Below are 144,179 nucleotides of genomic sequence, written 5' to 3' on the forward strand. Positions count from 1 at the left end.
TTATATGTACATTATTATCAATAATGTTATTTTTACCATTGCAACTAAACAATAAATACAATAATAGCCCATTTCCATCTTACTATGTTTCTCATGATTTAACTTTTTATTATGATATAATTCAAAACTCATACACAAAAATAGTACATAGATTCCCATGAAGTGACTGTCAAACTTTCTTCAGGGTAATTGTACCACTCTAGATACCCACCAGCAATGAGTAAGAAATTCAGTTTGTTGGCATTCTCACCAGGATTTGGAGTTGCCAGTATTTTTTTTTTTTTAAGATTTGTTTGTTTATTTGAGAGAGAGAGAAAGAGCGTGGGGGGAGGGGCAGAGGGAGAGGGAGACAAGCAGACTCCCCGCTGAGCAGGGACCGACCCCAGGACCTGGAGAGCATGATCTGAGCTGAAGGCAGAGCTCAAAGCTTAACCCATTGAGCTACCCAAGCACCGCTGGAGTTGCCAGCATTTTTAACTTTAGCTATTCTTATAGGTGTAGAGGGATATTTCATTGTGGTTTTGATGTGCATTTTCTTAATACACATTAATGAATGAGGTTGAATATCCTTTCCTGTGCTTATTTGCCTTAAGCATCTTCTCCTTGGGAAATATTTATTTATGTCTTTTGTCCATCTTCTAACTTTTTTTATTGTTGACTTTTGCTAATTCTTTATACACTTTAGATATAACTCCTTTGTCAGATATAGGGTTTGAAAATATTGTCCCCTAGTGTGTAACTTGTGTTTTTTATTCTCTTAACAGGGTCCTTTCACAGAGCAAAATTTATTATTTTGATGACATTCAATTTATCAAAAACACTTTTGATGGATCATGTTTCTGATATCATGTCCAAGTCCTAAGTCCTGAAGATATTCTCCTTTGCTTTTTTCCTAATTGCTTTATAGTCCCACATTTTGCATTTAAATCTATACTCTATTTTAATTTTTGAAAAACTGTGAGGTTTAGGTTGAAATGCATTTTTCAGGATGTCCATTGCTGTAGCACCATCTGTTGAAAATTGTTCCATTGAATTATTTCTGTACCTTTGTCAAAAGTTAGTTGGGTGTGTTTGTGTATAACATATGATTTTTTTTTAACATATGATTTTTATCTTGCTTTATATTGAACACATTGCATGATGAATCCCAACAACAATCTTTCGATGAAGCTAATATAGAAACATCAGTAAGAGATAATTTTATAAAAACGAAAAGGAAAGCTCAATAAAATTAAATGACTTAGGTAGGAAAACACAGAAAATTATTCAAAGTGAGGAATGGAATCTTATATAATAATCATCTACTAGGTTACAGCCTAATTTTAAATGAAAAGCTGTATAAAAAATCAACAGAGAGCAAGGTCTTTGAAATGACTTCCGTGGCTTAAATTCCACTTAGGCCTTTTATCAGCTACAGGACCTTGGGGCCCCAGCTACTAAAACTTTTAATGTGTGCATTTTGCCTTTCCAAAACATAAATAATAATCCACCTATTTCCTTGTGTTGCTGTTAGACTAAGTTAATAGATGTAAAACATTTACTTAGGACGCCGCTTCATATATTAAGAATGCTGTAAATGCCAGCTATCATTAATCAAATCTGATAAAATATGTCTGATAATTCCAGAGACAGCTTGAATCAAACCTATCTTTTAGCGTAAAATATATTCATCCTAAATCTTAAGCAAGTTCCCAAGTCCATTTCCACACTGGAAAATGAGATTATTATGAGGGAGATGTGAGTTCAAGCTTTAGGAGAATGTACTACAGTGCTCAGTTACAAAGTATATAGTCCTTTAGCAAACACTACCTTTCTAAATGTAAAATACTATTTGTCATATTTTACCATTAACAGTAAGATCAAATGTTTCTGAAACCCTCATGTATATGTAAGATAATATGTTAGCTACGTGGGTTAAAAAGCAATAAAGGTTGTCCTTATGCTAGATTGCATCTTCTAGTCCACAGGCAAACTAAAATAGAAAAGGGAGGGAAGCAATTGCTCCCTGTGGCTTATGAGACTAACCAGGTTCAATATCCATAATGCCCAAATGTAGTTTGAGTGCTGGAGAATTCCAACACCAAAAACTCCATTGACCCAGTTTTTATTTTATTATTTTAAAAGATTTTATTTATTTATTAGAGAAAGAGAGTAAGAGCATGAGCCAGGGGGAAGGGCAGAGGGAGAAGCAGACTCCCCGCTGAGCGGGGATCCCTGATGTGATGCAGGGCCGGATCCTGGGACCCTGGGATCATGACCTGAGCCTCAAGGCAGATGCTTAACCAATTGAGTCACCCAGGCGCCCCGTCTATTGACCCGGGTTTTAAAGACAGGGCTAACATGTAGCAAACTCATGAAAACTAAGTTTCTCTGATATCCTGAGAGAAATAAACACAGATTAAGGAAATCTGCTACAGAAGAACAGTAGTTTGATCAACTTAATTAGCATGCATAAGAATAGATTACCATAGCACGGAGAACATTAGGGGAAGGAAGGGAAAACTGAAAGGGGGGAAATCAGATGAACCATGAGAGACTGTGGACTCTGGGAAACAATCTGAGGGTTTCAGAGGGGAGGGGGTGAGGGGATGGGGTTAGCCCAGTGATGGGTATTAAGGAAGGCATATGTTGTAATGAGCACTGGGTGTTATACGCAAATAATGAATCATTGAACACTGCATCAAAAACTAACGATGTACTGTATGGTGACTAACATAACATAACAAACAAAAAAAAAGAATTGATTACCAACAAAGAAAATTCCATACGGGGCATTAAAGCACTGCGGTTACTTATCTCTTATCAAGATAATGATCTAATTCATAATTTATTGATAATTATTGATATTTATTGGTAAATATTGGTAGTATTATTTTTTACTTTATTTTTTTAAAGGTTTTATTTATTTGACAGAGAGAGACACAGCGAGAGAGGGAACACAAGCGGGGGGAGTGGGAGAGGGAGAAGCAGACTCCCAGGGAGCAGGGAGCCTGATGCGTGACTCCATCCCAGGACCCTTGGGATCATGACCTGAGCCGAAGGCAGACGCTCAACGACTGAGCCACCCAGGCGCCCATGTATTATTTTTTTAAATAGATCATTATTTTGAGACCAAAGTGGAGTAGGCTACTTGTCTACTGAGCTCCTGGAGTCTCCTATTAACATCCTAGGAGTGAGTTAAAGTGAGGGTAGCCAGTGAGCTGCTAGCCCCACGCCACTGCTACCTCCTGTCGACTCACCAGTTTGGCATATAGACAGTGACGCCTCTTTGATTCAGCCCATTTCACTGACAGCAAATACCTCACTTGTCAGGTAGAAGCAGAGAAGCCAGATGACTCCGAGAGGCCAACCGATCCTGTTACAAGCAGAGCCAAAGGCTGCACAATGAAGTAGTTGCTGGGAAACAAAAAACAAAACAAAACAAACAAACTATAGCAAGTTTAAGATTAAAAAAAAAGTTGTTCATATTCATGCTTGAAACTCAAAGTCTTTCTTAAGCGCAGGAAACAAACTGAGGGTTGCTGGAGGGGATGTGGGGCGGGGGGATGGGGTAACTGGGTGAGGGGCATTGAGGAGGGCACGTGATGTGATGAGCACTGGGTGTTATATGCGACTGATGAATCACTGACTTCTGCCTCTGAAACCAGTAACACATTATATGTTAATTAATTTAATTTTAGTTTTTTAATTAATTAATTTAATTAAATAATTCATTTAAATTAAAAAAAAGAAACTCAAAGTCTCTTCTTGACTTCATCACTTTTTCCATCCCACTCTTAACAATTTTTGAAAAATAGTAACATCGTACTCTTTTTCCTGTGTATTACTTTGTTGTCTCTTTAACATTTTGAAGACAGTAAATCTTAAAATTGGAAAACATATACGGATTTCTTTTCAGGATTATGTCCACGTCGTTTCAAAAGAAAGAATCTTATTAACAGCATAGCCATGATCTGAATGGTTAGCTGAAGGTGAACCATCTCCGGCATGGGAGCGGGAAGGAGAACTTGCTCACTGGTACAGTGCAAACTCAGAACCCCTCTGGAATTTTCTGGGAGTGATCCCAAACATGCATGCATGTTTCTTTTAACCAGTGACAACCTGTCTCTCTTTTTCCTCCCATGTAAATAGGGTTCACAAACCCGAGGAAGTGTAATCATAACCAGTTTGGAGGGCGAGCGGACGTAGGGATTGAGTCCAAGATTGCTATTACTCTGTGGAAATGAAGGGGTATTGTTCATTTTTGGCATTTTGAAAATAACTCATAAAACAAGAGTAACTGTATGAAGCTTTATAGGAATCAAAGTATTCTCACGTATATTATTTAACTTTCACAACATAGATGTAAATAGCAAAGATATAATTGAATCAGTAAAATTAAATATGTAGTGGGAATTTGGGTTCCACTTTGCTTTCTAGGAAGCTCTGAATAATCTTTGAAACAGAATTGTCATTCTCTCAGATAACACAAGAAATGATTGTATGCATGCAGAGAAATTTTTAAAAAAGTGGAAAATTATATCAGAGCAGAGTTAACCAAACCGATATTTACATGCAAATAGCAACCTGACTGGCAAATCTTATGACTCATAGCCAGCACTAAAATGTTAGGCAAACGATATATAAATCTATACTCTTGATCTGTTAAATTAAATTTACTTCCTGAAGGAAATTTTAATTCCTTTAAATTAAAATTACTTCCCTGAAGGAAAAGGAAAGGTTACATTGCCTGAAGAATGTAGCGCTTATTAACTCTTTCCTCTAGGTAAAGAGCAATACCACATATCTCTGTGATAAAGTGAAAAGTGGAGTCCAGTCAAGTTAGGGAGAAACAGAGTATGAGAAGTCTTAAGAAAAGAAAAACAACAAGGAGCATCGGCCAATGTCAAGTAGGTTCAGGAGAGATGGGTGGGAAGATGAGTGAAATAGGCGGGCCAAGGTGATGACAAGTACACCGACCTTGGTGAGCACTGAGTCACGTAGGGAATTGCTGAATCACTATACTGTACACCTAAGACTAACACTACATGTTAATAATAGTGGAATTTATTTTTTTAAGATTTTATTTATTTATTTATTTATTTATTTGTCAGAGAGAGAGGGAACACAAGCAGAGGGAGAGGCAGAGGGAGAAGCAGGCTCCCCGCCGAGCAGGGAGCCCGATGTGGGGCTCGATCCCAGGACCCTGGGATCATCACCTGAGCTGAAGGCAGACGCTTAACGGACTGGGCCACCCAGGCGTCCCAATTATAGTGGAATTTAAAATCATTAATTAAATAGTTAATTTAAAATGAAGGTTCAGGAGAATGTAGTACTTAAACTCTGTATTGAGAAATGGGTAAAATTTGGATGGTCAAACGGAGGAACAAGCAAGATGTTTCAAGTAAAAGGGAAAGCATGTCTGGGACCCTGCTAGGAAACCCGTTTGCATGGTGTGGAATGACCACATTAAGGACAAACAGACAGAAAGTTAGTTGAGGCTAGACAAGCCAGATGGAACCATGGGGTCCTGGGCAAAGGTTAAGGACTTACAATTTTATTTATCCTTTTGAAAATGGAGAAGTTATTGACGGATTTTAATAGGAAAATGACACAATTAAAGGTACCGTTGGGTAAAATTAACCCGATACTGGCATGCAGTCTGAATTCGGGAAGGGCGAAGCTAGAGGCAAGAGGACTAGTTAGGAGGTTATAGCAACAAGTCTCCCCTAGAGGTCAAAGTCTGACCTTCAGCAGAGGGAGTGGGAGTAAGAAAGCAGGATGCTGATCGCTGATCATGACTAACACTGAGCACTAACCACGTGTCCAGAGCTTCATTTGATCTTCTTAAACCACCCTGTGAGGTGGACATTAAACAAACTGCCCAAATACCAAGTATTTGATGAGTATATTACACTGAATATGCCCTCTGTACAATTACCCTCTACCAGAGAAGCCTGAAGAAAGATCAAGGAAGAAAGAAATAGGTTTTCTTTTTATCACCAGGGTATTTAGCCTGGCCTATGAGCAAATTCCAGACAGAACTCAAAATTCCTGGAAAACTCTGCTGTCTGCCCTCCCTCTGTTGAGGCTGGTCTTTTTTCTGAATTACTCAAAGAAATGCTTCCTAGAAATTAAAAAAAATCATAGTAAAAGTTTTATTGTAAATATATTGAAAAGAAGAAATCCACTGAAATTTCTAGATGGCCTTATATTTCCTTACTCAGACCTTGGCTCTCATCATTCACATTCAGTGTACATAGGCGTCTATCACATGCCTCTTTTACTAATAAGAAAGTGAAGCCTTGGGAATGCAAGCAGCTTATCCAAGGTCAAGCTGGTATGTCACAGCAATCTGAACAAAATTACCATCTTGTCAATTAAGCCCTAGATACTTTCCAGTATACACCACCACCTCATGCTATTTAGAGATGCATTTATTTTTACTTAGTGAAAAAGAAAAAAGAGTGTGGCTGGTAATAATGAACTATCTCTACTAGTTTACACTTATTTTGCTATAAGCACTTCTAAATACTAAAATGTCTTCTGAGATTTCCTCATTAAACATTTGATTTATCATTATCTGAAAGAATAGCTTGCTACTCTGTGCTCCATATATCAACAGGAGTGTTTTTCTGACTTTCCTTATCATAAAGAGGCGCAGGCCTCTGTTAAAATCAATGTTGCTCATCTCATTAGCCATAAAGACGTTGCACCACACTGGATTCTTCAAGATGTAAGGGTGAAAACACTGTAAGTGTTTTCTTTCCCCATTTAAGCTTAAACCACACATCTTATATATCTCCCTTTAAACACTCAATTGTGTAGGCAATTTGAGCTCTAATTGTGCTAAAGAACAGAGTTCAATAGTAATGGATTATTCTCACCACAGTGAGAGGAAAGAATGGAAATAGAAAAGAGCTAGCAACTCATGTTACCCACACAGTGTTCATGGAACTATGAATTTCTAGCCACAGAAAATTAGTATATTTATCATACAGCAGAAACTGGTAAAATTAATACATGGAATTAATTGAAGGGCTAAATTAAGTTTCTATAAAATTAGAGTGAGCAAATCAGTTACAGAGAAATGTGCCTATAATAAAAGGAAAGGAAATTCTGCTCCAGTAATCACATTTATTTGTGGTTTGTGAGATACCTAAATCATGAGATAAAACAATTTCCTTAAAAGTTTACTTACAAAATAAATTCTCTGATAAAAAATAATGTATATTTTAAATAATTCTTGCAGATTTAAAAATTTAAAAGCTTGATCATTATGATGGCTTTGGAATAAAGTCTGCTCAAGAGCACCTGGGTGGCTCAGTCAGTTAAGTGGCTGCCTTTGGCTCAGGTCATGATCCTGGAGTCTGGGGATTGAGCCCCGCATCGGGCTCCCTGCTCAGCAAAGAGCTGCTTCTCCCTCTGCCCCTCACCCTGCTCTCATGTGCTCTCTCGCTCTCTCTCTCAAATAAATAAAATCTTAAAAATAAAAATAAATAAATAAAGTCTGCTCTATTTAAGAATACCACCCTAGTGCCTGGTCCATGGAAATACACTGAAATAAACTGCCTTTTATTTGACTGACTCATTGTAAAAGAAGAAATTAATGATATTGAGGGACTCTTGGAGGTTTGATGATTTTTTTTTAATATATCTTGGGAGTTGCATGTACAATGTAAAGTAGACTTTTATTTTTAAACAAAGAACAAATACACTCCCAGTAACACTCTCACATCTTATTCGATCTAATTGCCAAATTGATTGACAGTTTATATTAGGATAGAATAGGAGAGATTCCTGAGGAACGTGAGCACAAAACCATTTTCCCATCTATACCTTTATTTGTGAATGTTGCATTGGTGTCACAGAATGGAAAAACCTGGACTTTTCCTTCATACCACATTCAAAACTTCATTGATCTGATACGAGACACAACAAAAATTAAGCTAGAACCTGGGACAGAACTGGTGCTGACAGGAAATCAGTTGTATAATTTTACCCGCACATCAGGATCCATTGTATAGGCTGCGATCTTAAAATGTTTAAGAGCAGCTGCTCAAATATTTGCTCTATAGAGACTCCTCCCTGTCCGAAACCCAATATGAGCATCAATCAGCCAGGATATGTTGTGTTTCTCCATCACAGCATCTTCCTAGAGTGGCATGGAGCCTTCACATGACACTGAGGGTGTAGAACATTTTACTGCGATGTCCGCACATGACGACGCACAGGTAGAAGTTGCTTCTGTCATTAAGCCTGACGTTACTCCAGCTGGCTTGGTCCAGATTTGCTCTGAATGTGAGCTTCTCCCACACCTCCAGTTCCAGTTACAGAGCCTACCGAAGAAGGAATCAGGAACCTGGAGCATAATTTAGTTGGGGGATCTCAGAGAAGAAGGAAGGAAATGGCCAAAATGAAGGACATAATGTTACTGGTTACAGGAAGAAACTTTTTCTCTGAATAAAATTTTTAGAAATGACACTTGACTTTGTAGTCAAAGGTGCAAAGAACACAACTACTTTAAAAATACCTGTGTGATGGGGCGCCTGGGTGGCTCAGTTGTTAAGCGTCTGCCTTCAGCTCAGGTCATGATCCCAGGATCCTGGGATCAAGCCCCACATCAGGCTCCCTGCTCAGCAGGGAGCCAGCTTCTCCCTCTCCCACTCCACCTGCTCGTGTTCCCTCTCTCCTGTCTCTCTCTCTCTGTCAAATAAATAAATAAAATCTTTTAAAAAAATAAATAAATAATAAAAATACTTGTGTGAGAAGAATGGTTCAAAAATAGTTTTATAAGACACCTCCATTTAAAGAAAGAAACTTACGTCATCATGATCTCTGGTAGGTGAGAGTAATTGAGTATAGAGGCACAGGGTTATATTTGATTTAGGAAAAGTCAAGACTGAGTACAGATAAACAAAGAAGATCTGGGATATTAGTAGTTTAAATGGAAGGATTGAACTGAAGAATTTTATTACAGGTTAAAAATAACAACCCACAAATAGAGTGAACTTTGAAACAATGTGAACTCTTCCCTGTGTCTTTACAAATTGGAGTAAGTCATGCACTTACGGGAGTTCATCTGACCCTTGGTAGTTTACATAAAACTTGAACCCCATATTTCCATTTGCTACAGATGTCCAAAGCCATGCCATGATTGTTGGCTACTTTCTGAACAGCTTACTACATCATGACTTCCTCTGCTTCTTGGGTTCTTGTTCCACACATGCTGATGAAGTGCTGCTTCATCTCGACCTGGGTGTAGAACGGCTCCTTGATTGTGTTGAACCAAAGCTTGTAAGCATGCATGATTTTAGGGATGACTGGAGAGGTGGGGGACAAGAACATATCAGTGATGATACTGTCCTTTCCTGTAGGTCCATTTTTACCACTTACCACAAGTTTCTCTCCTGGTTTTTTTCCTCCACTTTTCTGTTTTGCTGGCTTATCTCTTCTCTTGTCCCCACCTCTTTTCCTCCACCCTTTTCCTCCACCCCAATCCCACCTCCCATCCCTCTCAGTAGCAAAACAACACATTCCTCCCCTTATTTCATGCACAGCAGCTTCCCCCTTCTTCTGAAGTGACTAGCTGATGCCCTCCCAGCATTTATGAACGTGTTTTCTGAACAGAAATAGTTCACAGAGAAGAATTCTGGACTAAATGTTAGGACGATATTCTCTGTGTTGGGCTCCCTGCTCTGTGGGGAGTCTGCTTCTCCCTCTGCCCCTCCTCCCACTTGTTCTCTCAATCTCTCTCTCTCTCAAATAAATAAATAAAATCTTTAGGAAAAAAAAAGAAAATCATTAGGATGGAACCAACGACTTCTCAAAACTTTACCTCATTGAATCCTCAGCAAATGTAGGGGAGGAGAAACTTTTCCTCTACCCTCTTAGGCTCAATGGCGAGGGACCTTTGAGTTACATTAACAAAAGATAGATTAACAAGAAAAAAAAGCATATGATTTTTATGCTTTAATATGATGTTAATATTTTTTACATGCATGGGGGTTTCACAGAAAATAAGTGAGAAACCCAAAGAAGCACTTAGACTTCTTATATATCATTTTAACAAGGGCCAATAAATTGTGGAAAAGTGGTCAGATAAAGGAAAGGGGGTCTGGGCTTCTAGGGCAGATAAACCACGTGGAATTGACTCGAAAATATACACGGGGACCTAGTGGAACATAAAGGATAGTTTAGTAAGGTTTGTGTCTATAGTCTGATATTGGTGCAGCTCTCTGTCTCTGGCTAGCCAAGGTTTGCTCTCATCGTCATGGCACAGGAGAGGGGAAAATTTATGCCCTGCTTTCGAGGAAGGGCAGAGGGCTGCTCTTCATTCCTTGTTTCTCAATTGCCTTCAGCTCAAAATAACCTATATGCCACATTGGCATATTGTGGGGTAGCAAAGATATCCTGATCTCCTTCACAAACAAGTGAGGCGTCTTTCTCCCCACTTTACAGATGAGGGCTCTAAGGCAATGCCAGGAAACCTCCCCAGCATGACTCTGGAGTAAGTGGGGAGGCCTATAGAAATATTCAGTTCTGATGGTTCCTACTCATATGTTTCACGATGCTTTTTTATGGCAACCAACAATCAACACAATTCTCTGAATATCTATAATACAACCATTTTGAGACTTGACTATACACTATTTTATAGTATTTCTTGTGAGCCTTTCCTCCCTGACAAGACAATAAGTTCTTCCAAGACCAGAACTAATTAGTGAACTTCTCTTCTCCTATCCCCAAGATCAAGAACCAGTCACCATATTTAATAAGCACTTTTAAATTTCCTTATGCTAATTTTACCCTTCCGTGAATAATAGGATAAAACCATCTTATACAGATTTAGAATAAAGGTGTCTTTATTGGTATCTTTAAACTGCCAGGAACAGGATTAAAACAAGATGAATAAACATTTGAGCAAATTATTTGGAAGCATCATCACTCAGGATTAACCTTTAGCAAAATGCTATGAAATGCAGTTTTACATACATAAGCCAGAAAATTCCATTTTCCCCTTACTCATTTTTTGGACATTCTGAGGAGTTCCATTCCCCAAGGCTACCTACTGTGATCTTTCTATCAGGAGCGTAGAGGCATCTTATGGCCCCTCCCTTTACCTATCCTTCTGAGGTGTTAGTCAAATAAAGCCATTCAGTTGAACAGGATTAGAAAGAAAGAAAGAAAAGAAGGAAAGAAAGAAAGAAAAAGAAAGAAAGAAGAAAGAAAGAAAGAAAGAAAGAAAGAAAGAAAGAAAGAAAGAAAGAAAGAAAGAAAGAAAGAAAGAAAAAGAAAGAAGGAAGGAAGGAGAGAGAGGGAGAGAAAGAAAGAAAGAAAATGGGTTTAAGATAACAGCTATAAATATTTAACCACTCATGGTGTATCTGATGCTGTTTCTTTTATTCATCTTCTCTCACTCTCTTTAGCTGGGAAAAGGGAAGGGAAAAAGAGGGAGTATTTTATAAGAGAATGTTAGAAATAGTATATCACCAGTTAACTAGAACATTCTTTGGCTTTTATTATGTCTTTTATGCCCCCCTTCCCCCAAGTAGGCTTAAAACCTTCTATTTCAGAATTTATACTTCCTAGTGCACTTAATAAGTTTAGACATCTTCCTCTGCCAGACTCTAATCTTTAGCACAATTAATAGTTTTTTCAAAAATACTTGTGAAATAATGAATGAATAATTATCAAATTGAAGGAAGTTCCTCAGTTTCCCTCTGTAATTTATCCTAATAGTCAGTCAAAGTAGTTGGTCCCATGAGGGTGAGTGTGGTTATTAAGTCCCTTCAGAGAATGCAGAGGTTGCAGGGTACTTTATCATTCCACAGGGCACCTGGCCAACACCTTGGCCATTCAGATGCACTGTGACATTCCCTGCAAACAAGATCCCAAGTGGCTTTCTTATCTACCTAGTTTTCTGAGCTACATCTCAAGGGTTGCAGAGAGGTGATGAAAACAGAAAGGCTGTTGGTTAGAACTTTCATACACAGCTTCTTACAGCACACAAGCAGAGCTCACCCTCCAAACATCACTGCCTCCCCGGGAGGCTCAGCCAGCACTCCCCTCGGTGTTCAGGGAACCCCTCTGAAAGGACAACTGGGAAGGAGCAAATCAGAAAAAGATTCTGATGTTGAATTTGTATGTCATTGAGTTTGCCTCTTTCCAATGCTGGAAAAGCCAACATGCTATAAGGCGAAATTCTCCTTCCTTGGACTTCTCTGGTAGAAGACAAACTGCTACACTTTTTCCTTCTACACAGACAATTTTACAATCAGCCTAGTCTCTACCTCTATTTTTTTAAAGTATGGAAAGGCTGATCAATCTCCTGTCCCTGAATAATCATAAGAGATACACCAACATGATAGGCAAAATTTGGAACAAACATTTGGATATGCTCAGTGAAGGCAAATCTGTAGTAACTGGTTAACGACTTCTGGCTCTTGGGAGCAGCCAAGGAGTTCAAGTGAAGAGATGTGTTGTAGGATGGGGTTCTTGTGCTTTTGACACAGGAATGAAGATGATCCTTCTCTTGCAGGAAAAAAAACGTCTATGATGTGGCCTTGAGTGCCCCATTACAGTAGATTGAGACATATGGGCAGCATATCGCACATCAAGCAACTGGTCTCCAAATGTAGCTTCCTCATAGACGCTCTGACTCAAAAACCTTTAGTTTTATGTATTTCTTTAAGAATAGATCCACTGTTATTATCTGAAATGGAATACCAGAAACCCATCAATTTTATGTCTTTTGCTTACCTGGAGTTCAAAGTGTTGTAGCAGCTCTGTTTCTTTTCTGTAAGAAACTGCTCCAGGTTGACCCTGAGTTTTCCCCATATGAAGTAAATTGAACAGTTAGGGCTTTACAAGATTTAGCACATGAACTGAATATCTACATTAAGCGCTGTGTCAAGTTGTTGTTGGAAAATGAACTGCTACAATAGTTCAGGGAGAACACTGAATTTTGTCAAAAATCTGTCACTTTCAATGACAATGAAAATTACATTTAAGAAGTCACGTGACTTCTGGCTTTGCAAGATGCGGTTTCCTCCGTCTCATATAAAATGAATCTGTGGAAGTAATCAAGGAATGCCAAATGCCCACTGATGAAATAAGAAGGTTACTTAAGAATTATTAGTTGGTTTTGTTTTGTTAGGTATTCATCAAAAAAGGTTCCAGCTTGTTTTATTGGTAATTAAAATACTCTATTGACTTAACTTTTTAATCTCATTTCTCAGAAACAAGGCGCATGATTCTCTCTGTGAAAGCACAATTACCAGTTGAAACTGCATTAGGTTTTTAAGCTATTGAATTGAATTTGGTGCTCTGATGCAGTAATTTACTGAACAGTTTAACATCAAGCTCTGGGAACATGAAGACACTCTTAGTGAGTCCATAGAAATAGAGGAGCTACTGCAACTCATCTGCAAATAGCTAATAGCTCCTGTTTTTTGTAATATATTTTCACACCTGGAGTAACGTTGTCTTTTTTTTTTAATGTCCATTTTCATGAAATAAATATGAGAACAGAGGGTTGTATTTTAGTGAAAGAGGCCATCAAACCAAGTCCAACCCCTGAGGTGGTAGCACAGAGGTCTCATTTGCTCAATTCCTTCTATTCACACACACGGTGTTCTTTTACCTGAGAAGGGCAGCCAGATTTTATGAACAAACAGGGGAGGGAATTGGACTCACTGAGCCTAAAGCAATAGGATTTTGGACAGTGGAGAGAAATCACCTGGGAAATATTATAGCCTTGTTGTCAGAATCTTGGGGTCACATAGGAAGTTGTATAAAGCGGCCCACCGGGACCCCTGGATAAAGTGGGAATAGAAATAACATATGGTAAGAGCGTAAGGGGAATCAGTCTACCTCTCAAATAATTACTGTCATTTTATGCACGCAGGTGGACAAAAGAGCCACAGGCAACCAGTTAGTCTGATACACGATGAAGACCCTTACACAGTCGTAATATTTGCCAACCTTCTCAATTACTGCTACGGCACTGAGTATTAATGTTTCATTTCAAAAATATTTGTCCAACTGTCTTAAATCCTCTGTGGAAAGAGGAAGCAAGCAAAGAAGAAGAAGAGAAAAACAGAAAACAGCAAGCTAGGCCACTAGGGATACGAAGATGTACAGAACTTAGTCTGCATACATGAGGAATTCAGTCTTTGGAGGAAATTATTATAGATAGGGAGACAAACAGATCACTTAAAATGTAGCCTGGCAAATGCTATTACAGACATGAGAACAGAATGCTCATGCAGGACAGGGCAAGTACGTTTCTTGAAGGAAGTCGGGGTTCTCACAGTATTTGACATGGATATTGAAGTAATAACAAAATTTGCCAAGAAAAACAAGAAAATGTAAGTTGGGGGGCAGTGGGGGGCTCCTGGGTGGCTCAATCAGTTAAGTGGCTGCCTTTGGCTCGCGTCATGATCCCGGGGTCCCAGGATTGAGCCTCGCATGGGGGCTCCCTGCTCGGTGGGGAGTCTGCTTCTCCCTCCCTCCAGCCCTCCCCATGCTCTTGCTCTCTCTCTCTCTCTCTCTCTCGCTCTCTCGCTCTCAAATAAATAAGATCAGAAAGAAAGAAAGAAAGAAAGAAAGAAAGAAAGAAAGAAAGAAAGAAAGAAAGAAAGAAAGAAAGAAAGAAAGAAAATGCAAGTGTGGGATTCCAGTCACGAAGAACAGTCCTGAAGTCTGGCATTTGCAGGATGAGCAAGAAGGTCAATGAGAGAAGAGCACGGAGGGTGTGAGAAATATAAATTCAGGGCAGGCTCCAAAGCCTGGTAGTAACCAGAACAAAAAGGTTCTTCTCCTCTCCGTCTGAGGCAGCAGTTCAGAATCAGAATCACCTGGAGGAGGGCTGGCTAAATTACAGATCACTGGACTAAAGGGTTGTGCCTTCCATAGGGTCAGGGTGGGGCCAAACATTTTGCCTCACTAACAAGTTCCCTGGAGTGTTATTCTGAGGCTCCAGGGACCACCCTGTGAGGTAGAGGAAGAGAATCTAATTTCATCCTGAGGGCAGTTGAGAGGCAGTAATGAGAGATGATGGAGAACTTTATGGGAAAGACATGGAAATCATTGGCTTTGGTTTATAGTGTGAGATATCACTAGTGTGTGGAAGTCTGGTAACAGGAAAATAAACTAAGGATTATTAAATATTCTAATTGAGAGATAAGCGAGAGCTTTCTACCAGGTAGAAACTGGAAAGAAGAAAAATGGCTAAGAAACATGTCTTAGGTAGAAGGAATGGGATTTGGCATCCTCTTGGATTTGAGAGTTGAGAAAAAGAAAGAAATGAGGAATGACAAAGTAAGACTTTGCTCAGGAGAATAGGCACTTAATAGGGACATCAGCTGAAGGATCCAGTATAAAACACTGGAGCAGGTCTCAAGAAGAAGGAGCAGTAGTGTGACTTCTATTTCTAGAAATATTGCTTTATGGATACTTTTAAAAAACATCCCTGTACAGTGCTGGATTAAAATACAAATCCTCTTTAGTGCAGTGAAAACATGTTGATATTATAAATAATGGTTATATGTCACTATGCTTTTGTCCGACCCATAGAATATACAACACCAAGAATGAATCCTAAGGTAATCTATGGACTTTGGGTGGTTATGATGAGTCAATGTAGGTTCATCCTTAGTAAAAAAAAGTACCATTCCAGTGAGTGATCTTGATATTGGGGGAGGCTGTGCATGGGGGGGGGCAGGGAATATATGGGAAATCTCTGTACTTCCCTCTCAGTTTTGTTGTAAACCTAACACTGCTTTTAAAAAGTCTTTAAAAAATCAAAAATTTGTGACATATGGGAGTGACATACAGTGTCAAATGCTACTCGGAGGTTAAATAGGATACAGAACAAAAAAAACCCCAAAACTTTAGATTTAACCGGAGGCCATTGTCTTCCAGAAAAAAATAGTTTTCCCAAATGAAGAGAAGGTAAGCCAAACTATAGTCAGTTGGGGAGTGTATAGGAGTTAAGAAAATGGGCACATCAAATGCGACTGCACTCTTAAGAACTATGACATCAAAGAATTCGGAGGACAGAGGAACTTGATGGAATGATTAGATCAAGGGAAATTGTTGGTGGTCGTTTGAAGGTAGGAAAGGGATTTTAGCATATCTGGAGGCAAATGCCAGTGGAAAGAAACATCCAAAATTCTTGAAATTAGATATAACTGATCCAGTAGAGCCCATAAGTAGGCAGGAAGTATTAAGAGATGTCTGCCAAAGACTTCCTTTCTCTACTTTCTTCCATAATAGTAATAGCTAAATAGTTGTCATTACCGACACTTTTTGAGTGAGTGTTGGATGTGAAGCTAGATTTGAAGTTAAGTTGCACCTGATCTCTTTATTTTTTCTTAATAAATCAACTTCATTTCAGTTTCTCGGCCCTATCCCATTGGGCTGCTGTGAAACTTAGTCCTTCTGAGAGTCTGTCCCTGCCCAGTCCCGAGTTGTGCTCTGGTTCTGGGGTCACATGAAATGACATGAGGGCTTCTGGTCATCTGCAACCATCCTTGCAATTACTAGAGTTATCTCTTGACCTTATCAGTGTGGCTCCTTCAGCTTTGGCAGACCTTAACTACTGTACTGTGAACCTGCTTAAGCTCACCCCTCTACCCCCTGCCAGAAGCCGTGCAGTGCCCATCCGCCTGGGGAGACTTGCCAGCTTTCAGGCACTGGCATGAAGAAGGAGGCAGACCCCTCTTTTCTCAGGGTCCATAAGCCCCCTCCCTCAGCTTTGGGGACCCTCTGTTTACTCTGGAGGATTTCCTTTATGGTTTTTTCAAGGCAGTCTCTCTCTCTCTCTCTGTCTTCAGATGACACCCCACCATTTTCCTGCTTCCTGCAAAACGTAAATTCTCTGAAAGTTTGAGGCTTTGAAGAACTAAAAGACAGAATGATTTGCAAACCGGTTTCACTTTCTGTCCTGCCCCTAAACTGCTTGAGACGTTGGGATGAGGGGTGGAAGACAGAAAGAAAACAGGAAGTATGGGGCCAGGGTTGGGGGTGGGGGGTTACTCATACACACACATACACATCATATGTCAGCATGTATACCACACATTTTACTTTTCTTGGCTCATTTAATGCTCATACAACCACACAAGAAAGACAAGATTATCTCCTGAGAAAACCGAGGCTTAGGGAGATTATTTGTCCAGCTTTTAAAAAAGTAGTGCATGGTAGAACTAAGAATTCAGCTAAATAAATTCTCATCCCCAAGTCCCTCCAATTAATCACTCCACTAAACCTCTGCCTTTATTTTCTAAAGATAAAACAATGTGGACCTTCACGCATATCTACTGAAACAGCGAGGGCCGCAGAAAGTCTGCCTTTTATTTATGGTTATGTAGATTTTAAAGACATGGGTTAACCTCATTTCCCAGAGAAATATATAAAAATGAACCTTACTATGAATATAATATCAAGTATTTGTTTGAAAATTACTGTCTTGAGGCTTTTTGAGGACAAGTTTAATACTTCTATGTCCTCCCCACCCCCCTAAATGCCTAAGACATTTCCTATAAAGAGTAAATAGTACTTAGTAATTTATATCCCACCTATAAATATACCTGGGCCGTTACTCAGGAAGACTCACTCGGTGCTCAGGGGGCCACATGTTGACATGGAAAAGGCAGACAAAATGTCCTGGGAAAGCAGGGTCCTTCATTACTTGTTGCCAGGAAGTGATGTGCTTATCTTGAGACACTGGTACTTTTTTATTTTAGGGGCACTCCCAAGTGTGTTACTGATTCATTGTGTAGTAGGGTCTGTAATCTGGTACCTACCTCCAAAAAAGGCAGGGATAGAGTTGGAAAGCATAGAAAAATCATGATGACTCCTTAGGAAAGAAATATGAATACAGTTATCTTTTGTTTTTAAATTTTAATCCCCCTTTACTCAGTAATTCTACTTTTGAAAACTGAATCTGATGGTCTTTGATGTGTCAGCTTGGCTAAGCTATGGCTCCCAGTTACTCAGAACCACTTATCTAGGTGTTGCTGTGAAGGTATTTTTTTGGATATGATTGAAGGCCCTAATCAACTGCCTGTAAGTAAAGAGATTATAAGATCATTTGAGTGGGCCTTATTCAGTTAAAAGGACCCGAAAGCAGAAGAGGCTTCCCAGAAGGCGAAATTTTGCTTGCAGGTGGCAGTTTCAGCCCATTCCAGAGAGTTCCAGCCTGCCCTTCCTGACAGCCTGCCCTCCGGATTCCTCACTTGCCTCGTCACCCTCCACAATCAGGTGAGCCAGTTTCTTAGAGTAAGTCTCTTAACATATATCTCCTACTGGTTCTGTTTCTCTGGTGGAACCCTGACTGATACTCTTAAGTAAAAGAAATAATCTGAAATTAAGTAAGATGCTCACTGGAGCATTTTTATAATGGCAAATTTAAGTGTGCAGTTTTATGAGATTAAAGTAATTATGGTACAGTCACTGGACGGTTTTTAAGTTATATACATGAAATTTTGGTAATACAGAAAAAACATAAACGTTTGAAATGCAGGATATGAACTATATGGAGGATGGTCACAGTTATGTAAAAATGCATCCAAAAAAAAAAAAGCCTAGAAGAGGACTTGTACTAGAAGAAGCTGTCTTTGGGAGGTGGAACTATTTGTTATATTTTAAACTGCGGGAAAAAAAGGTAAATAGTAATCTTTAAAAAAAGGCCAGAGGTGCCTGGGTGGCTCAGTCATTAAGCGTCTGCCTTCGGCTCAGGTCAGGATCCCAGGGTCCTGGGACCGAGCCCCGCATTGGGCTCCCTGCTCGGCAGGAAGCCTGCTTCTCCCTCTCCTGCTCCCCCTGCTTGTGTTCCCTCTCTCGCTGTGTCTCTCTCTGTCAAATAAATAAATAATCTTTAAAAAAAATTTTTTTTTTTTACTTGAAAAGCTGGTTTCCATTTATGTCAATGCTGCTCATCCCTTCAGAATTAAGGACATTTCCAAGTAAACCTAATTTTAAAACTACTGCTTTTAAAGTCATTGGTGAGTTTTCAAAGAAGTCTTGTGCCTTGATCAATTAGAACAGTCAGAAAAAAGTAAGTACACAAAAAACACAGATAAGATAGTATGATTCTCCTTAGTGAAGAGCTGCCTGAAATTAGATTTTGAGCTGGACATGTTTCTATCAAAATTAGCCATAATTTTAGCCGTTGTTATAATAGGCCTAGATTCGAACACTTACATTGGTTTCTATGCACTAATATTACCAGTGCTGTTCACAACCCCGTATGTGTGGGTTCCCACATCTCTCTGCATATGTACCTGAGTATGTCTCCCTCTCTTAAGCTGTCTTTGAAAATCAACAGTTTAAAAAAAGAAATCCACAGTTTTTGTCAGAAAAAATTGTGGGGAAAAGGGACAAAGAGACATAGGTGGGATCAGAGTAATAGACCCATGAGATTATTTAAGTAGCTAAATCGATCTGATGTGTGTGTGTGTAGGAAGAAAGTATAAAATGAATTTTCCATGTTCTAAGATTTGTCCAACAAGGATTTAAAAACTCAGTAACACACCTTAGTCCTAGCTGCCACATTCAATTGTTTACCATCTAACCTTCTTAAGCATGTTTTACACATATATTTAAACAGACAGGAAATCTAAAGCAGATACCTCTAGAGCAGAACCCATTGTTTTATGTTATTTTATGTGTGTTTCATGCTGTGTAAATACCCATCCTATATATCATGAATACATTTATAATGCAAGTATGTGTTTATAAGAAGAATATTGATATTTCAATAGGTCAAATATAAAATTATATATGTATTTTTAAATTTTAAAATTGTATATACCATATATATGTATATATGTATATAAAAGGCATGAGAATGTGGATTCCGAATACAGGGTAAGTGGGTATCCTTTTTTTCTGCTTGCCTTGTGTCTCTGGATCATGGAGTGACTCCAGATTTTCAGATGTGAAAAGAGTCAAACTTCGGAAGATTTTGAGATCCTACAGCAGGGCTTAGGCTAGTGCTGTCCTCAAATGCATCTGCACCTCCCTCCCCCAGCACTGCTGGGGGTACCAGCTTCTTTGAAAAAATATCCTGGGGAGATGTGCTCTTTAGTCAGCAACCCTGAACTCTATGAGATCATCGTCATAATTTCATACAGAAATTTTGAAAGAAGTCAATAAACTTTGGCAATGTGCTGTGGGCATATGAGCTTGTTAGAGAACACATGTAGTGATCGTGAAGAGTTGATGACAATTCAGGATCCTCTTTTTTGAGGCATCTGTTTTCATTTATATTCAGTTGTTCATCTGCTATTCATTCAGGAAGGCTTATTAGTAGCTTAGACATATTTAAGCAGTTGACTAGTTGAATCTACATAGAAAGCTAATAATATAGATAACAGTCAGAGAAGATTAAGGCAGATTTCATTTTATACACACACACACACACACACACAAACACACACACATATATATATAAAATACACACAGAGACATTACAATAGCAATTCTTTTAACTGTAGCCTTATCGCTTTTATTTGCACTAGAGCACATTATGAATGATGCTGTGGTTCTGAGGCAAGTGGACCATTGAGTTCTGATTCACAACCTAGAGCTCCTGTGTTCAAAAGGTGTCCAGGACTGTGCTGGGAAATGAACGTGGGTCTTTATCCCACAGCATCAGACAGACTCACTCATATGTAAGGCATTATTTTTATGTTAAGGCAAGTAAGGTTATTTTATTAAATAGAATTCAAAATTTGTTTTGAAACCAAACACTTGGAGCACAGGCTATGTACCTTTCCACTTCTATGACTACACTTTGACTCTTCTAGCCACGTTTCATTTACTCGTTCATTCTTAAACAGAACACCAAAAGCACAAGACATGAAAGAAAATCATTGGTAAATTGGACTTCATTAAAATGAAAAACATTTGCTCTTTAAAAATGCTATTAAGAAATGCAAAGGCAAGCCAAAAACTGGGAGAAAATATTCACAAAACATATGCCAGATGAAAGACTTGTATCCAGAATATATAAAGAATTCTTACAATTTAATAATAAGACAAGTAACTCAAAAAAAAAAATGTCAAACTGTCTGCCAAGATGGTTATATAATACCTGCCAGCAGTGTATGAGAGTGATCTTTGGCATGTAATGACAACTCTGTCTCAGAAATAATGGTAGAACACAAAAATAGTCACAATCTCTTTCCAAGAAATGGAGTCCATCTCCCCCCACCACACACCCCACCACCATATTTGAAACCTGGTAGGACTCATGACTTGCTTTGACCAACAGAATACACTAGAAATTAGGTGGTGCTAGTTCCAAGCCTGGGCCTCAGGAGATCATACAGCTTCTACTCAGGAGCTTTTGGAACCATGAGACTACCCAGGAACAAGCCCCAGCTTATAGGCTGGAGAATGAGAAACATTGTAGAGGCTCTGGTGTCTAAGCTAAGGCCTTCACAGCCCAGTCAGGCTCTGACTTACAAGGACCAGCTAGCAAAGGCCCCCTACCCCCCGCCCAGATTGCTGTCCACAGAACCATGAGTTAGATTCAGGGTTGAAGTTTTAAGCCATTAACTTGGGAGGTAGTTTGTTAATCACAATGGTTAACTGATATGGACATCTCATAACACAAGTATCTACCAAATTGGATTGTTGAGATTTCAATGAGATCTGTAGTCTGTCAGAGTAAGTACTCAAGTAGGTTAGCAATGATTAGTGCTATTGTAATTTTTTATAAACATTGTTTTGTGGGGGAGGAGGCTTTTTCAAAAGGCTGGCACTTCACGGGGCTACTGTATTATCTGATAACCTATGAAAGTTTCCATTTTGAAAAGTACATTATGAGCAATATAGGCTGAAAATGACTCTTCCTGATAAGAGAGGTGGAGACGCTTCTCTTCTAGATGATGGCTGTTAAATGTAAACACATTGTTGGTGCAGAGAGGAAGAAACTTTATGGTTCTTCTCCCTACTGATCTAACAGCTCATATTCTATCCAATTAAGCTTCTTGTCTCATGTGGCATCAAGTTGAATCAAACAGATGTACTTGAGGGAGCAGGGGAAGGAGAATGTGAAATTGATATGGTTAAAAACACAGTTTCCGAGAGGACTACATGGAGCAAGCTTGAGCAGAATATTTGATTGTTGTTTCACCATTAGTTGGAAATTTTAGCTGCATTCCATTAAATGTTATTGCAAACGATGCTCATCAGAATATAATATTCAGGATTTTATTCCAATACATCTTTTCATGCCCCTAAGCCCCAAACTATAAAAGGTATTTCTTAAATATATTCTTAAAACTGTAAATGCTGATCAAGCATTAATCCTTTTTAGTCTTCTTTTTTTTGCATAATTTTCAAATTTTTACAAAGTCTTTCTCAGCAGCGAGTGCATTAACTGTTACACTAACAAGTGTTGATGTAGTTCCTGTCTTTTCCCAAAAGGACTATAAAACTGCAAGGCTTTTAGGATTTAAGGCATAGATATAAATATTCAACCCAGGTGTTTCTAAATCACCTTCCACAATCTCAAACGATGCTATACTTGAATGGCTCTGGCAGAATGTCTTAGAGGGTCTTCTGTTTGTATCTAGTTATGTTACATCCAGAAGAAATGCATACAATAAAGCAAAGCCTGCTGACATATTTATTTTTAGGATAGTTCTGTCATATGAACTTTATAAGCATATTTGAAAATCCAGCTGTGGAAAGGTATGCATACTAGATAAATGGCTATTGGGCATTTGCCAGACCACAAAGTTAAACTGTACATCGCAAAGAAAAATTCTAAGCCAATGTTAGAGCAATTCATCCTTTTAAGTTAAATCTTCAATTAACCACCTGATTTCTGTCAATATCAATATAGCAATCTGTTTTATGCCTATTAAAAATAAGAAAATAGATTACAATGTTTTTCTGAAACACTCCTAAATGTGATGTCTTTTCTGGCTTTTAAACATCTTATCTAAGAGTTTCTATAAATAAAAAAGTCCTCTGTGCCCAATGTAATCAATTTTCCACTTTCAGTAAATTTCAAAGAACTCTACCCTCCACAAGAAGTGTTGGCTCAACATTCTGGTGCATTGTTTCTATTATCAAATGCATTATTTAGAGAGGAATGTCTCCATGTGTTCTAGACTTCAATTCCAAGAAAGCAATAGGTTCAATCCTAAGCATTATTTCCCTCCAATTAGAAACAAAATGGCATTTATTCCTCCAAAAATAGATTTGCTGGAGCCAGAATTTATGGATATGTTCAACCTGAATAATTTTCTCTTTATGGCACCTCTGATTCTAGCCCTGTGTATTGAACAAACATCTGAACCTGAACAGTAAGTAGTTGTGATTAATGCATACATTACTTGCAATCTTTGGCCATTCAAATGTGAAGTCATTTTGAGACCCAGACCACTTGGGGAAATATTTTCTGTCTTAAATATGGTCATAAAAATAAAAGTGAATTTTGTTTGATTGAAAGGATGTGAAAAAAGTCTATGTTAACAATTTGAGGCATCAATAAATGCGATGAAAGCAGCCCAGGCCTTTAGGTTATGGCCAGCCTATGGAATTGGTTTATAAGATGTGGTTGATGCAATTAACGCCATGAATCTAAAGTGTTGCCAATGTTGCATGTTCAAAGAGAAAGCAAATGCTGTCCCCATTATCTTCCTTTCTTTGCATTGCCACAGCTTTTTCCTGTTCCGCTGAAATGAATGGCATGGTTCAATTTGGAATGTATAATCACATCTTAGTGAGCTTAGATACAAAGGACTTCATTTATTTTCTTATCCCTCCAGCTTATGTGGAACACTCTGACCTTAGTGTGGCTACGAATCCTACAACAAACTGATTTTCCTGCCCAGCGCCTTCTGCTGCTTTCATTGTTAAGCTATGTGTTAATTCCCTCCGTGCTTAGCCAATGTTTTTGCCCTTTCTACTACTCTGGATATATACATATAACACTTACGGGTAGAGCTAATAGGCAGTGAGAGGAAAGTAAGGATGGGCTACTTTGGTACCTCTGTAACTTTGAATTTTTCTCTAGTTGTCTTGTACCAACTTTGTATATTTTTCCCCTAAAGTTGTTACAAATATTTAAGTTAATGAAGCAGGTCTTCTATTTTAAGAAATCATGTATTTTTTTCTACCCTCTATAGCTCCCATTTACCACGACAATAAAGGAATGTTAAAGCTATAAACCCACATGAAGAGAATGCGTGAAGGGTTATCAGCAGAGGTTTATATCTGGCAAATGGAAATCAGATGAACAGTGTTACCTGTCCAGGAGGAAGAAAAAAGTCATAAGATGGGGCGTACCTGTTTGGAGAGCTGGAGCTGTGAAGGGAGCAAGCTTTTCAGGCAGAATTCTGGAGAGCCTCTAAACTTAGTAAAGGAGCTCCACAAAAACACCAGAGAGGGAGACAAACCGTAAGAGACTCTTAATCTCAGGAAACAAACTGAGGGTTGCGGGAGTGGTGGGGGGTGGGAGGGATGGGGTGGCTGGGTGATGGACATTGGGGAGGGTATGTGCTATGGTGAGCGCTGTGAATTGTGTAAGACTGATGAATCACAGACCTGTAGCCCTGAAACAAATAATACATTTTATGTTAATTAAAAATAAAAACGTGAGAGTATGGCAAGGAAAAAAAGACACGGGATCCAAGAAATAAAGATTTAACACAGGAGGAAGGCCAAGGAAAGTTCCATAATGAATGGTGAGTTTCCACTTAAACTGAAACCCCTATAGACGAGTATAACTTATAGACATAAAGTCAGAAATAGATACCAATTACCTTAGTCACTGTTATCCTGAAAATACTTCCTAAGGAAATAATAATATCATCAAAGAGCTCCATGTAGAAGTGTTTATCATGGCACTTAACTGTTTTTAGGAACTTTATAAATCAGCAAAATATGCTAAGAGAAAATTTTTTAAAAGATTATGGTGTCATACCTGGCATGTTGAAGGTTAAATGTTCAACTTTTGGAAAAGAATATTTTGTAGCTACTAAAATCCAGATTGTGCACTTGAAAACATATTTAATGTGGGAAAAGCCCTTGAGGTTCATGAAAATAAGTTACATCTAAAATAACATTTATTTTTAATAACCCATATAATCACATAAATATACATAGATAAAAAGTTAAAAAAATAGATACACCAAAACATTAACAAAGGTTATTTCTTTGTTATGAATTTAGTACAAATTTGCTCTTTGTACTTTTAAAAATTGTCAAGTGAAAATGGTCTTTTTAACATGTTGAAAAATGAACATGTGGTATATATATTCAGAATAAGAGAAGATTGTATATTCTTATATAGTCATTTTATAGGAAGTATGAAAGTTGAAGCTAAAACAAGTACTCTTATCTAAAAAATTCAAGTTTACATATTCTTTTTGACCTAAGGGTAGAGGATGTTATTTGTAACTCCTCCAAACTCATCTCTAAAAATTTAACAGGACAGTTCAGTAGTCTATTTTTACCATAAATCTATCTTAAGCAAGGATGTTGATAACCTGAAGGTTAACATATATTCATTAACTTTTTTTTTTTACAAAATCAGAACAACGTAATCCAAACAGTCTTATCCTTTTTTTAAACCTAAAAACAAAACAAAAAAATCAAAAAAGAATCTCATGAAATACCTTTTGAACTTTTTCCCTTCAGTTTCTCACAGCATAACGTTTTTAGTTCCCATGAGTAAAGTACATGCTCAAAGATGTAAAGTGTGAGAACATTATCCTGGAAGCAAAATATTATTGTTAAACCACCAAATATATTTTAACATTGACCATTTCATAACTTTGAAGATATACCGAAACAATTAAACAGATCTCCTTCAACTTCTGCTTTTACAACTTATACAAGCAACTAAAACTGTACCATGAGGTGAAAGGCTAACAACTTTTTTGAAAATTCTTGAGATTAACCCTTGTTAAAATGTGTAATTTTTGTGTGTTTGAGCAAGGAGCTTTCCTGGGTATTTTCCTGTTCGTCCTGATTCACCTTCCTAATGAAATCGGAAAGTATATAATTGCCAGTACTCTTTACATTCCAGTCTTAAATGATAGTTGTTTGTCATAAATTTTTCTATGTAACTTGAGATTTAAAAAGCCACTTTCATTTATGAAATGTTAAATGATACTCTGGACCAAGGAAGTCAAGAGCAATTGATACCATCTATCTAGAATTCAACTGGCTTGAGTTGTGTAATAATACAGTATCATAGCTTTTGCATGTTTCAAAGTGTTATAGTTAAAACTCATAGTTAAAGAACTAAGGTCTGGGGCACCTGGGTGGCTCAGTCAGTTAAGAATCTGCCTTCAGCTCAGGTCATGATCTCAGGGTCCTGGGATCAAGCACCGGGTTGGGCTCCCTGCTCAGCAGGGAGTCTGTTTCTCCCTCTCCCACTGCCCTGCTCGTGCTTTCTCTCTCTCAAATAAATAAATAAAATCTTAAAAAAAAGATGATTTTTCCTAAAAATTACACACAATTTTCTGGATACATCATGATACCCATACAGTCTCTAATAATAACGGTGGTATTTTGGTTCACGCAAATTAGAAGTCCATAGGTAGATCTGGCTTTGGAAGAAGCTTCTTCCAGCAATTCAAATACTGTTTTGTACCATTGTGCCCTTTAAGATACTGGCTTCTTTGGGTTCACATGGCAGCTTTTCACTCAGGCACAAATAACCATTAGCTCCAGACTTGAATCCTCATACTGCATTGTACAGAGTAAGAGAGTCTCTCCTGGTAGCTAACGTGGAAAAGGAAAGAGGTTTCTCTTTCTCAAAAAGACCAAACTCCTTAAAACAACAAAATAAAACAAACCAAACTCCTTGTCCACAGTTGGGTTACCTGCTCATCTGTCATAAACAGTATCTGAGAATAAGTAGAATGAGTTATAATGTAAGTAGACCCACACCTGAATTCATGTCGCTTAAAACTATGCACCTCAGAAAGGGAAGGCATTGTTGCCCATTAGGAAATTTGGGTGAAGTCCCCAAAGGAAGAGAAGTATGAGAGTGCACAGCAAATAAGTGTCTACTATATCTATCACAATTACATAGATTATTTTATGTTAATAATTGTTCTACTTCCTCACTTTTCAGGGAAAACAACCAAAACAAAAAAACGAATTCTATGGTCTTTAACTCCATGACCAAAGTGAACAATGTAACATGTTTTTGACTTGAAAATAAGTCCCAGATGGATAAATCCACAAAGGCTGCATTTTCCTGTGATTGGAAGAGCAGAGAAGACAGGGATAGTACCATGACGTATCAGAAACCGTCTTAGGTAGTACTAAGAAAACCCATTGTATTTGCGTCCCTTAGGAGAACTTTATAAAACTACTGCCAGAAAGTTATGATTTATGCAGAAACTAAATCATTCTTTGGGGTAGACATTGCACTAAATTTAGATCAATTGTATATAAACAAGACCAACAAATCAGTATGTTTAATTATCTGGAATTGTACGTGGGAGATTATTTATCCTATTGGACCCATTTGAAGGCATGGCTTTTTAAAAGTGACTTTCTTTCTTTTTTTTAAGATTTTATTTATTTATCTGAGAGTGAAAGCGAGAGAGATCATAGAGGGAGAGGGAGAAATAGATTTCCGGCTGAGTGGAGAGCTGGATGCGGGGCTCGATCCTAGGACCGTGGGATCATGACCTGAGCCGAAGGCAGACGCTTAACCGACTGAGCCACCCAGGCGCCCCCCTAAAAGTGATTTTCCACAGGACTAATATCAACATTCTTTGATGACTATCATCCATTTGAGACAAAAACATCCTTTCTTTTCCTTAGCCCACTAGTCAACCATTCTTTGATTCTATTTCCTCGGTATTTCTCTTTTCTATTTTCCTTTTGTCTCCAATACTGTTTCTTTGCTGTAAGCCTGTGTCTCTCCTGGACAGCGTAACAACTCCCTAACCAGTCCTGTACCTCTACCTTTGTCATCTTCTAATTCCCCTTCTAAAACTCACCCTCCACCCCAGCAATCTTTGTAAAATGAAATTCTGGTCCCCATGGCTTCCCGTTGTTTCACAAGGTAATGCTCCTTACGATGATATACAAAATTTTACCTCTCCAGTCTCATTTCTCACCAGTGATTACTACCATTTTTTTTTAACAATTTCATGCAGTGCTACTATGAATACCATGAATAAGTATCAGCTGAGAGTCATGGGGGATATGTGCTCAAAGCCCCTGGGCTTCCTCTTGGAAATTTTTGTTTTCTACCAAATCCCTGCAGTAACTTCTGGAACCTCCCAGAGTTTCATGGTGCCCAGTTTGAGAACTAGGGCCCCGAGGCAAATCTCTCTGTCTGGGGGAAGAAACCAAGGCTCAGTGTTTGAACTACTTGCCCCAGGAACCCTCGACCAATGTCATCAGGAAGGAAAAGGTGGGAAAATATGCCGGAGTGTGATGGGTGCTCAGAAGGTGGCCTTGATCTCAGGCTTTGTCTGCCTCCAACAAGGCCACTGCAATTGTTCGGTCCCACAGGTATGAAAATTGAGGGCTTCGGCCAATGTGACATCACACCTGACCTTGTACCCTTGGCATCCAGACTGCCAGCTCCCCTTCTCAACCTCATTGGCTTCACTGTGAATATGAATAACATCAAAGAAGGAATTTGAGCACTGGCACCACTTTCTAAATGACTCTATTGGGGGAAACCAGGGCCGGCAGAGCAGAAAGTGTGGATGAGGACAGTGTAGAAAACACGGATGTGGAATGATCTGGTCCTTCTCCATGACTGGCAGTTTGAAATCTTTTGCCAGTTGAGGCTGAAAGGGTTTCCAGGTGGCATGTGGAAAAGGAGACCATCTCCAGTTCTTATAAAGCAGCTGAACAGCTCTCTGGAGTTGGTCAGGCTGGACAGCCAGGCCATAACCGCTAGGACATGCCTCTTGTTGACCCTGTGTTTTGTCCATGTGAACATCTAAATCATCTGAGAGATACAAAGGTGTTGGTTTTAGAGCTGTTAAACTCTTTTAACATTGGCATTTTCTCAGACAGGTCCAGACAGTTGTCCCTCAGTACACACACCTGGACTTTGGATGGATTGGTGGGCTGGGGGTGGGGCAGTCACGAGCTGCATCCTCTTCATGCACGCAGTGGGGATGCACACTGGCCTTAGCTCCAGCACCCGGTTCTCACAGTCTTCAGGACTGGAATTCCCACTTGGCTACAACTTAGCTGTTTTCCCTTCCTTGGTGAGATTTCTGGGCCTCTGCACATCTATGGTTTCCTTTACTCATCAAATCAATGAGGTAATAAATTCCCTTTTGTAGTGAAACCAGTATAAGTTAAGCTATTTGTGCAATAGATGCAGGATGCTGAAAATACGGTCAAGTAGCTTCCAGTCTGACATATTTGCAGGGCTACCCTCTGTGTGAACTGCCAGTGCTTCAGGAAGCCCTCATCTTTCCAGGCAGTAATTCAAGTACTTAGTATTAATGTCAAATTTATTTTCTGTTTTCTATGGCTTGTGCATTTTTGGTTTCAAGAACTATTTCCCTACCCCAATGTCATAAAGACAATCTTTTATATCAGTGTTTCTCCAACTTTAATAGGCATATTCTTAAAATGCAGCTATAGCTCAAAGGTGATGTTGATATTGGTGTTTACAGACCTTACTTTTTTATTTTCATATTTATGTCTGATTTCCTGAAAATGATTGAATGGTGTAAAAAGAGGCTTTGACTGCATTTCCCCCTATATTGATAGCCATGTATTCCTACAACTATTTACTGAATAATCTATCCTTTCCCCACTAATCAGTAATGCAATATGTGTCCTAGATCTTATTCTACATACAGTCTATTTGGGGGCTCTCTGCTCGAATAGCCTGACTGCCCTGAACTACTACAATTGTTTTAAGAATTCTGATTACTGTTATAATTACTACAGCTTTATAAAAGCCACACCCCATTTTTCCTCAAAATTGTCTTAGTTTTCTTTGGGGACTTTTTCTTTCTTAATCTCTATGATCTTAAATTCTGGAGGAAAATACTAAAGGTTTAGGTTGGAATTAATTGTGAAGAAACTATAAGCTGGGTGAGAATGGACAATCTTTATTGAGTATTCCTAGCATGAAGATGGTAGGTCTCTCAATTAAGTTAGGTTTTCTTTGTTTTTATTTTACATAAATTTTATAATTTCCTACATGAGGTTCACACATCTTTTTATTATATTTGTATCTACATTCATTTTCTATTCCTTTCATATATATGTACACATATATAAATATATACATATATATATGAAAATCTCCATTCATGGCTCCTCTATAGAAATAAAAGTGATTTTCGTATAGAGATATAATACACCCAAATCCACCAAATTTTATTAATTATAAAAATTTATCTAATTGATTTTGGTTTTTCTACACAGCCCTTCTCATTGCTAAAAATCAGTGATAAAGAGAAATCTTAAAAAAGCAGAGTAAGAAGATTTCTGTAAAGGAACAAAGACAAAAATGACAGACTTCTCATCAGAAATAATGCAAACCAAACAACAGTAAAGAGGCATTTTTAAATTCCTAAAAGGAAGAATAACAAACCTGTTCACCTAAAATTGTTATACCCAGCAAAAACATCTTTTTTTCACACCTTTTGAAAATGAAAGTGAAAGGCTTTTTCAGAATTCATCACTAGCAAACTAGTGAGAAGTTAAAAAAGCCCCTTCAGGCAGAAGGAAAATGATGCCAGGAGAAAATGTGGCTCTACATAAAGCAATAAATACCAGAAATGGTAAATACACGGATATACATGACTTTAAAACAAAATTATTTAAACCTCTTTATTTTGTTTATTTATTTGAGACAGAGAGAGCACACAAGCAGGGGAAGCTGCAGAGGGAGTTAGAAGCAGGCTCCCCGCTGAGTAAGGAGCCCAACCCTGGGGCTTGATCCCAGGACCCTGAGATCATGACCTGAGCCAAAGGCAAACGCTTAACCGACTAAGCCACCCAGATGCCCCTAAACCTCTTTAAAAAAGAAGGAATGACTAAAGCACAATTAATGACAATGTTTTGTGGAGTTTATACCACACATGTAGAGGTAAAATATATAACAAAAAGCTTGAGAGGGAATGGAAGTATGTTATAATGTTCTTGTACTACTTGAATTAGTGTAATATTATTTGGAGATAGCCTATTAACAAGTCAAAGATTTATACTGCAAACCTTAGGGCAACTACCAAAACCAAAAAGAGAAGTATACTTATAATAAGCCAATGAAAGAGAGAAAATAGAAACACAAAATTCATTTAGTTCCAAATAATGCAGGAAAAGCAGCCAGAACAACAACAAAAGAGGAACTAAGACAAAATGGGAAACAGAAAATAAGAAGGTGGTAGATTTTAAACCCAACCATATCCATAATCAAATTAAAAGTAAATGACCCAGACACTCCAGAGATTTTCAGATTAGATGAAAGAGCAAGACCAAATTATATATTACCTTCAGGAAGTCCACTTTAAATACACCCACAGATACTTTAAAAGATGGGAAATAATTACTATAATACTTTCTAAAAGAAGGCTGGAGTGGCTATATTAATGTCAAAGTAGATTTCAGAAGAGGATATTACTAGATAAGCAGGGCCATTTCATAATGATTGTCAGTTTGTCATGAGGAAATAGTCAAAATGTTTATATATCTAATAACAGATTCCCAATACATGAGAGAACTAAATTTTTTTGTAGCCTCCAACTACAAAATTATAGTTGGAGATTTCAACCCACCCTTCTCTTAATAATTAATACACAGATCAATTGGATGTTAAAATTTAGAACTTCCGCTCTTTAAAATACAGTTAAGGAAATGAATGAGAAGCAAGATTGGGAGAAATCTTTACAAAACATGTACCTGACAAAGGACTCTTACAGCTCACAGAAGACAACCCTAATTAAAACAGGGAACATGGGACACCTTGGTGGTACAGTGGATTAAGTGTCTGGCTCTTGGTTTTGGCTCACGTGGGGATCTCAGGGTCCTGAGATCTAGCCTCATGTGGGACTCCATTCTCAACACAGTCCGCTTAAGATTCTCTCTCCGCCCCCTCTGCTCCTCCCACTTGTGCTGTCTCTCTCTCTCAAATAAGTAAGTCTTTAAAAAAATATAGGGAACAGCTTTGAACGAAACTTCACCAAAGAAGATATACAGATAACAAGTAAGTATATAGTGCTCAACATCTTAGAGGAATGTGAACTAGAATTACCATGAGACACCATTATGCACAGCTTTAATCGGGTCCTATTCACTGCACTGTTGAGGGAAAGATTACCACCCTAAAGTAGTGGAGATCGCCCAACATATGACACCGAATACAGGACAGATGGGATTAACAGTTTAAGTTACATGTGCTCACAGCCTGTGGGGGAAGGACACTGCATGCCCCATGCAGGGCCACCCGGGAGTAACACTTGGAAACAGTAAGCAATTAGGGGCTGTGGGAGGTAAGCTTCATAGCATTATGAGGTGCCCCCTGGTTGCTACATAAGGATGTGATTGGCTTCTCTGAATAACTGTCTGGCATGAAACTGGAACCTGCTACTCAGGAACAAGCAGGAACTGTGCCTGGTCCCCCTGGTAAGGAGGGTGGTTTGGCTGGAGAATCCTATCTGTGGCAGCAGAGTGGGGAGGACCATTTATGGTTAGGCCATGTGAGGCCATGTGAGGCCCTCCCTATCTTACCAGATGTCAAGACAGCACATAATTTCAGCCTTACATTCAGTCTTTCATCGCACGCACCCACTAAATGTTGATTAAACCAAGTGTTGGTGAGGATGCAGAGAAATGGAATTCATAAGTTGCTGGTGGAGAAAGTAAAATGGAACAGCCATTTTGGAAAACAGTTTAGCAGTTTCTCAGAAAGTTAAACATAACTTTGTCATGTGACTCAGCTATCGTTCTTAGCTATTTATCCAAGAGAAATGAAAATGTGTATTCAAACAAAGACTTGTATTCAAATGTTCCAACAGCTTTATTCATAATATCCTCAAACTGGAAATAACCATCAACTAATGGTACAATACAGAAATTGTGGTATTTCCACATAATAAAATAACTACTCAGCAATATTAAAGGAATGAACTACTAATACACACAATATGGATGACTCTCAAAAGCCAAATACTATGGGGTTACATTTACATGAAGTTCTAGAAATGGCAAAATTAAAATGACAAAATATAAATTTAGGGGTTGCTAGGGACCAAGAATGGAGGGAGAGGAGTAATTTCAAAGATGCATGTTCTGCTGTATGTTGATTAGGGTGATGGTTACAAGAATGTATACATTTGTCAGAGCCTAGGTTGGTGAATGTGATTGTATTTAAATTATTCCATAATAAGACTGATGAAAATACATGAGGGGAACAAACCCTCAAGGCCTTAGGATTCTACTATCAGCAAATTACCTCAGGGCGGGTGCTGTTTTAGGCAAGTTGGAGACTTGTCCTGTAGGAATTTCTTCTCACTTCCTGCGGTATTTATTGTGTTTTCTATTGAATATTTGATGGCTTGTTGCAGGAGTTTTTAAAAATTTTTTAAATATCTTGTCTACCATATTGCTACAAGCAGAAATCTCATTTTCTCTCAAAATTCACTGGCTTTTAGTGCTTTAAATGAGACCTATGTATTTTGTGCAAAATTTCCTCACCTTTTTTAATGGGAGAAACTTCTACTTGGGCTAAAAAAATATCAATGCTTAAAATATGGAGAATGATTTTAGAAGTTACCAACTTGGCAATTAATGCTACATACTATATCTCACATTTAATTAAATACATTACCAGATACAGAAATATAATAGCTAAATAAACAGGTGATTTTAAATGGAAATTAGTTTAAATCTGTTGAATTTAGAAATCAGTAAAAGTTGTCTATACAATTTTAGTCATATAGTACCATGGGGGCTAGAGGGGTCTAAATGTTCATTTATCAAACCACAAAATGAACTGAGAATGTCCTACATAGCAGGCGCATACTAAGTGTGGAGGGTACATCAGTAAACAAAACTCAGCATGTTTCTCACACAGAGCCTACAGTATAGCAGGGAGGACAGACCTTATGCAACAATTGTGAATAATGGCTTTAATAACGTACAAATTGAAATGAAGAAAAATCACAGGATGCTTTAATAGTATGTAATGGGAAGCCTAAAGCATGCTAGGGACTTAGGGAATGTTACCTGGAGGAAGTTAGGTTTAATCTGAAACCATGGGGTAAGTAGAAGTTCCCTAGAAGTGGCAGAGAGGATAGGAAACAAAGACTTGGGTTGGGGGCGCCTGGGTGGCTCCGTCAGTTAAGCGTCTGACTTCAGCTCAGGTCATGATCTCAGGGTCCTGGGACCTGAACCCCGGGGCAGGCTCCATTCTCAGCAGGGAGTCTGCCTGTCCCTCTGCCTCTCCCCCTCAACATCCCCCTCCTCCTGCTTGTGATCTCCTTCTCTCTCTCTAATAAAATCTTAAAGAGAACAAAAAAAAAAAAAAAAAAGAAACAAAGACTGGGGAATAAGGAGCATTTCAGGTAGAAGGAACAGTATAAGGTCATGGAAAGTCCAGCACATTCAAAAACTGAAAAAAAGCACAATATATAAAGGGTGAAAAACTAATCCTGACCCAAAAGGTGAGGGAAAATGATTCAAAAAATGTTGCAAAACTGAGAAAAAGATAAATGGAATACTGAAATGCTTTTAAATTTTTAACAATTTGATTTTGTTTTTTCTTAACCTTCATTCAAGTCCTCAACTGTGGTGGCATTTTTAGTTTTCTAGTTTGAATGTCAACAGACTAACAATAATCAGAATTTGAAAACACAAGTGATTTCTAAACTAGTAAGAATCACTAAGAAGATGACATACTGATTGGGTAAGTTGATGAATGCTTCATGGTTCCTGCCTTCCTTTCCTCTCTACTCAAACCCAGTCCATCTATCGATACTGCTTCCTAAGTATATTTTTTTAAATATAAGATGCATTTTTTTCCTCTCTCATTTTAACACTTCTCAAATTGGATTGTACATGACGAATGGTTTTTTTGAAAAGTTAGTAAAACCATTTATCACTGAATTTTAATTTAAATGTAAAATATGGACTCCCAAAATCATTTTCCATATATTCAAGAAGGTGACTCTGGGACATAATACTGAAAAGTTAATATGTATGCAGAGGAGAATTGCTCCTTACACTTTGGACAATACAATTAAAGTAAAAAACTGGGAAATTTCTCAGCATACACACAGATATTTCAAAGACAGAACATATTGGTATGACCTATGCATGTTTAGTGAAGAATCATTTCTGATGAGACACAAAACATTAATTTGTACAAACTTTACACCTAATTTTGGAAAAAGAATGTTTTAACTCTTACACATAATTCAACTGAGTAAAGAAAAAAAGAATTAAATGTATTCAAAACCCTAAACTATACATTTGAAAGGGGAAAGACCCCAAGATATTGAACATGGGTTATAAAAAGTTTCATTTATATGAAAGCAATTCAAAAGAATCAGAATTTGAAAGCTTAGATTCAAATGTTGGTTATGATAATAAAGCAAGAGGTATGTAAGTGGAAACTAGTGCTCCTCAAATTTAAGGTCCCTACAAATTACTTTGGGTTCTTGGTGCAGCGCAAATCTGATGCATAGATGGTGTGAATGGCTGAAGATTTTGTATGTTTAAGATTCCAGTTCAGGACCAATTAGGCAAAATAGTAGACCAATTATTAATGTAGTATCACCCCCCATGCAGATACTAAATTGCAGATAGTCCTTAAACAAGATCAATTTAAATCCAGTTTAAGAGTCTTAAATGAGAACTACATTTTCTCAATCCCATTATTTCCCTCCAGCTCCAATGTCCTCATAAACCGAGGCATCCTTACTATCTCTTTGGTAGATTACTGTAATGGCCGTCTAAACGGTTTCTCTGCCTCTAGCCTTGCCACCTCTTACTCATTCTCCAGAATAGAGCACTACAATAAATGCTTCACAACCTCAAATCTGGTTAGATATTCTGCTGCTTACCTTTTCCACTAAACACAAACTGCCCCTGGAGCCTGTGTGACTTCTCACCACCCTCCTCCCACCTACACACAATGCATGCTAGTCCTAGTGAATTTCCTTCAAATGACCTTCCTCTCAAGACCTGGTTTATGCCAGCCCTTTTGCTTAAACCTTCCCTGGCTATCCCTCATTCATCCGTTAGGACTTACATTAACAGCACAGATTAACAGCACTTCTTAAGAAGTCTTCTCTCTCCCCCAGATTAGTCAGACTCATCATACTTCCTTTTAGGTACTTACTAGATGTTATTACTTATTTGTCTTTTCCTGCTCAGCTTTTAGCTCAGTGAACCATGTTTATCTTGTTCTCTGCCTATGGCCAGTGCCTAGGCACACCAACTGAGACCCAGTAAACACTTCTATCAACTTTGAGTCTAAATCCTTCATTAACATACCAACAAAGTATGATGACCCTTTTCTAGAACACAGGTTGATTATTTTTAAGATGCCATTTTATTTTTTTTTATTATGTTCAGTTAGCCACTGAGTACGTCATTAGTTTTTGATGTAGTGTTCAATGATTCATTAGTTGCATGTAACACCCAGTGCTCATGACACATGCTGATTAGATCTTTCTTCCCTCAATACATTCCTTCCATTGAAAGGATATAGCATGACTGACCAGACTGCAACTTTGAACTTGATAAAATCTTACTTATCTGGAAACCTTGATTATAATTTCATTATGATTTGGTATTCATTCATTCAACAAATAATGACTAAGTACCACTTAGTTTGTAATGAATAAACAAGCAAACAAATAATCAAATGCTAGGCACTAGGGGGAAATAAACCTTGGAAGAAAGACTGAAAACCAAAAGACAGAGCCAATGGAGATTAAAGTCATAAATAATAACTATGAAATTGGTGTAAAAATCAAAAGTATAAACGTGGCATTAAAGCAACAAAGAGGAGCATATAATTTGGCTTCTGTAGTTGAGAATGGCCTTTTTAAGGAAGGTACAGTGTCTTAGAAGATAAGCCAAATGGAGGGAAAATCATTCTCAGCAAAAGAAATAGTGTGCAAGAGCAGGACTGAAGAGAATACTTTGTATACAGACAGTAGAATTGTAGATGAGGACTCTGGAAATGTAGGTGAGACTTAAAAGAAAAAGATCTTCACTGTCCTGGGCTTTGCTCAGTAGGAATAAGAGAAACTTTTAATATTAAGCAGCAGCATAGCATAATCAAAGGAACACTTCAAAAAACACACTTTTCTACCAGTGTGGCTACATTAAAGGAGGAAGACTATAGCAGAGAGATCAGTAAACAGTGCAAATAAAGAATAGAAGTGGGATCACCCAGCCACCCCATCCCTCCCACCCCCCACCACTCCAGCAACCCAGGGTATGTGCTATGGCGAGCACTGTGAATTGTGCAAGACTGTTGAATCACAGATCTGTAACTCTGAAACAAATAATACATTATATGTTAAAAAAAAAAAAAAAGAAGATAGCAGGTGGGGAAGAGTGAAGGGGAGTAAATCGGAGGGGGAGATGAACCATGAGAGACGATGGACTCTGAGAAACAAACTGAGGGTTCTAGAGGGGAGGGGGTGGGGGGATGGGTTAGCCTGGTGATGGGTATTAAAGAGGGCACATTCTGCATGGAGCACTGGGTGTTATACGCAAACAATGAATCATGGAACACTACATCAAAAACTAATGATGTAATGTATGGTGATTAACATGACAATAAAATTAAAAAAAAGAATAGAAGTGGCAATGCAGTGGCAATGGGAAAAGAGATTAACGGGTAAAATAGTATAAAGGGTAGGACTTGCAGAGGGAGATTAGGAGTAGTAATCTCTGGCTGAGTGAGACTCTGTATTGCGTTCTTGATAGCAACTGGCACTTTGTAAAACAAACACAAAACCAACCACCTGAATTAGGTTTTAGAGAAGCTAATACATATTTCTTCACCCAAGCGGGGGATAAGAGAAATGGAAAGTGAGTAAGTAGTATTGTGCCTAAAAATGATCGATCAATCCTGGCACCATTTTAATGTGAATGAGTAGTTTTACATTTATAACAATCATTAACCAGTCCATATTTTATTTTTAAACTTTTTCATAAATATCCAAACAGGGATACATTCTTAGAGAATCTCAGAAGTCAGTTTTAGAGGCAGCAAAATAACTAAAGAAGTAGAAACCAGTCCATATTTTATTTTTAAACTTTTTCATAAATATCCAAACAGGGATACATTCTTAGAGAATCTCAGAAGTCAGTTTCAGAGGCAGCAAAATAACTAAAGAAGTAGAAACACGGTCTAGTGAGGACCCAGAAAGAAGGAACCTAGTCGGGGTAAATTTTACTGATATACCACAAAAGCGAAAAGTGGTAGTAGATGAGAGACGTATGGTTCCATCCATAGGGACGATCAAAAGACATTTAAAAAAACGGGTATATAATAATTCTAGTGCATATCCATTAGTGTCTTTCAGGATTTCAATACCAAAGAAATTGAAGAGCCATACCTAATGATTTCATAAATTGATTGCTATCCAAGTAGTACATATCAACTTCAGTTAACTGAATGATTGGATCTACAAATTAGGACTTATTCCACGATACTCAGCTTTCCCATCTAAGTCCCACTGTTCAACCTTCTTGGGTAATTAATACTGATTTTCTGCTTTTTCTTACCACCTATCCATAATATAAAATTCAAATAATTTATACATTTGGGATACTTAAGTCCTCTGTTCTATATATTTTTAAGAGATTTTATTTATTCATTTGCGAGAGAGACAGAGAGAACAAGCAGGGGGAGAGGCAGAGGGAGAGGGAGAAGCAGACTCCCCGCTGAGCAAGGAGGCTGACGTGGGACTCGATCCCAGGACTCTGGGATCACGACCTGAGCCGAAGGCAGATGCCCAACCATCTGAGCCACCCAGGCGCCCCTGTTCTATGTTTTAAAATGTTGAGTTGAACAATTTGCATTTAAAACCCTTTTTTAAAAAAATAAAATTACAATATTCTGAATGATTTAGTTGGCTTCAGAGAGAAAAATAAGGCATACATAATATACAGCATCCATTCCTACAACTATAAACTATAATACAAATTATGAAATTGATATAAATTTTCATGACCACCACCCCCCCAAAAAATGTTCTCAGTGTTGCTACTGTTGTCAGTACTGGTTTTCCAGCTTCCTTCTCTCTGTGAATAGTGTAAGAAACCTGCCATTTCCACTAGAAACATTAAAACTCAAGTGACACAACAATTAAAGTTCTAATTTTGTAGTTTAAAGTTTCACACTACTCCACCTCTTCATCCCTCTACAACTTTCAGTTTGAAAGAAAGAGGAGAGATGAACCTGGGGATTGTTAAAAAGTAAAAATTAAATGTGTAACGTTGTTACTTGAGCTCCAAGTGTTGTAGTTTGTAAAATTGACAAGGTCCTTTAATTTTTAATGCTTCCCCAAGTGCCTGTCAATTATATAAAGCTGTGCGTAATGAATGGTATAAAATGCTGTTCCCAAGTCTTTAAGTTTTATTTTTTAGTGAATATATTTATTCCATGTATTTTACGTTAAAAATGCTAGAATAAAAAAAATAGGGAGCTACTTTTTCCAACTTATTAACCCTTATCTTTATCTAGGATTTTCACATTGTTGATGTTACTTTTCTTTAATCTGTTCTAATATTTTACCTCCTACATTCTTTAGAGTGTTCCTATATGATCTTTACACAGCCCTATTCACAAAGGGTAGTACAGACAGGGCAGCACAAGCTGCAGATGCCTTTGTTGGTAGTATAATAACTAACTTTCATCCAGGTTATGGGAGAATTAAGGGGATGGAGTTAGTGAAAATTCCAATTAATTAAGGGTTTAATAACAAATAAATTATTCAGCTCCAAATAATCTCTCCAGGATTCTCCTCTCTCACTTTCTCAAGACCCTCAAGTTAATCAAAAGGGGTTTTAAGGTTACAAGCTACTTACCAAATTATCTGAGAGAAAACTTTTCTACTATTTCTAAAAGAGTTAAATAATTTGGCTCTTTCTTCAATAAAATCAAAATAGCTTTGTTTTCTGCAAAGATTATGTTGTCAGGGTAGTATATTCTTTGTAAGTGTAAATGTATGATATTATGAGTTGATTTACTCTTGTTTTAAGTTGTTACATAAACATTTTAAAAATTCCAAATTCCCACTTTTTACTATATTTTCAATAGCTACTTATATTTTGCATGCTATATGTAAATTAGGATTGAAGAAGTTTCAAATCACCTAATTGTATGTATAGTTGACCCTTGAACAACACAGGTGTTGGGGAGCCTACTGTCTATGCAGTCAAATCTGCATATAACTTTGGACTCCCCAAAAACTTAACTACTAATAGCCTACTGTTGACCAGAATCCTTAACATAAAGTTGATGTAACACATTTTTTAATTATATGTACCACATACTGTATTTTTTTTTTTAAGATTTTATTTATTTGAAAGAGAGAAAGAGCATGAGCAGGGGGTAGGAGGCAGAGGGAGAAGCAGCAGACCCCCCACTGAGCAGGGAGCCCCATGTGGGCCTCCATGTGGGCCTCGATCCCAGGACCCCAGGATTATGACCTGAGTTGAAGCAGATGCTTAACTGACTGAGCCACCCAGGTGCCCCATACATAGTATTCTTACAATAAAGTAAGCTAGAGAAAAGAAAATGTTATTAATAAAATCATAAGGAAGAGGGAACCTGGGTGGCTCAGTCATTTAAGTGTCTGCCTTCGGCTCAGGTCATGGTCCCAGGGCCCTGAGATCAAGTCTTACACTGGCTCCCTGCTCAGCGGGGAGTTTGCTTCTCCCTCTCTCAGTGCTCTCTCAAATCTTAAAAAAAAAAAAAAGAAAAAGAAAAAGAAAGAATCATAAGGAAGAGAAAATACATTTGCAGTACTGTGCTGTAAAAAAACCCTTGTACAAGTGGACCTGCACAGTTCTGGGCCATTCACACCTGTGTTGTACAAGGGTCAACTGTATACGTATGCTATATAAAACAGAGAGGGAGGGAAGAAAGACACAAAGAGAAAAAGGAGACTTACTTTTTCTTCTGTGTTGCACAAGAAAACTTGAAAAATGTTTTTTTTTAATTGAGTTTTTCAAAAGAGAATATAGTAAGTTTTATGGGAAATCAGTAGTTTTAATAAAAGGTAAAATACTGGTATATGAACCACAAGGTGGTGCTATAATGCCATGTTGGTAGTTAACAGATTTTTCTTTTATAACTGTTAATATCTTGATTTTTATATTTTTTATAATGGAAAAAAAACCTAAGTGGGTTCATTAATTCTAGAAATATTTACTGAAATTCTACTAAATTTAAGCTTGTATGCTAACTTCAAAAATTCATAAATTTTAAAGTCTAATGACTAAACATGGTACAATACTAAAAATGCCTTATTTCTACACAGAATTTAATGTTAATAAAATTAACTTTTAATGTTAGTTTCATGTGACAATATCAAATTACACATAGAATATAAACAGATAATAAATAAAATACAATCAGATGATCTAAATAATAATAAAAAAGAAAAAAATTCTTTCTTCCTTCCAAATAATGGAATCAATTTTCTTAAAGAGTACCCAGGGTTGTTATTATATTTTTCATGTATAAAATTAAAAAAAAGATCATTTGTCTAGTAACGTATCTAGTAATTGAAAGTGAATTTCATTTTTCCTTTGATTTAACTTCATCTAAGACCTTTTCTCTCTCTAGAAAAATACATAACTTCCCATCACTTAAAAGAAAACAAAAACCATACTGTGTATCTTGTAATATTGGATGGCCACCATCTGTGTCTGTGCTGCTGGTCTTAAAATGTGTTATGGAATAGAGCACTAAAATACTCAACACATTTTAATGGTGAACTTTCTGACCTTTTGCTAAATACAAAAAGAAAATCATACCCTCACTCTTTCAGTGTTAACTGAAAATGTATTACTCCTTTCTGATTAAACATAAAATTGTATTTTTATTTAATTTTCAATGAGCATTTTTACCTTTTCATTACAACATATTAGTCAGTACAGATGGCAAGATGGTGTGCATGAGAGCCTCCTGGGTACAATACACAAGTCCCAGTTGGAATGTTTCCAACAGGATGTAAACCACGGTCCACAAGTCTGTACTTTAAAAAACATATTACTTAGCACACTGCCAACAAATGTCAACACAAAAATACAGTGCTGTAATGACTTCACTCTGTAAAAGAAATGTACTGGCACATAAGTTTTCCTTAAAAAAGTAAAACAGAGTAAAGAAGTATAATCAGCATAAAAATAAGTATTTATTCAATATTGAAAAAACTCATATACCAAATGGAATTCAAATTCTTCATAAAAAATATTGCAGTATATTAAAATTTATAGAGAATTCTTAAAATATACAACATGTACAGTAGCCAAAAGCCTAGAGAAGTTCACGCAGAAAATTCTATAATTGGTGATTTGGACATTTCAGTAACTCTGCGGTTTCTTCAAACCTGCAATACAATAAATAAATAATATTAAGTAAAAAAAAAGTTCATAATGAGGCACAGGATTTAAGTGGCTGAAATTATGCTTTTGAACCTAAAATAAATTTCAGTATTTTTCTTAACTATAGGTATAAATGACAATTTAAGTAGATACTATGGCCAGAGGGGAGAAATAGCAACCAAAGTCAATTATGAGTCTTTAATTCTTAGAGTGTAAGTTATTTTAATAATCATAATTATGAAATTTCAAAACAATATAGTTCATTATAGTAGGCTGCATAGTACTTATGCAAGTTCATTTCATATTTCCTTTTCATTGCTCTTTAATCATTTGTCATTTCACATTTGTACAAGATACAAATATCATTTTTAGTAGTGCTTTACCAATAACTGTCTGAAAGACTGGCAATATTTTAATAATACTTAAAATGTCTCCAAACCATCCACCGACATATATTATTTTGCTAAATCAGTAATCAAATGAGATAATACTCTTGATTAACTTTCAACCAAAAATATCTCTGCACTGTTTAATCCCACAATTAATTCCATTAACCATGCTTTACATCACTTGTTGGAAACCAAAACAGTGACTCATCTCACAAACACATAACTGTAGGTGGATTTATTATCCACTAGAGTCCTGAAGGAAATTCCACACCTGATTGAGAGACCTTTAAGGTTTGAAACACATATGCACTTTCTATATATACTGTAATCCAATACAATTCCCTATAGAGAAATGAATTTCTGTTGCCCCTTTCTGTTACTTACATTTTTTTCATCCTTTCCATTTTCTGGATTGTTGTTTCCTTTAATTTAAAAAGCAACAAATTTAGGCGATTTCTCAAAGTAAACCATCATCAAAGATGGACCATGAACATGTAAAACACACCCTAAAACACTGCATTAAGTACTATTTACTTATCATAAAGAATTTTTACGAGAGATTAAGATTTATAGTTTCGCTATTTTTCTTGCCAATGGCATCTCCAACTAAATCTAATGCTTGCTTGTTCTCCTGACCTTAGAAAGGAAATCATCTTAAACAGTTGCCAGTTTTTCTTACCTCTGAATTCTCTTTCAAACCACAGTAACTACCAGTTGAGGTTCTGGGAGTTGAATCTGATGACACTGTACTATAGCCAGAGGATAGAGGAATACTTGTTTGCCTCTCCTCTTTGCTTTTTCTATCTGTGGAGAAATTCATTTTTAGGTTATCTTCCTTTCACAGTGGAGTCATATCTAAAAACTTTATGTATAAATTGAAGAAAAACAGACATTTTACTATGAAATGGCTACGAGTATAGATCCAGATAAATTTTTATTCTTTTAAGATTATGACCTAGACATAGAGATCTAGATGTTAGAAGTAGGCCAATAAAAATGACAAAAGGTACTATTACCTTTATCACAGCAATCAATTGAATAAATAGACAAGTTCATAATTTTTAAGTATAAGCTACTGACTCAGGTATATTCCTTTCTTAAAGTGGTGGTAACCATTACCAACACTGACTATACTTTTTAAAAATCAAAAAACATTCTATTCTAAGTTAAAGTGCATGGAAAAAACAATGATTAAAATTCAGAGTTTACAGATTTCTTTTTTCCTAAAGAATTGAAAAAACTTCCAGTTCCAGTATGCTGATACCATTCATTCAACAAAATGATGGCAAATTTTTCCTAGAACTCAATCAATTATAAAACATCACTGATAAAACATGCTGCTATTAAATCAATCCCATAAGCCCTATGTTTTAGTCTGGATACATATGGCTGCAAAAATCAAGGCCAAAAAAAAAAATAGGCACCCATTTAAACTGGTACACATAGGACAGTTTTACTGTAAGCCAACAGACAGCCTCAATTAGGGAAAAAGTATTACCGCCTGAGGACTGAAACGACTAGACTCTTACTTTCATCTCTCATGGAGTTGTGTGAGATGTCCACTTCTCTTACCTCTTTACTCCATTCCTCTGCTTGCTTATCAGCATGAATTTGAACAAAATGGCCAGCCCAGCCCAGGCTCAATATCATTGACTGACTTAGTATCCTAATTCCAAATTCCCAAGGGAGAGAAAATGATCTGGCTCAACACCTTTTGGATTGGTATTCCCTGGGTTAGGTGTCTACTTTTGATCCAGTTGGGTCAAGATCACATGGTAGATTAGCTACACCCACGTCTTTGGGCAGGGGCTGTTGGCAACAGTTAATTTCAAGGAATAACTTGAACCTAGGCAGGAACTATATCCAACATTCCCTAATCTTGGGTTATTTTCTATGGATAGAGAGAAGTGTCCTTTGAAAATACTGAACCAAGCTGTTCAAAAATAGGGGCGTTTTGAGTCCTAGGACAGGAAACAAAGAGTGGGAAGACAGAATGGAAGGTGAATGGAAGGTGAAGGAATGGCTCTCTCTGCTCTGATTTCTGGGGCCTAGACTTTGAGGATCTATCTAGCCATCAAGGGTGAACCTCATGATGGGAAAAACCTGGTATTAGGCAGGCTAGGGGGCTATCTGGAGAGCCATACAGGGCATTCCAGAGATTACAGAATGGGGAATATACCGAACACCAACCATATTTGATAGCCAGATCAGTTAAGTGTATATTACTTTTCTGTGATGATTTTTCCTATTGCTTTCCTGAGCCTCTAGTCTTCCTTGTTTAAACGTAATGGTTTCTTAGCTGTGCTATGAGAGATTTGAGAAAAGACTGGTAACTAAGCTCAGGTTGGAAAGGAAAGGGGAGAGTAATGGCCCCGAAGGCCAATGTTGTTTTGGAGTTTCAGAGTCACCGCTCATAGATCTCTGTGAAGAAAGGGGATCTCTAAGATCTAGATTTCCGAGTCAACTGTCTCCACGGGACCATTCATCTTTCACTGCCAACTTTGGAGAATTATGACCTGACTGCACCAAGAGAACTAGTTGGGTCCTTTGCCATTTAACTATACAGGTATCGCCCACTTTTTGAAAGTTTTCCCATTACGCCACTCTGCTTTTACAAAAGACCCACATTAGTATCTATTTTTGCTAACTAAAAGAAATCAAGGAGGATGTTGACTTTGAGTCATTATAGAGGCCTCACACTCTAAGCGGCGAGAGTGGCCCCGCCAAGTGGCTTCCCTGGGAGCTACCCTCAGTGGCTCAGCACCAGGCCTCCACAGCTTTGAACTGTTTCTGTGAGTGACTGTGCTTTATCACAATTTAACTGTGTTCCCGTTAGCAAGATGTGTCCTTAGGTATCAGAAAAGTCTAAGAGAAGTTATTTTTTGGGTCTGGAAATGCTCATAAATTAGTGGTAATTGCTTCTTTGCTTTACACCATTTAGGCTTATGGAAGGTTTCCTAGTAATGCTCTTCTGATAGCGGGGAAACCTGTAATTTGTAAGCCACTACTTCCCAAAGAGGGAAAAATTTATGTCCAACTGATTTCTGGATATTTTGTATTAAGTATATCATACATAATTTAATATTTTCAAAAGTGAACTCATTATTTTTTCCCAAACCTTCTCCTTAATTCTCTATTTTATTAAAGTAACAACTATGTATTCAGTCACACAAGTCAAACACAAGTGGTCAGTCTTGACATTTTCCCTCTCCTTCACCAATTCTACTTCAATCAGCAATCAAGGCCTATCAATTCTAACAGCTAAATAAATTACTTCCTCTTTATCCTCACTTTCATAGCCTTGGTAGACACCCCCATTATTCTGAACTAAAGATCACTAAAAGACCATTCAAATTACTGTCCTTCCCTGTGTTACTCTCTTATAATGAATCATTATTCTGTTTTAAGATGACCTCTCTGAAACAAATCTGATCATATTAGCTTTGCTAAAAATCTGTGACCCCACATAAACTCCATGATTTTGTCTTTCCACTCTTCTGCTTCAATTTCCTTTATATGCCCACATGTACTCTTGTGATACCATAACTTTATTAACATTTTTCTTGGGAGAAAAAAGGCACAAAAAAACCCAAAGCAAAAAAAGAAAGAGCCTCAACAGTCATGCCCTATCTAGGAATTAACAATTACTGAACTGTAACTGAACACAAAAAATTTCATAGAAAATGAACATCATATGAGGTCACTTCATTACTGTGATGAAACAAAGTAAGACCACCATCACGTATGAATATGGACAAGGACACCATGTAAGCAATAAACACACAAATGACCAGCTCTCCCAACTAACATGAGTGCTTCTTCTTTTCCCCTGAAAATTTCAGCTCCTTTTTCATTCTTATCGGTCATCAAACTGTTCCTGCTTCCTGATAGCACCCAAACTAGAAGAACCATCACTTCTTTAATAAACTGTCTTCAAAATCACCCAACATAAACCCAATCCTTACAATAAAAGCCTCTTCTCACTGTTTTTTTTACCAAGACACAGAGAGATGCCTTACAGGCATCCATGGAAACACTATTTCTGATAAAAAGAAAAGAAATCATGAACTTCACAAAAACCATTCCCAACTTAATATAATCCTAAAGTCAGGTTGGTGAATTACTGCTCTCAACTTCCAAGTGAGATCAAACTCTGCTTCCATGTAGCATGTACATGTAAGGTGCAAAGTGTAAGAATTTATATATAAACTTGACTCTTTTAATTGATCACAGTTAGACTATAAACTTTGAGACCAGACATTTACCTTGTTCATAATCTATAAACCCATTTCAGATGGTAGCCTGTCTGCTCATCAGCCTAAGTCCTAGCACAGTGGCTTAAACTTGTATATGTGTTAGCTAAATGGGTTAAAGGTATGTTCTGTAATAATGTTAATAAAATTATAACCATGAAAATGCAAAAGCAAAGTTGGAAAAGGCAAATTTTGTTTTGTTTTTTAAGATTTTATTTATTGTCAGAGAGAGAGAACACAAGCAGGGAGAGCAGCAGTAATAGAGAGAAGCAAGCTCCCTGCTGAGCAAGGAGCACCACGCAAGATTTGATCCCTGGATCCTAGGATCAGGACCTAAGCTAAAGGTAGATGCTTAACAGACTGAGACACCCAGGCATCCCAGGAAAAGGCAAGGTTTTGCAAATAGCAGGCATTCAATATTCTTTCACTATATAAAAAATTGAGCTCCATTATATACAGATACTGGATAGAAATATAGGCCTAATTTCTGTCTGCTAGACAGAACACAAGGTAAGATCTTGATCTCAAGGATCTCAGAGTTAAGCTTTGGAATTTGTTGAATAAATGAATGAATGATAAACGCAAAGAGGAAACATTTTACCAAATCTGAAATGTGTAGTCTAATAAATTCAGTGCCCGAACCACTATGTCATGTAAGATATGTAAGCTGGCTTTTTTAGCAATCCTAGGCTTCAGTACTCTGTAAGTTTAATACTGTCTTTGTTTAGGGGTTCTACAGTTTCTAAAAAATAAGGCTTCGGAATATTAAAATTATCAAATACCTATATAAGTCATTCTCCTGAAAACTCCTTATCATACCACCAATACCACCGCCATAATATTAGAACTTACCAGGATTCAGAATATCCATGTCATTACTAGATTCATAGTCTTCATTTGTTTCACTAAAGTCTATATATTCATTATTCTGGAATAATACAGATTAGTATTAGAATAAAATGAAAAGAAAAATGTACTTGTTTTATATTCTTATTGTTAAGCATAAATATAAAGATGACATGATGAATGTTTAAACATTTTTAATTGAACCAGAAATCGAAATCCTAAGTAAATAAAAAAACAAATTTCTTAGATTTGACAAGGCCATGGCAAATTTGGTTAACCGTTTCTATGAAATTTATAATTTGATCAAAGTAAATGAGTGAAAACAGGGAGTCATGATTTTAATTTTTCCTGTCCATCTTTTCTTTTCCCTATAAAAATAAGCCATTTGTGCTATTAAAGAATATAATTTCAAGCTTCTCATAAAAATCAAACATTATCTTACCTTATTTTAAATGTTCAGAGCTGTTCAAGTATTAACAGCTCTAAAAGCTGAACCTAGAGAGTTTTGCCAGGTTATCTTAGTTGATAAAGAGAAAAACAATAACCACAACAGCAACAAAATAGGCTGGATCTAAATAGGACCTCATTTCAAATAAACATTTTCCCACTACCTTAACATTACCTTAATTAGCTTTTCTAAAAGAATATACACTTAACAATGAATGAAAACTTGATTGTATCTGAGATATCCTATAAATGTTAAGGAAAGATAATACCTTTTTAGACAAAAGCATTTCTGTTTCAAGAAGAGTGACACGACTTAGAAGATTAGTCCACATTTTTTCATTTACCATCACTCTTCCTTTCATTTTTTCTTCCAAAGAGTCTAATCTACTCTCTACCAAAGTCAGTTTCTGAAGCTTTTCTTGGCATTGAGCAAGCATAGTCTGTAGTGCAGTAATCTCAGGATTAATTTTAATATCCTAAAATGAATAGAGAAGTTAAAAATTATATTACACAAACTGAAATTCCTTTAAAACTCAATGTATCCCCATTTTCACTGCACTGTGTTATTTCAATAGTTAACAACAGGCAGTACAGTGTGAGAGTTGAGTGTGATCTGTAGAAAGAGAATGCTTGGACCCTAAAACTACCTCATCTGAGGTGTATGACCTTGGTGTCTCAATTTCCTTATATATTAAAAAAACAAACAAACAAAAAAACCCCAAAAAACCCCAGTACCTACTTTATGCGGTTCTTATGAGGATTAATTTGCAGAAAGCTCTTAGAACAACACCTGGTGGTATGAGAAAACTGTCACTAACTTTTTTGTAATAGCTCCTAGCACAAAGCTAAGAGGGAGTGACCAAGAAATGACAGTGCATTGAGACTGTTCAGTTTGCTAAAAAAAGAAAATAACCTTCATGACCATGTGATAGTTTTTATAAGGGACAACTGTATACTGTGATGTACAGAAGTTACAAGAAACAGAAGAAAGACAGAAAAAGTTTAGCAGGAGCAGTACAGACTAGACGCTCTAATAGGGTCCGTGGCAATAAAGTAATAGAAAAAGTATTCTAAGAGTGAGAAAGGGATGGCAAGGGCCCAAAAAGGAAAATGAAATGGCAGGAGTGTAGTTTTTCCATTCATTAATGAAGGGAATGGAGAGTAGAGAACCCTCACTGTACAAAGAAGTATATCTCCCATCTCTCACCAGACTGTAAATTCCCTGAAGCAAAGTACTATCTCTTATTCATCTTTTTCTTACCCATAACACCTGGCCCAGTACCCTAAACATAAGCAGCAAATAATATCCATTGAATCCTATACAGTACACTTATTTATTCTTAAATAATGGTAACAAAGGTATTGTATTAAGATAAATAATTCAAAAGGCGAGAGGCATTCCAAAGTTTAGGTGCTGAAGTAATCATGTACATCAAAGAAATACTGGCATCTGTTAAAGAAGTCCAAAATTCTTACTTGTTGTTCAGACTTGATTTCAGGGAACTTTACTTCAGGAATCTTTATTTCAGTCGTCTTTAAGTCACACACATCAAATGTTTCACTAACATCTGTTACAGTACTTATCGTATCTTCAGGAATGTTAACACCATCTTCGTTATACAGGTGACGGATCACCACAGCTTTTTTCTGCAGAGAAAAATAGGTCAGAGCTGCTTAATGGTTTCCTCATACAACTATTTTAAACATAGACATAGTAACTTTGCAGAAGAAATATCCATCTTCCCTTTAAGATTTACCAAAGTTTAAATAACATATTAAGGTATATGTCAAACACTATCGATTAACTATTATTACTATTACTAATATTTTCTGTGATGAAATTGTTGTCCTGATTTTTAAAGCATTCTTATGTACTAGAAAAATTGAAATACCTATGCAATGATATCTGGGATTTGATTCCTATTGTTTCAGATTTGGGGGGAAAGATGCTAGACAAGTGGTTACAATACAGATGAAACAAGATTAAGGAGAGGTTGATACACTGCTGATAGTGGGAACAGGTACTTTTTTTTAAAAAAAAGATTTATTTATTTATTTGACAGAGAGCGAGAGAGAGAGCACAAGCAGGGGGAACAGCAGACAGAGAGAGAAGCAGACTCCCCGTTGAGCAGGAAGCCCGATGTGGGGCTCGATCCCAGATCCCTGGGATCATGACCCGAGCCCAAGGCAGATGCTTAACCAACTGAGCCACCCAGGTGCCCGCGGAATGAGTACTTTTATAAATGTACGGAACATTTCATAATAGGTTGCCACATAATTGACATATAATCAAGAACTGGCTCTGTGAGGAGGACCCATTACAATTTTTTTTCTAATAAAAAAGCCAGAAAATATTAGACCTTCAGCTAATAATTCAAACTTAATAATAACAAAGGGAAAGTCCTAAGAGTAAGGCATGAGGTCAAACTATGCATTCACACAAGACTCTTCTCTGCCTACTTCCTTCACTATAGACAGACTGCATATGCACTATAAATATGTCATATAAGATAGAATTCACAAATCACAATCTATAGAAGGTACTGGGAAAAGAGACCATTGGCTTTAGTAGTGACTCAATCTCTGCCTATAAAGTACTGATTCCAACTTTTCTAAGTTGGAATACTTTATTTATTTTTTAATATTTTATTTATTTACTTGACAGAGAGAGAGAGAGACAGTGAGAGAGGGAACATAAGCAGGGGGAGTGGGAGAGAGAGAAGCAGGCTTCCCACTGAGCAGGGAGCCCAATGCGGGGCTGGATCCCAGGACCCTGGGGTCATGACCTGAGCTGCAGGCAGACGCTTAACCGACTGAGCCACCCAGGTGCCCCATAAGTTGGAATACTTTTAAAAGTCACTCAAATTTCTGAAAAGATCTGGTGTCATTGATTCAATTTTGATTAATAACAAAGAATACTTTGTTTTAAGAAAACTAAAAACAAGTTTAGGGCGCCTGGGTGGCTCAGTTGTTAAGCGCCTGCCTTCGGCTCAGGTCATGGTCCCAGGGTCCTGGGCTCGAGCCCTGCGTCGGGCTTCCTGCTCCGCGGGAGGCCTGCTGCGCTCCTTCTATCCCCCCCCACCCACTCTCTCTCATTCTCTTTCTCTCTCTCAGATAAATAAAAAATCTTAAAAAAATAAAAAGTTTAATGCCTTGAAATTTTGCACCTTATTAGGACAATTTAGATTATCACTCAGCACCAAAACTGAAATAGAAGATTGAAAAATATATTTAGCATATAACTAATATTTAGTTATACTAGTTATAATAATTATTATAACTAATATATTATATAATACTGTGTATTATAATATACAGTATACAACTAATATATTAGTTATAATCATAGCTCATATTTAGGAAGTGCTTACAATGCCTATGCTAAGCACAAGAAGGTTACAAAAAAGCAGTATAGGAAAATTCCTGTTTATATAAATTCGAGTTGGGGAAGGATACTGTATATAAACCACATAGAAATTAGAAAGAAAATTGTGTCAAGCTAATGAGTTAGGTAAGTTAGAGATTCAGGTGTACAAGAAGTATGGGCATTTATTCAGAAACCATGTATCTTTTAATTCCTTTTCTTACTGCTCTTATTACCTACAGCAAAAGTTATATTAAAAAAAAGTAATTAACATTTTCCCTTCAGTAAAATGTTAAGTTTATAAAGGCATAAAAGTATCTCTTTTATAGATTCTATTAATATAACTCATGCAGTTTGGACTGGGGAGAAATAATTCTCTAGATTTTACTTCAGCCAGAAACTATTCATATCTTTTATCTAATGACACCTTATTTATCTGATATTCTATCCTCTGATCTCAGAAATGGTTTGCCCAAAGTGGAACACAGCTGAAAATATAATACTAATTGTTATAGTGTAATATTTTGGCCTCAATGTCTCTTGGAGATAGAAACGCTATCTCTAAATGCACTGGACTCATTCAGCCACTAGTATGCCAAGGAGACAGGGTAGGTAAGATATTTATTAACAAAGAGAAAATATTCAAAAACCCACCCCAAAGCCAGATTATAGGTTTAGGGACTATCAATCACTGGATAATATACCCTATCACTATTAGCTAATGGTATGCTCTTCAGACATTCCCATGTCTTAGAAAGACTAGATACATAATTAAGAGTACATGTCAAGACCACATAATACAGCGTTTCCAAATCACTGCATTCTACCTGGGAAGTGAGGCAGAAGTACGGGTTAGAAACACAAAGAGAAAAATTGTTCAATTTTACATTTCTACCTTCTTATAATGTGAGGACTGTCCGCCAGGTAATATGGTATACATTGCTAAAAATCCTTATGTTGTATCTGACTAAAATGTTTTACTAGCTACTAGTCAGAAAAGTGAACTTGTACATTAATTAGGTAGATAATTCTTAGCACTGACACATTTTCTTTGTATTTTCCTACCTTTCCTGAAGTCATAAACCTGCCAGTGATGTCAATGCCAACAGGCTCTGTAGATGTTTTCTCAGTGCTTGAAGAAGGTTCTGACTTAACAGAACTGATTTTCTTTCTTTGTTGTGATGGAATCTTAAAAAAAAAGTATTAAGACTAATTTTACGTGAAAGCTGACATATTTAAATTATATTACTTAAATTTTCATATACAAAATACAACTACCAAATGATAAGAAATCTAATGAGACATGTCTTTTGAAAACTAAGAAGTGAGGCAAATGTGTTATGTTTGAACTGTTAGCTTAGGACTAGTAGCTCAAAGTCACAAATGTGTGAAAACAAGTGACCAGTATTTAAAAGAAACATAAGGTATATGGTTACCCAAATCTGTGAACAATGCAGTAATTGTATTTCTGTATTAGTCTGCTATCTAGGGTATTGACTTTATATGTTAAAATGCTGGGCCACTTGGAGTAAGTTAAAATCAATTAATAAAATTACCTTCTCAAGACTACTCAATTCCTTGTGCTTTTTCATCACACAATTCAAAATATCACAAATAATTTGGATTTTCCATTCTGCAAATCCACACTGGAGAAACTGCTTTTTTGTCAAGATTGGTTTATAATTAAATTGATCACGCAGAAGCTGTAAAGAGGGAATAGATCAAAATCCAAAATGATAAATGGCCAGCTGCTCAGGAATGTAATAACATCTCTGAGAAGAGAAGGAGGATCATGCCAGTAGATTAAGGGTACTAAAGAGATTCGTAGGAGTGGTGTGAGTCATGACCAGGTAGGAGAGGTATTCATGTAGAAAACAGCTAGGTAGGAAGTAGCAGAGAATAGATGGCTGTCTAAGATGAAAAAACATAGCCAATGATCAAAAAGTTCAAACATCCTCATTGGTACTAGAAAAATTCCTTAACTTACTAGATAATAAAGAATACCATACCAGATGTCAGAAAACCATAATTTATTTAATTCTTACACGACATGATTTATTAGATAAGTCAGTAGGCCTCTGAGTTTCAATGTCTCATTTGTAAATGAGAGAAAGAGACTAACTAGACCAGCAATTTTCAAAGCCTATATTATAAAATCCTAGGATTTCTTAGAAGTGCTTCTCAGGTTTCCATGGAAGCTTGCTGGGGTTAGAGGCAAAGACAGGGAAGACTAAACAGACTCTATACACGTAAAAGCTCCCGTTTCATCAAATGTAATTCACTACTTAAAAAAAATTGATTTGATAAATGGGTTTTACTATTTTAACAGTGAGAAAACCAGTGCTTGAGTAAAAATTAATGATAATCTGGAGGTATTCTTTAATCTTATGAGATGTTCAGTATACATACAGTACAAATGCAGATACTGGAGTAGATATAAGACATGGTCCCAGACCTCAAGGAACATAAAATCTCAAAGTTTTAGTTCCCTCTAATTAAATTAATCACAATTCTATAAACCACAAACTACTCAAAGTCACATTTCTAACTTCTGCCAACATGCCAAATTATACTAAAATTTGATATAAAAAGAGCAAATGATAACCAATGACATTTTTACCAACTGCCACTTATTAGATTATAAAACATAAAGGGAGCTTAAATTATCTTGATTATAACAGGGACTGCATCTAAGTGAGAAATGCACATGAAAATACTGTCAACTATATGTGTTGCACATATATAAAGGGTTATTATAAAACATTACTCTTAAAAATCATTCAATGACTTCTGAAATTATTTCAGAAATTCAAAAATACCTTATAGACGGTATCTATAAAGCGCAAGTCATTCTTCGCTATGAGCTCTATATTGGATTCCATCAGAAGTTCGGCTACATAAGGTGAATATGAGGTAAGGGAATAGCTAATGATGGGCAAAGATGCTGCTGTATCTCCCTTTACCAAACTGTTCGCGAGAAAAAGAAAGATATTTAATGAGCATAATTACACAAAGTTAGATAAGAAAGGCAATATAAAATATGGTGTCAATAATTTTATAAATTAACACTCCAGCCAAATAATTAGGAGATAAAACCCTTTGGAGTCCATCCCCTACTCTAACTCAGTATAGCCAAATTACTATGAAATAACAGTTTATTTTCTAAAACAGTTTGCTCTTTAGTAACAGTACAGTCTATTCACCACAGTATTTGAATTTCCAAAGCTTAGCCTTACTTGATCAGTCCATTTTCTCTAAACAAATGTACCACCTTATAGTGCTCAAGTACATTTTATGGTTTTGCAAACCCTTTTTACATTACCTCATTTGCTCTTTACAATAAACCTGCAAAGGTAAAATATCATGAATTCTACGTTACAGAGGGGAAAATAGGGCTGGAAAAGGCATCTACAGTAACTGGGCTGATCAGTTTGCATCTTCCACTTGTATCAAGTTCAGTAGAAATCTGTGCCTTAGTAGAGTATGCTAATTCCTCCCGTCTAGAAAGGTATCCCATTCTTTTCTGCCTGTTATTCACTCTTATAAATTATTTGGCAAATCTCAAGCCTTCCAGGAAGCCACCCTCAATTTTCTGATCCACACTGATGTCTTACAGAATGAGTCTCAGGGCATTCAGTGTCTGATGCCTCATGCTCTGTCCTGTACTGTTTTCTACTTGTCTATACATATGGACCTTATTTTCTCAATGTGAAGTACCTTCACTGATTCTCCCACAACAAAGCAAGGAGGTATTTGTTCAATTAGCCAGTTATATATGTTCAACTGACATAAAAATGCACTTACAGAAAACATTTGTTTTCCACAAAATTCAAGACATACATAAATTTCCCCATCCTCACACCAATTTTTTTTTTAAAAGGCAGAGAACAAGTATATAATGCTAGAATTACATTTTATTTTTAAGGACAAATATAAATTGTTTCTTTTATATTTATGGGTACAGTAATACTCTACCCAGTGAGAAAACTGCTCTGGAAATCTTGTCCATTAGTTTAAAACAGGAAATGAAAACAATACTTTTGAACAGCAAAATCTGTCCATTTTATGCACATTCTGACTAGAAGACAGCCGGGGGCTACATTTAATACCTCTTGTTTTAATTCAAAAATCTTGATTATCTAGTTTCTAGGGACTTTGATTAGAAATAGTAATAAAATAGATATTATAAACTGGCACACGGACACAAAAGGGAGATGCTGAAAAAAGGTTAAAAATGGATAAGAAATATAAAACTCAAAATATGTGTGGGGGGAGTGTGTATGTGGGTGAGGGGGGTAACCTGAATAAGCAGCAGCAAGTAGTGTTACTTATTTCAATAGACCCTGCAGAGTGCTATGTTTTGAAATAGTCTGAAAATTATTGTTCTCAATGATACTCTTCAGTCAGTTAGAAAATCAAATGTTTAGATTCCATACTCAAAAGACAGGAGAATAATTGGTATATTTTCCAAGTATTCCTATCCAGAATGTATCTTAAAATGATGCTTCAAGTAGTAAGAAGAAAATGCGGCTATTCAAACTGGTTAAGTCCCAGCAAGACAAGACAGTAGAGATGTCCCTGTTGTAAGCAAGCAGGATCTGATTGGTACATGCTGTGGAGCACCTTCTGATTCTCACACAGAAGGCTTGGAATCGGTCATTAGAGTTCAGGTTTCTCCCATGATCCTCATCATCCTTTCATTTTGCCATCCCTTGGGGGTTATAGATCTCCCTACATTCCATCCACACGTATATGTAAAGCACATCCCTAGAATATCCACTCTTACATGTCACGCACATTATTCCAGGATTCTCTTTTTTTACTGTTCAACCAAGTTTTACTCTACTACTTGAACATATAGCTAATCTGGACTTGTCCCTGGACACTTACTCATTGAATAAATGTCTAGTTAGCTACTAACATGTGTCAGGCACAATTCTAGATGTGAGGATATTGCAATGAACAAAACAAAGTACCAGTCTTCAGCTTATATTCTAGTGGGGAATACTTTCAATCAATAATCCCAGGTAAGAAGAAAAAAAAATATTAAGGGATAGAAGATGAGAAGAGTACCATATTTAGATTAGCATGAATACAGAAGAAATACATGTTGCTACATACTACAAAGCAAGTCAGTCCTATTTGGAAAGTGAAAACTACAGTGAAAGGTTCAAGTGGGGTCTATCAAATGAGTTAGCTTAATAACAATCTTTGCACATGGTGTAAGTTGTCATAAGAAGCCCATTAACTAGAATCTTCCACATCAAATAGCAAATTATATAATTAAAGAGATCCATTATACTTTAATGAGTTTAAAAGTTGTATAGAAACCATATCTCGTACAGATGTATATTGTGGTTCTACTTCTAAAAGGTGTTTTAAACCTCGAATTAGAATTTTTCATTGATTCATACTTAGAAAAAAACTCCTGTAATTCCCTGCTTTCTAAAATATTTTAATCATTTCAAGGAAAATTTTAAAACAACCCAGGTAAAATTTGTCTCTATTTAGATACACCCCCAATGTTAAATCTTACCTCAAATAATTATCAAAAAGAAAACAAATAAGTTTGATACAGAGCTTACCCAACACAATCCACCTCTTGAGGATAATTTAGTGAGCGAAGCACTTGTTCTAGGTTCCGTAAGCTTCTTTTTAAGTCACCTGTTGCCATTATTTAACATTACATTCAGCTCCAGCTTTTGAAATAATCTAATTTTTCACCTAAAAATAAATCCATAAAACACTGGTTAAGTCTATTTCTGAATCTTTATTTTGTTCACATCTCTTACAGGCACTAAACATATTTATCTTATCTTAGCTATTTCTGTGCTAACTTCTCTTCCCTACTGGTCCAGTGCGATCATCTATCTACAGTATATTCCCAAATATAAGATAAGCTTTTTCCCCCAAATACTTTCCTTACAAAAAAAAATGTTTGCCTTATGTTCATATTCTTACAATGTGTCTCATGATATTCTCCCAAATTGTTTATTCTGAACAAAGTTCCATTTGGGAAGAGAAATCAACCTGAAATAACCTCTAACAATGACTATTTTAGATGCTTATAATGGTTACATAATAAACTCAGTAAAAAAATGGAGACAAAAGAATTTATTACAGATTTAGTCATTATTCCCAGGGCTTTGACCTCATAGTTGCCAAAAAGATGCTTTGCTTAAAAAATAAAAATAGATGAGTTAAAAAAAATTTAGGATTTGGCTTGTAAAATATGGTGGATTAAGTGCATGTTATCTTTATTTCTTTTGTTTTAAACATCACTAAAATGAAAGTAAATGATTAAAAACCATATATACTCACCAGGGCAAAATGAATTAGAGGGGATTCCACATGACAGGAGAAGTATCAACAAAAGTGTGGAAGACGGAAAGCAGATGAATAAGTGAAAACCAACCTAGCAGAGCAGAGACAGGCTAATCTTATCTGCCCATTTAAGAGGAAACAAACAGCAGCAAGGTAAGTTCAGAAATGAGGGGCCCTTAATGCTTATGAAAGGCTAAGGGGTAAGATCAAGGGGGTTGAAGTAAGGATGATTATTCGAGAGTCCATGTAAGGAGCTACTAAACCTAGATTTTTACTTTCCCTCCCCCTCACCCCCTCCCACATATTTTGTTCAGCTAGGCAACTACCTCTCTGCATCCCCAGGTTTACCAATGGGTTTTTAGATAATATCAGAGCACAATCAATAAATTTTTAAATAAGTTGTACGTCATTAAAATTTAAAACTTCTTCGGGCACCTGGGTGGCTCAGTTGGTTGGGCAACTGCCTTCGGCTCAGGTCATGATCCTGGAGTCCCGGGATTGAGTCCCGCATTGGGTTCCCTGCTCAGGGGGGAGTCTGCTTCTCCCTCTGACCCTCTTCCCTCTCGTGCTCTCTATCTCTCATTCTCTCTCTCTCAAATAAATAAAATCTTTAAAAAATAAAAAAATAAAAAAATAAAATTTAAAACTTCCAAAAAGACACTGTTAAAAGAATGAAAAGATAGTTCACAGACTGGGAGAGAATATTTACAAAACACATTGAATAAAAGACTTGTTCCCAAAATAGACAAAGAACTCTTGTAAGAAAAAAAAAAAAACCTAGCCAATTAAGAAATAGGCAAAATATCTGAACATTCGGGCGCCTGGGTGGCTCAGATGGTTAAGCGTCTGCCTTCGGCTCAGGTCATGATCCCAGGGTCCTGGGATCGAGTCCCGCATCGGGCTCCCTGCTCCTTGGGAGCCTGCTTCTCCCTCTGCCTCTCTCTCGCTCTCTCTCATGAATAAATAAATAAAATCTTTAAAAAAAAAAATCTGAACATTCATCTCACCAAAGAAGACATACAGATGACAACAATCATATAAGATGCTCAGTATTACTTATCATTAGGTGATTGCAAATTTAAAAAAAGAGAGATACCACTACAGACCTATTATAATGACTAGAATCCAAAAAACTGATGATATCAAATATATATGGGATATGGAACAACAGAAACTCTCACTTATTGCTGGAAGAAATGTAAATGGTATAATCATTTTGGAGGACAGTTTAGCAGATACAGAGCTAAACAGTCTTACCATACAATCAGCAAACATGCTAACAAGGTATGTACATATACTATCTTGCACGTGAATGTTTATAGCAGCTCTATTCATATCGTCAAAAAGTGAGAGCAACCAAAATGTCCTTCAATAGGTGAATGGATGAAAAAAATCGTGGTACATCCATACAACAGGATATTTAGTCAGCAACAAGGAAATGAGCAGCAACAAAAAGACATGGATGGACCTTACTGCCTCTTCCTAAGTGAAAGAAACTAGTCTGAAAAGGCTACATACTGTATGATTTTAATTATACGACATTCTGGAAAAGACAAAACTGTAGTGACAGTGAAAACAACAGAGATCAGTGGTTAAGCAAGGACTCAGAGGAAAGGAGAAGAGAGGGTTGAATAAGTAAATGTAGGGAAATCTTTTAGGGCAGTGAAAGTATTCTGTATGATACTGCAGTGGTAGATACATGACAGTATGCATTTGTCAAAACCCATAAAACTGGACAGCACAAAGAGAACCTAAGGTATGCAGCCTTTATAAAAACCACTTAGAAGCTGGGAAACCCCAGGACAGAACCAGACTGTGACAACAGAACCTAACTGTATTACCAGTGTGTGAACCACCTCACAGAAGCGCATGGGTGGACACGGTGCTAACTAACTCTGGAAATGAGTGCAAGGCTCAAGACAAAACCACTTGCATATAAATACTGTACCCTAGTTTATAAAGTTGTTTCCCAGGTACTTATGAATTAATTGATACTTCTATGCATACACACTGGAATTGAACAATTAAGTAAACATACGGCAGAACAGAAGTCGAAGCTTCTTACTGCCAGAGTGGGAATTTATAGATCAGTAAGGAGAGGAGACTAGAATGAGCCAAACCTGCCTAATCTATCAGAGTTAGAAAATTCCAGGATGAAGTCATGTTCAGCTAAATATAGATAAAGATAGTTATATACTGAAGGATTTCTAGATATGTGTATATAGACAGCTAGTATACATGTATTTCCTTTCTCTGCCAGCTGAAAGTGATTAAAAGCAACAACACCCCAGCAGTAAAGAGCACACCTCACATTCAGATCTTAGTGTGTATAATGTTCTCCAATAAAAGAAACCAGGACTCCCTGTAGAAACGGTTAAATTCTAAGACTGGAACAGAAAATATACAAGATGAGCCTGAAGTATTGCATAGTTCCAGAAAGTGAGAAAGTATACACAAACCAATCCCAAAGTGATGGGGGTATGTCAATAGGACATAGGAGACAAATGAAACAGTTCCCAATGGTCAAAGGTGAAACTACCTGAACAACAAAATTAATTTAATACTATTGGATTATAATCCAAAGTATAAGCAAAACAGAAAATGAATTACTATAGTTCAGTGTACTAACAAACAAAGGAGAAAATGTTATCATTTCAGCACATTTCATAAAATTCAACATTCATTCATAATATAATTCTTAGGACATTAGAAATAGAAGGGAACTGTGTACATTTGATGAAGGATATCTACAAAAACAAAAACAAAAACAAAAACCTACTGCAAACATCATACTTCAAAATAATAGAAGCTTTCTTCCTGAGACTGGAAATGAATCTTGTTCCCTCATCATTTCTCTTCAACATTGTACTACAGGTCATAGACAGTACAAAAATGCAAGAAGAAGAAATAAAAGGAATAAACACTAAAAAGGAAAAAAGAAAATTGTCCTAATTCACAGATGACGTAATTGTATATAAGAGTCCAAAAGAAATAAGTGAATTTAGCAAGGTTGCTGATGGGTAGAAGGCCAGTACATAAAAACCAGTTGTATTTCTCTGTATCCCTCAAGTAATTATATAATTTTTAAAACAAACTTTCTATGTATAAACCAAGTAGCCCCAAAAGTATCATAAACATGTGAATAAATCTAGAAAAGATGTACAAGACCTCAAAACAAAAAACCCTAAAACTTTCTTGAGATGTATTAAAGAAGCCCCAAATAGAGAAAGTATACAACTTGTTTAAGGATTGGAAGACTCAAAAAACTGATCCACAGATTCAATGAATTCCCCCCATCTCCCCCCCAAAAAAAAAAATCTCTCAAGGTTTTTTTTTTTTTTTTGATGGAAATTGACAGGCTGATTCAAAAATGCATCCAGAAATGCAAAAGATAAAGGATAACTAACACAATCTTGATAAAAATCAAAATTGCAAGATTTAACCACTGGATAACAAGACTCATTATAGGGCGCCTGGGTGGCTCAGTCGTTACGCGTCTGCTTCAGCTCAGGTCATGATCCCAGGGTCCTGGGATCAAGTCCCACATCGGGCTCCCTGCTCGGCAGGAAGCCTGCTTCTCCCTCTCCCACTCCCCCTGCTTGTGTTCCTGCTCTTGCTATCTCTCTGTCAAATAAATAAATAAAATCTTCAAAAAAAAAAAAAGACTCATTATAAAGTTACATTTGGAATTAGTGAAAATATGTACAAATAGAACAATGGAACAGAAGAGTCCAGAAAAAGACCATGCATATATTGACACTAGATTTACGACAAAGTTGATACTGAGTAGCCCTGGAGAAAGGATGGTGTTTTTTAATAAATGGTACCATGTCAACTTAATATCCAGATAGAATAAATAAATCTTCACCCCTTGATGTAAATGGTACCTCACATCTTTTACCAAATTAATTCCAGGTTTATTGAAGACCTAAGCATAAAATGTAAGACAACCTGGCTTGCTGGAGATCATAGAGGAGAATATCTTTGATCTTCAGGTAGAGAAAGATTTCTTACCTTATGACTGTTAAAATGAACCACATTAAAATTAGCAACTCTGTTCATCAAAAGACACCTTCAAGAGAGTGGAAAGATAAACCACTGAGAGAAAATGATGCTGTCGATCTATAAAACCAACAAAAAGATTCATAACTAGAATATGTAAAGAATTTCCTTCAAAGCAGTAAGAAAAGGAAAAACAGTAGAAAACAGGAAAGAGACCTGAACAAGAACTTTACAGAAGAGTAAACAAGTGAAAAGACATTCAATCTTATTTATCATTAGGAAATTCCAAAGTAAATCCAAAATGTGAAACTGTGGAACATCTGAAACTCACACAATGCTCTGGAAGGGTAAATTAGTACAATTACTTTGTAAAACTTTATGGCGATATCTACTAAAGCTGACATATAAAGGGCCTAGGAAACAGGAATACAACTCCAGAGAACATATGTACGAAACAGAGTATGGTATGTACATGGGCACCAAAAGACAGGAACAATATTTGAGATTTTAAATAAAATAGTTCATTTTTTAAATTCCAAAGAAAATACCATGGCATTATATATTTTTTTTAATTTTTTTATTGTTATGTTAATCACCATATATTACATAATTTGTTTTGGTGTACTGTTCCATGATTCATTGTTTGTTCATAACACCCAGTGCTCCATGCAGAACGTGCCCTCCTCAATACCCATCACCAGGCTAACCCATCCCTCCACCCTCCTCCCCTCCAGAAACCTGTTTGTTTTTCAGAGTCCATCATCTCTCCTGGTTCGTCTCCCCCTCTGACTTACTCCCATTATATTTTTAAATGACTCATTGTATGGTGTAGGTCTTTCATTAAATTCTCGAAGATTATTCCCCAAAGAGGTTCATATAATAAATACAGACAGGTAAATAAATGATTAAGAATCTTTGCTAGAAAGAGCTAAAAGGCTTCTAAACTTAAGTCTAGTCAATCAGTAAGGCAATGTCCAATAACACACTTAAAAGAGATCTATTTGTAACTGTCCATGGACACTTCATAGAAGGAAAATATGTAACAATACCTTGAATAATGAATCCTCTGGGAACGAAGCTTCTTTAAAACGAAGTCATTGACATTAAAAACAAAACAGAACAATTCATAAATCAGGTAGAGTTAGTATAATCTTTTCCCCCAGTCAACATTCTAGTAGTTGCCCAAGATACAAAATAACTCCTTACACACTTTCCGTATTTATGCATAACAAGAGGTAATAAGGTCAGCAATTTGCAAAATCCTAAATTTAGTAGGCTTTCTATTTTAAGCCCCTAGCCACTGAATTCTGCTTTCCCCCCTCTTTAGGAACACAGTATCTTCCTGTTCCAAGACTCCTCTCCTTTAGCAACATGGTAAAGAACAGATTATTGAGTATAATTTACATATTCATGCACGGATTTTAGTCAGTATTTTTCCATTAATAAATTACTTCTAAATATTTACATTTTTAGGCAGAGGGAATTTCAGGTACTGCCAAATGAGAGATAACTAGAAAAAGAGGAAGTGATCCTGAAATCACATTATACAAAATACTGGCCAAGAGAATAAGCCTTATTTAACATCTTTTAGGATGACTAGGGGAGAGATGGACATAGGGAAGCAGTAAGAAAGGACTTCCCAAGACCAGCCTTTACTTTCCTGGGAAAGATGAAGTGGGAACTAATCTGGTTGTAACTGCAAAAAAAAAAAAAAATATATTCTTAGGTACTACCATTGGCCAATGTAGTATTGTATTAAGTTCCAGACCCACCTATCTTAATATGATTCTTCTAGGGTACCTTTTCCTCCTAAGACATTCTATAACTTTAATATAAACTGTATCTCCCTCCACAGACTTTGTTTAATTCTTCCAAATGTATATTCCATATTTCTAGCACATGTAATTTTGTTTTATTTAACATTTTATGGTATCTTTCCTTTCCCTGAAGTCCTGGAACATATATCAATGTCTCACATTATTTCTACCTCTGATAATGGACTTTCTGACAACAAAGTATGTCCTTGGAACACATCCTCTTCAGTACCAGCAGAATAAGTATTTTGAAGAAGAGTAAGATACAAGTACAGGTTGGATCTGTAGGTGAAGGAGATAATAAAACAGGATAGAAAAAAATAAAGGGATAAATAAAAGAGAATTATACAAAAAATGACAGCTACTGTTCTACATTTTCATGAAAGACTTAGTGAAAAACACTAAGTCATTAAAAGAAGACAATCTAAAAGTTATGCATATTTTAGCACAGTACTTTAAGAAATGAAAAAATAACATATTTTAAAAAAATGATTAATGTTTTCACTTTATAACCCTTATCAAAAGAAATTAAGAGAAAGGAGCCATTACTCCGCTTGTAGCATAGTTTCAACCATTAAGATGGACTCAATACTGCTTCCTAGCATCCTCCCTGGAGTTCTCTCTGCAAGTCAGACCTGTTCAACTAAATTTACTGGGGGAGACGTAGTGAAAAAGGTATACAGTAGCAGTTTATGATTTTTAATCTAGCTCAATCTCATTGCGATTAGAGGTCTTAAAAGATGCCTCTGAATGGAATGCCATTGAACTGAGAGTGATTTTTCTTCGAATGAAGCAAGTACACTGACTTTAATTATTATGGTCCATGGCTAAGAGTTTGTGACATATCTTGCAACACTACATATTATCTAAAAACTGTGTATCAAAAATCGAGTAGATATGAGGTAAAATTAAGTTTATTAAATTTTCTCAAAAGATATTAGGGGAAATACTGCTCTAAGAGATAGGTAGAAAGGTCTGTGAAAGGGAAAACACAGAAAATTGCGGAGAAAAAGTGGGTACGGGACAAGAATAGAGCTCAGTAGGACTGCTGTGTTCACATAAAACTGCTCACAAATATAAAATATTCGTGGATAATTTTAGAAAAATAGTCCTGTGTACCTATAACTTCGGAATCAAAATGCCAAGACTGATTTTTTTCGCAGCGAGAGGAAAAAAAAGTAAGTTGTCTAGAAGGTAGAGAAATACGGAAACCCAAGGAAAGGCAAGCAAGGAAAAATCACAACTTTCACCCCTTCCTTCTAGTCAGCGTTTCGGAGGAGTAGGATCTTTCCTCAGCTCATAGGTTCCAACTGAAGGAATCAGTCTGTAACTTCCCAACCCTAACCCTAAACTGAGAGAATTCACTGCCACGATTCTTCTTATTTCGCTGTTTATCATAAGGCTGTACCAGCTGGGTATATAGGCAAGGCATATCTAGGGCTCCCCTCCCTCCATTTAATTTAAAAGGATGAAAAGGCAGACCTGGTCATTCGCTCCCGCCCGTGGTTTCGGTTAAGAGCAGCGAGGAGAGGCTTCCCCTGCTTAATCTGGGGCGCACTCTCACCAGCCTCCCCAGCAGCCGCCGAGCAAAGAAGAGGGCCCCGAAGGCCTCTGGTCCCGCACAGCAGGGACGGGGGGAGGTGGCATATGCGACCAGAGACAGCCACCGGGACCCAGCTTTCAGCAGCGAGTCACTGCGACCGGACGCTTGCACCTGGGCGCACCCCTCGAGTCGACCGTTTGTATTTAAACAGTGGGTCGAAGCCCGCCACGCGCCGCGGTAAGACCTTACAAGCTGCCGGCTCCTCGGTGCTTCACGATTCCTCGCTGCAGATTCCACACCACGTTTGTCCAGACCACTGTGGAGACTGACTCTGCGGAGAGGCTTTCCAACGGCCAGTCCGATCCCAAGTTGCAGAATAAAAGTTTGTCTAGTGTTGATATTTAGAGTGGCTCTTGGGTGCTATGTGATAAACAGGGAATCTATAACGAATCGTAAACACCGGAAATAAAAATGCTTCTTCTCTAAGGCTCAGAACCCTAACGTCACTTCCGGCAACAATAGGAAACGTCAAAAGTCGGACAGCCCGCAGCTCTGGCTGCTGCAGGTTGACGTGCGCTCAGTTCAGAGGGATCCTGTGCTGCTCCTGGTATTCTCACTGCTGATACCTCCACCGGCGTGAACAAGTAAAAGTTTGAACAGGCTTCTCCATGGCCTGGGCACCAGTTCCTGGCTGAGCCATTTTCTTTTTGACTAAAAGCCCCCGCCCAGAGGCCGATTCGTCGCGGCGGCGGTGGGGATCGCAGGTCGCTCAGGTACAAGAGATTTCAGAGCTCTTGCCTCTTTTCTCTGCATACCCTTACTTTTCTTCTCGAAAATAAAGACAACCGGTGTTTGCCAGTTGGCAGAAACTTGCCAACCAGCAAGACTTTGGGACCAATGGCAGTGCAGAGCATTTTGAGTGACAGCTGTAATGGCTTGTTAAAATGTGGAATCTGTATCAGGAGGCGGGAGTAGGTGTGTTCCTTGTGTTTCTAGGCCACGGAGTATGTAGGTTAACTTGGGACCCCAGGTGGTGTCTCAGCCTCATTATGAAATAAAGACGAGAAATGGCAAAGATTACTCTTTTCTAGCCCAAGTGTTGCTTTTCAAGTAGAGTGTTTTCCTGATGCATAGGCAGTTTTCGCTTCTTTACTTACTTTTCAGTAATATGAATGCAAACACTTTTACTTAAGGACATGATGGCTTTGCCAGGTGCTTCAGCCATCAAACTTGTGTTAGAAATTTGGCAAATTCTTAATTTGTCTCTCGTTTGTTTCTTTGTGACTGGTTTCTACTTTCTTCTATGTCGGGTATTCCAGTTAAATATTATTAGATGAAGTTACATAAATAACAATCCTCATTGAAGTTTTTTGTTTTTATTTTTAGGTTCTGTATATAGTTAGTAATTTAATAACTGAGTCTACTTGTTTTAACAAATTGAATTTTTATTTTCAAGGATCCTAGATATTTCTCTCCAAATCAGTATATGATGATCTTTATTACTGCAAAGTGAAGCTAATTTATGTTTTTCATTTCTGCTTTCCTTCTCCTTTTAATATTTGGAGTATGGTAACCATATTTATGAGATAGGAGGGTTTTTACCCCCTAAGAAAATGGCTTACAAAATTGAGCAGATCTGAGAATGAAGGAAAAATTTTATTGTTTTTCCAGTTGAGTAGGAGACTTCCCATTTTTAGCCAGTTAATTTGATAATTTGTCTGAGGTACTGTGTTAGTTATCAATTGTTGGGTAACAAATTACTCCAAAATTTAGCAGCTAAACCAACAAATGTTTATTATCTCACAGTTTCTGTAGGTCAGAAATTTGGTTACAGCTTAGCAAAGAGCCTCTGACCCAAGGTCTTTCATGAGTTTGTAGTCAAGCTACAGTTGGGGGCTGTGATCTCATCTGAAGGCTTCACTGAGGGGTAGGAGGATCTGCTTCCAAGTACACTCACACAGTGGTTGGTAGGCCTAGGTTCTCTACACATGGGCTTTTCACACAGTGTGGTAGCTGCTTTCCCATAGGGTGAGCAATAGAAAGTACCCAAGACTGTCCATAGTCTCTCATAACCTAATCTCAGAAGTAGTGTCTCACCACTACTGCCATGGTATTAGAGGTGAGTAGTAAATCCAACCAGAAGTCTTTGGGGGCTATCCTCTAGACTGCCTAACCCAGCTTGGCTGCTAACTTTTAAGAGTTACTAGATAGGAATAACTGATCAAAAATGCATCCAAGAGAAATGTAGTCAGACAAGAAGCAATGCCAACTTGTAAAGAAATAAGTTTGTACAAGCATTATCTCTCTTGGAAAAAAGTTTTTGTTTTTTGTCTTTTTCCCCCTCTACTAATTATCGGAAGAGGGGTTTACTATTTTCCTTGGAAATTATGCCTCATGAGGGATTATGTGCATGAGAGGAATGTTTGTATTTTTAGGGTCTACATGAGCAAAGCATATCACAACTGGAGATTGTGTATTCCTTACCCATTGCCATTTTATATGGTTGACACTGTACCAAAATTAACATGAGCAAAGATAGCTCTTAAGGAGGAAAGAGGTTAGAAAAGCTAGAGGTAATGCTTTTCTAGTATAGAAAGAATGCAAGTCAGTGGCAGTCTTTATGTTGGTGTGAGAGCAAATAAGGATGGGAGAGGTATATCTTAGAATAGACGTGTTTTTCATGTCTGTTTTCAGCATTATTATTAGGTGGCAGGTACCACCTTAAATCAGTATTACCTGGCTGTCCATCATCAGCATAGCTTTTGTCAGGGAATCACATAACCTTACAAACTAAAGGTACAGGCTTTCAGGGCTTGTTGTGACACTATTTTGGCTGTGATCTACAGTAAAACTGCATATGCTTCTTCCAGGTCTGAAAGATGTTGTAAAGCCTTACCTGTTAGTAAAGTATTACTCAGGTTTATCTTTTATAAGTTAAGTGCTTAACACCAGCCTAAATGTGTCAATTCTCAAATTATAGGTTTGGCTTTTAAATTGAGATTCCCTGTCAGGTTTACATATTTCATTTATAGGTTACAGCCAATTAACGAATGTGATTTTGGGCCCTTATATATTTGCAAAATTTCAAACAGTTGCTTGAGAAAATAACACAGTTGAAACACTTCCATCCACAATACCTTATGATAATAACTGCTAAATAAGCTAAAACATGCATTATAATTTATTATATATGATCAGTTTAATAGGGAGTTTTTGTGTTTACTGTGCTTTTGTGTAGATTAAAAGACATTTTCCTCTTTTCATAATATAAAACCATTGATTTACCAAGAGATTATCTTATTGATCACAGTGCATTGAAGTTAGTCATTCAAACTTATGATTTTAGTTTACTACTTATCCAAGTGCTATATACAACTATTTTTTCCAAATTTCGATTCAAATTTGGAAACTGAGGTTAATCCTTTTTCTGGCCTGTGATTAATTGCATCAGAATCATTAATACTGAAGTCTGTGAAACATACATCTAACTCATTGCTTTCTCATTGAATTATTTTACTATTTTAAAACAACTTTAATGAAATATATCTACTTCTAGGAATTTGTATTCCCTGTTTCTTTTTTTCTCATTTTGTTTTTCTGACAAATTTATTGGTATATATTCTATAATAAAACTAAAACATCCTGACTTGGATAAGTTTACATTGTATTTGGGACAAATACTTTAGTGACATAGAGATGATAAAAGATATCTGTGGTTTCAAGTTTAGGCATCAGGTTTAGTCATGAACATAGGGAAAAAGAGACAGAAAGAACAGATGCTTATACACACACATACACCCCTCTATCACCTCTTCATTTTATTTATTTTTAGGATTTTTTTTTCTCATTTAATTTTTATAGAATCAAAGAACTTTACAGTTAAAAGAGAACTTAGGGATTGATCGTTAGGTTCAAAACCCTTGTTTTACAGGTGAGGAAACTGAGACATAGAAATTTAAGTCACTTTTCCAATACAGTTAATAAAGAGAAGGAACCTGAATCAAATCTAGGTTTTGTGTCTGTCTCTTTTCATTACTAGATATTTTCTCATCTCATTTCTGACTTTCCTTATATTCAGGCCTCCCTCAATATTTTAATATCTTGTTTTATTTGTCTAAAAGCTATTCAGTGAGAATTACAGTTTTTGTTTTGCTTTGTTTTTTAATTCTTCAACTCATAGGAATGGCCATTTTCTTTAGTGAGCATGGAGTGTGGTGTGCCCCAAGGAGGTGGGTTGAGATATGCTGCTGTGGCAGTTGTTGATTACAAAGGGTTTGAGTAAATAGTGCAGTTAAGTAAGAACCAGTGTAAGTAACAATAATGCTGGTGAGAAGTATAATTGTTTTTACTTTAAAAGTTAAAGCAGGTGAGAAGTATGATAAATATATTTTATTTAAAGATTAAAACAGTGGGGGCATTTCTTGCAAAACGAGCCCCCCCAAAATAAATAAGACTAAAATTCTCAGCTTATTTGATTACATTTAAATGACACATTTTAATTTTTGCATTTGTTTAAATTCCATTTGGTAACACTCATTCTAGAATCAAATTAAAGACCTGGAAGAAAGCTTCAGAAAGTAATATTGTAAATCTTTTTGAATTAAAAAAAAAACAACAACGTACAAATGGTATGCTTTTTAGTAACACAAACTGCTCTTGCAGGACCAGATCTTTAAATTTAATGAGTGGGTTTTTTTTTATGTGTTTAATGTACCTTGTGACCTCTTAGTACTTAGCTATTTCCCTTTTCTCCTTAGAAAGACCTCCTTGTGGGCTTACCCTTCCTTCTTTCTCTACAATTGTTGCCATTCAGTTTTAGGGGTGTGATTGGTTATCATGTTTTTTTCTTTCCTCCCCTTTTTTTTCTTTTTTTAAATTTCTCCACCTAGTGTGTTCTAAACTACTTTGGTGGTCTGTTCTTTTGGAAGTAGAGAAATAAGTGCTGGACTGCCCATTTGATTCTAATTGTATTGGGGAAAATATTTTCTCACAGGATTTCTCATGTTCTTATGTCATTGAGTAATATCACATCATTTGAAGATTTTTAGAACCTAAAATAATCAATCTATTTGTTACTTTCTAATTGAAAAATATTGAAAATCTCTAAGAATATAAAAGTGAGTGAATTTTCTCATCTTTAAGTCTTAATAAAATTAGCATTTTAGACATAACACTTTTGGCACACATTATAGATCTTTATCTGAGATAAGAAATTTCTTATTTCTAAATTCCACTCTTAAGATGTTTAGGAATTACTGAAGAAAACTAACTTTTTATAATGAGTTATTTTAATTAGATAATTATTTGCCAATCCTCCCATACCAGTGATTTAACAGTGTTTGCTCAAGAGACTTATGGAATTGGTTTGCTTCAAATGAAAGTATTTAAACAAGAATGCTTTTTTGATCCCACAGACTCATTTCTATTCTTCCCATCTTCCAAGTGTATTTTCTACTTAAGTGGTATGTAAACCATTCTTTATTACCTAGAGTCATCTCCACAGCATGTGCTTTTTGCTTGGCGCCATGGAATTACTAAAAGCACTAGTGCCTTTTTCTTATAGAATAGGATTTTATTTGATGTTTAATTTGTTACCTAGAGACATTTTGATTAAAGTTGCTTCACATTTTACGGATAAGCTTTATACTAGATATACCAACAGCTATTAATAAATCCTATCTCATGTTTTTGTGGAACTACTCTACTGTTGAAAAGAGAACAAAACATTACAAATACAGCCAAAAGTACTACCTATGTTAGAAACATAGCCTGGTTAGAAAAGTGTAATGGTTCTGGGGCACCTGGGTGGCTCAGCTGTTAAGCATCTGCCTTTGGCTCAGGTCATGATCCCAGGGTCCTGGGCTTGAGCCCCGCATCGGGCTCCCTGCTTGGTGGGAAGCCTGCTTCTCCATCTCCCACTCCCCCTGCTTGTGTTCCCTCTCTCACTGTGTCTCTCTCTGTCAAATAAATAAATAAAATCTTTAAAAAAAAAAAAGAAAGGTATTATGGTTTGTATAAACTTTAATAAATTGGTGACTAGTGTAGTTGTTGGTGATTAATTTACACTGACTTTAGGTGGAAGTATCATTGTGCTATGTTATACCAGATTAATTTTGTATAAAATTATATTTCACTTTTTAAAAATGAGAAAACTGCCTCCAAAATCATGTCAGAAAAGTATTGCTGTTTCTTAGATTTGGACATTAGAAAAAAAAGTTGAGTCAGGACCTTCTGCTTTACTAATTAAAAGATGCTTTTAGATATGTTATCTCAGTTAAGACTTATAGCAATCCTGTAAAATAGACAGGAGTAATTTCCCCCTATTTTATAGGAATCAGAAGCCCACAAACCTTGCTTGAAATATCTAAGGTCACACAGCATATGGCATAATTGGAGCTGTAACTTTAAATTCACCCTCCAGAGTAGCAGTGTCAAGAAAACTTACATATTTTTCTCAAGCAGACATCATATAGTCTACATTCCCTAATCTCAGCATAATAAAACTAGAAATAAATTTTAAAAGTCAAAGAGGCCTGAATGCCTATTTTTAGAAATAGGCTCTTCCAAGTAATTATTACACCGATGCACAATAAAAATTATTAATGTTGCTGTTATTTTAATAGAAACCAGGGTATATAAGACTTTAGGAGATTTAAACAAACTCTAATTTTTAAAATATTTTTAATAAATAAAATCATTTCTATACGTTAGAAATGATTATTTGAAGTAATCCAAATTTACATTAATGTACTTTGATTTTTAATGAGATAATTATACAAATTTTCTCTTTAATGTATTTTGCATTTACATTTTTATGAGATCAAGGAGGAGGCACACAAATGCCAGTCCTTTAGCATTTATACCTTTACCCAATTATTGATACAGTCTATGTAAATAGTTAAAACATAGGATTTGTATCCTTAAGGATTTGTATTCCTTGATCATGTCTTCTTTTGACCTATGTGGTAAATTCCATGAAGTCAGAGAGGATTCCTAGGTTTTTATTTTTTTTAATTTTTAAAAAATTTTTAAAGATTTGTTTATTTTAGAGAGAGAGAGCACGAGCAAGGGGAGGGGCGGAAGGAAAGGGAGAGAGAACCTTAAGTAGACTCCCTGCTGAGCCGCAGAGCCCTACCTGGCTCTCAGGACCCTGAGATCATGACCTGAGCTGAAATTAAGAGTCAGTGCTCAACCGACTGAGCCACCCACGTACCCCTGATTCTTTTTTTAAGGCAGTTTATTCAGGTATGATTCCCATACCATAAAATTCACCCATTTTAAGTGTACAATTTTGTTCCCCCTTTTTTGAAGTTATTGTGGATGCCCATGCAGTTTCAAGAAATACAGAGAGAGATCTCTTGTTCTCTACCTAGTTTCCATGGATGGTAACATTTTGCAAAACTGCAATATACTATCACAACTCAGACATTGACATTAATACAGTTCATCTTTTTTATTCATATTCCCCCAGTTTTATTTTTACTCTCATGTGTAAATGGGTATATGAAATTCTGCACAGTTTCACATATCTGGCATCACACTCAAGATACTGAACAGCTTAGGCACCACAGGGATCCCTCATGCTACCTTTTTATGATTATACCCACTTCCCTCCTGGATAATGATGGTGAACATGTTACCACATGCTTATGTGCCATTTATTATATCCTCTTTGGTGAAATATCTGTTCATGTCTTTTGCCCCCTTTTTAATTGAAAATTTTGATTTCTTTACTTGATTTTTGAGAGTTGTTTATGTAATTTAGATACTAGTCCTTTGTCAGATATGAGGCTTTCAGATATTTCTATCAGTCTGTACATAGTTTGTGTTTTCATCTTCACATGGTCTTTCAAAGAGAAAGATTTTGATTATAGAGGTACACCTTGTCAGTTTTTACTTTTATGGATCATGCTTTTGATGTCAAGTAAGAGAACTCTTTACCCAGTCCTAGATCCTTAAAATTTCCTTCTATGAATTTTAGAAAAAATTAGAAAAGGTTTTACAATTTTATGCTTTACATTTAAGTCCATGATGCAATTTCATTTAATTTTTAAAAGATATGTGAAGTTTAGGTCGAGGATCATCTAAATCTGTTTTTTTATCATTGTTCATCATTCATCCATTTGTTCACTCAACAAACATTTACTGAGTACTTTATAGATCTAAGGCACTGTTTGGTATGGATTTATCCATGTAGCCTATTGTGTGGAATCAATTCCTTGTCTTAGTACTTACAGTCAGTTTTTACTTTGCATGTTACTATGTTAACTGAAATGAGCATATTAGAGATGTGGCCTTGCCTTGCATGGTCTCATGGTCACTATTAATAGTTAGCACAATACTGTGCAAAGCAAGGACTGCCTCTATACAGGCGTACCTAGGAGATATTGAGGGTTTGGTTCCAGACCGTCACAATAAACTGAATATCACAGTAAAGCAAATCAAATGAATTTTTTGGTTTCCCAATGCATATAAAAGTTGATTACTCTATACTCTATAAGTGTGCAACAGTATTATATCTAAAAAGTGTACATACCTTAATTAGAAAATACTTTATTACTAAAAGATGCTAACCATCACCTGAGCTTTTGGTGAGTCATGATCACTGATCACAGACCACCCTCACAAATACAATAATGAAAAAGTTTGTATTGGGAGAATTACCAAATTGTGACACAGACAAAGTGACAAATACTGTTGGGAAAATGGCATGATACACTTGCTTGATGCAAGTTTGCCTCAAACCTTCAGTTTGTTAAACTCACTATCTATGAGGTATAGTAAAGCAAAACACAATAAAACAAAGTCTGTGTGTATATACATTTTAAAAATTTGTATAATAAATTAAAAAACTTAAAAGCACAATATGATAGGTGAGTTCCAAAAGGATTGTCTTAACATGTTTGAGTAAATATTAGTATTCTATAATTAATATGCTTAAAATATGAATCTCAACAATTGTAACATTGATTTTAAAGATCTAAAAAATTAACATTCTAAAGATCTAAAAAAGTGCTATTCAAAAAGCACTTTAAAATTGAAATTACTGTTGTTGTAAAGATCTATAGTAGAAATTTCCTCTTATGGACAGATTTATTTTGTGATACTGCCAAAAGGAGCTTTGACATGTTGAATCTTCCCATGAAGTCTTGAAGTTTTCATTTCTGGAAACAGTTGTGATAAAGATGATGGTAGTACTTAAGTACTAGGACTTAAGACAAAAAGGTATCTCTGTTATCACTGACTGATGACTAAGTACTTGACCTTACTTGCCAAACTTTTTTTTATATATTATACAGTATGTAAATCTAGGCCAAGTTAGCTGCTGCTTCTTACTTTATATATTTACTAATTTTTTCTAGTAGCAAAGGTAAATGGCCTCTCCCCCCAAATTTCACAGATCTTAAATTAATGAAATTTAGAAGCAAGACTATAACTACTCAGGTAATTAAATCCAGAATAATCGGGTGTACTCTGAAATGGAAAAAGCAACATAAGATTATCATTTAAAGAGGGTTGAGAGATGAATACAAAACTACCTGTTATTATAAATTACCTGCTGTGGGCTAGGTTCTCTAAATGTTATACCCTTTAAGTCCCATGGGATAAGAATTATCCATTATTGGGACACCTGGATGGCTCAGTCGGTTAAGCATCCAACTCTTGGTTTTGGCTCAGGTCATGATCTCATGGGTCGTGAGATCCACTCCTTGTGGGGCTCTGTGCTGGGCATGGAGCCTGCTTGAGATTCTCTTTCTCCCTCTGCCCCCCCCCCAAATAAATCAATCTTTAAAGAAAGAACTATCCATTATTTTACTGATGAGGAAAATGAAGACCACAGACTATATGTGAATCAGATTCTGTGTTGGAGTTTGAGCCAGATCTTTTTTCACATCAAAGCCTATGAGAAGAGAAGCTGCAGCTGGGGACAACAATGGAGGTAATAAGCAGGGACAGAAAGAAGAGATGAGAGCCAGTGAAGAAGAAACAGATGGTAGATTGCCTTTGCCATCTGTGGGCTCTAACAGTTCTGGGCATAAGATTTGGTGGTTAGGAATAAAGTCTTTGGACTCAGACCTAAGTTTGAATCCTAAATTTTACATTTGCCAGCTAGGAGATCTCAGGCAAAGTTGCTTAACCTCTCTGGATCACAGTCTCCTAAAGTATAAAATTAGAATAATAATTTCTACCTATTACGGTTGTTGTGAGGATTAAAATGAGATCACATATAAAGCTTTAACAGAGTGCTTAGCACAGAGAAAGTATTAAATGGTGGTTTATAGTACAAAAACTATTATTAATATCTTTTATTAGATATTATATACATAATATTATGTACAAGAGGGAACACAGCCAGGAATTCCAAGCCTTAAATATGAACACAGAAAGAGTTAAAAGGGGTATTTTTTTCCAACTTTCTTTAAAAAAATTTCCTCCATCCTTTAAAAATTTTTATCAAAAATGGCAAAAATAATTCTTGCTATTTTGATATTTTTTTGATAGGCATCTCCTACTTCTCTTAAGCCATAATGCTGGGCATTTATTTCCTTAGTGATGGTTTTCAGTGCGTATTACACTAAACCCTCGAGCAGTAATTTTTAAACTGTGCGCACATCTAACAAAGAATTTTTTCAAATTCACAAGCCTGGATTCCACACCAGATTTCTGTTTACAGAAAAGTTGTAAGAATAATGAAAATAGCTAGTATATACTCTTTACCCATATTCATCAATTTGAAAATTTTTCCAACATTGCTTTATCACTCTCTCTATAGAGAGATAGATATTACTATTCTTCTGAACCATTTGAGACTAGGTTGCATTTATTATGTCTTAACACTTCAGTGTGTTTCCTAAGAACAAGAATATACTGCGATACAGCCACTGTATAGTTATCAAATTCAGGAAATTTAACATTGATACAATATTTTATCCAACCTTCATCCCATAGGTCTGGTTTTTCAATTATCCCAAAAATGTCCTTGAACCTTTCCTCAGCTTTTCTTTGACTTCACAGCATTTTTGAAGATAAATTCTGTCATTTTACAGACTCCATTTGGGTTCATTCCTCTGATTATGCCTCATGTTTAGATTCAGTTTACATATACATGTTTGGCTGGAATACTGCATAATTGATGATGTGCCCTTCTCAGAGTATCATGGCCAGAGGCACATGTAGTCCATTTGTCTCTTACTCGTAAATGTTAATTTTGATCATTTGGTTAAAAACTATCTTCATAATTTTGGTAATCAGTGAGTAGTATGTGAGAAGATACTTGGAGATGCTATAAATATTCCATTCTTTATCAGATTCCAGATCCAGCATCCACTGATAATTTTTGCCAGAATTATTTTTCCCACAACAATTATAAAATGATTCTTCTAACCCATTATTCCTTTTACATTTATTAGTTGACATTTTACTGTAAAGGAGACCTTTCTTTTCTCCTTTATGTGTTTATTGATCATAAAGGTAAACTCATGGACGCTTTTTTTTTTGATGGATTATAATCTATTACTGTCCTTATTTTTATTTTGATGCTCAAATTGTCCTAGGTTTGACCAATAGGAGCTTTTTCACAATGGCTCCTAACATCCCTTTTGACATTATCTAATTGCTTTTGTTTTGTTTTGTTTTGATTTTCTTCAGCTCAATGGACATTTGTAATCTGCATTTAAGAAGCACTGTCTTAGTATTTTCTTGGTAGCCCTTGAAGGGGTCCCAAGTGGACTGGAAAGATTAAAGTTAGGAGAAGGATGTATCTTTTTGCCATATTTATATGTTACAAAGCTTCAGTTGGTTCCTTCTCTAAGCAAACTCTCAAAAATATGTAATATGTAGAGTTTATGATTTTGTTTATTAGATTAATATTAAAATTAACTTGTTAACTTTTGCCAAAGAGTCACTGGATGAAATCAGCAAAAAATAAGCCAAGCAATCATTGTGCAAATGCTTCAGCCACACTTTAAATGATTAAACATTGGATCTTTGAGACAATAACATGTTGATTTGTAGGTATATGCACCTGTATAGAGCTGGTGGCTCTTGCTCTGGGATGGTTGGTTTGATAGCAATTACGCTGGGCCACTTATAAATGTTAGAAGAGAAGGAGAGTCGGGGAGTCTTTTCTCTAGGGTTCAATTTCTTTAGAGGAAACCCTTCTTCATTCAACCTGGATAAGGGAAAGGGGTTAGAGTATATGCCTAATCATTCTAGGCACTTGATGCTTGTGTGTTGAGGGATAGCTTATGGTCTGTTGTCCCATATTATTTTATTTAATTTTCATAAAGATTGTAAAAGGGCTAATCTTTTTCATTATTGTATAAAGATGGAAGCAGTGACCCAGTAATCCCTTGATTTTTGTTTCTCATTTTACTCTCAATTATTTTCATACTTACACTCTTGTTTTCGAACCCCAAAAGCTTTTTGAGAGTTCTGCAAGGTACATAAGCTTCTGCTTAAGTCTCTGCACTATTCCATACTGTCTTTCTCCTTCCTCTTCTTGGCTTCATTAGTAACCACTACTCCTTCCACTTTCATGTTACAGAAATCTGTTAAAATGTTTTGTCCACTCACCAGCCTATTTTCCCTCTCTTTTAGGCTTAAGTTTTCCCTTTTTAAAAATTTCTTTTCTCTCGTTTTAATAAGAAGGAAAGTTGATTAAATATATGTGTTCACTCTTAAAATTTTAACAAGAAGTTAGGAGTTGACTATAAAAGATTTTCCCACAACTGAGTTAGAATATTTCTTTTACTTAGTACTATCTAATTGATACCTCACAAATCATGTTTAATGAGATGGTACTGTACTATATATATTTATCCTGGTCCTGGATTAAGACCTATTCCTGAAATCATGTTAGCATGATAGCATGTTAGCATATCAAAATAATTTTATAGTTTAAGACTGTTAAAATCAAGCTATGTAATACTGAAAGAGCTTTTTCAGAAGGAAAAGCACCATATATGCATAATAACTCTGGATGTAACAGGCCTAAAATATTGTCAGGTAGAGGTGAGACAGATCATTTAGAGGTGATAGTGGCTGTTTGTTCCATAAATGGACCTTTAGCTAAGCGAGAAGCTTTATTCATTCTTATTGATATTTTTCCAAGACTATTTATTTTTGAAAAGTGCTGGAATCTTCCTAAAGTCATGTTAATTTCCATTTATGTTATCCCAGCTACTGTTCTATGGTAGCATAAGACTTTAGGAACACAATGTTAAATTTGAAATGTAAGATAATAAACAAAAATACAAAATTCCTTATACATGAGATTAAAGTAATAGTCTCGTTCTGTCTCGTTCACTAATGTGACATATTTACCCACACTGCCACTGATTGTTCACAGCTGTTCAGTTGAGTTACTCATCCCATAACCAGGAGTGCCAGGCTTTTGAGTCTTCTATCCATGTGAGACATTTGCATATACATGTACTTACATACATGAGTACATGTGCAAGTAGTACAGAATTGAACATAAATATTTGGCCCTTACACAAAAACAATGTAATAGCTCTGAGACATAGGGAGCATTACTTGACTACTGTATGAAAATTATCAAAATTAATTAAATTGATAGGCATGTTTGCATAATTCCAGGAAAATAGAAATTCTTGAATAATATTCATTTGCATGTTTGGCCATTGCTTTATTTGAGATTCTTCATCCAATTTAAAAAGGGAGTTCTGAGATTTATTTTATTTTGCATTACTCATTCTCCATAAATGTAAATTTAAACTTTAAAATTTACTAAATAGTATCTAAGTCTTTGTTTGTAATTATCAATCATTATCATTCTGAAAAATGAGAAAATATAGCATCCTAATTGGCTTGGGTTTTTTTTCCCCCATAACTTTTTCTCTTCTCTGGAGGGAAGAATTTCAACTTTGAAATCTTATATGGAATTTTTGTTGGAATAATTTCTCCTCTGTTATGAAATTTTAATTATTTCCATCAGCTGAGAAATAGTAAAGCACTGTTTCTAACTTTGGAGACCGAGAGAAAATATCTTTGCTTTCATTTTAAAGGTCCTTCGAATTTTATAAATCCTCTGAACATGATAAACTTTAAACAAAATAAATTCAAATTTGGAGGAAAAGGCATCGGGCATTTTAAATTGTATTAATTACAGTTGATCTTCCTTATTTGCAGATTTTGTATTTGTGAAGTCTTCTGCTCACTAAAATTTGTGTTTATCCCCCAAATCAACACTCTCGGCACTTTCACAGTCATTCTCAGACATGTACAGACCTGCAGAAAATTTGGGTCTCTGACATGCTCTTCCCACGTAAGGTCAAATAAGGCAATGTTCTGCTCTCTTGTTTTAGCTCTCATATAGTGAACAAGTGTCCTTTTTTTAATCTATTTATTGGCACAATTTTTACATGTTTGTGCTTTTTTGTTGATGGTTTCACTGTTTAAAATGGCCCCACGCTTACTGCTAAAGTGCTGTGTAGTGTCCTAGTGTAAGAACCTAAGTGTGATGGTTCTTTAGAGAGAAAATGCCTGTGTTAGATGAGCTCTGGTCAGCTTTGGTGAGTTCAGCGATAATAAATCAACAGTGTATATATATTTTTTTTAGTATAATAACTTTTTATTAGACATCTACAAGACTGTGGTATCTTGTAGCTTTTGACCAGGTTTATACAATCTCAATTTTTCAATAGTGCAACCTGTGCAAGCAAAAAAAGCGGGGGGGGGGGAGGAAAACAAAAGGAAACAAAAAAACCAATTGTCCCTTCACTTGTTTTTATAAACATCTATTATAGGCGAAACAAAACTTACCCGTATTATAGATAAGTGTCTATTCACATTTGTACAAGGTGTCTTTAAACAGAAACATGCATAAAACAAGATTATGTATTGATCAGTTGGCAAAAATATGGCCAGGAGCTTTCAGGAACCTAACCCTGCGTATCTCCTAGGAACAGTGGTTCAGTATTGGCTAATTCACTGTAGTGACTTTATAGAGCATAACTACCAGGAATTACAAGAATTGACCATATTTCTTTTATTTGTATATTAAATAGACTATGCTCTTATAAGAGCATTGTTTCCTAGAAGTATCTATATTCCTCAACCTGTTTTGAGTGAACAAATTATCAGCAGTGATTTCATCACAAAAATCCATATTTACAACAAAACTATTTATTTCAAATACAAAAAAATTCTTTTGTGTTTAATTTTTTTTCAATTTGAAACTCTGTATATTCAATGATTCCACTACGCAGCTGGTATTTTTTGGGCTGAATTCCTGGCACAAATGACAGAGTACTATATCTTTTATAATGTTATGTTTTAATTTTGAAAATCTTTATACTAAGATTTTATTAAAACTTTAATAAGAAATCTGAAGATTGTATACTTTGAAGTCAGATTTTGATTGATTCAGTTCAAACACCTATTTTAAAGAATTTTGAAATCATGTAAGACCCCAGCATGAAACACTGTCATAATTTATATCCTTTAGAGCCGGATGTTGACACATTACTAATAATAACACAAGAATCTGTTTCATGCCATTGTTATTGGCACTATCATAATACATGCTGAGGTTTTAAATTTTTTGTGGAACATAATACAGGCTTTTTTATTTTTCAGGTTTGGGTTTGGTTGGTTGGTTTGGCCATCAATATAAAAGAATTGCGTTTATGAGCAAAAGAATAACCATGGCTGAAATATCAAGTAACTAAAGGAGATGAAGAATTGTGTGTATCAATATGAACAAATGAGTTTATTCAGCAGGCATAACATCTGCACAACTGAAGTATCATTAAATTTACCAAGTTCTTCTCATTTTCATTTTATGAAAATATGATCTTGTCACAATAAATACCTAATATTTTTGTAGCTGTGGAATGAACTTTATATGCATTATCTCATTCCCAATACAACAGCCTTTTGAACTATAGATATTATTATTATGTAATATGCAAATTATCACATTACATATGAAGAAACTAAAGCTTAGAATAGTCGAATTCCCCAAGATCCTGTAAGTTATAACCAGTGGAGTCAGAATTTAAACTCAAGTCTGTTCGATTTCAGAGTCCACAACATTGTGCTCCCTCCATGACTTACTCTGCAGCTTCTGCAATGGATATCATGTTTTGAGAGTTTTATCACTTTTCTGACAGTTCCACCCACATTCCACATCACTGTTACCCTAAGGAGGATGGGGATGGAACTCTATAAACACCCTTTCCTTTCCCAAAGCATAAATGTATGATATTAATCTTCCTCAAGGGGTTTATCATACTCTGTTTTTGCCCAGTATGAAGAACTGCTTTAAAGGGAAAGGTACATTCCAAAAGGGCAATTTGTGGTATTATTCATCAGTAGGAGAATAGAAAATGCAGTTTCCTTTGAATTATGTGTACATGAACCTCAAACTTCCACCCTCCCCATCAAGTTTTTTTCCCCCCCTCCAAGAGCCAGCTGCTAGCTTTACCTCTTTCTACCTGCCGGATACTTTCTAAATCACATTATCCAGTGCTCAATTTAAGTGATTCCCCATTAAAGTCCAGAGCCTAGGGAAATCACCCTGATTCTGTGTTCCCTGGCAACATCCCTGAGAATAACAACAGCTGCTTAACAGCTGCTTAACCAGAAAGATGCTGCAGGGGAAATACACAGAAATTGATATTAAATGCTTTAAATCTTGAGACTTCAAACATTATAGTTACCATGTTGTATTATTTACCTTCAGTGGTACAAAAACAAAAGAGAAAAATAAATCTGATCATCAAAAAGGGGACAAGGTATGCTAAATGACCTTAGCAAGCAATGTGCTTCTAGATATTTTTTTGCAATGATAAACAGGGAAGTAGCCATGATGGAAATAAAATACCTTTCTTTATGATTTTGAATCTTAAAATGTTAAATTTGTGTCAATTAAATTTTACTTACATTGTAATATGATATGGCTTTGTTTAAACATTTAGCAAACTTAAAATTCCTTATAAATTTTTGTTGATAATCTTTACTTTTTCTGTTAATCATTATTACTTTCTCTGTACTTTGCCTTTTCCAGAATGTCAAATAATTGGAATCATACATTATGTAGCCTTTTCAGATCATTTTCTTTCTCTTAGTAATACGCATTTTAAGTTTCCTCCATGTCTTTTCATGGCTTCATAGCTCAGTTCTTTTAGTTCTAAATATTTCACTGTATGTATGTACTACAGTTTATCCATTGACCTATTGAAGAATATCTTGGTTGCTTACAAGTTTTGGTAATTAGAATAAAGATGTTACAAACATTTGTGTATAGATTTTTATGTGGACTAAGTTTTCAACTTATTTGGGTAAATACCAGGATCACAAATGCCAGATCATATGGTAAAAGAAACTGCCAAACTGTTTTCCAAAGTGACTGTACCGTTTTGCATTCCCACACCTTTGCCCGCACTTGGTGTTGTCAGTGTTTTGGATTTCAAGCATTCTAATATATGTGTAGTATTTATTATCTCATTGTTTTGATTTGAGATTATAGAATAACATATGATGTGGAGTGTCTTTTCATATGCTTATTTACTACCTATAAATCTTTTTTGGTTAGACATCTGTTGATCTTTTGCAAATTTTTAAGTGGGTTGTTTTCTTACTGTTGAATTTAAAGAGTTCTTTGTATATTTTAGATTCCAGTCCTTTGTCCAGATAAGTGTTTTGCACATATTTTCTCTGGCTCTGTGTCTTGTCTTTTCAATCTTTTAATATCCTATATTAAAAATACAAATTTATTATAGCCTAATCACTAAGAACTGCTACCATTATTGTGGTGTGTATGTTAGGGATAAAAGATTATTTTTTGTGGTTTCTTTGTAAAAATTAATTTCCCCACATTTAAAAACTATTAATATGTTCCTTCTCTTTGAACTCCCCATCCCTTTATACCTTAAGCTCTTGGGATTCCAAGCAGTTCACTGTAAAGAAGAGTGAAAAATTATCCTGGACTGTTTTTCTGTTCTGATCAACAAGTAACCCATTACAGTGGTCATTATCCAAATAATAGCCAATAACTCAGTAAATATACATGTGGAACATACCTTTTTGAATACTGAAAAAATATATCTTTGACATTCTTTGAAATTCCTAATAATTTTTTAAAATTTCTAGTCACCTCTGGAGTTTTTTTTTTCCTTTCTTTTTTTGTTAGTTCTCATTATAAACAGTTAATTAAAACTATTTTATAGATAGCCCATGCTATGAAATTTATTTTAATGATTTTATATGAAAATCAATCCTCCACCTTTTTAAATTGCATGCACACACATATTAGTAGTCAACTCAGATTTATAAAACAAGAATATTTTGATTGGAAAAGAGATCATGGAAGTATCTATATTAGTTAAAAGCTCTTCCTGATTTCATGTTTCTCTATGAATTTATTTGCCTAGAAAAAGTTACTTATTTTAAAGCCAAGATCAGGGGTGCCTGGGTGGCTCAGTCGTTAATCGTCTGCCTTCGGCTCAGGTCATGATCCTAGGGTCCTGGGATCGAACCCTGCATTGGGCTCCCTGCTCAGCGGGAAGCCTGCTTCTCCCTCTCCTGCTCCCCCTGCTTGTGTTCCTTCTCACGCCGTCTCTGTCTCTCTCTCTGTCAAATAAATAAATAAAATCCTTTAAAAAAAAAAAAGCCAAGATCAAATAGGAAGTCTAGGCCAGTAGTTTCCTAATATTTGTATACTAGGCAGTCCAATATTTCTTAACAGCTAAATGTAGAGCCGCTCTGGTTGGAGGTCAAATGAAGGTAGAGGAGACTGGAATATGCTCTCTTCTACCTTTTCCCAGGTACCTCTGAGGAATCCACAGGGCTATATGGAGAAGAACTGGAAAGTTAGTCTAAATTATGATTTTTATTTAAAGCAACAACAAAACCAAATAGTCATTACTAAGCTATTTATCATGGAGTTCTAGGTGTCTAATTTATAAGGTTTCTGAATTAGACTTCAGGGCCTATGTTACATTTTATTACAGTCTACAACTTAAGTGTAGACTGGCAAGAATTAAAGGAAAAGCCTGTTTCACAGCTGTTATGCATCTGGGAGTTTGGTTAAAAGGGGCTAGCTTAGCTTAGCCTGAGTCGTGATAAAAAGCAGGGTCTAGAGGCCTTTTAACTAAAGTCCTGTGCTCTGATCAGAGCTGTATTTAATACTGGCCCATAAGTCCACATAATTATAATTTGTAAGAGTCTTTAGGACATCAGTAACTTTTAAATCTTACCATGTGAAAAATGATTATGTCACCTGTGGACTTTAAAAGTAGTTAGCAAACTGGGATAAAGGTGATGATCAAATCAAAGATTTCTGCAACTTTCTCTGTCCAAGTTTTGTACTTAGGATGTTCCAGCTATTCTTTGTAATATACCACTCCTTTTAATGTGCTTTAATGAGGAATGTTAATTCTGGTAGATTAATGCTTCGTGTCACAGTTGACCTTACCACATTCTGGCTTTCTCCCAGGCTTGCAGATGGGTCAGGGGCTGTGGAGAGTGGCCAGAAACCAGCAGCTACAGCAAGAAGGTTATAGTGAGCAAGGCTACCTCAGCAGAGAGCAGAGCAGGAGGATGGCTGCCAACAACATTTCTAACACCAGTCAGCGTAAACAAGTCCAAGGAGGCATTGATCTATATCATCTTTTGAAGGCACGGAAATCTAAAGAACAAGAAGGATTCATTAATTTGGAAATGTTGCCCCCTGAGCTAAGCTTTACCATCTTGTCCTACCTGAATGCAACTGACCTCTGCTTAGCTTCATGTGTTTGGCAGGACCTTGCAAATGATGAACTTCTCTGGCAAGGGTAAGTCCATCCTAACATCTTTAATTCAGATATCTCTAAACACAATCATGCTTAAATGTTATTTTTATAATATATATATAATATATATATCATGTATATGTATATAAATGTATTATGATGTATTTCTTTTTAACCTTGGTTTGTATTTTGACTTGTTCTTTATTAAAACCCAGAAAGATAATGAGTCATCATCACAGTCAAATTTGATATTGGGAAAAGAAGGACTGTATAAAGGAAAATGACTTTACAGTTAGAAGAGAAGTTACCAATGAAGAGGTGTTAGTTTATTCTAGAAATACAAGTTGTTGGGGTGTCTGCCTGCGTCAGTCGGTAGAGCATGCAACTAACTCTTGATCTCAGGGTTGTAAGTTTGAGCTGCACATTAGATGTAGAGATTACCTAAAAAAATAATAAAATATCTAAAAAAACATACAAGTTAAGTGAGAATTTATAATCCAAAACTTGAAGTGTTCGCACCCCTGGTAGTTTGTGCTTCCCAAATGAAGATTGTGTACTAATTTATATACTTCTATCACAGAGGCGCTTGTTAATATAAACTGTGGTGAATGTTTCATCTACTTATTTTTTCTAACCAACATTTCATCAATGAAGTAGGAAAATAGTAGAATGAAATGAGATAATCTGCTTGCTGAAGTAAAAGTACACTATAGAAATTATAGCCAGTGATTCTATCAGTTTAAATTTAGCCTATAAATTTAGAAATGTTTGGAATAGAATCCATGTAACTTCAGGTACTTCTTAAATAACATCATATACTTGAGTTGTAAATATGTTACCAAACTTACAAGAATCTTTGGATCTTGAACTTTGTAGTATCTAAGGTTTATTTAAATCTCATTTCTAGTGATTTAAAACATGTCTAAAAACAAAGGTCTTTTTGTGACTTTAAATAATTTCTAAATGAAAATCTAATTGAGAGAATTCATAAATTATCCAAATAACCAAACTTTAGTAAAAATGTATTACCAACAATATTTCTAATGCAGGCTTTCTGATGCTACAGAATTACAGTATTAAATATATAGTTAATTTCTCAACATCTAAATAAAGAAAAATCATAAGCATCACCCTGTTACTCTCTCATTGTCTTGTTATAGTGAAGGTACTGTGAAAGTGAGAGGAACTTAGTGTTTATGGTTATTAATTTCTTAATCGGTAAAAGAAGAAATAAAAATACTTTAACACTGGCTCATTATTTGTTTAAAATTTCTGCATTTTAGTATTACCAGAAAACTTAATTTGTAATCCTATATTTGAACTCTGAAAAAAAAGTTCATTTCTAAGCTTATCTGAACTCAATCAAAATGTCCTCTTTATCTGGGATTTAAATCTGGGTGTGCATTTCTGAAAGAAATGCTTCCTTTATTGTTACCACATAATTATGTCTATTTTTATGACACTTGTTTTTTTTTTCCTTAGTGATAAATTGCTTCTATTTTAAATTGAAGGCCAGCTTAGTTTTTATTTTAACTTCAGATGTGTCGAATACTTTTTAATGTTGAGAGGTTCTGTTATTTTCACATAGCTCAGTAGTAAAAGTCAAAAGCTATAGGACTAAAGGTTCTGCTAAAATATTGATAATTTTCTAAACAAACTCCTAAACCCACTATTTTAGAATCAGGGATTTCATTTGGTTGGTAAAAATAATGCAAGGATATAAATATTAAGAAGATATTCTCATTTAATTATATATTTTACCCACTACCCTCACAATTTTTGATGTTACAGGCTGAGACAGTAACTTTCTTGTTACCCTATACATTGTATGTGTGTGACATGAAATTTGAGTCAAAAATCAGTAATTAATATCAGAAAATGAAACTATTTTAATATCACTACAAGTAGGTGTTTTTGAACACACAATTTCAGATAATTTTGAGATAGTCATTAAAAGTGCACTAAATTCTCTGTATCTCTAGAGTAATGCACTTATATTTAATGATCTGTGGTCTAATGATCCAGAATTTCTAGGCATTATAATAAGATAAAATGAGATAAAACTTTAGCTTTCAAATAATAACCAGTAGCTAATGCCTTTGTAGAGAGTTGGACACAACTATCCCAAACTGCAAAAATCAGTATTTTTTTATTATGTTAATCACCATACATTACATCATTAGTTCTTGATATAGTGTTCCATGATTCATTGTTTGCATATAACACCCAGTGCTCCATTCAGTACGTGCCCTCTTTAATACCCATCACCAGGCTAACCCATCCCCCCACCCTCCTCCCCTCTAGAACCCTCAGTTTGTTTCTCAGAGTCCATAGTCTCTCATGGTTCGTCTCCCCCTCTGATTTCAGTCCATAGTCTCTCATGGTTCATCTCCCCCTCCGATTTCAATATGTTTTAATATGAACTATTAGCATCTTAGGTTTCACAGAATTTTTAAACAATCACGTATCACTGTGATGGTAAAAAAACAGTGTTTTGAAGCAGCATCTTAGAACAGCTACTCTTAATGTCATACGCAGCTTTTGATGTATGTACTGAAGTTAATAGCATAATTTCTATGTTTATTTTGCCTGTTACCAATATGTATATTGTTAAAAAAAAAAAAAAACAACAAAGTTCTCTGCCTACCTAGCAATCTTTGCCTCCATTCAACTTTACTTTGCAATAGATCATAGTTACTTAATCCTGTTTAGCTTCTTGGTTAAGATTTCTAGTTCTGGAGTAAGACTCCTTGGGTTCAAGTCAACTCTTTTATCTTTTACTGTGTATGTGTCTCTTTATCTTTAGCACCAACATCAGAGCATTGTTGTAAAGATTAAAAGCAAGTTAATACCAGTATAATGTTTTAAATAGTGTCTAACATCTAGTAAGCACTGGGTAAATGTTATACGTTAATAGCTATCATTGCTATTGTTAGTAATATTTTCTATTTAACTTCAAATAGTACTCATGAATATTATTAATCTTCAACTCGTGTTTATTTTTTTATTCATTTTTTTAAAGAAGGCCCTTTAATTTTTTTTTGAAGATTTTTATTTATTTATTTAACAGAGATAGAGAGAGAGCTTAAGTAGGCAGAGCGGCAGACAGCGGGGAGAGGGAGAAGCAGGCTCTCCGCCGAGCAGGGAGCCCGATGCAGGGCTTGATCCCAGAACCCTGGGATCATGACCTGAGCCAAAGGCAGCTGCTTAACCGACTGAGCCACCCAGGCACCCCTCAACTCGTGTTTATTAAGTACTATCAGAATTGCTAAATTGAAAGCATTTGTCGATCATACTCTAGTAAACAAATAAAAACAAGTACAGAATTAAACATTTTCAACTTTAGAGCTGTAAATTTCATGTTACTATTTTATCATGTGTATACATGTTTAACTTAGGAAATTAAATATAGTAATGTTTTCTTGTCTGATTTTATATTTTATAGGTTATGTAAATCCACTTGGGGTCACTGTTCCATATATAATAAGAACCCACCTCTAGGATTTTCTTTCAGAAAATTGTATATGCAGCTGGATGAAGGCAGCCTCACCTTTAATGCTAACCCAGAGGAGGTAAGTGAAGAATGTGAATATTTGAAATAGTTGAACTTTACTACTATCTTACTGCAGTTTTCCGATGTAATAAACTTGCAAGTAAAGTAACAAGTCATTGAATATTCCTTTTCAATGAAGAAATCACTGAGAAGCCCACTAAGTAAAGTTAATGTTATATAACAGTCATTTCTCTTTACCTTACCAGCTCACATTTTAAATCTTTCTACCTGCTCATGTTGTGTGACAGCTTCCATGACATATAGGCAGTCCTCTACTGGACCTGATTAAAATATGACCACATTGTATGTGGAGAGCACAGAATATGTTCATCAAATTTTATCTGCAGCATTTTCTTCCTGTTTTATTTTTCTATTTAGTAACAATGCTACTTTTATCAGAGACAGTCACAAAGGACATTGTTCATTTGTGACACATCAAAATGTCTTCTTAATGCCTTTAACAGTCCATGTTGCCCTAGAAGCTGCTTATAGATTGTCATAAAACTGAATAATTTTATCAAAAAATCAAAATATGAAGACCGTTCTTTCACTATTTTATTTTCCCTATTCTCATTTTTATATATATCCTAGAAAGGTACAGATTCTCAGAAATGTTGTTTGTTTTTTTTTTCCTCAGAAATGTTTAAATGTCTGCTAGGCTTATTCTTAGAAACCTAATAGAAATTATACAGCACTCAGAACTACTACTTCTAGGTGAATTCTTTTCTGTGGAAAAATTTAACTGGCAGTTATTTTAATTTAATTTTCAAAAACCAACTTTTTTTCATTTGTTGTAGAGGTATTAAGGACTATTTAAATTATGCAGTCAAATATTTTTTTAAAATATCTTGACTTTTGCTATGTTATAATTAAAAACCTGTTTCCCCCATGTAAAATATTTGAATATTAAACAAATACTGATTTTATAAATATGCATGTAATATATATGACATTTTAAAAATTAAATTGATTTTTACTTATTACATATGATTTCTTAACTTTTCCTTGTATACAATTAAAAAATATAACACCATTGCAAAGCTTTACTGATACACCATCCATTATCAGTTAAGCCTTAGCCCCACAAATATAACAAAATATATATATTATAAAGACTGGTATAAATATTTAAGAAATTTGTTCTCTCACTACTGTTTAGTAAGAGTTTTGACGTTCAGATTGAATAGAGGACTGATACTTAATTTGGAAGGCAAATGAATAGATAAACTGTCAAATTTAGGTTTTGTAACTTATCCCTTAATTGTAAATTTTTTCTGATGCATTTTATTATAAACTACACTTGATTTTACTTTATTTTTGGTCAAATCCAAGTTCTGTTCCTTCCAAATATATAGCAACAGTAAGCATGTCACTTTTTGATCTTGCACTACGGCATAGCTACTCTGTACAAGAGATTCTTCTACGCTTACATGTTTGAAGAATGGCATGGTTTCAAAGACTTCATTATTCTGTTTATTAGAATTTGACATTACTTGTAGCTAATTAAAACAGTTCATATGACAAACTTTATAATAACTTTATAATAAGATACATAAATTGCATTAGTCTAATGATGATTACTGGAGAACCTGGTACAGTAAATTACTTTAGATACATAAGGAAAGGCAGCTATTATAAGCCCCAGTCTTATTATGCCCAGTTTATCAAGGCATTCTGTTTCCTGTCATGAATTATACTGATAATGAGCAAAACTGTCATCTTTAATTCATATCACTTGCAAATGTTACATTCTAAGGAAAGTATAACTTGGTAAGTACTGAGTTGTAGATTTACAGAGTCAGAAAAGTTGGATGTAACTGCTGATATTGATTATGGTAAGTAGTCATTCCTTGCTAAAAGAGTACCAGTTTTTAAAACAAATTATAAAGCCATCATTTTTATGCAAAGATGAAACCCCAGATAGGCCCTCATATACTAGAATATGATATGGATAGTTTTAAATATCTAAATTGGAAAAGCTAGATGTCAAAATTTGTTTCCATCTTTGCTACACATATCAGACTATAGAGTTCTTGTTACACCTCCTCTACTGTGTTTGGAGGGGTGGGCAGAGAAAAAAAATAAAATTAAAAGACCTCTTCTTATCTAACAAAACTTAAAAAAAAATTTTAAGTTGAATGTTTTCTAAGAGAGGGGATTGAAGTTATGAATTAAAATAAGATTTTTAGATTTTCAGATTTTACTTATCCATCCTACCTTCCATTGTTACTGAGAGTTGGCTGTATTTTCTTCTTATTCACTCCCTTGCCTGACTTAAAGATATCCTAGAGCATTCCAGAAGTGTTGAATTCACTATTCTGAAAGGGGCACACAGTGCTGTCAAGAGGCATAGAGCTGAACCTTTCAGAGTGACTTGTGGTTCCAGAATTCTGATTCTATGCTTTTATGAACATCAGTAGCTTAGCAAGTGTGATCTGATAGCAAAATAGAATCCTATCTTTACTAGAATGCACCTAGGTTATAAATAGGCAAAGAAGGACATTGAAATAAATACACTTGTAGATGCAGAGAAATGAGGGAAAGTATTTTAACAACTATATTCTATACTTTATTTCATTGACTAATACAAATAATAGCAACTTGGTTGTTTATCCAAGTCAAGGCTTCAGAATTAAAATCATGTAATTGAAAGAGTTATCCTAATAGATGTTTTTATATAGAACTTATCTGTATGAGTCATACTTTAGCCAGGTCTTAGAATGACTCTTGCCAAGATTTTTGAGCACTAGAAATCAGGAAGTACTTTTTGGAGGTTGATATCCGCCCCCCGCAATTGAAGCACTATCATCAGATGTGTTATTTTGGGTCCATTTAAGCCTGAGAAGTAAATTAGTTTTGATAATATGTGTAAATATAAGTGTCATTTATTGTAACTACCTGAGGTCAGATGTGTATAATTGTTCAGTATTATAAAAAGTCTACTTTTCCATAATTTCTAGTTCTGTACTTATCATTTTGATAGCAAGCATCATTAAAATATTATAAAAATGAGAATACTTACAGCCACAGGGAACAAGATTCTCCAAAGGACACCGTTCATGTCACGGATATGGGTAACCAAGCTCCACAGCGGCTGCTGGCAATGGCTCATGGGGTGGGGGAGAACTTCCGCACAGCCTGTGGTACGATTCTCTAGCACGCTGTTGTTATCTGCATGACCTTGTGATCTCAGCTGTATGTCAAGTCTTGATCTTGTGCATGAGCTTGTGTACTTTGTGGCAGGTGACCACATTCTAGTTGAGGAATGTGCTAAAAATCATCTCTTTACATTAGGCTGTATTTCCCCTGCATGTACAAGTTACGTGTGTTGATTTTATTCTGCTAGCCATATTGTAATAAAGTAATTTAACTTCTCAACCGACTAGCTATATTCCCTGAACTCCATTTAGTATGAAACATTTTCTCTTCTTAGTTATTTTTAAATTTGGAGTCTAAAAAATTGGGAACAGACATGGTTTAATTTCAATATGTTATAGGTTTTATTTTTGTTTGTGTAAATATGTTTTAAAAAATGTTATTGAATAATATTCTTGGGAGGCCTGGGTGGCTCAGTCAGTTGAGCATCAGACTCTTGGTTTCAGCTCAGGTCATGATCTCAGGCTCTATGGGATTGAGCCCCTCAGCAGGGAGTCTGCTGGAGAGTCTTCCTCCGCCCCCCCCCCACCATGCTCACATGCACTCGCTCTCTCTCAAATAAATAAATAAATCTTTAAAAAAATAATATTCCCATGTGGGTCAGTAAAAGCAGTCTTTTAACTATATAAGCACAATTTTCTTGCCTTCATAAAGGAAGACCCACATGCATGCATACAATGTTATGCATAATTATTAGATTGATCTGGGATAGAATCTATTATGAGAAATATTTTAAATTGGACCTGTACACACATTTTAGATGGAAATGCATAAGCAATTTATTTTTGTGATGATGTATTTTTGTTGTTGGACCAGCTAAAATATAAATGAGAAATTTGTAGTTCTCCATTTTAAAAAGGAACTCAGGAGTTTATACTGAGATATTAAATCTTACTGACTCTCTGCTCCTGTATATAGCAACAAAATGTTCATTACCATTACTTCATAGCATAGCAACAGTGATGAAAAAAACTTTTATTTTTATTCCCAGGGATAGAAAACCCTGATTGGTATCATCAGAATGTACAGATAATCATTTTCCAAATGTGTTCTTTGGAATCATTATTCCTCAGGATAAAGGACATAGTCAAAGAAGTTCCCAAGTCTAATAAATTTGACCATGATAGGTTATGATTAGTTGGCTTATTTAAAGAATAACTTTTCAAAGTCTTTAATACACTGATGCACATTGTATGTGCTGTATGTAGTATCATTCAAATTTATTTGATATAGTGTTAAATTTATTTGACAGTGTCTTTTTCTTTTGTTTTTTCCTTTGGCAAAGTAAAATTCCAGGGGACACGTTCTGTGATATGCTAGTATAGAGTATCTGTATCTTAAGTATGTGTAAATAGATGTGTTCCTAAATGGATAGACAGCTAGTTTGACTACCTTCTTATTCACTAACAGTTATCTGATGTCTGTTTTACCAGTAATCCTTTTTCTTTTGAAAGTCTATGAATTTATATTTGTTCTCTTTCTTTTTGTCTGATAGTATTTTTAAAAAATTAAAACTGAGAGTTGTGCCTTGAAAGACTGAGAGATTTATGAATGTTCTATATTTTGATTATCATCTAATTTGTTAAGGAAAATGTTACTTTGTAAAATAAAACCTGATAGAAATATTGAATTCAAATAATTACCTTTAGACATTGATACAAGTATTCATATCAAATAATTTAAACAGCTCATTTATCATTACTTCCTTCATATCTCATTCTCTATACTAACTCTGTTATCTCTTGCAACACGGGTATTTTCAGCGAAGGCTGACAGGCCACTAAGATGCTTTTAAGTTTGGCAAATGTACTGCCCACTTTTCCCTGTATGTATCACATAGGGTGTTTGGGCTGGAATGATCAGACAGTTTAATAGTGGCTTAACCGTATATGTTTATTTACCTCCAAAGAGACACAGAGGTGGGTATCCCAGAGTTATTTCAGTGATAGACTGATCTCATCACAGACTCTCAAGGTGTGTTGACTTCTGCCTTCTTTTGATAATAAGTTGGCCACCACCACTCAAAATATCACATCCTCATATGAAAGTATCCTCCTCACAAAGATAGGGGGCAAAACAAAGAAACTCTCCTCAAATTCCTTATGCTTATTAGGAAGTAAATATCTTTTCAGGAGCCTTCAGTGCACTACTTCTGATTTCTATTGGACAGACTGAATCACATGACCATTCCTAGACCTATTGAGAACAGAAGAGAAGGGATTACCGATTGGCTTAGAGTTATCATGATTTAGCAACTGTGACTGAAATGCTAAAAGCAATGAAAAGAGTGAAATGGCTTTGAGGCAGGCCCAAGCATCTGCAACTCTAGTTTTACTAGTGAGCCACTTACAAAATTTGTTTTTCTGCTTCTCTTATTTCTGGGGTGTACTGGTTTAGAAGCCTTAGTACCCAAAGGAGGAATATTGATAAGTGGCACAACAATTCAGATTGGTTGCTGAGACTCCCTATTTGTGGTTTTAGGTCCTCCTGCTACTGAGCAAAAATGACCAAAAAAAAAAAAAAGGGGGGGCCACACAATGGATGGGTGTCAGTAATTATGCTGTGGTTGAAGTAACGAGGTAACAAAGCGGGGAAAACAGAAGGATAGAAGTGGAACTCAGGAGATGTCTTCCAGGTCCTTCTAATACCACTATATTCTATCATAGAAGTAATTAAAAAAAAAAGTCACATAGCCCTGTATGGGCAGGGTTTAAATCACATCACTTAGACAACTCACTAGATAAAGAACTTCAACCAGCTGAAAGGGTAGCTCCATTCCCAGACTCAGGAGTTGTACACAGTTTATTCCAAGATAATCATGCTAATATTATTCCTCTTGGTTAGCATCCATGCAATCCAGTTCTGACCTGTAAGATTGAAGGAACATGTGCAGAGAAAATTTTAAGTTTCAGAAAGAGACAAAAGAAGGTAGTACTCTATCTATGTATATGCGTACACATGTGTACATGTGTATACTTCTGGGACTAATATATGAGGATATAATGATAGGAACAGATGCAGCCATCTTGCAGCCATGAGGGCTATTAATAACACAGGGCAAGTAGAACATTAGGAAGAAAGAATTGGGTCCATGAGCCTAACACCCCTGGAGCCAAAATACTTTGAAATTTCTTGTTATATAAGAAAATAAAATCCCTTTACTTTCTTGAATAGGGTTCCTGTTGTTTGCAATCAAGAGCATCCTAATGCATCATCATCACCATCATCATTATTACCCAAACTCATTAAGAATTTGATATGTAATCCTGAATGCAAATTATTTTTTATAAGAACAAACAGTGCTAATTTTCATTAGCAAAGTAATTTTATCCCCAATTTGCTGATGAGAATCTAGTCAGAGCAAAGGAGCAAGTTGATGCTAAGAGGAGTCCCTTACTGTGTATAGCTTAAAAAGCTTTCTTCTCTATTGGAATTATTTACCCGAAAGAGCTAAAATACTCAAGTTAATTGGCAAAACCCCTTCCCTTGATTAGTATTAGAGTCAAAGTGAAAAACTATGCCTCTCAGACACTGAATATTATCCTCTGGCTACATAATTTAATATTTTCAGTCTGGTTACAACAGTCAGGTCATACCAAACTGGAGGCCATTCACTTTTTTGAGGGCAACATGGTAGGTGTATGGGTGTGTGTGGATATCTCTTATCTCTTTTTTTTTTTAATATTTTTAAAATTTTATTATGTTATGTTAGTCACCATACAATACATCATTAGTTTTTGATGTGGTGATCCACGATCCATTGTTTTCGTATAACACCCAGTGCTCCATGCAGTACGTGCCCTCTTTAATACCCATCACCAGGCTAACCCATCCCCCCACCCCCTCCCCTCTAGAACCCTCAGTTTGTTTCTCAGAGTCTACGGTCTCTCATGGTTCATCTCTCCCTCCGATTCCCCCCCTTCATTTTTCCCTTCCTTCTCCTAATGTCCTCCATGCTGTTCTTTATGTTCCACAAATAAGTGAAACCATATGATAATTGACTTTCTCTGCTTGACTTACTTCACGTAGCATAATCTCCTCCAGTCCCATCCATGTAAAAGTTGGGTATTCATCCTTTCTGATGGCTGAGTAATATTCCATTGTATATATGGACCACATCTTCTTTCTCCATTCATCTGCTGATTTCAGATCAACTTTATTTTACACACTGCCCTGACCATAATAGATCTTGACTACCCTCCCCTTCCCTTGTCACCGAGTCATTCCAATACAATGACTCCACAGAAGTATGTGGACTCCGGGCAAACCTTTTAGAAGCTTCAAAGAGAAACAAATTCCCAGGCCCTCTTTTGTCTTAATCTAATTGAAAAAAAGATTCAGACCGAGAATATTGTATAGCTTATTCATCAAACCACCTGATGCATTTTGCTTTTGTTTTCCCTTGTACATCATGGGAGATACTGTTATCTCATTTAGTGTGAATTATCTAGGGTAAATATAAACAGAAATTAGTGGACAATGTATTAATCTAGGACTTTCAACTATAAGAAAGAATAAAGTTAGACTATTTGAGCACCACAGCACCCACACTACAAATTTTAAAATGTGCAGTGCTGAAATGACCAACATTTTTTCTTTGCTTGAATTTTACTTTTGTTGCCAATTTAGATAAATATACCTGGTGAGTTTACAATATTGTGTTAATATTCTAAGTACATTACAAAGAAAAATCTGTTTGCCTTTTATTTCCTGACCATATCCTGACCATCTTAATACGTCCATGTTCTTTGTTATCTGATGTGACCACAGTTTCAGTGAGACTTGACAGCACTTTCTAGACCTAAGTTCTCAATTTTAATGTCCAAGGTAGTTTTCTCTCCTACACATTTTGTCTGAATGTGGCAATTGCAAATACCAATGTCACAGTGAATGTCACTGTAAAAGATGAATTCTTTATCAGAAATCTGAAAACTATTTCCTCAGTTCTTGGATGTCATCAGTTGTCAAGCATCCATCAGATTAATTGCAGCTTTTGAAATATGGAAGTATGAAGGAAACACTACATTAAATACAAATTTTTTACCAACTAACTATAGTATACATTTATCCCTAATATTATATAACATTTTCTCTCATGTCATAAAGATTTTGAAGATGCCTTCTTATAATAAAAATATTAAGATCTGGGCGCCTGGGTGGCTCAGTTGGTTAAGCAACTGCCTTCGGCTCAGGTCATGATCCTGGAGTCCCCGGATCGAGTCCCACATCGGGCTCCCCGCTCAGCGAGGAGTCTGCTTCTCCCTCTGACCCTCCCGCCTCTCATGTGCTCTCTCTCTCTCATTCTGTCTGTCTCAAAAAAATAAATAAAAATAAAATCTTAAAAAAAAAAAAGAGTACTTTAAAAAAAAATATTAAGATCTTTGTGAACCACTTTTGGCCACTAGCAGGTAAAGATAGCATCAGAGTGACCTGTTGCTTTTTATTATTTGTACTGGTGACTCCAAGTTTTGAGAATTTATAATTTGAGGCATTTCAAAGTATACTAGAGTTTTGATCCAACTCATAGGTTTTTGTTGTGGTTCTGTTCTGTTCATTTTTTACCCCTTAGTTTAATTATATAATCCTTAAAAGTCATAGCTTCTCTTGAAAGCCACCTGGAGGCTTTGTACAGATTTAAACACTCATTCAACAAGTATTTATTAAGTATCTGTCCACCTACCAATTATATGACTTAGACCTTGTAAATTATTTAACCTTTGGGCTTCAGTTTCCCCGTCTATAAAAATGGGGACAATAATATTTGTGATGAATATTAACTCATATTCACACTAACATATTGTTAGTGCCTCTAAGTACTCCCCAAAATGTAGCTTTATATTTATACTAGAGGTACAACTACAACAACTTAGACTATCAAGAGCTAAGCACTGCTGTAGGCGTTGGGCTTCATCCTCTCTTGGAACTTTTGGATTCTAGTAAATATTTGACACCTGAGTCATGTTCCTTCATAAAGTATGTATCAGTCACACCAACATCTGCTAGCTTTAAAAGATGATACCCTTTGCCTTTAATTTCATTTTCTAGCATGTGATGAACAATCTTTTGCATATACAGTAACTTTTTGTGTCAGTGGTGATGCTTAGTATAATCTTTTTGAGGACATTTTAAACAGTAATTAGGTGTCCAAAATTACATTCAAATTCAAACCTGCGTCGTGGCTGAATATGGTGGTAGGATGAATAGATACTTTAATTACATGAATGAGTATACACATGTGCTAGCAGTGAAATTATTATTTAAATCCCAGCTTGCAAAAAATAAATAAGTAAATAAATAAATCCCAGCTTGCTTCTCTGTTTGTCTACCATTAAGATTTGGAGTTTTTCTTAATGTTGTTTATTTCAAAATTGCTTCAGAGCTGTTAAACTATATTTACAAATGTACATTTTAAAATCTAGGTTATATGAAAAAACTAATTTTTATTTATCAAAGCAAAGTTGTTCATTTAAATCTATTTGCATGTGATTTTTACAAGCAGGAATTCTATATTAGCCAATATTATATTCAAATGTGTTACTTTCTCATTAGTTTGAATTATTTTTAATTGTACCTTAACCTAATAGAGTTTTATTTACAGATTTTGACTAGAATGCTTTCTTTTTCTAATTTACAGACAGTTTAGAGAAGAAGGGGCCTTTCCAAGAAGCTTACTTTAGCTACCAGCAACTTGTCAATAATATTAGTAGTAGTAATTTATCATTAAGAATTACCTTCATGTTCTTCATCTTATTGATCTATCCTAGTCAGCAAAGTGACACTTTTGGGGACTATTAGAAGTCAAAGTGTGACTCTTCTTCTGTTTGAGTCTATTAAAACTAACTAATTGGAACTAACTTTTATTTGTTATTTAAAACCTAGATAATGACATTTATGTGATTTTGCTGATGTCATTGCTTTCTCTCCTATGAAAAAGAAGCACAAGGATCTGTCTTACATTTCTCCTCCATTTCCCTGGACTCCATTAGAAAGATTTTCCATTTTTCTTTAGATTTTCTTTGAACTATCCCTCCTGTATGTGAGATTTCCCATTGACATCTTCTGGCTAAAAATAATTTAGGGTGTATGTGTGACTATTCTTAGCAGTCCATCAACATTGTACACCCTGATGTATGGAAAATTGTTTTGGAAAGCTGAAATCCTTTCCACTTCAAACAAGGTCTGTAAATGAGCTGACTTCATTCTGTATTTCATACTCAAAACTGAATAGTATGATTCTTCATTATCCTCTAGAAAGTTTAATTCTGACTACTTTCAGTAACAGTGTAAGAAGGAATTGGTTGACCAGTGCACCAATGCAAGATGTTTATAATAGGGGAAACTGGATGGGATGGACAAATTGGGGAGTAGAGCCAAAATGGGAACTGTCTATACTTTTGTTCACTCTTCCTGCAAAACTGAAAACTGCTCTAGTAAATAAAATCTATTAATCAAAAAAAAAAACAAAAAGAAGGAATTGGTGGCAGTATATCAGCACTGTCTCTTCACAACTGTCACTTCCCCACATAAGAATGGACAGTGTGTGCTCTCTGTTCTTCCTAGAAAGAACTTCCAGGCAAGACTGGAATCTGCAGGTCAGATTTCAAACTGACATCAAAATCATCTTCACATTTCTGTCCCAATTGTCATGACGTCCTCTCCTCTTGATTATAACTAAGTCACACAGAGGCTTCCATTGAATAAATAGCCTATTTATAGGCACCTCAATAAGAGGAGAATTTTTCTGGTCAATCTTATAATCTCTTTATATAGGACAACTTTAAAAGCCTTGGCATAGTTTTTACTTTAGTCTTGGACTCTAGTGACTAGATTAGGAATAACAATTATACTATGTATAAACAGCTTAAATTAGCATAAAAAAAAGCAATGTGTGACATTTCTAAAGTCTATGCTGAAGGTCAGTGTTACAACAGAGAAGAGTGGTATAGAAATTTACAGAAGAAAACCCTGCAAAAGTTAGTGGGTAGAATGAAATGAAATGAAAGGGCAGAACAAAAACTTCCATACTTAGTTTTACAACTTGCTCATTAAATAATCTTCTGCATTTACTTTGCTTCAACTAAAAAGAAGGTGTTAATTTATTACTTGCACAGTATATATATCCCCAAATGGATTTCACCTGTTCAAGTTCTATGTGTTTTTTTCCTTAATGTAGAATACATATTCTCTGATTAAATAGGGAGAGTGAGAACTGCTGACTGAACAAAAATTAATAGATTTTACATTTTGCTTAAGTGATTCTGACAGGACTATAAAAAACGAAGAAATAGTATCACCATCGGTGCTATTTTCCAACAAGACAATGAGAATACTCCATTTGACCTATAGAAGGCTGCCCTCTCTGTGATGTGCTTATTATTTTCTACTATCCAGAAAACAAATATCCATAACATTTTTTGTGTCTCTTAATTTTTATATTTTTTAATGTGAAAAGATGACATTTCAGTTCATTTCACTGTGGCTAAAATACATATTTAAATATTATTGTATTATTTCTTACTGAAAGAAAAGGTAGAAATCTAGATTGAACTCTGTTTTATAAATATTTATTGTTAAAATTTAAGGATTGTTATTTTAAAAGTCTTCAAATGTCCTTTAAAAATGTAGTGTCCAGTTTGCTTTCTATTATATAATGCTCTAAGGATAGATTCATTTCCTGAAAAATAGTATAACCATGGTTCTGCATTTCACATTGTATACAAAGGCAAATTTGAACAGAATTAGTTAAACCAAGTTTTTTTCTAAATATCTTTATTATTTTCTGTAGGAAAACAAGGGTACCACCAATTTTGTTTTCGTAGTGATTTCTGTTATAGATACAAACTGCTACATAATGTTTCTGCCAACTGTCTGTGCCAATAGCAAGTACTTTCAGTACCAGTGGTTAGTGGGTTTTTTTTTTTTTTACTTAAGAAGGTATGTTTTTTAAGTCAGTTTTAGGTTTGCAACAACAGTTGGTTCTTTTTCATTTGGTTTTGCATACCTAGTTTTCTAGAATTCACTCTGCTACCTGTGTAATTTCTGGTCCTGAACATATGTATGGTAGATTTTGCTTTTGAACCACACTGTGGATAATAATGACTTGAATCAAAGACATAAGACTTTATTAAAAGGGGAGAGAAAATGTGGGTATTGATGTAATAGAAGAAATGAAACAAAGTAGATGTATCTTAAAACATGAATTGTATGAAAAGAGCCATTCTTACAATAATAAAAAAATAGATGACTAACACCTAATACATTTCTTCTTTTTATTTTTTAAGTTTAAATCAATTAATTAACATATAGTGTAGCATTAGTTTCAGAGGTAATTTAATGATTCATAAGTTGTATATAACACCCAGTTCTAATTACATCACATCCCCTCCTTAATGTCCATCACCCAACCCCCTCCTCCCCTCCAGCAGCCCTCAGTTTGTTTCCTATAGTTAAGAGTCTCTTATAGTTTGTCTCTCTCTCTAATTTCTTATTTTATTTTTCCCACCCTTCCCCTATGATCCTCTGTTTTGTTTCTTTAATTCCACGTTTGAGTGAAGTCATATGATAATTGTCTTTCTCCAAATGACTTATCTTGCTTAGCATAATACCCTCTAGGTCCATCCATATCATTGCAGATGGTAAGATTCCATTTTTTTTATGGCTGAGTAATATTCCATTGTATATATATACACCACATCTTCTTTATCCAACACATTTTTTTCTTCATTCTAAATTACTTCTTGGGTGCCTGGGTGGCTCAGTCATTAAGCGTGTGCCTACAGCTCAGGTCGTGATCCCAGGGTCCTGGGATCGAGCCCCGCATCGGGCTCCCTGCTCGGCGGGAAGCCTGCTTCTCCCTCTCCCACTCCCCCTGCTTCTGTTCCTGCTCTCATCTATCTCTCTCTGTCAAATAAATAAATAAAATCTAAATAAATAAATAAATAACTTCTTAATATTGGTGTAAGCTATCCTTTCATGATTTCTTGAATTATTTGTTTCCCTCCTAAACAAATTACATCAAAACAGTTCACCACTCTGATATGATTGTGTAAGTCTTGGGGCTATCATTTGCATAAGTTTTTAGTAACATACTCTATGGAGTCTACCTTACAAAATTTCTTAATTTTTTTTTAATTACAGCAAACATCTGTTCTATTAAAGAAAACTTAAAATGAGATGGGATGAATTTACATTAACATCACCTGGGTTCTCCCTGCTGCTTGGCACTCCTTTTGTTTATTCCTAGTGGCTTCCCAATGTATCATATGTGGAATTTAAGAACGGGGAATAGGAATTTATTCCTAGTAGATTCCCATTGTTGATAGAAATCTTTACCACTTCACTGTGGGATCCAATTCAGCTCTTTTCCAACTCTTCCTAGATAGTTTATGCACCCTAAGAAGAAAATCAATATGCGCTCTCTTTTCTGCCTTTATCAGTTTCTTAATATACCTATCTCTGAACCAGCACTACTGTCCTGTCCTCCAGTCTCAGAAAGCATTACCAACTCCTTAAGTCTATGTTCATGATCCAAGATTTTTCCTTCCCTCTTTTGATCAGCTTCATTAGTTTCCATAATTCTATCTTCTATATCACTTAATTCGTTCCTCTGCTTCTTCCATCCTTGTGGTCATTGCATCCAGTTGGTTTCAAATCTCAGTTATTGCATTTTTCATTTTGGCCTGATTGGTTTTAAGCTCTTTTATCCCTGCAGTAAGAGACTCCCTTGGTGTCTTCTATGCATTTCTCAAGCCCAGATAGTATCCTTAACAATTGTTGCTTTAAAATCTGAATCAGGCATATTACTTATCTGATTTGATTAGATCCCTGGCTGTGACCTTTTCTTGTTCTTTCTTTTGGGATGAATTTCTCCGTCTGGGTCTTTTTGTCTGGGTCTCTGTCTTTGTGTTAGGAAGGCCAGTACGTTTTCTGCTCCTGAGAGTAATGGCTTTATAAAGAAGAGGTCATATACTCTCCAGGGCTGGGCGCTTCAGGAAGTGTCTCTGGTGTATGCTGTGTGCACTCCGCCACTGTGTTTTGGCTGCTCCATCCCTCAGGCCAGTCCTCTGCAGGGTTTCTCCTTGCCTGCAGTGGGGAGTGTCTGTACCCTGCCCAGAATGTTCTAATTCCACTTGTATTTTCAGTCTTTCCCCTGCTCCCCTTTGTCTACCTTGCTGCTCTCATTATCTCTTATTGTTCCTTTGTCAATCTTTTCCTCTCCCTGTTGATTTTCTTTCTTGCATCTTCTGATGTGCATGGGTCAGAATGGTCTTGAAAAAACAGTTGTTTCTCTTTTTGACCTCTAATGTTCTTTAATATTTTTCCCTCCTTTGTACTAATAAATTTTTCAAGCGACTGGGCTATCAATTTCCTTACCTTGAGCTCATTCCTTAGCTTTCTTCCTAGACTTGAGCCCCCATCACTCTGTGGAAAGAGACCCCTTGAAAGGCACTACTTTCTTTTCTTCCAGTCACCAAATCCATTACCTTCTTTCCCATTTTCATCTCCTTGAGCTACCTAAAGGAAAAAGGAAACTAGCCATGTTCTATGCTAGACACTTTCATAACTTCACACTAGCTACTTAAATAAGATTTTTACTGATTAAGAAACTAAGGTTTGGAAAGTTTGAGTAAATTATGTTCACAAAATCACAGAGCCATGGTTTGGTCCTTGTGAAAATTATGCTCTTTCAACTATACTAGATAATTGCATTGTATACCCTTTTCTTTACATTTCAAAGACTTTTAGCCTCTGGGACATTATTCTGTCCCTGCCTTCTTCCATCTCTGCTTACTCCTTTACCAATTCTTCTTATTCAGGATCCTTAGTCTGTACCTTCAACCCACACTTGTTTCTTTATATCTTATTACATTGTCAGCTGCCTATTTTGCCTTTCTAGTTTTATCTCTCATCACCTGAAGTTCAACATTTTGAAGTCCAAACTCATTACTGTTTTCTTTAAATCAACACCCTCTATAACCTGTGAGTTTCCCCCCTGTCAGTCATTTCCCTTTTCGTCTAAGCCAGAAACATCAGTTAGCTTAATCTTTCACTTTTCATTATTCCTTGACTTGATAGCCAGCATGGTAAAATGTGCTCTCGCTTCATATTTTCATATACATACGTAGCATATGTGGGGTTTTTCATATGTTTTTAGGATAGATTATTTCCTTTGCATTTCTGTTGCTTTAAGCCTGGACAAAGGTAGTAGCCTACTGTCTAATTTCCCTTTTATTATTTCTCTTTATATTACTGTCAAATTTATATGGCACGCCATTGCTTCATTATGTTAAAAAGGCTTCAGAGGCTTCCAGTTACATATAAGGGAGAAGATAAACTCCTTACCTTAACATTCACTGCTTTTCCTGTTACAGTCTAGTTCCAGACTTGGCTCTCAAACCCAAGGTAGTTTCCCTATTTTCCTGAAAATTGCCTGATTTTTTATCTTATAATGCTTTTGCTTATATAATACAACATTGACTAAAATATTCATTTCCAGTGTTCCCCTCATTCTGAGCTATTTAAACCACTACGATTCTTTCAAAGTAGACATTCCAGAAAAATCTATCTAAATGTCCTGTCTCACAGTGATTTTTCCTTCCACTGAACTACTGAAATGCTTATTTTTCATACCTGTTCATTTAGGTCCTATTTAACTGCCTTGCATCATTGATTTGTCACATATGCGTATTCTACTTATTTGTGTCCCTGTCTCATCTCCCCAGATAAACTTTAGATTTTCTTAGAGCAAAAATGTTTTATACTTCTCAGTGTCTGTCACTACCTTGCATATATCCCTTGCACTTAATACATTTTAAATGAAGATGTAGATAATTTTAATATATTTGTTTTGACCTAATGTTTCAGAAATGCTTTTAAAGCAGATACAGGGGCACCTGGGTGGCTCAGTCGTTAAGCGTCTGCCTTCAGCTCAGGTCATGATCCCAGGGTCCTGGGATCAAGTCCTGCATCGGACTCCCTGCTCAGCAGGAAGCCTGCTTCTCCCTCTCCCACTCCCCCTGCTTGTGTTCCCTCTCTCTCTCTCTGTGTCTCTCTCTGTCAAATAAATAAATAAAATCTTTAAAAAAAATAAAGCAGATATGTACCTACATACGTATCTATACATATATACACACATATGCACAGATATACATATATCTACTTTACAAACTAGTCTTTGGGTGTTCCTCTTTATATTTAAATCTAAAGTTAAATGGATACTTCTTTTAAAAATCACATTACTGGGGCACCTATCCTGTTAGCAGCTAGAAAGACTAACCCATTTGTCTAGTTATGGAGTGGATTTCAAAATTTTGGATTTTTTTTCCAAATTAATATTTATGATTACTTATAAGAATATCTCTTTCTGGGGCATGTGGGTGGCTCAGTTGGTTAAGCATCTGACTCTTGATTTCGGCTCGGGTCATGATCTCAGGGTTGTGAGGTCAAGCCCTTACCTTAGTATGCACTGAGCATGGAGCTTGCTTAAGATTCTCTCTCTACCCTACCCATGCTCAGGCATATGCTCTCCCTCTCTCTCTCTCTCTCTCTCTCTCTCTCTCTTAAAAAAAAATCACATTAGTAAGGAATTTGATATTTGTAATATGAATATTATTTACTCTTGTGATTTTCCAGAGAAATATGAATCTTAATGTATATATCCAATCTATGTTCATGATACGAATTTCATTTATCCCACTATAACTTTCCTTTAAAACTATTTTTTTAAAATAAAATCCATTTTGGTCCAATAGTCTTCTTCCAGATGACAAAAACTTCCCTTTATGCTATGGAGCCAATTCATTATAGGACTGACACCATCATGATTTATCTTCAAGTCATATGACAAAAATGTCTTAGAATTATTCCCATGTGAAAGAAAAGGAACCACACTATGGCGGTAACAATTCAGATAATTCTGCAAGTTGAACCATGTAGAGTTTGCATAATGGAGTTAACATGTATATGGATTAAGCAATCAAATAAACTTAAGTAGTAATAATTTGAAGATTAGGCTTATTTTGGAAATGTAAAAAAAAAAAAATTGAATCAGGCAAATAACAAACCATTGGCCTCGAACAACTCAGCTGTAATTGCAAGTGTAGCCTTCCTTACATGGCACTAACCTCCCTCCCTATTACGGACACTCAGTAGCCATACTCCTACATCATCTAGAATAGGGATTCCTAACCTGCAGTCCTTAGATGGGCTTCAGGCACTTAATGTATATTTAAAAAATGTGTATGTGCATTATTCTGGGAAGAAGTTCTATAGTTTTCATCAGCTTAAGATCTTCACTAAAACCACACACAATGTCTGTTCTTTTTCCTTATGATAAAGCTTTTCAGATGTCTTAAAGTCTTAATATTCTTTCCTAGGTATCTTCTTTAGGCCTAATATCAGTACATCCTTCACATCTTCCTAATCTAACAGAGATTGACCCTTCAACAATCTAATCAGGTCCTGATTTCCTTTATGCAGATAAATTCTAGTTTGTCAGTATACCCCACAAAATCTGCCATCCAGAATCTGACACTTTTGTAGTGAATTATGTGGACAATAGTGAGCTACTGCCTTCCCTTTTTCTGGAAATTATGTTAGTAGAGACTAATATTAATGTTCATGATTTCCTTTGTCTGTGAGACACTACATGCATTCTCTCACTCTGCTGAGAGCTCTAGTCCTGATTAGTAACATGCTATGTGGTCTGGGCATATCTCTGTACCATTCTTCTAAAACTATATTAAAAATGAAAACTTATACCACTTATTAAACAAATGTAGAGTTATTCAACCAATCTCATACTATGTTTTCTTTAGTAGTTCATTGCTTACCTAACAAGATAGGAATTTGGACGGTTGCCAGCTTGCTTATTGAAGAAAATTATAATCTGATTTCATGCCTTTTCCTATTTCACACCCCTCGACCCATTACTTTGACAGCCCTTCTGAAGTAATCTTCCTTTCCAGAGAAATCTCAGACTTGAAAGCTAATGCCTCCTTTCCTCATAAAACCAACAGAGTTGGCTAATTTCAAGCTGTGCCCCTCGTTTTCAGGACTGGGTTTAAAGCTGTTTGTGTTCTTGCTTACTCCTCTGTATGTGATTGATTATGGAGTCTTCAAAGTAGGCGAGAGATTAAATTCTTAAAACATGTATTCCTTAAAAAAGGAAATTATCAACAACATATTTTAGGAATGCTTACATGAGGCAAATACCAATGCTAATTTGTAACTAAGGAGCATCAAATGATACTAAAATGCATATGTCATATAATTAGAGAATTACGTACTATTTAATGGATCATTTAGTGTTTTTTAATATTTTGTATAATTTTAAAAGTTGATTAGATTTAGTTTTACATCTCTTAAATATTGATTTACAAGTAGGTATAGATAAAGAACCTATTAAATAATATTTAGTTGACATTCCTTGGGGTTTGAATAGCTTAGATTTAAAATTAAGCACTGCAAATGCTTCTGAAATATTGTTATTCTTTTAAATGGAGGAATTTTGGAAAAAATCAAACCTGACAACTTTTACTAAGTAGATGAATTAAAACATACAGTCAACTCTCGATTGTTCAAACTAATGGAGGAAAGGATGGAACAAGGATTACTGTTTCTTTAGTTCCTGCCCCCTCAGTTGCTGAAAGCCTCATTCCAAACAAAAGTCTTTGGCTTTCCGTCTTGAACATGTTACATTCCTAACCTTTTATCCAGGATGCAGTCTGAAATACAGCTTACAATTGAGTTGACAAGAACATTTCATATTATCACATTCTGCTCTTCTCAGACACATTTTTAAATCCAGTACTTTAGCACTGCTTTTGTACTATTAAGATTCACATGAGAAACTGATAACATTGTCATTAGGATATTATCCTCATGGCTCATAAAATTAGTTTTATAATAAAAAATCTTTGAATTATAATTTACAGATAATTATAACCTTTCAAAGGCATTACCTCGTGGTACCAAATTGCTTTTTTAATTTTTTTTAATACAAAAATTTTATGAGACTTTTTTATCTTGAAGAGTCTTTCATAAAAATTCTTCCAACTTTTTGAATTCTTAATGAGTGCAATATTTCTGAGTACTATATGTGTTTGTAAAAGGGAAGAAATGCTGAAGGAATTTATGTGTGAAAACAGTATGTTGCGTGTATATAATACATCATTTTCTCTACTAATTAACTGCACACAGTGTGCTATTATCCAGACATAAGTATTCATGGGAACGCATGTATCTGGATAACTACGAGTTGAAATAAACACAACCTGCCTTTTATTTCAATAACTGCACATTCAAATCCACATAAGGTATTTATTTGAATGTGACCTCCATATACATGAGAAAACGTTGGTTTCAGTGTTCAATTTTTTTGTTGATGTTTTGTTGTTACTGATTTAAATCTAAAATAGGTACAAACTGTGGATAATGCTTCTCTGGAAAACTTTGCATGCAGGGAGAAGGAAATTCAAAGATAAATCCTATGAAAAAACACTGAAATTGTTTTGTCCTATTATATTTTGCCTCCCTATATATTGAAGCTAAATTCTTATTGAATGTAGCGATGCTTAAAGGCAAAGTGTGTACAGACCATAAACCCACCTGGAACTGTGCCTACTTTACTTTAAGTTAAATAACTTAATTATTTTTCTTTACAGAATAAAATTGTTGATCTTTGATTTGGAGAATCTTTTTTTCCTCAATAAGTTTTTTCCTTGAATAGTGTATTAGAATATGTCTAAGAGATCATGTTTTCTATTAGGCAGTGGAAGTGTTTGGTACAAGGCTTATTTCAAAGTCTACATAGTAGTTTCCCCTCCCCCTGCCAACCACCAGCACCATATAAGCCATATTTCTATATAGTTAGTTTTAACTGACATGAGGCAGAAAATTGAATTAGGATTTCCTTAGGAGTCTTAACTTTGAATTTCCTACTTTTCATTGCATGTAAACTATCAACCACAAGTAATAGTTTCAGCTCAAGTTCTAGCTTGTATTTTGCATGTTAAAGCTATAAAAAGTCTATTAATGCTGGACAGAATTTATGGCTATTGTTCCACTATCGCCTAATTGTTAAAATTTATAAATAAAGACTGACTTTATTTATGTAGACTTGTCTTTCTGCCTTAGGGAGTGAACTACTTTATGTCCAAGGGTATCCTAGATGATTCACCAAAGGAAATAGCAAAGTTTATCTTCTGTACAAGAACACTAAATTGGAAAAAACTGAGAATCTATCTTGATGAAAGGTAAAAAAAAATTAAGTTTTCATCAGAAATGAATTAAGTAATGCTTTTAATGAGTTAAGCTTTACTTTTAAAACTATACCACATAGCAGTCATCTAGTTGAGAAATTTTTCTCAACTATTTATAACTGCCATTGTAGCCTGAAAGCAGACAAACAGTATGTAAACAAATGAGTATGGCTGGGTTCTAATAAAATTTTATTTACAAAAATAGGTAGTGGGCCATATTTGGCACACTAGCTATAATTTGCCTATCCCTACCATAACCAATTGATAGAAATTAAAGATGATCATATAATCATGGTTGAGTTCAGCAAGAATTGAAGCATAGTATTACAAAGTATGACTATTTATTAATTGCCATTGATAGAAAATATGTATAGACATACACATGTACTTACACAAATATTTATATAATTGTAAATAATCCAAATGTACATAAGTGGAATTGTTACGTCCATAAGACAGGGTACTGTTGAGTCATTAAAAAGAATGACTTAGATCTGTGTGTAAAAACGCTGTTCACAATATACCATATGAAATAAGAAAAGCAAATATTAGGAAAAATATATACTATATGTTGACACTTTTTAAAGTCTACATAAATAGTTGTTACCTCTGGTGGTGTGGATTGCTGTGGAAAGTGAAAACTCTTATTTTCATAGTTAAAAACATAAAGAATTCTGTTGCTATTTGAATTTAGCCAAAAAAAACTTGAAAAGAAGCTGCCGCTTTTAATATTGCAAAATTTATTTTTTCTTCATTTTATAATTTAGAATTACTAGTTTCACCTTGCTTTGTTATAACCTATTCACAAAAAATTTAAAAATTATTTAATGTCTTAAATAATCAGAGCTGGATTTTTTAATTTTAAGGATTATGTATACTTTGTAGGATTAGCTAATCTCAGAATCAATAATAAAATATTTTCATCCAAAACATAATTTATGAGTCCTTATCATTTTTTTAGTAGAGAAATGTTAACTAAAGCTGTGTCTTTTTCTTTTTCCACTAGGAGAGATGTCTTGGATGACCTTGTAACGTTGCATAATTTTAGAAATCAGTTTTTGCCCAATGCACTGAGAGAATTTTTCCGTCATATCCATGCCCCTGAAGAGCGTGGGGAGTATCTTGAAACTCTCATAACAAAGTTCTCACATAGATTCTGTGCTTGTAACCCCGATTTAATGCGAGAACTTGGCCTTAGTCCTGGTAAGAATATATATAGTGAATTCCTTCCAGCCCCCTTCCCACCTCCAGGTAAAAATAGTAGTCATTATGAGACATTTTTTTTCTCACCCTGGGGAAACATGCTTTCAGTAATTACAAATACTTCTCTTACTACTTATAGCAATGACTAATTCTATAGAATACAGCATTTATGTGAGCTTAGAATAGTTTATCAGAGATGTCATTTATATGTAGTAAACACTGTTTTAGGAAGAAAATTAGACTTAGCTATAAATTTATTAAAATTATTCTTGATTGAGAATTGGATATTACTAATTTAACTAAAAACTTGAGAAATTATTTTTAAAGCTTTTCATAGTCCACATATTACATAGGTAACACCTAGAATTTTTCTACTAAAAAATTTATTTTTAATACAACTAATTTTTATAATTTGTGTGTATGAGTATATATGTATGTACATGCAATATAACCTGAGTATCCTACGTATTTTTTCATTTGACAGAGCTTTACTTATCGCTTCATCTCAAAAATTATATTGTGTTGATTTAGTGGCGGTTACAAAACACTTACCCATCATATGAAATTTGTTGAAAATGCTTTTATAAAACATAATATTTGACTTTGCTTTATTAAGACTGCAGGATTCTGAAGTAAAAACCCCATAGTAGTAGCAAGTAGTTGTAGCATATAATAATAAGTATCTTGAGGTTTGTTACTATTTTGTTAGTAAACATCAGATATTGCTTTGGGCATATATAAAGACATGTTGTTGTTGTTGTTGTATGCTGCTCAGGTTTAGCAATCTTTTCCCTAAAAATTTACTTCTGAAATTAATACGTAAATTCCATGTACCTTAAAAATACATATCTCAAATGAGAATATTAATTTAATAATCTTATAAGTTGTTTACGTTTTATTTTCAAGGACTGTTAATATATGTCTTTGTCATTAAATATTTTCCAATTAGATTTTTATAAAAAACATTCTATGTAAATATATATGTGGGTTTTTGGTTTTTTTTTTGAATGGGAAGATAAATATACTAACAGTACAGGTGTATTTTATGGATAGTTGAATGGGAGTATCGCATTTGAAAGCAAAGATGAAAATAAAGCCAATTCTGAAATTTTTATATTTAGAATGAGCTTTCACTATAAATTCCTATTCTAAAATGCTTTATGAGTTGAAGGAAATACTCACGAATTGGTGGTCAGTTAGGATGATCAACCATCCCTGTTTGTCCAGGACTGAAGAGTTTTGCAGGACACGGGATTGTCAGTGCTAAAACTGCAAAAGGCCCAGGCAAAGTGGGATGACTTGGCCATTCTATGTTTAGTTATAATCTAATCTCAATTTCTTTAAATTATGAAAATTTTTGCATTAGATAATGCCTTTGGGGCCACATTTTTCAAACCACCTAATAATCTGAGGTGTTTCTTTTTAATTCCAGATGCTGTCTATGTACTGTGCTACTCTTTGATTCTACTTTCCATTGACCTTAGTAGCCCTCATGTGAAGAATAAAATGTCAAAAAGAGAATTTATTCGAAATACCCGTCGTGCTGCTCAAAACATTAGTGAAGATTTTGTAGGGCACCTTTATGACAACATCTACCTTATTGGCCATGTGGCTGCATAAAAGCACAATTGCTAGGACTTCAACTATTAACTTCAAACTAAAGTTACCCAAGGACTTATTTAGCAGATATGGGGCTTACATTAGTGCTGGTCATTCTAGCCTCTGTATACAATCAAGCTCGAGTGTATACGTTTTTTTTTCTTTCACTGTTTTCTTTTTTAGTAATTTCCTTGGGGAACTAAATAATTTTGCAGAATTTTTCTTAATTTTGCTTATCATGTTTTGCACAAAGCAGAGCCATTGTCTGACACAGCTGTGTAAGAATGTTAAACTGACATTATACTCTAAAAGATGGTATATTTGTGCATTAGATTTGCTTGAAAACTACTCATTTTCATTCTTTTTTAAAATACCATGTAATGTGTACATATTTAACTAAAGAGATTTATAATCATAATTATTTTATTGTAAAGATTTTAACTAAAGCCTTTCCTTTTTCTCTCAAACTGAGTTCTGAAATTTATTTGATTCTGATCTGAGCTTATGACTGTCTTCATAAAAGTTGGATCTGACTTGGATAAAAACCAATACCAGTTTCTCTTTCCTTTGAACTTTGAAAAGAATATTAATTTATTACTAGTAATAAGCAAAACAGGCACTTATTTTTATAATATAAATTCATCACTTGACTTTCCATTTTTAAAAAGTTCTGGGTTAGTCATTTCTCAATAAGTCCTTTAAACTATTTGAGATAACAAAATACGTTAAAATCTAGGATTCCCATACATAGGAACAGAATGTTATTAAAACTTATATCTCTTGTAATTAGTCAAAATTTACCATTCTCTTAACTTGATAATTTCTGTTTAGAATCAGTTGAGAAAGGGGTATTGTGAATGAATAAATTTTCCTTATTCATTCATTCAAAAATATTTACCAAGGACCTTCAGTGTACTAGACACTGTGCTAGGTAGTAGCGATACCTGGACATGGGCCCTGCCTTCATAGATGTTACATGATTGGTAACAAAAGGAAAAATACTGCTTCTTGGAGAGCAAATGTAGGAAGCATATCTTAATTAACAATTATTTAATTTTGAAACACTTAGCATTGAAATGATAAAGAACAGTACATTTATATGGTAAGCCAGAAGTTTCTTGGGAATACTGCTAAGGAAAAGCATCAGCTTTGAAATGAGACACTATGTTATGAGTAGAGCTGCTAGTTTAGGGGGTGGAACTTGGAGGATTAGAAACTTTTTACTGGAAGTGTACTGTCCCAGCTTCTTTCCAGATCTGGTCCTAAGTAAGTAGTGGTTGGTAATACTACAACTACAAGTGATATCCTATAGAATTTTCAATGACAACACATAAGATAATCAGATAATTTCAGAAGTCAAAGGGACTTTTAGATTGTAAGTTAACAAGTTCTCAGATCTTGAGGAAAATACCTAAATTTTCACGTGTGCATAATTTCGAATTCCGTGACAAAATGTTTCTTTGTAATTTTTAACTTCAAAACTGATTTACTGGAAAGTTTCAGGAGACCAACAGTAATGATACCATTTTATCGTTTCTATTTTCCCATGAATGGCAGGCATCTTGCCCTCTCTATCTCCTTTTCTTTTTTCTCTTTTTTTTCCTATCCCTATCTCTCCCTTACCATTGGGTTCTTTCTACCTCTGTTTTAGCTTTACTCTTTTCTTTCCTTCTTTTTATTTTATTTTATTTTATTTCTTATTATTATGTTATGTTAATCAGCATACATTACGTCATTAGTTTTTGGTGTAGTGTTCCATGATTCATTGTTTGTGCATAACACCCAGTGCTCCACGCAGAACGTGCCCTCTTTAATACCCATCACCAGGCTGACCCATCCCCCCACCCCCTCCCCTCTAGAACCCTCAGTCTGTTTCTTGGAGTCCATAGTCTCTCATGGTTCATCTCCCCCTCCGATTCCCCCCCTTCATTCTTCCCCTCCTGCTATCTTCTTCTTTTTTTTTTTTTAACATATAATGTATTATTTGTTTCAGAGGTACAGGTCTGTGACTCAACAGTCTTCCGCAATTCACAGTGCTCCATTTCACAGTTTTCCCCCTTTTTCCTGTTTTATTTTTTCCACCCTGACCTGATTATAATTGTAGATTGGCAGTATTCTTTTTTTTTAACATTTTCTTATGAAAATGTTCAAACATAAAAATTAAAATATTTTATAGAGAATACGTATATAACCACTATGTAGATTCTACAATTAAAATATTAATGCATTCACTTTAGCTCATATTTATCCATCCCTCTGTCCATCAATGAACCTATCTTATTGTTTTAATACAGGTAATACAAGTTTCGGACGTCAGAATACTCTTTCTTCCTATAGAATTCAACTTGTATATTGTTAGCTAGAGACCCAGTTTTTTAAATTTTTTTTCTGTATAGGTAAAATTTGCATTCAGTGAAATACATAAATGTGAAGTGTACTAATCCATGAATCTTAATAAATACATACAGTTGAGTCAGCCAAGCCCATATCAAGATATATAACTTGATACAACCTATTTACAGTTAATATTTGTACCACTGCACATAAAATATAGAAACCTTGTAACTATACAGGAGTGTTTACCCACTTCCTCCATTTGTTATTTTATAGTTGTCATATGAGTTACAGATAGCATGCATTACAAACTCCACACTGTAATAATTTGCTTTGAGTAGTTGTATAGACTTTAAACGAGGGGGAAAATACCCTCGTTGATATGGACCCACATTATCACTTCTAATGCTTTTACTCCTTTCTGAATCTCCAAGTTTCCTTGTAGTATCATTCGTGTCAGCCTGAAAAATATTAACATCTATGACAGTTCAGGTCTGCTAGTAATTAATTATCCTAGTTTCCTTTTACATGAAAATGTCTTTATTTTGTTTTCCTTTTTGAAGAGTACTTTTGCTGCATATATAATTCTGCATTGACAGTTTCTTCCCCCCTTTCACACTTTAAAGATATTCCTCTACTGTCTTCTGGCCTCCATTGTTTCCAGTAAGAAGTCAGTATATTCAAATTGTTTTCTCCCTGTGTGTATAAAATCCCATTTTCCTCTGAAAGTTTTCTTTTGTCAAATATTTTTCAGTCTCATTTTTCTTTCCTCCCCTTTTACACATGTGCTAAAACTTTTGATATTATCTTACAGATCTTTTTTTTTAATCTTTTTTTCCTCTTTTCTTCAGTTGGATTATTTCTCTTGATCTCTGTTCTAGGACACTACTCTTCTGTAATTGCTCTTCTTTTAAGCTCATTCAAGGAAATTTTTTAATTACTATACTTTTTGATTCTAGAAATTCCTTCATTTTTATAATTTATATTGCTGTGCCGCTGAGATTTCCTATCTTCATTTACTGTAAGCACAGTTAACCTTACAACCTTGAACATAGTTAAATAGCTGCTTTAAATCTTTATCTGCTCATTTCATCTTCTTCGATTGTCTCTTCTTTTGAGAATAGATTATATTTTCCTGTTTCTTCATATGTTAGTAATTTAGACTTCGTCCTGGACACAGCAAGTAAAATATGTAGAAACCCTGTATTATGATACGTTTCTCCAAAGACTTTTTTCTTTTTCTTTTTAAAGCTGGAAGTTAACTGGCAGAACTCAGTTGCAAAATCTCTTACTGCCCTGAAGTAGCTCAAATGTCAGTTCACTTCTTTAACCTAGAATCTTTTCTGTGTGTACATATCTCAGAGAGAAGCCAGAGTTTGGAGTGTAGTTCATACACAGAAATTAGGATGCTCACTCTTCTTTTCTTGCCATTATTTCTTTCTTCATTTTCTTGCAGCTACTATTGCCCCCAAACTCTGCTCCATGGTTCTTCAAGTCAGTAAAACTAAAGGCTCCAGTGATGCAGACTGGGGGCCGCCCTCAGGCAAAAACTATAAAATGGGAAATTCATCCAACTCTAGTTTCTTCTTCCAAGTATTCTCTTCAATGTCAGCCTGAAAAATATTACTGGGTCAGCCTTTATTGGGTCGCTTTCCATTTCTATACTTTGTCCAGTGTTTGTGGTTTTATCTGTTCAAGGATTGGTCTGAAAGAGCTACTGGGCCATCATTTGAAGTAGAACCCTCTTTAATTGGGCGGTATTCTTTTTACTACTTTCTATGCTTACTGAATAGGGATTCATTCCTGGCATTTTAAAAACCAGGTGTGTATAAATTTAAATGTTTATTTTTTAAAACCCCATCATAATAAACATTTACTGAATGCTTAACTCAATTAGAAATTCAGTGTTTTCCAGTTTTCCAGTGAGGTCCCACTGGCTTTTGGGGAAGGATGTTCATTATGGGGAGACTGCTCCCTACAGTAGAGGACATCAACATGCCTGGATTTTGCCTGCTAGATGCCAGTAGCATCCCTCAGTTATTGTGATGTATAAATAATGTCCCCACGTGTTTCCAAATGCCTAAAGTTCGGAACTAGTGGATCTTCTTTCTAATAAAACAAATTTATCTTTCTAAAACACAAGCTCCTTTTGACACATCTGTTTAAAGTCCTCAATATCTCCCTTTCTACAAAATTAAGCCTCTTTAGCATGGCATATAAGGCTGTACAATCTGGGGGCACCTGGATGACTTGGTTGAGCATCTGACTCTTGATTTCTGCTCAGGTCATGATCTCAGAGTCCTGGAATTGAGCCCCGAGTCAGGTTCCATGCTCAGCAAGGAGTCTGCTTCCACTCTCCCTCTGCCCCTCCCCACCCGTGCACACACACTCTCTCTCTGAAATAAATAAATTTTTAAAAACAAACAAAAAAGGTTATACAATCTGGCCTCAGCTTATCTTCCTTTAAAGCCTCATCTCCAGTATTCCTCAATTGTGATCTGATCTGTCTTTGACTTGTACAAGCTGGTCTTCCTGTGATATCCTGCTCTCCTTTCTAGATCTAAAGTTCCCCTACTCATCATCTAAGATCCACCTCAAATATAGCTTATTCAGCAAAGCTTTCAAAGACTGCCTTTCTATAAGGCCTGAACTAGGTAAGTGGCAGAGGACTTAGGAGGAACAAATAAAAAACAAAAACTGAAAATTGATGGGATTTAATGATTTTGAAGTAAGGTGTTTGATGTAAGGATCTGGTTGTCCTACTATCAAAGGTAGCTACTAAGAGAAGCAACCAGTGGAGTGATATGGAACAAATAAGATCCCAACTTTTGGATATTTTTAATTTGAAAGTATCAATAGAACATTGGTTGCAGCTAGAGAATAAGGCTAGAAAAAATCAGGGCTGAATATGTAAGTTTGGGGGTCTTATTATTATTTAAAAGGTGTTTTGTTAAGTGAAGCACTGGAGAAAGGTGCTCTAGGAAGTTTGTTAAGTAAAAAGAAATGTTTGGGAGACACAGCATTTTAGGTTTTGGTAGAGAAAAAGAGAGTTTGTGAAGACTACAGAAGGACCGGAGAAGAATGGTGTCCTGAGAGCTAGAGAAGTGGAGTTTCAAGAAGGATGCTGGCTGAGCTTGCCTTTGGTGCAGCTCAACAAGTAGTTTTTTTCCCATCTACACTCAAGCTTCTTTGAGTCTACCTTTTCCACTTAAGGCTGAGTTCTTTAGTTACAGTAGTGCTAATGGCTTTTATATTGTCTCTGACCAAATATTCTCTTACCCAATGCGTAATCTGAGCTCTACTGAAACCCACAAGGGTACTTACAGTCCATTGCAATTCAGGCCTGTCTATACCTTCCATCCCCACAAAGGACGAAGGGCTGTGCTGTTTCAAGGCCAGAACATAACCCATACCAACTGGGTACTTCTAATGCATTTTTCCTATACCCAATTACCAGTTATGTTTTCTAATATACCGGTTTGTTTAGTTTTCTTTTTAAGAAGGCAAAGAAAAAAAGTGCTCAAAAACTTTGAGTTCTCCAGATTTAACATCAGCAGGATTTTCCCTAAGTACATTTGTTAAAACTAATACTCCATAATCTCAATGAACCCTGTATTTTCAACCTTCCATTAATTTTTCTTTTTTCTTTTTCTTTTCTTTTCTTTTCTTTTTTTTTTTTTGGAAAGCTTGTAACCTCTCCCTCACATTTACCTGTTGAAATGTTATTTGCTCTTCAAAGTCCTCTTAGATTCTTTCCTCTCCAGGGTAACTGTTCCAATTCTTTCAGGTAGAAATTTTATTCTTATATCTCCCTCAGTACCTAACATAGACCTTGGCCAACTGAATTATTTTAGATCTGGTTTAGTTTGTACATAAGCACATAGGAAGATGGTTTTACTGTGTCCATTTTTTAAAAATATATTTGGAGCTTTCAGTTGTACACAATTTATAAATTGGAACATTAGATTTAACTTCTTAAAAATATTTAAAAACAAATTCAATGTGTGTATTATTCTTGATATAAATTCGTCTCTAGAGGACTTCTGATTTTAAATATTTGGATGAATCACTACTTTAAGACTGTCTTTTTTTTTAATTTGAAGAGTTTAAGTTGATCTTTTTACTTCTCTAAATTGATCTTTTACTTAACATTTTTTACAGTATGATTAATATGGTGCTTGATGAGAGTAAGCTTATTCAGAACTCTTAACATTTAAGATAACTTGTTTATTGTAATTCGAGTCTGTTTTCCTGTGTTTAAAATGAACTTCTTAAATATCATACTGCTAATTGCCTAGTTTCTCTTTAAGCATTCATAACTGAATACGTCCACTGTGAGAAGCCATCCTAAGGAAATAATCCAAAATAGGCAAAAGGCAGTACTTACATCATTAGTTTTGCAATTGTTTTTAATTCAAGGGATTAAAAAAAAAAAAAAGGATATAACTGGAATGCCCAAAACTTGGGGCTGTTCAAACAAATAACTAGCAGATATTTGAGTACACACTATGTACCAGACACTATGTGAGGCACTGGTCAAGTGGACCAAAATACATCCTTATCATGTATTACCGTGAAGCTATGATGTTTATAAATAATATGGGAAAGCAGTTACAAATCATGATGAAAGCCAAAAGGATATGAAATTATGCATATATGTGTATGTGTGCACATACACACACGTTACAATTACTATGTAAAACACTGCAAAAATCTGATCAGAAAACAGACACTAGAGTAAAATATACCAAGATACGGAATGATCTTATTTCCTCTTTCAAATATTATTAAGGATCATATATTTTAGATAGAACCAAGTAAATTCCCCGAACTATTCAGAAAATAAAGATAAATGGTGCCCCTAAATTAACCAGTATAGTTTCCCCTCAGAATGTTTCCATGTATTTTTATTCAAAATTTGTTTTATTTTTAAAAGACACTTGGTTGATCTGTTAAATCATTTCTGGACAAATGTTTTGTTTTCAAGCTTCAAAAAGTGGATTGTTTTATATTATTTTTGTCTCATCGAATTAAAGACCAACAAGAGAAAGATACCAAGTCTTTACTGAGGAAATTTTCATTTGTTAAAAAAAAAAAAAAAATGTCTTTCTTCTTGGCGCGGTTGGACAGGAAGGTTGGATTTAATTTAAAATGATTAATGAGATTTTGTCAGGCTCCTTGACTTTACCACCACTGCAGTTTGTCAGTGCAACAACCCAGGGAGTCCGGACGCCACTCTGTCGCCCAAAAGCACTCTCCGGGGAGAAAATTAACTGGCAGAAGTAGTGCCAGGTACATGTCAATGGCATTGTCTCCTGGGTATCGACAGTTTAAAGGTCTGAATCAGAAATATGTAAGTTTTGGGGACACACATACTTAATGTTTTTACTCTCTTTGCAAGTAGCTAATCACTTTTTAAATATTTCAGTGGCAAAAAAAAAAAGGAAAGAAAAAAAATATTTAAGTTGTTGATGCTTTCCAAAGGAAACTATGTAAAGCCAAAATCTTTACTAATGTCTCTCCTCCCTAATTTATTTTAAAAGTTAAAATAAACGAGGATTCAAGGATCTCAGGTTACTTTCTGCTTTCCTTTTTTTTTTTAAGAATTAAGGTGAAGCATTCTTAGAAAGTGAAATCATTTTTCACTTTTGAAAACACGTCTTAGCCATCAGCATGACCCAGTTTTATCAAGTTTTTAAATTAAGCTGAAAGGTTGTGATCTGACTTAACACACCCTTTTATGCTTATTTGTGCACTTAAGTTTAAAAACTAATCAATGTGATTAGCTAAAACCAAAGTACTGAATATGGTTAGTTATGGATGGTTAAAGCAATATGTGTTTCTGGCTTTGGTGTTAAACTGCAAAAGAAAACAATACCAGTGTTGATCATCTTCTTTAAAAGCCTGTCTGAAAGAGTTCAGGCAAAAGGAATTTCTTCCAACAAAATCGTAGTGAAGCTTTGAGGATATGATAAGACATCTGAAGACTACCTTTGTAGAAGTTTAACATAACGAATATTTGCCAATTTTTATCCAAACAAAACATGAACAAAGAATGCTTTCATGTTAAACAATTTCAGAGGAGTCCTCTCTTCTGAATGGTGAATGTATGCAACCCGAGGAGACAGACCCTATACCAGCACCAGACTTCCAATGAATCTGCTTGTGCTTCTGCTGGAGACAGCCTGAGAAAAACACAGGAAAGTGGAAACGTCTAGAAAAGTTGATCAAGGCCACTGCTCTTACTGAGAGGACAATAAAAGAAGCAAAACAGAGTAACTCTGGGTATATACCAGCTCATCCTCAACCATCACATTGCCTTGCAGTGAGTTTCTGTCAAGGCAAATGTTATTTTCCATCCTGAGGCCATCAAATCGTTGATTGTCGCTCTAAAACTCTCAAAAATTATACACACTATTTTTAATAAGTATCAATTTTAGTGTTGCAATCTAGCTGCTTCGTTTTACGTGTTTCCCCCCCCCCCAAAAATGGACTGCAGTATTCAATGTAGGTAATCATGTTTATGAAGGGATTCAGTTACTCATTTTATTTTACTTTGGAGATAATTTGTTTTTACTACGTAACTCAAAATAAATATACATATTTTCTGCTTCCCTTAGTTAATCTTGGAACAAAGAAAATAATGCATAGTATTTTCCAAAATACCACCCCAAAAAGATTCTGGCCATTGTCAATAATAAGCCAGAAAAATGAAAATCTCTTAGTGAGGCCAAGCTCAGATTAGATTAGGTGAAATCCAATGCCCTTGTAACAGTGTTCCCAGGGTAGCATTTATTACCATGATGAATTTGTTGGTTCTGGGTCTGGTTCTCAGCCTCAAAATCTGGTTTTGTCAATAGCCTTTAAGCAGTGTATTTTTCACGGCATTGGTTTTTAAATCTAGAACTGAAGGTTATGTTACAATAACTTACTGAGTGTGATCAGTACATTCTCTCTCTTTATCAGCCTTCAGAAAATCAATGGATAATCATGGAGTCAGAGCAAGGGAAGTTACCAGAATCAAACACGTTATATTTTGTATCAAACAGCATAGCCAAATGCATCACACTCTCAATAGAGATGATTTTTGCATATTTAGAGTTTGATAGCTGAAGTCACCTTGCACTAGGTATGGCCAGGATTTGGCTTCATATTTCTTTTTATTTTTTTTTAAAGATTTATTTATTTTTGAGAGAGAAAGAGCATGAGCAGGAGGAGGGGCAGAGGGAGAAGCAGACTCCCCACTGAGCAGGGAGCCTGACTTGGGCCTCCATCCCAGGACTCTGTGATCATGACCTGAGTGGAAGGCAGACGCTTAACTGACTGAGCCACCCAGGCGCCCCATATTTCTTTTTATTTTATACTGTTAAGTGAAACAATGCTTTGCCTTTCTGCTCCTCACCGGTTTCCCTTTGCATTGACTCAAAGCGTTTCTAATCCTTTTTTTCCTCAAGTTTTTATTTAAATTTCAGTTAGTTAACACACAGTGTAATATTAGTTTCAAGTGTAGAATTTATTTTCTAAGGCTTTCAATTATTATTACATTAATTTCTTTAAAACCTTAATATAGTAGATCACATTACAGGCATGGCCTGCTCCCTAAAGCCATTCTCATGCATTTTGTGCTTTTCTCACTATTTAAGGGAAATCTCATTTCTCACATACTCAGGTTCACTATACCCCCCAAGTACCTATAACATGGCATAAATTTAGGACTTTTTTTTTTTTTTACAGTATAGAGATGGTTTAACTTAAGTATTCAAATAAGCATTTAAAGATGGCTCATTTTTTTGGGAAGACGGAATTAACCAGGTGCTATAAAGAGACAAAAATGAAGAAAATTGTCCCTTACTATCAAAAGTTTCAGTGGGAGGAAGGCAACCATAATCCATACAGTTCTATAATACTTTATATATAACACTACCATTTTGCAGAGGTCTGGAGAAGTTATGTGACTTTTGGAGGCTGACATGAACATTTATAGGAATCAAGAGAGGCTGACTCCCAAAGTACATTTTGTATATTACTAACCTTAATGAACAGCAGAAGAAAATGTGCTAAAAGATCTTAAAAAAGAAAAAGACAACGAGCATTTTAGAAAGAGTGAACAATTAACACTCACTAGCTGAGGGGTGCCTGGGTGGCTCATTCGGTTAAGCAGCTGCCTTCAGCTCAGGTCATGATCCCAGGGTCCTGGGATCAAGCCCCACATCAGGCTCCTTGCTCCATGGAGCCTGCTTATCCCTCTGCCCGCCACTTCCCCTGCTTGTGCTCTCTCTCTCTCTCTCTCTCTCTGACAAATAAATAAATAAATAATCTTTAAAAAACAAAACAAAAACAAAACACTCACCAGCTGATTGTGAAGAATGAATATTATTTCAATAGGTGTATTACTGGTTCGGGGGAACAGCGTGTGTGATCTAAGGCATGGCAACAGCACCGAGGAAGGGCGTGGAATGGTCACTAATCTGCTAGAACTGGAGGATAAGGTGTGAGCAATGAGTTAGTGGAAGAGATGACCAGAAAATACAGATTGGAGAAAGCAAGCTGAAATAGAGTTGGTACTTTAGTTGTGTAGGCAGTTGGAAAGTTTCATGAAGAATGCTGTCATTTCTGATCTGTGACTTAGGAAGATCTTTCTAAAGCCCATCTAAAACATGAAGTCGAAATGCAACAGAATGTAGTGCATTCAAGGAAATCAGTGAAGAGGCCCCTGTACTTACACAAGCGAAATATGGAAAGCTTGACCTTCAGCATCGATACCGGGCGTGGAAATGGAGGAAAGATCCGGAAGACATTTTGGAAGTAAACCATCTTGGCAAACTGTGGGCTGTTGGATATAAAGAGGAAGGGGTTAAAAATTACTCTAAGTAGTCTGAAGAAGATGTTGCCATTACAACACAATAGAGGGACACAATTGAAGGGCAAGTTTGCTTGGGTTGAGTGTAAGGTGGTGATTAGAAGGAGAGAATGAGCTCCCTTTTCTCAGTTGGATGTAAAGTACAAATAGGACAATTACATGAATATTATTCAGCAGTTAGTTTAGAAATGTATAATAATGCAAAGATTAGAGATGAAAGCTGAGATAACATTTTGGGAGAGTCCTTGGCATAAAAATGTAGAAGAAATAGCAGAGGAGATACGTATATTTTCATGACCAATTAGCACAGTGCATGAAAAATTGTAGGGTCTAAAGAAATAGTTGTTGAACGAACACATTGATAAGTCTTCTCAAACCACATATCCAAAAATTTCTAACATGCCTTGGGTATAAAAAATTCATCCTGTTTCAATTTAAAAATCTTTCACAGTACAATTTTAGAACTAAATGACCAAGGTACTGTCTGTTCAGAAAATATTCCTTTTGGACATGAGGTGTTCTACTTATCAACTATTCTTTGTAAATTGATAGACTGTAATTGATCCCATAATTGGAATACTCAAAACTAAAATTATCCTAAAGCAAATTAAATCTTGCCCTGGTAACTAAGACCCATGCAAATCTGCCTCTACCCCCACCTGAGTATTTCTCAGAATGCCTAGAAACTCTGGTTGTTTTCACACCTCACTGCGCTTAAGAGTTACAAAGCTTCTTCTAGGTTATGTCTCATTGCCCTCATTTCTTCACCAGGATACTGCCCGATAATACATTTATAACTGCAAGCTCTCACAGAGCCAAAATGGTTCTGTTTTCTGCAGTCCTCACTGTCTTAGAATAAGTGTCTTCTTAGAAATGTGGGGGGGGGGAGGGGGACTTAGCCACAGTCTTTGAGGCCCTTCTGACTCCTGCACTGCTTCTGCCTTTAGCCACCAGTGGCTAACTTTCCCCCCAAAGCCCTTCTCAGTGTGCAAATCGGCCAGACATCTCTGTGTCACCAGCCTCACCAATTTCTCCAGCAGGCCCACACTTGGCTCGGGACCACCCTAGTGCTCCTCAGCCTCTCCAGCCAGGCACCTGCCTCATAACTTGGGGGACTACAGAGTTTATTGTCTAAACCAGGACACTTTTGAGAGTGCTAAAATGCTAAACCAGATGGTACTTCAAGACACCAGGCATAAACTAGGAAGTATGGTCACCCTACCCATGACCATAATACAATGTGATAAATGCAATAATAAAAGTTTAAACACTTTTCAGTGGAAACATTGTGAATGTAACGCACCAAAGGGTCAAAATTTGTTTCCAATCAAGAACATCTCTAAATTATTTTCCAGTTGGCATCCATGATAAAAACCATACCGTTAGGCTGGGGATATTTGTACCATGCTGCACAGCAGAGCCCTGGCTGTACAATAGAATGTAAGCTTCAGGAAACAAGACACTGTTTCTTTCATTCACTTCTCTATTCCAAGCACCTTAAAAAGTCACTGAAACATAAGAAAACATCAATAAATATTTGGAGAACGCATACAGGAATGAATGAATGAGCGAATTCATTCCGGAAGGAAGGCAGGTTTTGAGAAGAAGGCAGAGGTCATATCTCGCCTGGCCTGATAGGTGGTGGTAAGGCATTTGGATCTTATTCAAGTGCTGTGGAAAGGTACAGAAGGATTTAAACAGAGGAGTGATGTGGTGCAATTTATGTTTTTGAAATAATACTTTGCTACGTGAGGAATGGATAACTGGCTGGAGCAAGAATGGAAGTAAGGAGACCAGTTTTCTCAGGCTTCTGAGGTTGGACAGATGAAAGCCAGGGAAGCTTGGAAAAGGATGGTGGCCGGAGGGATCTTAAGAACTGGGTGCTGCTAAGGTTTTGGCTGTAAAAACTGGGTAGATGATGGTGCCATTCACTTGAGATGAGGAACATTGGGAAGGAGTATGTTTAGAGAAGAAATCCAAAGGAGTTTATCAATTAGAAAAATATAAAAACTAGCTAAGAATTAGGGAACTCTTTATGACAAAATGTTAACTAAAAAGAAACCCCTACAAATTGTATACAGTAATTACAACTCTGAAAAAAAGATGTTTGTGTACTGAAAGACATAAGTAGAAAATATGGTTGAATGAAAACTTTGATTTATTGGGGGATTTTGTGGTTTTTAAAAATTTTAGTTTAAAGTTTTACTCTGCTTATTATAATATTATAAAAGTAAAATTCTGGTTAAGAAAAACACACAAACAGTAAGTCCATAAGAAAAGCCTAAAATGAATGCAACCCAGAATACAATTTCATTATAATAAATTCATTAAAGAATTTTATAATGGGATTACTTTAAAACCACTAAAAGCTGTATTCTGAGGTCTTAACATCCAGAGCAGAAGTAATGAGGGGTCGAGGGAGAAGGAAGAGAGGTAGAGAACAAAAAATAAATAAAAAATAAAATAAAATCAAACTCAGATTATGGATATAAAATTCTCCTGGTAAAGACCTGAAGAGAAGGAGATTCCATGAGCTCCCATTATAATCCACTCCATACTTTTAACTCTAATTTCCTTAAAATTCTTCCACCTTTTTCTAACATAAGGTCCCCGAGTCTCCCTCTACTTAACTTTGAAGATTTTTCTTACTTCGCTGTCAGTAGGAATAACAACTAGCTGCCATCTTCAGTTTAAGAGCACTTTATATACCTGAACCCCTTGTAATTGTCCCTTCTGTTCATGCAGAGAAATTCTTTTACAATTAAAATTATATTAAGAATACATTGTGGGGCCCCTGGATGTCTCAGTCGGTTAAGCATCTGCCTTCGGCTCAGGTTCTGGGATCAAGTTCAGCATCAGGCTCCCCACTGAGCAGGGAGCTCAGAGGGGAGCCTGCTTCTCCCTCTCTGTGCTCTCTTGCTCTCTCTAAAATAAATAAAATCTTAAAAAATATATATTAAAAAAAGAATAGATCCTTCACTAGGAATACCATGCCACACCTTGTCTTGACTACATCAAGAGCTACAAATAAATTTTATACAAATGATTTCTGCATGAAGTAATCATTGTTATCAGTCAATAAAATTATTACAAATCAACTATACTGGAGGGCCCCCTTGGGCCAAGCAGAGCAGATATAAATTGGTGCTCAATTGTGTATTGAAAGCGCTAAGCTCCACATAAATGTTTTCACTTTCCATCAAACAATAGTTACCCTAGAATTCAGATAACTCTAAAACAATTACATCTCCCAGAAAACTCACCCATATTTCTAATTTATGTATTAAAATATTCTCTCTCTCTCTTGTTTTGATTATTTGCAACTGTTGTCAAACCTCATGCCCAAAGTGTGATCCATGTATTTCAAATGTATTGAGAATTACCATGGCCAAAGGGAAAATGTAATGAGAAAATTTTCAGTTGTGCATATTAACATGTTAATGTTCTATTAATTCCGTCCTTAGAAAAAGAAGACAGAGACTTACCTTGTGTCTAGGAGAGAGCATCTTCACATAGACAAATACTTTAACATCTCGCTTTCATATTTAAAGAACACTCACCTGGAAACAAAGATCCTGACTTCATGTAGTAAATAAGCACAGGAAAACCTCCAACTCTATGTTTAAATAACACTAGAAGTATTTCTACATGGTGTATAAACCATTTTTTCTAATAAGAAAATTATTTTTATCTCTTTAGGATATGTAAAGATGAATAAAAGTCCAATTTCACTTGGGAATAATATCGTCATTTTATCCCAAAGAAGAGATCTGATTAAATGAAGTTATTTTATTTCTTCATGATGAGTGTGAGTCTCATTTAAGGGGTCTCTGAAAACAAAACATATGCATGATTGCATGTATGTGTATACTGACATATGTGTTTGACTGCTTATAGACATGGATATTATTCCAATATGTTAAGGTTTTGGATGATAACTCCCCAAATTTGAAATCTCAGTGTGATACCTAAATTTATCTCTGTAAATTTGAATAAAATTGACCCAAAGGTTTGTGGGACCTTATGCAAAACCAGATGCTCAGACCCTTGGATAAATTTCTATAATCCACATACCTGAGAGTCCAGAGAAATATGGGAAGGAAAAAAGCAAAATTTCTTAAAATAAGCTAGGGGGTCTTGTAGACAGACTTCTGTGGAACGCAGCTGGCTGTATTCTTCCCTTGAAATAATGAGCCCCTCTCAAGGAATGCTTTGTAAACTGAAAACAGAATGTATTCTTACCATTAGCTATTAGCTGTAATGCTCAAAAAGAGACATTTTAAGCAAAATATGGTGGAAATTTTCATAGAAAGAGGCTAGTCTTTGCACCAAATTTTGCTCCAAGTGGTCAGTTTTTCACACTTTGCCACCTAGTGGACAACATGAAAACTACAGGACTCCTCTCCACCCCACCCCCCACCCCCATTGATTTCCATACTCTTCAGAAAGAATTGCCCAACAACTTAGGGCAAGGAGTTTTGTTGTTTTGTTCATTGGTGCTCCTAGAACGGTGCCTGGTACTTGGTGGGTAATCAATAAATAATTGGAGGTAACTTCATTTAAAGACTATTCTTATGGAGAATGTAATCAAAAATATGGTTACAGTATGATATTGGCTAAATGTGTTTCCTAACTAAATGGAAAGTTCCAAATTATTTCCAAAGTAAGTGGTGGGTTCTATGTTGTTGAGTTAGAGATATACCTACATAGCTCATTAGGAACAGGAAATGTCATCATTGTTCTATGTAGACAGATAATCCCGATAATTTAATTTTTAGATGGTGAGAACCTACCTCTCTTTCACCCCAACTGCTCCAAATAAAACTAAATCTAGCCTGGAAAATGCCCTTTCTTCCTTGTCTAAAAACCATGGCTGGCTTTCTTCTTGCTTTGGGTTGTGATGTTCGCTACTCCCTTTTTCTGCTGCCCCTCCTAGTTCTCTAGGAGAACTCTCTCTAGTTCTCCTAGAGAGAATATTTTTTTATTTTAAAAAGAATACATATGTATACATATGAATATATACATATATATGTATTTCTTTTTCAAAACAACATTCCATGTATCTACTTCAATGAGCCTAAAGTGTTAGTGACTCTTAAATATATTTCTTCTGGTATAAAGCCTGGTGCTTTTAAAAAACAGAATAATGATCATAATTTTTATTTATTTATTTATTTTCAATGATCAGAATTTTTAAATAGATTATTCCCCTAATATTTTGATTTTGAGACTTTCTTTTGGAAATATTTTAAACAGTAAAACATATGCCTATGTTTTAACATCTTAAAATTTGGACCGGAAAAAAATCATTAGGTAATCTACCTCAAATTTCTTTCTCAGGAGGATTATATTCCATTCTAAAACAGCAAAATATGTATGCATATAACATATGGCAGTATGTTAGTAGTTCATTAAAAGAACTTAATCATTTTGTTTTCAAATCAAGCTGATCTTAGACTGACAATATCCTAACACAATAATATATTGTTAGGATACAAATCTTTTTTTAGCTGAAACTCTATATTCCTTATATAAAACTCATTTATGTTGCATAGAATTAAAACTCTCCAGGGTTCATAGTTTTACACAAATATGCACACACATCCAAATAAATATTATATCCAAAGCAATGATTTCATTCTGACCCAGTCAATAGGAAATGCAACCTTACTTACATAGCCTACCACACAAGACATGTTAGAATAACAGCTTTGAAGAAGCCTAATTTTTTTTAGAATGATAAAGATATAACTTATGAATTAAAATACTCACGTTTTCAAAGACTTTGAAAATGGAAGTTACAATGCAATTGCTTTCTAAGGTATTCTTGCCCTTCTGAGAAAATAAAGGCTTAAGTAACATTTTTATAAGTACAATCATTCCTCACAGATCTGTGTAACTGAGTATAACATTAGTATGTACATAAATAACTTGCACAAGAAAAACAGGGTTTAGAATAACATTTTAATTATTTTGTAATATATGTGGAATATTTTGCTTTTCTCAGCTATATCCCAGGTCAAGGTCTGTCGCATGTATTTGAACCAGCCAGCTATCTTATTTTCCTAAGGGTCCCAGGAGGCAATAGTCAGACATTGTTACTTCAGCCTTCACTAAGGCAAAACAGTACAGAGAGCCCTGGACTGTAATAGACAACATGGCCAGGTCCCAATTTCAGTTCCTGTTACACTGACAAGACTCCGGCAGGTAAAAGACTAAAAACATTCTTTTATCATTATAAGGTTAGTGACCATTTTAATGGAATAAAAGGATTATTCCTGCTACACTGGGGATAGGAAGGTTAGGGTGTGAGTATAAAGGAAAGGTGTCTTTTCCTTTTATGCTTGTGCAATTCATAAGCTCTCTTTAATTGGAATAAAGCTACCTCTAGAATTTCAATATTAATATTTATGATAAAAGCTAGTGAGGATACAGATTGTATAGAGATCCTGTCCAAAGAATTTAACGGACATTTTTTAAAACATCAGTAGAAGGTAGGTGGGTGATTTTCACAGGCTAAAAGGTTTTGCCTTTTAACAGCAACAATATAGTACCACTTATATTTGCTCTACCATTGTGACTAAAAAGAAATTTTACATTTAGTTTACTCACCTCACAAGGATGATATGTAACTTTTTTAAATAAGTAGGAGTTTCAAAATTAATTTTGTTGGCTAACGTGCAGGATTCCTAACTAAATGCAGTCTTTCTTAGTTGTGTGTTTTTGTTTGGAGATAGTTATAAAATGAATTTTTGACCTGCTGGGTTGAGAAACAAATGGGAAGGAACCTGGAAAGGTCAAGGGAAAAGACAGTGAAGGTCACCCAATTATTCACACTTGTAAATTATGAAAGAGAGAGAGACAGAGAGAAGAGAAAAACCCAACAAATATAATCTCTAAAGTTTTCAAAATACTTTCAAATAATTAATTTCTTTAGATTTTATATTTTGATGAAATTTGCTGTTTAAACAAAAGCATCCCTCTTTTGGGAGGGAGGTTTTTAAAAGTAAAAGTAAACCAACAGAAGTGATATTTGTTTAAACTAAACAATAAGGCTTTCCTTTCTGCTGCAAAATAAATACAACACAATTATATTCCATAAAAGTGTAAAATTTATAAATGAGTTTCATATGGTCAGATATGAAATATATGTAAGTTACGTTTTACAAGGAAGATTATACAGCATTTTAATCTTGATTTTTAGTGATTTCTTGCAAATATTCATTTATTACTTGCCAATCCATGTCTAGGAACTAAGAAGAAAAGATTGTTTAACCCGAAGAGTTAGTTGTTCTTTCTTGGTTTAAGTGGGGTAAATTTTTATTTCATTGAGGAGAATGTATTATAATAATTTCTAAAAGATAATCAAGGTTTTAGTGATTTGTGTATGTGCCAGGCAGTCAAAACATTTCATTTCAAAATAACCGTGTATGTTTAAAAGTCCAATATACTATTTGCTGCCATGGTGTTATAACTTGACAGGGAAGCAGTATTTTTTCTGCAAAATAAAGTTTTATAACCAAGCGTCATCAATGTAGGAAATCTGTGCAAACGACTAAAATAAATGTTATTAAATACATAAAAAATGTAATTTCTTCATTGTGACTATTCATATAACTCATAAAAATTATGTAAGCATTTTGTATATAGTTATCTTAAATGTTACGTGCATCCTTCTAAAAACTTTAAAGTTCCTTTTTCCTTTCACTTTAACGGTGTGTTGGAGTGCGACTAGCACAAACCATACCCAATCTTTTTCTGCATCTTAAGTGTACTACCGGAGGTTCCAAACGGAATAAAAAAATCATTTAAAGTCTTTGACACAACTGGAGTAATATTTATGAAGAAGGGAGGGTTGTCGCTTTTCCATCTTTTTTGCGCCGAACCGTTGATAGATCTTCTTAGCCTCTTAATTGACCTCCACCAGACCGAAGCGGATTGTGTGCCCTTAGAATATTCTGATGGTAGGGGTGGGGTGGGGGTGGCGAGGGGATGCACGTCTTGTGCAACTACCTCTCCAAGCCTCTGGTTCTGCCTACAGGTGTGTGGGAGGGGGAGTGTGTGAGGGGAAGTGGGCGGGAACGGGGCAATAGAAACTAGAGGCAAGTAGGGAGGGAAGCACGGCCAAATACCTCCAAGATTCTGGGACCTTATCTCCGAGGAGCACTTAAAGCCTTCCTTATCTCATGGTCTTCCTACTGCCGGGCCTGGTGCCCGGAGTCTGGCAGCTTTTCCCGCGTCTCTGCTCCGACGCGGAGGTGGGGGTGGAGATGGGGTCCGGGGGCTTAAAACTAAAGGGAATGGCAGAAACCTGCTGCGTCCCAATCCGTTTGAAGGCCACGTCCGCGTAGCTTGCCGGAATCAAGTCGATCCGAACGTTGGAAGAAGTAGCGCTAACTGCAGAGGTAGAGGGAGAGTCCCTCCGTGTCCGTCTCCAAGAGAAAATCCAAAACATTGGTGCCAGTTTAATTCTTAGGCATCTTTCTTAGTTGTGTGTTTTTGTTTGGCGATAGTTATAAAATGAATTTTTGAACTGCTGGGCTGAGAAACAAAGAGTAAGGAACCTGGAAAGGTCAAGTCAGCGTTCACCGTCCATGTTAGAATTCTCGCGGCCTTCACCCGAAGCCTGCCCGGCGGAGGCGTCTGCTCAAGCGACTCAAGCTTGGGGGAGGCAGCCTGCTGAGAATTGTGAATGGCGAGAGAAGGGCTTCAGGATCTGATTGCTTAAAAAAAAAAAAAAAAAAAAAAGGATATTTGTAACCGGATGGAACCAGTTTCTCTCCCTCTTCGAGAGCGCAGTTTGGCCGCTTGCCTGGCGCTGGGGCTATAGGCGCAGTCGCTGGTGGGTTCTGGAGAAGTTAACGCCTTAAAATAAATGAACAGGGATAACTCTTTCCCAAGGCAGACGGCCCGTCCCCCACCCCGCTATCAAGGCAATGCGCGTTGAACTCTAGGGCATTCGGTTCCCACGGACCGCGTGCGGAACTTGGACGCGCGGTGGCTTCTCTGCTGCCAGTGCATGGAGCTTTGCGGGCGCGCGGCCTCCAGACCCCCCACCCCGCCCCCAGCCTAGGGGCCCGCAGGCCAGACAGGTCTAGGAATGGATATACTTTCAGTTAACCGAGGGGTTTGAAATTGAATCCGACCAGCAGGAAAAGCTGCAATCTCCTCGCCCTGGAGCTGTAGAGCACCGGGTGGAGAGGTTGGGGAAAGGTGTGTAGGTTGAAGTATCTTTCCCCTGGGCTGAGCAGTCCTGTGTTAACTCCGCCGCAGCTCCCAAATACAGTCTAACGATCCAGGTTTACGGCCGACTTGTGTCACCAGCGTATAAATCACTGTCAGCCTGGATGGAGGGTGCAGAGCAATCACGCATGCCCTGGCTACTCCGTCCTGAGGCCCGTTAACTGCCGGAGGCTCCGCGCGAAATTTCCGGACCCAGAATATTTGCCTCGAATCTTTCCAGCCCTGTCACCTTGGTTCCAAATACGGGCTTTGCACAGACACGCAAAAGGCGCTGGGGGAGAAGGTTCTAGCAATAGATCGCGTCTGCTCACGATGGCCAGATGATTGTTCAACAATCAGAGCACGCAAGAGCACATCGTCAGATCTCATTTTGTGCAAGGTTGAAGTAACGTTCTCAAGGACACACAAAGCTGTAATAAAACTGCTGCTTGATCCTAAGTCTCTTGATTCCGGCTCTCACTGCCTGACTCCCTCCACCATCCCGCCTCTCCAATTCATTCTGTTTTAGAGATGACAGATAAGGATGCCTGTACAGAAGGATTCACAAATTACCGTCCTGGCAAATTATCAGGATAATTTTCAGTGTGATATCTCCAGTTATCGTCCCAGGAATGTACTTGAGATCTTTTCTTCTTCTACCTCACAAATTCAGATAAGAGGAATGTCAGGCAATCTCAAACAGATATCTGGGTGCTAGACACCCAGGGCACCTCCCGGACTCTTGGGCCTCTGGGCGAAGGGTTACCGGCACCCATCTCTGTCTGGGAAGGAATTCCGCGCCTAGCCGGAGGACTAGGGGAAATGAGGGTCGGGGAGGGTGGGCGCGGGCTTAGAGAAATGCTGTAGTGAGGCAAGTGGGCAGGCAATCAACTTTCACCTTCTCGTAGCTATTTGAAAAGGGACTGGTTTTCGTCCAGCAAACGGCACCCTCAGGCGTTCAGGGCTTGACGTTATCATGATTATTTCTCACTATTCACATTAATTATTTTAGGAAAACACACACACACCCCTCCACGCTTTGAGTAAAGGAGAACACGACCCATTTCGGATTCTCTCTTTGTCCAGCTTCCTTTATTTGTTTATTTTTTAAAATCTCGGTTAGAATGTTGGTAGCCCCCAAGGCATTTATTCCTGAAGAGGCCACAGAGGTAGTGGTCTCTTCCTTGTTCTTCACATTCAAATTCTCTCTCTCTGTCTCTCCATCTCTGTCTCCGCCTCCCAGTGCAAGAGTAGAAAAGAGAGAAACCTCAGCCTTCAACTGTCAACTGTTTTCCAAACACCAGATTAATGTTCCCCAGGACTCGGTAGTAACGTGACCTTTCTGTTTTCAGATGTGTTTTTCAACATGTAATCGTTTGTTTGTTATGTCTCTCAGCGTGGACTAAGAAAAGCTGGGGGAAGGGGTGCCTGTTGCCAGAGGGGGGGAAATGAATTTAGAGTCTGTTTTTGTTCCCTCCTCAACACAGGAAAGCTCAAAGCACTTTATTTTTATTTTCCAGAAGATAATCCCCAGAAGAAAAAAAAAAATCCACGATACTGGAACTGAAAAGAAATCTGAGCATTTGATAAGCAACAATTTAAAAACAACATATCCCCAAATAAAAATCTGATAAATGGATTTTTTTTAATGAGGGGGACCTCTTGAGGTACTGGTAATCCCCCCTTGCCCGCCCCCCTTTTTTTATTTAGGCAGTTACATGAGAAGTATTTTTAAAAAATATTTTCCTAGCTTGTTACTTGTGATTTGTGTCCCTTTAGGGATTGTTATACTTCAATAAAAATATTTTTAAATCTGAGAAATAGGAAGCCTTTGATGTATGTGAATGTCACTATATTCTAAGACTTATTCCTAAAAAGTTTTCAAACCAATATATTTACCAAAAAGTTGATTTCTAAGCAATAGGTTCTGAATCAAATTGACAACAGTACTGAATTAGTCCTTTGGCAGCCAGTATAAATATTGGATTATTGTTCTTAATATATTAAAATATCAAAGAAGCAATGAAAGTTTAGGCTTGTTTTAAGAAAATCCTAAAGAAATAAAATAGCTAATTGGTTCACAGCAACGACAAACACAGCAAACACAGACTTCGCATTTTAAAACAGTATTTAACTGTTTGAGACTAACTCTTGTTAGAAAATGTCTTATCCCAAATGAGAATTTAAAAAGCATTTCAACCGTACTCAAAAGCGAATTCCTGCCCGAAAGATGCCAGTTTTATACTTGTTTTCCCTCCATAAAATATTATGAGGCTGCTTTCATGGTTGGTGATTAAGTATTTCACCAAGAACCAAAGATGAAATTGCTGTCCCCACTTAATCAACAGCTTTTATGGCTGGTATCAACCTCACTAATCACCCACTGTTGCCCCGCTACACCTCATTTCTTCCTTTCTCTCATCATCCGCTTCCAAGGCACCCCAGTTTTCCCCCCACCCCATTAAAATTTGAGAAATCGTGATTCTCAATCTGGGAAATATTTTCCCGGACAAATCGCTTTATATGGTTGACTCTCACCCTCTTCTGCTTTCTCTTTCCTTCTCTAACCGACCCTTTACCACCAGGAACAATTGCTAAACCCTCACTGCCCACACGGAGGCTTACGCCGCCGCTTGACTTTATAGGCCCTTCCGCGGTTTTATGATTGGTTGCTGTGGTTGGAATGTTTATAGATAATAAACAACTAATCCATTTCTTGCCTAATGAATTGCCCCACCCGCGTACCAGTTTAACACCCGTAACTAGCTCCTGGATCAGTCTGACCTAGTCAGTTGTGAGTTGCGGGGCCGAAACCACCTAACTTCTCTCCCGATTAATACCGAAGGCGAATATCCCAAGGTCAGCAGACGCGTTCTCCCATTTTCCGACTCCTCTCCCACAGTCCCCCGACCCTTAACTCGGGCCCTGCTTCACCCGCTCCTCTCCCCATCGGTAGAAGGGATGAAACCCAATGAAGGGATGCTTTTGTTGCTTTTGTTGGCTCTAAAAAAGGCGAGACCACGGTCCGGAAGCCTGGACGCGCTGCGACATCAGCGCGCCCCCAAGGAGCCGGCCCTCCTGGGGACGGTCAAAGCTGGTGTCCGTGGCATCTCTTAATTTGTCCAGACCAGCCTCTTCAGTGTCAGGCAGCACACAACCTAGGGGCGCTTTGAACCTCCCTAGTTCTGAAAGAGGTTGGGCCCGCGGACCATCGGAAAGGCGGATGTTTGCCAGAGCGCACGCTCCTGCTCCCCGACGGCTGAAAAGGACGAGCTCTTGGCTGGGAGGACCCTAGGTAGTAGGAAGTTCACAATCTAGTTAACACTTTGGAATCTAGTCGGATATAAAGAAAATGTATGTTCAGCCTCCCAAGAGACCTGGAAACCGTGGAGGATCTGCCAAAAGCATTCCAAGAACAGAGGAAACCAACGTCTGGCCGAGATTCTTTTATACACATTATGGCAGCTGAGCTGCACGTGGCCTCCGTCAGTAGCCAGGACAGCGGGTGTGATCACGGGGCAGGGGTGGGGGCGTGGACGCGGCTGCCGGCACCAAACACCCGCATCTCTTACGGGGCTGCGGTGAGAGAGCCCACTGTCTAGTCTGGTCTCCGGGTGACCCAGAGAACGCGGATGTTCGCCACGGGGCATTCCCTTTCCGAAAGCACCCCGAGGAGGGAAGCCGAATGAGTCCCAACCCAACCTGGAAGGTCCAAGTTCAACAATTCCTTCACTAGAGCCGTTCCCAAAACCCATTTATCAGCTGTATTTTGAATGAATAGATTTCTTTTACTTAGACAGTAGTTTGAAAGTTCTGCAGTTTTGCGTTTATAAGTCTAATTTTACAAAGCTGATGTTTAGGCCGCCTTCCATCTGAGCTCCCAGTTCGCAGGATCTCTTCTGAGAACCCAAGGAAGGATCCTTAGAAGCATTCATTCCCCTCAGCATCCCACGTGTGATTTTGCTTCTCTTTATTATAAAGAGAAGGTGGAGATGTTGTTGAGTCAGAATTTATTCTCCTTCGTAGCCAGTTCTTTCTTTCACTAGTCTTGATTTGCAAATCCCTTTGTTCCCTGGTAGTGGTGGTGGTGGTGGTGGTGGTGTGTGTCGGCCTGTGTGTAGGCGGGAGGACTTATAATGTTCTATCATTCAATTAACAAGTAGTTATTGAAAGCCTACTGGTCTAGGCGATGGGGACACAGCAATTAAAAAAGAACAAAAACCTTTCCTAGAGCTGCCACTCTAGCAGGGAGGATTAAGTTTACATTAGAACTCACTTTGGGTTGGACCCTGACAAAATGTGGTTTTAAATAAAAGCATAAGGCACAGTCCCAGCCACTCGGTTGAAACCTTCTTGTCGCTTAAGAGGTTTCTTTATTATGTGTGTTTCAATCACACTGCCTTCCCAGTCTTTCTACAACGTACCTGATGCACTAAAGAGCAGATAACACTCTCCACCTCTTTCCGCTCACAGAGCCCATTTCCCTGTGTGAGGTGTTGGGGAAAGGGGTACTGCCTGCCACTCTCAACTAGTGTTGGCCATTATTCAAGACATGGAGTCAATAATTCAATAATTTTAGTATCCCCTAAGGACTCTTGGCCCCATGAATCTTCAGTGACCCCAGGCCAACTTCAAAACAAAAAGCAGGCCATGTTCCTCAGTGAGAGAGGGGATTTTCTCTCTTCATCAGCATCCGTGTTTGGATCCTCTACCTACCTGGGATCTCACTCTTCTCCCCTCAGGGGACATAGAATTAGCAGCTTCTCAATGGCAGCCAGAACCGGCCAGGTTTCTGTAGACTGACTGATTTTGTTGGAAGGTCTTTCAGTCCCTCGCTCTTTCTCAGCTGAAAGCCTCCCCTGCTTTCCGTGGGGAGGAAAGTTGCATTTTTAATACCAGGACAAGGAAGATTTCAGGGCCTGAGTGGTTCGGCCTGGCCTCCTGCCCTGGCGCTGCACACAAGGATATTGATTTAACTGCCCCATTGATGAAGGAGAGAATTAAAAACGATCCTCCAAGAAAAACTCGAATACAAAAAAAAAAAAAAGACAAAAAGCGCATGGCGACCTGTTTGATTATTTTCTCTGACTTTGCTGTTTGATTTGAGCCTGCCTCATCAGAAATAAAAATAAATAACACATAACGTTGACTGGTTCTCCAGCACTGAATGTGTGCATGTTGACATAAGAGTAAAGAAAATAAAGCCTGGGTACTTAATGAAAGGAAGAAGTAATTTGTGTAAATAGAGCTTTAGAACAAGAAACAGAATGCGCAGGAAAAGCCTGTCGTGACCAGCGACCGTCGTACCTTTGCAGAGGCGCGGGAACTGGGAAGTGGGGAGTGAGTGAGTCATCGGGGACGCCCCCCCACCCCCCCACCCCCCCCACCCCCCGGGCTCGGACAGTTCTAAGAGCCTGGATGGAGTCGTACATCAAACAGCGGGGGAGCTGGGCTTAATTTTATTTGATCATCAAAGGAATGGATAAATCAGCAAGGCATTGATGTCTGCATCCTAGGTAGCGCTGAGACCTTTGGAAAGGTGTTTGCATTTCCGTGTGGCTTTTTCTGAACGTGACAGACAGTAGACGGTGCAAAACAAAGGCTCTTACCTGCGGGAAGGCACAGCTGTTCCTTGTGCCTGGACCACGCCACATACAGTAGAGACCGCGGAGGCGCGCGAACGCTCCTACGGAGCAGGGAGCTCCCGCCCAGGGGGCGCGCCGGCCGTGGCCTCTGCCAGAGAGGTGGTGCCTGAAGACCGCGGGGGCCCGGAGGGCTATTTATTCTTCAGCCTCAGATAGCTTCCTGGTTCCTCGAGAGTGTTCAGGCATCACAGCCTGCAGAAGAGGGGACAAGCCTGTGAAAAGCCCGTCTTCAACTGTAAAGGAATTAGGTTGCATTATCACTGTGTGCATCTGAAAATTTCATATACAAATGTGGGGACAATCGGTAAGAAAATCCTTGGCAGAGTTCCGGTTTCATTTCATTAATACTCCCTACCACCTCTCCTTTAGCTCCCACTCTCTCCCGAAGTTGACATTTACAGAAACCTTACACAGTAGTCGTCATATATATACAGTCTTGTTGCCTTCTCCCTTTGTAAAAAAAAGGTAAGCTGCCTGCAAACTTGTCTTTAGAGTTAGACAAGGCTCACCCTCCATTCAGAAGCACGGAATTCCTGTGTGTGCAGAGGTATGCTTTAAGGAAACTTCCTCCAACGCAGGCCTGAAGAAGAGGAATAATAATTTGCACGTAGTGAGTCATCGCTCTAACTCCATTTTACTTCAATGTCATGTAAAAACTAGACCCGGTAGGCTTTTTTTCTCCCTTCTTTTTACAGATAGTGGAAGTTAAATAAATATTCTGCCTCTCCCTTGCCGCAGGAAGGGAGAATACAATCAGGGAGCATATGGCATTACTTTTTACCTTTGTACCCTAGAAGAGCCTTTATCAGCAACTTTCAATGCAGAAAGAGGGGCACAAAATGTCAGTGTGCATAAAAAATTTTGTGCACAGATTTGACGACTTTCTTACCTGAATTTGGGGAAGAATGGACATGCTTTATGAAAGAAACAGAACTCAGGAGGAATGTATGTTAGGCATTATTATCAGTATCGGTGACGACAGAAGCCTTTTAGAGTAAACTTCAGTTAAAACAAAAATACTTATTGTTGACATGATCAGAAGAATAAAGTACTCATATCAGAAAAAAAAATTTCTGTTGACATGAAGGTGGGAGACTCTGCTGACCAAGGGGAGGTTCAGGTGAGGAGTGCCCCCTACCCTTTACTAGACGTCAGCCCCCCTACTCTCTTGACTCACGCGCCTCAACTTCGAGAGCCTGGGTTCCCTGTCCTCTGTTGTTCAGGATTCCACTTCTTTTCTTCTTGTTCTCTTCACTCCCCAGCCACAGAGTTAAATTATAGTTCCCAGAAGTGGTGACTTAGGAAACATTCCTCTGTCCCCTCCCCCACCAAAACTTACTAGGTTTTCTCCAGGCCCCATTAGGTACCAAGAGTTGATAGATAAACTTATTCATATGGAAGTGCTAATGGATGACTTAATGTGTTCTCCTGTCCAGCCGGTTATAGTTCTCCTAAAACTGACGTTTTCAATGCCTTAAAAAGAGGTGGGACCAGAAGTGGACATTCTAGGCGGCTTTGTCCCAAGGAGAGGTATTTGTGAGGAGGTTGCTAATAAAGGCCCTTTCAACTACAATAGTTTCTTATCTGTCTTTGGCTCCACTGGCCTGGGGCCACCTCTAGTAGTGAGTAGAGAGTGTTACTCTCTAAATTAGTAGCAAAACCCCTTCTCCAAAAGGAATTTTACTCAGAAGTCCAAGAGGTGAAAGAAATTAAAAAAGAACTGCCTCGGTTGATAGGATGGTGATGGACTTATACCCTGAAAATTAGGCTAGTAGCAACCCAGCACCTCTGTCTCTTTCACTTCTTGGAAGTCCAGTTTGAAAATCATTATTTTGCATGAGGCCAATCGGGAAGATGTAGACATCACTGTAGAAAGAAGAAACAACCAGTTGGAAGTAGAGAGAAAGTGTATAAAAAGCATTATCAGCCGCCATGAGTGAGGACCATCACATATATGTATGTATTGTGTGCAGAATTAATAGATTCCCATATTCATACATAGATTCATAAGTACATTTATAAACAATGATTACTGGAAAGGGTTCACTTTTATATCTCCCTTGAACCAAGGATCTCGTAATGTCACCATCTGGGTTGAGGAACGTACACGAGAAAATCACAAGGCAAAGTCTGGGAAGAGAGCCACGGGAATGAAACGCTGTGAAAGTTGTGGAGATACTTTTCTCTGTGATCCCCATTCGCCACAGGTCAGACTGTACTGATAACAGCTGCAGAAACGATTGGGGACCTTATTCATAAAATCAAAGGCACAATGCCAGATGGCAACCAACCAAAGGAATTGGGCATGAAGAGGATTACAAAATGCTGGTGAAACATGGAACAAGTCCTTTGGGGAATACACATCCCTGGGTTTTGGCTAAAATGTAGAAATCAAATATTTTTGTGTGCAAAAGTGCCATCACACAGTACAAAATGAAAACAGTAAGTGTTTGTTAACGAGGAAGTTTCTTCGTGGAGAAAAAGTTTTCGTAGTACAGAGTTTGACAGGCTGTTCGGGCTGCCCTGTCACTTTTCTTGTCTTTCCTCATAATCTCTATGTAATCCAGAAACAGCCAGTAAAAAGGAGAGAATCTCTGCTTCTTTGATTACTTCCTGGAAATCTGACAACTGCTACCTCAGTCTCATTGGCTAGTCCACCTATAAATAGACCAGTCTTTCAAAGACAGCATAATTATTTGGGTACACCTACTTCCCTAGCTATATATCATGCCTATCAGAACTAAGTGCTTCCAACCTACCTTAACAGTGTCTTCCCATTTCACTTGAGCAGTAGGTTTAACGGTTACATTTTACTGGATTTCTTCGCTGGTAAATTTTCAAACCATTGGTGATAATATATACCCACAGTCTGAAATAAAACCCAAAACAAAATTTACCAAAATTGAGGATAAAGAATAAAATCCATCTTTGTGATGAATCAGAATTATTGAATCCCATTTAAGCTCCCTCACTCTTGAAGATTTTGTAACTTGCTACAGATTTTATACTTGTGAGATTCTTCTAGCTGAGAGGCCCATAGAAATAAAAGTAAGCTTATGATAACTTTGTATGTGTATGTTTAGTTGGGAAGGAAATATGCCATTGAGAAAAATAGCATACACCAGGACTCTATTGCTGTTCTGGTGATTTAATGAGTTACTAAATTCTTAAGCCTAAAATACTAGTATTTTCCAGAGAGTTCTGAGGAAAGCAATGCAAATTTTTAAAAGCGTTGGTGCTGATATGGATAAAATAATTTAGATAAACTTTTTAAAACTAGAATTTTACTTATTGGTTCAAGATACTATTTTCTAAGAAAATTTGGGCCTTTATAATTAATATTGAAACCTTGAGCACTGATTTAAATACAAGATTAGTTAGAAATATGCCAATTGAAGGAGTATGTGTGGAGTATACATTGAAGTTGTGTTTTGTATAGTGTGAACTAAGGGGGATACGTGGCACCTACCTAATTAGTTTGATCCAGCCAGTTTGATAGTTAAGACCCTTTAATAGATTTTGAAGGATCCTAGCTTATCTGCTTTGGCTCCCTATTGACCCAGTAAACCATTTGATTAGAAATATGTACTCTATTATGTACTGGGTAATGCTTTGAATTAGTATTGCTAAGTATAATGTTTAGTTATGAATGAAACTTACTCTGATTCCAGTCCTTGACCCCTAAGTATTATTATTTTTATTATTATTATTTTATAGCTTTATATAGAAAGTATTTGGGGACTTTATTTTTTTCCCAGTTTGGTATACATGTTGAAAATAATAGGAGCTGTAGGGCATCTAGAAAGTAGTAACAAGGTGGGTGGGCTCTATTGTCATTTCTAATATGTGCAACGTGAAATGGGGTGGATACAATGATGAAACAAAAATTTGAGTGCAAATGTACCTTCAGTGAGCTTGGAATGCTGTAGGAGTGGGAGATTTCTAAAATGAAAGAGAATCATCCATTACAAATCAGTGATTCTGTTAATCTTTGTATCAGCAGATGTATCAGAACCAAAGGAAATATGGTAATATGTGCTTGTATCTGGAACACATTAAACTTCTGCAGTAAAACAATGCACATCTGCATATGTGATTAGTCATGCTTTAATTTTCCTTTAATGGCTGTGTTTGGGGAGGAAGTGTTTGAAAAAACCCACTTCTTACTTTTTTATCCTTCTTAATTGAGGAGGAAGGTGGTGAAGATTCAGTCTTACCATTGAATAGTCTATCCCAAACTTGGAAGAAAGAATTGCACAATCAATCAAGGAATGTTTGTGTGACAGACATTTCTATAAAGAAGCCAAGGCACACAGTCTCCATAAGTGGGAAGATAATATGTAAGTACTTAAAATGTTAAATAACTATAAAGGAGATAAATAGCTCAGTATTTGCTTGGTACAAAATGCTAAGCATATTAAAAGGCAGTACATTTTATTTGCTTCTAATAAAATATCTCTAGAAGGATACACAAGAAGCTGATAATAGTGGTTGTTTCCAAGAGGGAACCTAGCTGGTTGAAGGATGGGTTTGGGAGAGAGACATTTTTTTTTTAAATATGCTTTTGCACCCCTTGCTTTTTGAACACAAAGAATGTATTACAAAACTGTATCAAAACTAACAAAATAAAAGAAAGTAAGTAAGCTCATGGTCAATTTCTGAAATAATGGTTCAAGTGGATGCCATTATACTTGGAATTTTTTGTTGGGCCTTAATGAAGAAATAGTAATCTGGCCTGCGTATTAATAGATGGATACTATTTGAATAGACTGAAATGAGGAGGAAGCATTCCATTAAGCAGAAGCCCCGAGGAGGAAAATGAAAGACTCTTGTGGTCTTAGTAGGTGGATCAGGCAGACTATGGCAAGAGATTAAGGTGCAGATTATGAAGGTCCTTGAATGCCAGGATAAGGAGCTTAGACTTAATAATACAAAAAGCAAAAAGCTTTGGACATTTTTGAATCAGGTCTCTGATTAATGTTTTGTGTGAACTGAGATGGGAGATATTGGAGCCTAATATAACATTCCAGGCAAGGAGGCTGGGGTGTAAGTGTTGGGGTTAGTTTGTAAAGGTCAGAGCAAAGAGACTGGGACAAAGTCACAGTGACTGGAGTGTGAGGAGAGAGGAGAGAGCCAGAGGGTCCCCAGACAGAGTGTCCTCATCAGCATCTGATTAAGAATGAGGGCTAAGGAAATGTTATTTTATTTACTGATTTGTAAGTAATTATTGAGAAAGTATAGACCATATATCTTTGATGAGTGTACATTTTCGTGAGACTAGAGGCGTACGAGTAATGGTGAAAGTAGTAAGAAAAAAAGGAAGCACTTATTAAAATTAAATAATCCTGTATAATCAGTATTGTTTGAATGTTTACTATGTGCCAGCAAACGTATTAGGCGTTGAGGATACAGTCTGGAATAAGACGACTTAATCTCTGCCTTTATGGGCTTTATGGATCTCTTGTGAATATAAACATGAAACGGGAAATTAAGATGAGTGGCTTATGTGTCACAGAAGGAGAGGACTGGGTGCTGGGGACGTTTACAGCAATGAAAAGAAGGATAGAAATGGAAAAGTAGCTGGAAGAAGGTGGTAGGGACACATGAAGTGATTTTTTTATTTTATTTTTTCCAACTGGATCCATGTGTCTTTGAAGGCAGATTGGAAAGAGTCCATGATGAGGACAAGAGCAGGTAATTGATGAGGCAAAGTCCTTGGGGAGGTGAGAGGAGAGGGAATGAAGCCCAGGTGGAGAAGTTTACCTGTGGAAAAGAAGGACATTTTTTTTTTTTTTTTTTTTGTTTCTTTGTTTGTAGCAAGAAGGGAGAAAAGAAAACTGTAGTGTAGAGGGAATATTGTTTAGAGGTTGGGAGGAAGAAAGGAGACAGTATTCAAGCCTGGGTACCTCACCCTTTGAGTATAGTTGGAGCTTCAAGAATATGGGTTTGGAATCGCCATTGAGGGAGTATGCTGAGATGAACTGGCTTCATTCTGTTTCAGGGTTCTAGACTGCACTATTAACCCCATGTCAACTCAAGGCAGAGGTCTGGTGAATGG

At 36.3% G+C, this 144,179-nt stretch overlaps 2 protein-coding genes across 9 annotated transcripts; one reads left to right on the plus strand and one right to left on the minus strand.

Moving 5' to 3' along the window:
• Positions 1-41,670: 41,670 nt before the first annotated feature.
• Positions 41,671-65,963, minus strand: CEP44 (centrosomal protein 44). 8 transcript variants are annotated; one of them, XM_028114286.2, is made up of 13 exons: positions 65,468-65,962; positions 64,159-64,267; positions 63,221-63,252; positions 57,431-57,569; positions 54,665-54,812; positions 53,402-53,548; positions 52,911-53,033; positions 49,958-50,128; positions 48,751-48,957; positions 48,041-48,116; positions 43,615-43,739; positions 43,320-43,357; positions 41,675-42,551 (listed from the first exon to the last, which is right to left on the minus strand). In XM_028114286.2, the coding sequence occupies exons 4-13, from the start codon at positions 57,517-57,519 to the stop codon at positions 42,503-42,505; spliced, it is 1,173 nt and encodes a 390-aa protein (XP_027970087.1). In that variant the 5' UTR covers positions 57,520-57,569; positions 63,221-63,252; positions 64,159-64,267; positions 65,468-65,962; the 3' UTR covers positions 41,675-42,502. The 8 variants fall into 8 exon arrangements, with proteins under 8 accessions (XP_027970092.1, XP_027970091.1, XP_027970090.1 ...); XM_028114289.2 differs by lacking the exon at positions 64,159-64,267 and having other exon boundaries at positions 41,674-42,551; positions 48,826-48,957; XM_028114288.2 differs by lacking the exon at positions 64,159-64,267 and having other exon boundaries at positions 65,778-65,962.
• A 90-nt stretch (positions 65,964-66,053) lies between these two features.
• Positions 66,054-112,527, plus strand: FBXO8 (F-box protein 8). Its single transcript, XM_028114292.2, has 6 exons — positions 66,054-66,301; positions 84,994-85,330; positions 88,734-88,860; positions 109,134-109,252; positions 110,265-110,461; positions 111,894-112,527. Exons 2-6 carry the CDS (start codon positions 85,002-85,004, stop codon positions 112,079-112,081), a joined length of 960 nt encoding a protein of 319 aa, XP_027970093.1. The 5' UTR covers positions 66,054-66,301; positions 84,994-85,001; the 3' UTR covers positions 112,082-112,527.
• The last annotated feature ends 31,652 nt before the right edge of the window (positions 112,528-144,179 follow it).

This window comes from Eumetopias jubatus, unplaced genomic scaffold (assembly GCF_037043125.1).
Source record: "Eumetopias jubatus isolate StellerSeaLion01/CBP00866 unplaced genomic scaffold, mEumJub1_p1.0 scaffold_2, whole genome shotgun sequence".
In the NCBI taxonomy this organism is placed as follows: domain Eukaryota; kingdom Metazoa; phylum Chordata; class Mammalia; order Carnivora; family Otariidae; genus Eumetopias; species Eumetopias jubatus.

What these genes read in the sequence shown, in the direction of transcription:
- CEP44 (XM_028114288.2), bottom strand. Translation starts at nt 57,519, where the DNA reads ATGGCAACAGGTGACTTAAAAAGAAGCTTACGGAACCTAGAACAAGTG. An exon ending in AAATGCTTTTGTCTAAAAAG is followed by an intron (nt 48,117 to 48,750) that starts GTATTATCTTTC and finishes GTATTATTCCAG; the next exon opens with AATAATGAATATATAGACTT. An exon ending in ATGGAAAGGATGAAAAAAAT is followed by an intron (nt 42,552 to 43,319) that starts GTAAGTAACAGA and finishes ATTGTATTGCAG; the next exon opens with GTTTGAAGAAACCGCAGAGT.
- FBXO8 (XM_028114292.2), top strand. Translation starts at nt 85,002, where the DNA reads ATGGGTCAGGGGCTGTGGAGAGTGGCCAGAAACCAGCAGCTACAGCAA. An exon ending in AGAATCTATCTTGATGAAAG is followed by an intron (nt 109,253 to 110,264) that starts GTAAAAAAAAAT and finishes TTTTTCCACTAG; the next exon opens with GAGAGATGTCTTGGATGACC. An exon ending in AGAACTTGGCCTTAGTCCTG is followed by an intron (nt 110,462 to 111,893) that starts GTAAGAATATAT and finishes TTTTAATTCCAG; the next exon opens with ATGCTGTCTATGTACTGTGC.